Genomic DNA, 144,179 nt, shown 5'->3' with positions numbered 1-144,179 from the left:
ATTCTTTTGTTATGAGCTCCTATAGTGAAAGCAGGAAAATTTATTAATTTCTCTAAAAGAACGTGAGTCATAATCAAGACAACAAAGCACGTATGATGTAACGTGCTTTTATCAAATGATGGATAGGAAATGACAGTTCGACTTCACTCTCTCGGAATTCTCGGAATCTTCGTTGCGCTGGACTGTCCAGTCCAGTGAAGTGCAGGGCAGGATAGTGCTGCAGCTACAATATTAACATTTGAATCCTAGACAAATTTGAATTGCGCATTTTGAAATTCTATTATCAGTAGAATGAAATGGCTTATGATTGCATGTTAAGCGCATAAATCCCACGTCAAAATTGTAAAAGTATTCGGAATTGTCAAAATTGTAAAATGCAGAGGATTCGTGCACAAAATCCACATTCCAAAAGCACGACCTAGAAGTTCAGCTACAACCTGCGACTGAATTTGAAACTATGACAAACCCAAAGTAATTCCGAATCGTGACAGCAGCACGCATTACATTGATCAAGCTTTCAGAATTATTAGAAGAAAAAAAACAAAACCAAATCATATTGTAACTAATTATAGAACAGTACTGAACAATGTGAACGAAAACAAAAGGAAAAAAATAACTCATCACTGAATATCCAGTAATGCAATCTAAACTTAGTTCAATGTTTCATTGTATACCAATCAGTTGAACGGCCAAATTGTTAGCGAGCTCAATTAAATTGAGCTCGAGCGATAAAAAAAACAAAACATCACGAATACTAGCCACATTTCGTGCTACAGTAGAAAAGCAATTGCAGCAACAACAAAAAAAACCTAAAGAAAATTAAATACTAAATAAAGAGAGACGAAGACAGCCCCTCTTTTGGGGAGGAAACTTGTACATACAGAATGAACGAGGGCGTAGAGAACCAGAATCGAAAAAAAACAGTGAAATTCTTCCATTTGAAAGTTCAAATACCGAACATATTCAACTATTAACGCTACCATTATCGTAGAGAAAGATGCAAGCGCGAAACCGTTCCTTCACCGTCAACCATCCCATCCGGATGTAAGCAGGATCTAAAGAAAACCGGTGGCTACTTCGGTCCGGGAAAACCGGATACTAAACTAAACCCGTAGTTGAGTTAGAAAAACAAAGGATGAAAACAGGAAAAACATACATAACTATATAAACTTAAACGCAACAGCCTTATACCTGATTAGATTTTAGTCCTTGGATGAATCAACACCAGGGACACCAAAAAATGTTTTACACCAACACTCACACCCTGTCCCAGGATAGATAGAACGGAAGCGGAAAGCGAACGCAAGACAAACACTCGAATATGCCCTAACTTACCCATAAACAATGTTGAAACGATGAAACACGATGACTGCGGAAGAATGTAAATGTTTTATAAAGGTTGAGAATTACCTTCGATTCAGGTCGTAAACCGTAAGTCTTCTCGCATCCTCCTGGTGTAAAACCGGAGCCGAGAAATTAATGACGGTGGTAGGCGTTTAGGGTGTACCTAATATTCGGAAATGACTAAACATCATCGAAATCGGATAATATTTCCTTGGAACTGAAATTCCCCTACTTTAAACTTGGTCGGACATCTACTTGCACTCATTGGTTTCCATTAGAGTAATGCATGATCAATTACATTTCCCAACATTCGACACACCCTAAAGAACTAAAGTAAGAAACTAAGCGCAAGAAAATGGCGGCAGACGAAAGGCTTCCATCTAGCACAAGAAAAACTACAACGATCTTGTTGTAAATGCTGTTATTAGATGACATTTTAATTAGCAGAGGAAATGCAGTCTAAATAAAAATATATTTGTACTTTGTAGAATGTCCTATCCCAATAGATAAGTGTATTCCATTTGGCTGAGAGTAACAATCCCCTCAGATATCTGAAATACATTTATCTTCTCATATGTATTATATAATTCTACTAACTCTTGGTGATGGTGAATTACTTAAGAATATCGTTCCTAGAACGCAGCAGCAATGATTCAATTTTGTTATCCGTCCCAATTTATGTAATTTGCTCAGTTACGATAATTTTGTTAAAATGCGACGAGATCGATCAACACAACCACGAACAAAAACAATGTATGTGTTCATCGATCGCGCTAGTTTTATTGGTCACTAGTTTTTATGTTACCTTACTCGGATTTTTACTTATTTTGTGTTACTTTAACGCTATACTTTTTCGTTTTTTTTTTCTATCTCGTTTTCTTCTTTCCCCATAATTCCTCGTGTGCACACAATTCCAGATAACACTAACGATCTGTACAGTAACAAACCGAATCCCCCTAAGACAGCTCCGCCCAGCGACCATGACGTACTGACTAGCCTGGGATATAATCCGGATGTACCGAGTAATACGCGACCGGCTACTGTTCGCCCGAGTGCCCCCGCTCCAGCACCCGCTCCTAATCCTTATGCAAATCCTTACCCGGCGATTCCTCCAAGCCAACCCAAACCTGCCGCACCCTATTATCCCGCAGGAGGACACGGCAATAACTACTACGGTGGTGGTGGCGGCAGCAACGGCAACAGCGGCGGTGGTGGTGGTGGTAGTTCCGCTGGAGGCAACTATCGTCCCGGACAGTTTGACGGATCCGGTGGAAACATTGTAGTTCCAACGCAGAAGCCGGCTTCCTCATCGGGTGGTGGTTTCTTCGGTAGCATTTTTGGCGGCATTCAAAATGCTTTGTCCAACGCTGTCAAACAGCAGGTCGGCACATATATCAATCAACGGTTGGGAATTGGCCCGGCAGCCGGTCAAGCCGGTGGTGCCGGAGGTTTGGGTAGTTTTCTGGATGCCAGAAACTTCATTGACAGCAAGAACACCGGCGGACTGTTCAGCGAAAGGAAACCTGCCGCATCGGCGGGATACGCCACTGGCCATCCCTATCCGATCACGGTCGATCAACGCCCGCAGACGTATTCGGCCAACCCGCAGCCCCAGAATCGAGGTTCATCGTACGACATGAACAGTCGCCCGCAAAGTGCTCGGTCAACTCCAGCACCCTACGGATGGAAGTTGGATTGAGTATACAGATATCACTTCGAAAAATATGGAAGCAAAATGATATTAACCGGTAAATATTAACGATACTCCAAGCAGGTTTGCTGCAAGAGACATGAAAGAACAAATATTTCTCTATATTATCTAGTTAAACTAGACCTAGGTTGAGCACTTTTCAACCCAAGATTGATTATTTTTTGTATCTAATAAAATTAACATTGAAATAATTATTAGACTGTGATGCAAGATTGTTGAGAGTGAACATCCATGACATTTTGTTGTTTATTTCACCAGATGAAGTAAATAAGGTAGATTGTGGCAGCAATCGATTCAGGTAAAAAAAAACTTCATGGTAACCAGTTGACAAAAATAAAATAAGCACTAGATCCTCAATTTACACGATTTTTTTTATTTGAAACCATTCCACACTCACAATTTGCTTGCCAAACAATTATCTTCCTGGAAAATTCACTCATTTTTTTCCTTTGAATGCTGTTGTTTGTTTATGTTTGTCGGTAATAACTTGAAAAGTCATGTGTATCTGTTTCCCCGGTCTCGGTTTATTATAGGAATTGAGGGGCATTTGAAAATTTCCGATCCTTACGCTACGTCTAATTTCCAAGGATTAGAAATGTTTCTTAAAATCTTCATGTCATGTTTTGCAACTTTTTATTTGAAATGATGTGGTAAGCCTTTTTCCGATTGTTTAGTGTTCTGTTTGATTGAATAAATAACTCCGCCATTTTCAGTTTTTGCCCTTTTAGCAATGGATCGATTTACACAACAAAAGCGGACTGAATTTGTAGCGATGTTTCAACTGTGAAAACAGTGCGTGCTTCTCATACTACATTGATCAAAAAGTTCCCGGAATTTTTTTTTCAGAAAAAAATCAAAATCAATATTGTCCCCTTCAAAGTACTCCCCATCGATTACAACACACTTATGCCAGCGCTGGATCCTTCTGCGTCTGCGTCTAACAGCTATAGTCCTGGGGTGTCCTTTGCTGTATCAAGCATACGTCTCCACATAACTCGGTTCATGGCTGCTCGTAGCCAGGCACGGATGCCTCTGAGATCACCCTCCACTCGATCGATCCACCTGGATCGCTGCGCTCCACTTCTTCTTGTAAGAGTCGGATTAGATTCAAGAATCATTTTCACTGGGCTGTCATCCGAAATCCTTATGACATGCCCAGCCCATCGTAGACGTCCGATTTCAGCTGTCCGTACGATGGGTAGCTCCTAGTCCTAATCCTAGTAGCTGTTGCAATTCGTGATTCATACGCCGTCTCCACGTTCCGTCTTCCATCTGCACTGTACCTTTCTTTCGAAAACACTGAGGGCGCGTTGGTCCTCTGTCAACATAGTCCAAGTCTCGTGACCATAGAGAACAACCGGTCTAATGAGCAATTTGTAGATGGTCAATTTCGTGCGGTGGGTTGACTTTTCTCGATCGAAGGGTTTTTCTGAGCCCAAAGTACGCACGATTCCCTGCCAAAATACGTCTCTGAATTTCTCTGCTGGTGTCATTATCGGCGGTCACCAGTGAGCCCAAATACACGAACTCGTCAACCACCTCGATATCGTCACCGTCTATTAATATTCGTGGTAGCGTAGTGGAGACGTAGAGTTTCTTCTCTAAAGTCTCTTCCTCTCAAGTATTTTGTTTTTGACGCATTGGTGGCCAGTCCGATACGCCTAGCCGTCATCTTCTCAAGGTTACGTGTTGCAATATCAATATCGTCAGCGAAGCCAAAAAGTTGTACGGACTTTCGGCAGATCGTGCCACTCGTGTCGATCCTCGCTCTTCGAATCACACCTTCCAAGGCAATATTGAACAAGATACAAGAGAGTCCATCACCTTGCCGTAGCCCTCTCCGAGATTCGAAGGAGCTGTAGAGCGTCCCAGATACTCGGACGTAGCACATTACTCTATCCATCATCGCTTTAACCAATTGCGTCAGTTTATCCGGAAAACCATATTCGTGCATGATCTGCCATAGCTGTTCTCGATCGATTGTGTCGTTTGCCGCTTTGAAGTCAATTAACAGGTAATGTGTGGGTACGTTGTATTCATGACACTTCCGGGGGTACTTGTCTTATCGCGAATATGTGATCCGTAGTGGCGCTCGCCTGGTAACTGGTCTTTGCCCGCGGCTTTGTTGTTCCTGTTGTGCTTCGAACTACCATTCCTCGGAAGGCTGCAAAGTTTACGCATCGTTGACCGTTGTCGTTTGTTACCGCGTGCAGACTCTCCAGCCCGATCACGGTCCTGTACATTGCCTCCCGACCTACCTGAGCATTCATGTCGCCGATGACACGTTTTACATCCCGCCGTGGACATCTGTCGTAGATTCGTTCCAGCTGCGCGTAAAATGCTTCCTTCTCGTCATCGGGTCCCGTCTCATGTGGGCAGTGCACGTTGATGATGCTATAATTAAAGCAAAGGCCCTTGATCTTCAATACGCGCATCCTATCACTGATTGGCTGCCACTCAATCACGCGCTGGGGCATCATGCCCAACACTATGAATCCCGTTCCGAGAACGCTGGTTGTGCCACAGCTCTGGTAGAAGGTAGCCGCTCGATGCCCATTTTTCCACACCTTATGTCCCGTCCAATCGTATCCTGAGAAGCCAAGCGATTTGCAGTTCCATGTGCCAAGCTTCCAACCGTAGTCCTTTGTTCGTTGCGTACGTCTTTGCAGATTATTCCGAGTCGTATTTCTTTCTTGATCGTACGTAACATTTGTTTTCCGGGCGGCTTGTTAGGCGTGCATCAACCTCCTGTCTCACCGGAAAGCCATCGTGTCAGCACTGTTTAGAGTCCCACAGTGACACAAGGACGGTAATCAGCCGCTCCGAACATGGAGAACAGACGCTGTTTCGAGCCGCCCCAACATGGGGAACAAACGCTCTGGTAGGCTCGCTCTCTTTAAAGAGAAGGCAAGCCCCCCCCCCCCCTTCCCTATCAGCATACGACCTAGGTCCCTCCGGGGCTGTTTATCCCTCTTTCCTATGGTTATTCGTACCCCAGCTGGCACCGCGGGAAGATAGGGATAGGAGTTACTGGATAAGAGGCCAAGAACCACTTTGGTGCCTGATTTACGCATTGTTCAGTCGTTTACCAACCAGCGCTTGATCCTTGATATTCAGCTTTCAGTATGACCGTCAGAGCCATCTGCGATTTTTCCAAAATCTCATCTCGGGTACTGAAACGCATTTCACGGAGCGGTTTCTTGAGTCGACCGAATAGGAAAAAGTCGCAGGGAGCCAAACCAGGTGTATACGGTGATTTTTAGCCAAATGTTCACGGATAACGATGGTATTGTGTCAGGGTGCGTTAACGTGGTGCAAGATTCTCGAGTTGTTTACCCACAAATCTGTTTTTTTTTCGTGAATTGCTTCAAGCAAACGTCGCGGGTTGACGGTTCAATGCATAGGGTACTGGTCTTACAAATCAGTTGTCGTATGTTCGAGCCCTGACCTGGAAGGATTCGTAGTGTCAGTAGAATCGTAGCACCAGCCATGCAATGGTTCTGTATACTCTGAATCGGCTGCGAAGTCTGTTGAAACAGAAGGTCAAATTCCACTACAGGAATGTAATACCAAGGCTTTGCTTCAAGCAAACGTCTCATGACGCCCAAATTATACTCCTTGTTGACGGTCTGGCCTTGTGGAAGGAATTCATGATACACGACACTGTGTAATCAATGAAAACTGTGTGCATCGACTTCTTTTTCGTTTGAAAACTCTCTCATCATCATTCACAGACTAACCGCCACTTCTGAAACGTTCGTGCCACTGATAAACAACTGTTTTCTTCAGAGTATCGTTGTCGAAACACTCTTCTAACATTTGCAATGTCGTCGCATCATTGAAACCGCTTTTAACGCAAAATTCAATGCAAACTCGTTGTTGCATATTCAATTCCATTTTGAAAATTGCACAAAATCGACGATACACACACGCAGATGTATTAAATACAGGGTAACTTTTACAAATGTCCAGGTATCAAGTTGAAAGTTTGATAGAATATCAATGACAGATGTGGCATCGGGTGACTGAGAGCGCCACACGGTGATGATTCCGGGAATTTTTTAATCAAGGTAGTATTCAGTGCGTTCCATCGGCATTTTTTCTGTGGAACTATTTGAAGAGTAAGGTGCAGAGATGTCAGGTTCACAGATTAATTTGTGTTCCAATGTTGAAATTGTATTTCCGCCAGAGCGTTTGACCTGCAATGTTGTTGTGGGAAGTGATCACAGATTTTGCACAGACTAAGTTTTGATTCGAACACAGATTTTTGAAAAAAAAATACCAGGCATCCTTGGTAAGATGTATGCCAGTAAACCGAAGTCTATTGAATAACTAAAAGCAGCACCTGTCAGCTTAGAGAGGAATCAGTCTTTAGTTCAGCTACGCTATCGCACGGCATTGATTTGACCATAGCATCATAAATTAATGTCGTTTTCGTTTTTAAATTACACTACACTGGTGTAGCGAAAGCTGCACTGAAACCGTTCGTTTTTACCAATTGCACTACACCAGTGCTACACTTTTTCTGCACCGATACCACTGGTGTAGCACTCATCAAAAGTTTGGTGTAGCTCTGTGCAATGGAATCGTTTATTGTAGTCAATGGTTACTGTTTATGTTTTCGTCATTTTTGTTCGTTTATTCATGCCTCAGTGTAGCACTGCACCGGTGTAGTGCAAATTAAAAACGAAAACGCCATAAGTAAACCTAGATTTCCCACTGTACGGTGACACTGACAGCGCTTTAAGTAAGAAACGCGTGTACTTTTTTTCCATTGGCTACTGTGGTTGTGTTAAATGCGCAGGCAACTTTGTACATTCATTTTAGAAGCATTTACGCACCCATTCTACACCAGACGACGCTTTTGGTATCACGGGTTGCTCAACTACAGTACTATTACATTCGAGAATCTAGGTTTATTTTATTTATGATAGCATGTCAATTGTATGGATGCGCAGTGCTGCTATTTTGGCGGGCACGAATTTGACATTTCTCTCCTCTACTTCTATGTACGAGATTCGATACAGACTCGCCTGAGGGCGCCATGCTTGCAAAAAGTATGTTTCTTGCGATTTGCTCGTGAAATGTGAGAGCTATATCCAGCTATTGATAATATGATGTCTTATCTAAGAGGTCAAAGAGGAAATGTTGTCAAATACAATGCAAAATGCCAAAAAGGCCGCTTTTTGTGTCATTTGATCGATATTGTATTCTTGGTGAATTGACAGATGGCACTATATGTATACGCTAAATAAATCTTGTTCATTTTTCAAAATCGGCTGCAACGTGGTAGAGTTATTAAACAATTAAATAGGACCTGTCTAGACCGTGTATTTTATTAGAATGAGAACACGATATTTTATATACCACCTACTTTTTCAATTTCTCTTGGTACAAACAATCAACTAAAAACCATACTGGAATCCACTAAAGATCTTAGTGGATTGTAGTATGTTTTTTAGTTGATTGTTTGTGCCACTGAAGACTAAATCTAAACCAAAATATTTCAATTTTGTTTCAAGCGGTTGTGCAATATTTGGATTGAATTTTGGACCGCAATCTTTTCAAAATTTCATGAGCTTGAGTTAAGGTTGTAAGGGATTGTTTGTGTAACAGGACATTCTTTTACAAACGGTACACCAACAACAAGTTCACATTTTAAAATCAGCTCAAAAAATATTAATTTCTATATTTATATCTCTTCTATATAATAAATATCTATATTTCTTCTATACAATAAATTATTAGACACATATATCGGCTTTTTAGATAAAAAAAATTACATAGTTGTTTACGAGTCACGACCAGAGCTGCTAAATGTCACTATGAACGAGCAACTTTGCACGACGAAGATTGGAAAGTTTATGTCACTGGAATGCTGCCAACCAGGCTCTACCAATCATCATATATTGAGTGTCTGAAAGCCGATCTGTCATAACTTAAATTCTCTTGATATTATACTTAAATAACTTAAATTCTCTTGATATTATATATTATTGATTGCCGATGCGATTGATATTATCTTCATTTCTCCTGTCACTGCTTGATTACGATGTGACTAAATATTAATCAAGCAGCATAAACATTGAATTAAATTCATGTACACCTATAAACTCCGAAATCCAATGACTTTTTACAAAGAACAATTAACTTTATCAATTTTTGTTTATGTTAGTACTCTCATGGAATTTTTTTGCTTCAACAAGGAGAATGAGAGAGAGAACAAAATGCGTCACATGTCTTTGACTGAGTATAATTCTACTTGGTCATTGAACTATCGAGTATCTCATTTGACAGACACTTTGATCGTACCGATTACAGCTGGCGATGGTTTTAGTCAGTCTGTCAAGGTCATTTGACATGACTGACAATTTGCAGCTCTGGTCACGACCGATCGTAATGACATTGAAAATGCAAATTTGAAACCCTCTCTTAAACAGATTTAAATTTGAAAAATAGGCAAATAATTGTGAAACACTATCTAGGTTTATGAAGCTAATTTTAGGAAGTTAGAACCTTCAGTTACTAACATATCATCGTCAAGTGCGTTCAAGAAGTATTTATAACAATATTCATAACAAACCACAACTGATTGGTGTTTCCGAAAAGCCTATATAAAAATTTCCAACGCTTATACATATCTACGGATTCCTGCTCTCTCTACGGATCTACTTCTTAGAATTTATGTATTTTGATTTATTTCTCCAGAAAACTACATAAAATTTAAACTAAGTATTATTCAATTATAGTCATAGAATTCAATTGAAGATAATATTTCTCCCCGGTTTTCTTTATCATATATCCATAATCTAATAGACACCAATAACTACTTTTTGATCAACTGCATTTACCCCTTAGAAATAAGTAGTACATGACGAACCATTTTCTTATACTGTATTTTCCGGGTATATTTCGATTCAATACAGATCAGGAAAAACTGGAATCACTGATGCTGCGATATATGTATTTAATATCAGAAACATAAGTGCAGGGTTCACATGGATACATAATGGTTTGTAACTATACAATACTGCCTACTACCACATGCTAATGGAACTTGGAGACGCAGGTTATTTGCAGGCTTGTAGTGAAAACTGAAAGTGTGTATACAATACACTATGGCAAACCTTTTCCAAAATACCCATATCTGGAGATTTGAATAGTATCGACAACAATAATCATTGACATCCACTTATCAAGATGGTTCACGTGCTCCGATTGACACGTTCAAACATAATTGAACATGTGGTGTTCAATTCAATTTATTATAAGTACTTATTATAAATAGCAAATACTTTTGCTAACACATTGTTTTTCAATGGGTAAAAACACCGTGCAAGCGAAACAATGGATTGTGAAATGTTATCCGGACTCTTGTCCATCAAAAGCAACGATTTGTCGGTGGTTCGCCGAGTTTAAACGCTCGGGTAGACCTGTGGAAGCCGTTACACAGGAAAATGTGAATGAAGTGACAAAAATTATAATGAAAGATCGTAGAGTGAAGCTCCGTGAGATTGCTGAGATGACACAGATATCATATGGAAGTGTTTTTATTATCCTTCATGAAAAATTGAGCATGAAAAAGGTTTTTTCCAAGTGGGTGCCGCGATTGAGACAATGCACCCTGCCACAAGTCGATGAAAACAATGGCTCTTTGCTGATCTTAAAAAAATGCTCCAGGGAAAAGATTTGGCTCAAATGAGGAGGTCATCGCTGAAACTGAAGCTTATTTTGAAGCGAAAGATAATTTTTTTTATAAACATTGTATTGAAAAATTGGAGAACTTTGGAACCATTGTATCACCCTAAAAGGTGATTATGTTGATGAATAAAAAATTTTTTTGCAAAAATATGTTGTTTCCATTGTTAGTCTCGGGTCTTATTGATCCATGTATTATACTTGTTTGAGGTAAATGTTTTCAAACTTACTGGTTGAGTCTCGATGATGAGTCTCAGAGTTATCGTAACTTTAAACGATTCTTACTAGATAGATTTATATTATTTCTCGATGAATATTAGACTAGGTTCTAAATGCAAATGACAGTTTCTAACTGTTTACTTTCACTATCAATTTTTACGAAAAATTCCTGTATTTTTCAATAGTGTTTTTAGTGCAGATTAAAAGATTGATTAGTTATCATTCTCTGCAAATAGAGAGACGAATTGCTAAAAATACCGCAAAACAAAGAGAATCTAAGAGAAAGAGAGAGAATTTGCAGTTAGAACTTAATATAATGTTTATCGAGAATTAATATAAATTCATCTTCAAATCCCCTACCTAGAAGCGAACCCCATTGTTCACCGTTGAACCAGAGTGAATAGCGAATTGCAATGTAGTGAACACCTGTACACCGACCAAATGATTCCTTATCGAGCGGATGGCGAGACGAATGTCAACCATTTTTAATGTCAATATTATGCTTCACATTAGTCACAACTTCGAACGGAATCCATTCGCAAGCTTCCATTTTGCCCGTAAATGGAGTTTCCAGTATACGCACGACCCCTTTGACAAATGAATTAATTTTTAAGCTTACAATATTCAAGTTATGCTTTTGAATCAAGTTAAATGTGGCGAAAACAGTATACAGCAGACGGAAAATGGCATCCACACACACAGCACACAAGCGAGTTTCCAGCAAGCGAATGGATGTAACTCAGTTTTGTCATCCTCTCACTAGACAAGCTACGTGTTTCGTTAGCAAGCAGCCACAGACTAAAGTTAAAATTGTAAAATGACATATATGTACAGATTTAATTTTGTGCGAAGGGTCATACGATGCAGCAGGGAGCGATACTTTTTCTTGCACGACGTAAATCGTCCCTACACCGATCGAAGTAGAACTGCGACTGAATGAAATAAGAAGTGCAAACGATCGAAACCATGAGAGAGAAATCAAACGGATAACAACATAATGGTATGCTGTGATTGGCTCGTGAAAACATAGGTCGATTGAAACCAATTTTCAATAGCATACTATTGACATACTGTGACTACGTTGCCATACACGTATTATCTAGACTTTGTCACGGTAGATTTGTGATATAAGCCTCCAAAATCGAGATATTCGATGAACAAGTAGAGGTATATCCAAGCGTTGCAACTTTCAGCAGCTTTTCGAAGTCAGAAAAAAATATAACATGAGCGGTAACCTCAATGAATCAATCTGAAAATTTCACAGAATATTCTCAATTAAATTTCCAAGACATTCTCATGTGGGTTTTTTGATATTCATCATCGTTTCCAAGAAAATTTAATTTGAAACGGGAAAATAGCAGAAAACCTCCGTCTTTAACGTACTGTCCCTTTAGTTAAATGTTTCTGAATCGATTGGTTGTTAAATTATATCAATCCATCAACAAATGACAGAGTAATTATTGTTCAAAATTATGACAGAAAAAGGTTCCGCGGCTATTTCTGAAACTATTAATTGACACCCGGCCTCGTATAGTAAAGAGTAAGGCATTTTTAAAGCCAAAAAATGTATAGACCGGAAGTCACAATCTACTTCAAACATCATTTGCCAACATCTACTTGTCGAACCCGCTCAGAAATTGCCCTGATGTTATCGAAATTTTTTGTGCGAAGTTCGAACATTACTCTATCATCATTCGTAACCGAATGTTCGAAGTGAGTACACGCGTTTTTTTAACAATCGACATCGGTAAGACGAAGGTGCCTATCACAGCAGAGGCTGTAGTATAGGCATTAAATAAAAGTGATAAAAAGTAGCATCCCCGCAAGTGAGTTCTGTCTGTGCACCGGTTTTGTATCGGTATCAACAGTAGACGCTATTGTGCTATCCTCGGGCAGCAGTTATTTCTATTGTTTGCTACCCGCATCGCAGCAGCCAAATCCTGAGTCAAGGTCACGCTGAAGCACAACGAAGGAGTGAAGGAGCAACTCACCTAACAGCTTACCGTGACATACTGTTAAGTATTTTCTCAAACTTTTTCTTTCAACTTTTACTATTCATATATTTTCTTTTCATTTTATTTCTTTCTTTCTCATTTCAAGTGCGGGAGACTTCTTTACTCCCGCACTTTAAATATGAATATTGATGACAGTGGGGGTGTCTCGGAGGAGGGCGAAGCTGAACGAATGAACGAAGAACATTTAGAGGCTGAGTTTGCTTCCGAGATGCCATCTACCCCTCCTATACCATCTCCCCCTCCGATACCATCTCCCTCTCCGATGCCATCTCCCTCTCCGATGCCTCCATCTCCCTCTAAGATATTGCCTGCCCGCCAAAAAGTTTACCAAGACGATGGCTCGGGGGGTCCGTGGGTGGTATACTTCCGGCCCAAATTAAAGTCTCTCAGAGTTTTAAATATTGCTCGGGACCTGGAAAAACATTACTCGGCAATAAAAACAATAGATAAGGTTTCGCCAAACAAGTTACGCGTTGTTGTGTCCGACCTGAAGCAAGCAAACGCGATTGCTACCAGCGAGTTGTTCACGAAGGAGTACCGCGTGTACGTCCCGTCTCATGTGGTGGAGATCGACGGTGTGGTCCGTGACGAAAGTCTGACAATCGAAGATCTGATGAAGGACGGGGTAGGCCGTTTCAAAAACCCCGACCTTCATCCAGTGAAAATTTTGGAGTGCAAGCAATTGCACTCCAAATCGATAGATGGTAAATTTTACCAATCGGACTCATTTCGCGTGACTTTTGCCGGATCTGCACTTCCAAATTACTTGGTAGTGAGTGGAGTTCGTCTACCTGTTCGGCTGTATGTACCGCGGGTAATGCATTGTACAAGCTGCAAACAGCTAGGTCATACGGCAACCTATTGTTGCAACAAACTGCGATGCGGCAAATGCGGAGAGGCCCATGAGGACGATCTCTGCAGAAGAGCAGTGGAAAAGTGTTGCTACTGCGGGGAGAATCCTCATGATCTTTCGGTGTGCCCTACGTACATACAGCGTGCGGAGAAATTGAAGCGATCCGTGAAAGAACGTTCCAAACGTTCTTATGCGGAAATCTTAAAAAGAACCACTCCATCGACCCCTGAGAACCCGTTTGCAATCTTGCCAGTTGAAGAGGATACCTCTGACGACCCAGGCGAAGGACCTTCCTACACACAGGTTGAAGGAAGCAGGAAAAGACAAAATCTGGCTTCTCCCAAGCTTCCTCGTAAAGGCCTCAGACTGTCCTCTTCGTCACAAAAGAACCAAACGGAAACAAAAAGTGCTGACCCAAAACCGAAGCAAACACCTCCTGGGTTCAAAAAACTTAGGGATGATAAGGAGTACCCAGCACTTCCTGGGGCATCAAAAAACCCGAATGACCCCAAAGCACAACCAGAAAATCCAACAAACGCTGGATTATTGAAATTATCTGATATCGTGGACTGGATATTAACAGCCTTCAATATTACTGATCCTCTGAAAAGCTTCCTAACTGCTCTACTGCCAACAGTAAGGACATTTTTAAAACAGTTGACTGAACAATGGCCCCTCCTTGCAGCGATCGTATCTTTTGATGGATAATTTACCACTGAGAATCGAAGATATGATCATTGTGCTTCAGTGGAATTGCAGAAGTATCATCCCAAAACTTGATTCTTTCAAACACTTAATACATACTCATAATTGCGATGTATTCTCCTTGAGTGAAACTTGGCTTACTTCTAACATCAACCTCGACTTCCATAATTTTAACATAATCCGCCTGGACCGAGAAGACTCTTATGGAGGGGTACTTTTAGGGATTAAAAAGTGCTATTCATTTTATCGTATTAACCTCCCCTCGACACCGGGAATTGAAGTTGTTGCTTGCCAAATTAATATTAAAGGCAAAGATCTATGTATAGCTTCTATCTACATTCCTCCCAGAGTCTCGATAGGGCATCGTCGGCTTGCAGACATCATAGAACTTCTTCCTTCACCGCGGCTGGTTTTAGGGGACTTTAACTCGCATGGTACAGGATGGGGCTGCTTATATGATGATAATCGTTCTTCGTTAATCCAAGATCTGTGTGACAACTTCAATTTGACAATTCTAAACACGGGAGAAATGACACGGAACCCTAGACCGCCAGCACAACCAAGTGCGCTGGATTTATCCCTTTGCTCGACTTCGCTACAGTTAGATTGCAAGTGGAAGGTAATCTGTGATCCTCACGGTAGCGATCACTTGCCGATCATAGTTTCTATCACCAACCGTGGAAGACCATCGGAAACAATCAATGTTTCGTACGATTTCACACGAAACATTGATTGGAAACGTTACGCGAGCTCGATATCTGAGAAACTAGAAACATCACAGGAGCTTCCTCCGGAGGAAGAGTATACATTTTTGGCTGGCTTGATTCTTGACACCGCAATTCAAGCTCAGACGAAACGAGTACCTAACGCGCAAACTAGTATGCGTTCTCCCAACCCATGGTGGGACAAAGAGTGCTCAGAGCTGAAAACGAAAAAAGCTTCAGCCTTCATCTCGTTTAGAAGGAACGGAACTCCAGATAATTATCGGAAATACGCGGCGTTAGAATTTCAAATGAAAAGTCTGATTAAAGCTAAGAAACGCGGTTACTGGCGAAGGTTTGTTGACGGATTAACGAGAGAAACAGCAATGAGCACTCTTTGGAATACGGCCCGTCGCATGCGCAATCGAAATCACGCGAACGAAAGCGAGGAATATTCTAACCGCTGGATATTTGATTTCGCTAAGAAAGTAAGTCCTGATTCTGTTCCGGAACAGAAGATATCCCGCGTCGCGACATTGAATACAAACGAAACACCGTTTTCGATGGTAGAGTTCTCACTTGCGCTCTTGTCGTGTAACAATAGAGCCCCGGGGTTAGACAGAATTAAATTCAACTTGTTGAAAAATCTGCCCGACTCTGCCAAAAGGCGCTTGTTGAATTTATTCAACAAGTTCCTCGAGGGTAATATTGTCCCACACGAATGGAGAGAAGTGAGAGTTATTACTATTCAAAAACCTGGAAAACCAGCCTCCGATCACAATTCGTATCGGCCGATTGCTATGCTTTCCTGTATTCGGAAATTGTTGGAGAAAATGATTCTCTTCCGTCTAGACAATTGGGTCGAAACAAATGGATTGCTTTCAGGTACACAATTTGGGTTCCGCAGGGGCAAAGGAACGAACGATTGTCTAGCGTTGCTCTCAACAGAAATTCAAATGGCATTTGCTCGTAAAGAACAAATGGCATCAGTTTTCCTCGACATCAAGGGGGCATTCGATTCAGTTTCCATCAACGTTCTATCTGAGAAGTTGCATCAGCATGGTCTTTCACCAGTTTTGAACAACTTTTTATATAATCTATTGTCCGAGAAACACATGCATTTTGAGCATGGTGATTTGACGACAAAGCGATTCAGTTACATGGGTCTTCCTCAGGGCTCATGCTTAAGCCCCCTTTTATACAACTTTTACGTAAATAACATTGATGAATGTATCAACACATCTTGCACGCTAAGACAACTTGCCGACGACAGTGTTGTGTCTATTATAGGACCCAAAGCTGCCGATCTCCAAGGAACATTGCAAGATACCCTCGACAACTTGTCGACATGGGCTTTTCAAATGGGTATCGAGTTCTCTACGGAGAAAACTGAGCTGGTTGTATTTTCAAGGAAGCGAGAACCTGCGCAATTACAGCTTCAACTAGGGGGTGAAACCATAGCTCAGGTTTTCACATTTAAATATCTCGGGGTCTGGTTCGATTCCAAAGGTACCTGGGGATGTCACATTAGGTATTTGAAACGAAAATGCCTACAGAGAATCAATTTCCTTCGTACAATAACCGGAACTTGGTGGGGCTCTCACCCAGGAGACCTGATCAGGTTGTACAAAACGACGATATTGTCAGTAATGGAATATGGATGTTTCTGTTTCCGCTCCGCTACGAATATTCATTTCATTAAACTGGAAAGAATTCAGTATCGTTGTTTACGTATTGCCTTGGGTTGCATGCAATCAACCCATACGATGAGTCTTGAAGTGCTGGCGGGCGTCTTACCGTTGAAAAACAGGTTCTGGGATCTCTCATATCGACTGCTAATCCGATGCGACATTTTGAATCCGATGGTGATAGAAAACTTTGAAAAGCTCGTCGAGCTTAATTCACAAACCCGTTTTATGTCCTTGTATTTTGACTACATGGCTCAGAATATAAATCCTTCTTCGTTTGTTCCCAATCGTGTTCATTTTGTGGATACTTCTAATTCTACTGTGTTTTTCGACACATCCATGAAAGAGGAAATTCGTGGAATCCCGGATCCTGTACGCCCTCAAGAGATCCCAAAAATTTTTAATAATAAATTTAAAGAAGTCGACTGTAATAAAATGTTTTACACTGACGGATCATATCTAGACGGGTCCACTGGCTTCGGTATATTCAATGTAAATTTCACCGCTTCCTATAAACTCAGTGATCCAGCTTCAGTTTACGTCGCAGAACTAGCTGCAATTCAGTATACCCTTGAGATCATTGACACTCTGCCCACAGATCACTACTTCATTGTATCGGACAGTCTCAGTTCCATTGAGGCTCTCCGTTCAGTGAAGCCTGGAAAGCACTCACCGTATTTCCTGGGGAAAATACGGGAACAATTGAGTGCTTTATCTGCAAAATCATACCAGATTACCTTGGTTTGGGTCCCCTCACATTGTTCCATACGGGGCAATGAGAGGGCGGACTCGTTAGCCAAGGTGGGCGCACTAGAAGGTGATATCTATGAAAGACCAATCTGCTTCAATGAATTTTTCAGTTGCTGTCGTCAGAAAACTCTAGCCAGCTGGCAGAATACATGGAATAGTGGAACTCTGGGACGATGGTTACACTCAATAGTCCCACAGGTATCGACGAAAGCTTGGTTCCGGGGGTTAGACGTGAGCCGAGACTTTATTCGTGTAATGTCAAGGCTCATGTCTAATCATTATATGTTCAGCGCGCATCTCCGTCGTGTGGGGCTCGCTGAGAGTGGTGTCTGCGTTTGCGGTGAGGGTTATCATGACATCGAACATGTTGTTTGGACATGTGTCGAGTATTGTGATGCCAGGTCCCAACTCATAGGTTCCCTTCGGGCCCGAGGTATACCACCCTTCGTACCAGTCCGCGACGTCTTGGCAACTCGAAATCTTCCTTATATGACTCTCATCTATAACTTCTTGAAAACTATCAATGCTCAAATTTAGTGCTCTCCCTATCTCTTTCTCGTCTACAGCTCTACCGCACTCTTCTTTACGTTGCTGGAAGTATGGCCTGTGTAAACGATGCTTCGGAGCATGCACCTGCCTTGAACTGACTGAGTTGCTGGAAGCTACCCAAAAACGTCACATCAACGTCAGAACACACCAACGAAGCATCCCAATCCAGAATAATCTCTTCATTGCTACAAGCTGAAAAACATGAAGATTCATCGAACGCAAAATGTGTCTAAAAGATGTATGCCACAAACCAATGATGTATTCAAATTTCAATTCAATACTGTGTAGGTCCCACCCTCCCTATGTCCCCTTACTAACTGGGGAGTATGCCGCCCCGTAATACGGCATCCCTTTCTCTCCCCCTAACAACAAGACAATCGGCCACGTTAAGCTAAAGCAAATGAGCCTAATAAAAATTTTATTTGAAAAAAAAAAAAAATTACTCTATCAAAACTGTTAGATTAACACTCCAAATACCAAGCCTAAAAAAGTTACGCGGAGCACCAAGCCTCAAAAAAAGTTGGAACGGTAACTTTGAGCTACCATAGCTCAGTTGTTACTTAACCAATTTCGATAAATTTTTTACCCTCGATTTTTGTGAAGTTTGTAGATTATTTTAAGTATATCATTGTGGACGATCTTTTAGGAAAAACTAATGAAAATCAGATTTTTCCCGTTCCAAGTTTTTTTCAAGCTCAAAACGTGCCCTATCTGCATTCATGCGACACCTGCATCGTGAATCGGATATTGAGAACTTCAACTTTACCGAGTCATAACTTTGTTGTTAGTCAACCGATCTTCAAAATTTGTTCACCATTGAAAAGGTACTACTTCTACAAATAAAATGCACTGAAAAAAAAAACTAAAAATTGGGTTGTCTACCCAAAGTTTAATGAAAACTGTAGATAGATGACCTAGGAAAAGGTGAGACTTTTTCCCTTGATCGTAAATATCTCGAAATTCAAAACGATGACCTATATATTTTTATACACCATTCGATTCCTTGTGATACCAGCTACAATTTTCGCTCAACTACCATTCCTGCACAATCAAAAGAAAACATTAAACAATCGATGAATTTATAAATATATATATGAATTTTTCATTTTTTTCACATGTTTGTATGTAACTCAAAAATTAAAGCGATGACATGTACATTTTTTTTTATTCAGAATATTGGAATCATTACCAGAAACAATGTATTGACGACCAAAATTATATATCCGTTCAAAGAATTTCAAGAAATTTGGTACAAATACAGGGAATTTGCATTATTGGGAAAATTTTGCAAAACAACATGAAATCAAAACTTTAAAATTTTATGACATATATTTTTTATTATTTTAGTTGGAAAATTATTATAAACAAAATTTACAAAAAAAAAACTGAAACTTGGATTTCACTGAAAATTTTAAAAATGTTAGTAAATAACCTAAAACTCTAAAAATAGTAATATTTTTGTATTGGACAAACGATCTAAACAATTTTTATGCACAACCCAAACGCAATTGATAACTACTAAAATTCAGCATCCTTTCGGGGATGCAGGACGATTTATTTCTTTATGTTTTGTGCTGTTTTCCCACCTCACCCAATTCCCTTCCATCAGGAAGTTGATGAGAAGCTACGGCAAGGCACGAATCTCCAAATAACTAGGGGAACATGCCACTTGAACCAATTAGTTCTGATAACATAGGTGCAGGGTTTCATTCAGTAAAAAGCATTCAAACGAAGAGGTTGTTTTGCGAGACGAAGACAACTGTAAGCTGCAAATAGATTGGTTGGTTGGTGCTAATCGCAAAGGCTGCTGCAAAGCCAATATTCGGGGCGATTCCAGTTTCATAAGTGCCTGAAATAGTGGAACTCACTTCACTGAGAAATATGGCCTAACCGATTTGAGAACTGTTTCAATTTGTAGGTTACACTAGTTCATGCACTAGCTTTCATGTTTTTCAAAAATCAAACAAAACTGTTTGAAGAATACATTTTTTAAATAAGAATAAGAGAGATATGGGAGAGGTATCATTACACCACTAGGTGAATAAAAACAGGTTTTACTTAATTTCGTGAGTTTTTACCTTTTTTTATATACGAGGTCTGTTCAAAAGGTTCCCGGAATTTTTTAATTGCGCGCGTCTGGAGAGTCCGGTGGTCAAAATTTTTTTTTATTGGTACATATGTCCCTAATGTATGGTGAAATTTTCAGCTGTATTCATTGTTTACATTCTGTCTTGTAGCGGCTGGTGTAGATGTTTTTTTGAGCTCGGCGATTTTTGTTAGTTTAAACAATGGAAGAATTGAAGAGTCAAAGAATTTGTATTAAATTTTGCGTGAAAAATGAAATAAAGTGTAACCAAGTGTACGAAATGTTACAGACAGCCTACGGCGAGTCTGCTATGAAAAAAACAAGCGTTTACGAGTGGTATTAGCGTTTCCAAGATGGCCGCGAAGACGTTGAAGACGACGAACGCTCCGGTCGACCCAGCACGTCAATAATCGATGAAAATGTGGGAAAAGTGGAAAAAATGATTATGGATGATCGCAGAATCACTATTAGAGAAGTTGCTGATGAAGTTGGCATATCAGTTGGCTCATGCAATCATATTTTTTCAAATGTTTGGACATGTAACGAGTGGCAGCAAAATTCGTTCCAAAACTGCTGAATTTTGATCAAAACTAAAAACAGCTAAAAGCTAAAAACAAGACTTTAATCATGCCCCAACCTCCTTATTCACCAGATATCGCTCCGTGTGATTTTTTCCTGTTCCCAAAGTTGAAGAGACCCATGAAAGGACAGCGTTTTTCATCGATTGAAGAGATAAAGGCAGAATCGCTGAGAGTGCTACAGAGCATTACAAAAAGTGACTATCAGGGGTGTTTCGAAGACTGGAAAAAACGCTGGCATAAGTGTATTATATCTAGGGGGGATTGCTTTGAAGGGGACCATATAGATGTAGACGAATAAATAAATATTTTTTTAGAAAAATGAGAATTCCGGGTACTTTTTGAACAGACCTCGTATATAAAAAATAGGTATAGAATTCGCTCAAACTTTTGAAAAATTTTCCGAGGCCCGGAGGGCCGAATGTCATATACCAATCGATTCAGCTCGACGAACTGAGCAAATGTCCGTGTGTGTGTGTGTGTGTGTGTGTATGTGTGTGTGTGTATGTGTGTGTCTGTATGTGTGTTGTCAACTAAGAGGTCGAGATCTCAGAGATGGCTGGACCGATTTTGATCAAACTAGTCGCAAATGAAAGGTCTCCCCGTCAGCCAGAACGCTATTAAATGGTTTTGAGATCGGATGTTTACTTTGTGAGTTATACGAAGTTTTATGCCAAAATTTTCAGTTTTTTGACAGTATCTGTCACAATTGACCTTGAAAACAGAATATATTTTCAGATTTAGATTCCGCACGGTAATACCTATCCAACAAGCCATAGATTGTTGAAATCCGTCCATTTTTAACGGAGATATCGAAATTTTTGTGTAAGCGACTTTTTCCCCTATTCCAGCAGTAGAAGTTTTGAGCGCTGTCTGGCAAAGAAATGCTTGGGAGCAACATAAAATTTTTTATACCGTTACATACATTTGTTTCTAAGTACGCAAAAGACTGTGTACAGCATGATATTTTGCCTCGGACCGATTTTAGCACGGTTCGTTTTTGGCAACATAATCGTTAGAATATGCCATATGTAAAGAATTTTCGAGTTGAAAGCAATTCTATAATTATATTAATTTAAACTATTTACAGCAATAAATGCTGGAAAAACATAACAACAATATACCATTCGATTCAGTTCGTCGAGATCAGCAAATGCGCGTGTGACAAATAATTTCACTAAAATTTTTTCGGGGATTGATGTTTTCTAAAAAAAAAAGCCAAATAAAATTTCAGAAACAAAAGTTCAATTAAAATAAATTCAATTTTATCCAATTTTGACTTCCGATTCTGGAATTGTAGGATGATGAATTTTTAAAACTCAAAGCTATATAGAAGATGACAATCCCGAAAAGCTTTAAAATTGGACTCAAAAATATTGCATCTTATTCGTCATATGGCCATACGAATCGATTTGAGTTATACCTGAATACCGGCTCTGGAAGTACCTCAAATTACCCCAAACTCTAAAGTGGAAATTACTTCGACATATCATGGAATGTTTAGTCGATTGTAATACTTTTAGATTCAAATTCGATCCGATTTGCAGTTTCGACATTACAGAGTAATGAGTGATTAAAATCTCAAATTACCTCTTAAAACGACGGACATTAGAATAATGTCATGAAAACTGAAACAACAAAGAATATTCATGAAAAAAACACATGCGGATTGATAAAAAAAGGTATCATCTCACTGCTAGGTGGATTAAACACGTTTTTTGTTCTAAATTCGGAATTCTACTTTTTCTGAATTGTTGTCGTTTAGGATAGCGGAAAATTTAAGATATTTGTTTTTGTTCTTAATTGCTTGTAAAACAAAAATCAAGCAATATTATTTTTTAAATTGTGGTTGGTTTCTTTTGCCGTGGGTTAGTATATGAAATTCATATAATTTTACGTTCTATTTCTTATTGTACAAAGCCATTGAAATAAATCAAAATTTTTGTGTTGTCACAAAATTTATTTTATTATTAAAAAACAAATTCTACGTCTCTTTGAAACAGAAGAAATCAAAACGGATTCCAATATTTTCACTTTGATTTGCAGAAACGTTAAAACGCAATATATATCAGAAATTTTGAAATTTCCGATCTTCTACCGATTTTTTTAGATTGAACGGAAAATCTAAAACAATAAAAACTAATTTTAGTAGTTATCGATTCCGTTTGGGTTGTGCATAAAAATTGGTTAGATCTTTTGTCCAATACAAAAACATAATTATTAAATTATTAAATCCAAGTTTCAGTTTTTTTGTAAATTTTGTTCATAATAAATTTCCAAATAAAATAATAAAAAATATATGTCATAAAATATCAAAGATTTGATTTGTTTTTTTTTTGGAAAAAAATTCCCAATAATAGAAATTCTCTGTATTTATACCAAATATTTCGAGATTCTTTGAACGGATATATAATTTTGATCATCAATACATTGTTTCTGATAATGATTCCAATATTTTGAATCAAAAAAAATGTATATGTCATCGCTTTAATATTTGAGTTATATACGAACATGTGAAAAAATTGAAAAATTTATATATATTTATAAATTCATCGATTTCTTAATGTTTTCTTTTGATTGTGCAGGAATGGTAGTTGAGCGAAAATTGTAGCTGGTAGCACTAGCAATCGAATGATGTATAAAAATATATAGGTCATCGCTTTGAATTTCGAGATATTTACGATCATTGTAAAAAGTCTCATCTTTTCTTAAGCTATCTATCTACAGTTTTCATTATAACTTTGGGTAGACAACCCTATTTTAAATTTTTTTTTCAGTGCATTTTATTTGTGGAAGTAGTACCTTTCCAATGGTGAACAAATTTTGAAGATCGGTTGACTAACAACAAAGTTGTGACTCGGTAAGGTTGAAGTATTCAATATTTTCTATGCGACGTTTAAGCCAAAGGAAAGAAAATTGGAAAGCAGATAGGGCATATATATTGGGCGCGTAAAAAAAACTTGGAACGGGAAAAATCAAATTTTCATTCCTTTTCCTTTACCAATCGTTTGCTACAAAGTTTTGAAATCAATCTACGAACTTCACAAAATTCGAGGGTGTAAAATTTATTGAGATTCGTTGAAAAACAGCTGAGCTGTGACAGCTCAAAGTTACCGTTCCAACTTTTTTTGAGGCTTGGTATTTGGACTGTTAATAAATTCAGTTTCATTTTTTAATTTTCTTTGTGCTGTTTTTTAGCAGTGGTGGTGACGGATAGATAAAGTCAATTTTTTATTTTAGTCACAAAATTAGTTGCTGATGAGAATTTCGTGTTGGATTGAAATATTGCTGGTTTGTGTCCAGGATATTCGCCAATTAAACACATTCTCTAAAACCCAGAGTTTTTTTCATAGAAATAATTTCTCAATTCCAACTAAATTATTAGTTATTGCGGAAATTTAGTTTAAATTTAGAGCCGAAACCTGTGATCCGTTATATCCGAAATGAAATTTGTGGTCATCAACTAAACTTGTGTAGATTTTGTTAGTTTTTACATTATCATGTAAAAAAAAGTATGCCCTTGAATATCCCCCTTGTGATGTCAACGAACTAGCTCGAATGATATACGACACTCAGCCTTCAAGGCCTCGGTATAAAAATCAGTTTTCACAGTTATTACTTAACCTCTCTTCACGATAAATCCAAAATGGTAAAGAGAACGAACGTCATTCTCGCTGATTCTCAAGATCAAAATCAGCTTGCTCAATCCCATCCTTATGAACAAAAGCCAACACCTCTGGCTACTAGCTGCATCCTAAGAACAACTCATAAAGTGAAGCAAACCAAACTTTGCGTTGCATAATTAAATCATACATTCTCCCAAGCACATAAAAAGTGTATGTGTACGCTTTCACTGCCGACATTAATTACAAAAATAAACAACCAACTGCATTTAAAAACTCCCATCAGCAATGCGGTTGAGTCTCCAAACACACACCCCGTTTAGTGAGGTGCCAGCGATCCCCACCAGACAACCGCAGTCACCCACCGGTAACCAGATTTCAACATTTGCTCAACAACTTCCAGGTAGCGCCGGTTTCCGCTGCAGCAAGAAAAAAAACTAAGCGAGAAGCACTCCTTCCCCTGAAGGACACGAACACGTGAATATGCCCTTTGAAAAAGTTGTTAGAAATGAATAACGAACCATTATTTTTATCCAAGGGCCAACACAGGTTGAAGGGCCTGCCTGGACCCACTGACTACTGGTCGGTAGTAGCAGTGGCAAAACCAGAACTAGGTACACACATGCCGGTTTGAAATGGCCCCGGCCTAGGCAAGGACTTGGGGTGAACAGAGAAATATTGCTCCTTGCAGGTTCACCTTCATACAAGTACCGGTAGCTGCTTTTGCCGTTATGGCACATGCATTCTAATTATCCATAAAATGGTTTGAAGGAAGCAAATGTAGTTCTGCGGGTACTCAAAAGCTTCGTTCAGAAAAGAAGAAAAAACCATCGTTGCTACAATCGTGGCTATGAACAGTTCCTACGGGGCACACTGCTTCTGTTCAGTGAAAAGACAGACAACGACGGTGATGACGGCTCTTAATTGTGTGTTGCCGTAGCCGTGTTTAGTTCCCACCATTCGGAGGGGGGGACAATGGAATCGAATATAGAATCTACAACCGTCAACAACTAACCCTTTAGTATCCATGAATAATCAAATGATTTCCGTTGATGCCTATGTTCTATCGTAGTAAGGTTTGATTTCAGGAATATTAGGGTTGTTTGGGATCAATCAAGAACGAGCCCAATTGCCCTTAGGTATAGATGAATTCTTGGTCAGTTTCTCACAAGGCTTGCCGTGGTGAGCAGGTTTCTTGAAACTTTGACCTGTGACCAATATCTGATGTTCATAGGTGACAAGCGATTTACACGGTATTCTTGTGTCATGACCAAAACTCACATAAGATGGTATGGGCTTCTTCAAGTGCATGCAAAACAAAGTGGAATATATTTTTATATTGTTTTATTTCGTTTTAATTGTGTAAAATCTCAATTTTTGCTTTCTAATATAGAAAGGTTATGCAGTCACTAGAAAAACCGACTAGTAAAAATTGGCCTGGAAGGCCAAGTGTCATATACCATTCGACTCAGTTAATCGAGCTGAGCAATGTCTGTGTGAGTATGTGTCAAATAATCTCACTAGGTTTTCTCGGAGATGGCTGAACCGGAGTTATAGGGTAAAGTGTATTGAATATTGTATACCGTCACTTACACTGGCGGAACAAAAACCGTAAAAAATGTTGTAAACTGGACTCAAAACCGTCAATCTTGGGGTCAAATGAAAGGTCTTCTGGTCCTACCAAAAATAACTGCATATTTTCGGTTACAACATCAACGGTTACAATCGTCATTTAAAGTGCGATGGTAAAATTGCATAAAATCTTCAAAATTTGAATAAAAATAGTATAGTTTGTACGTCATGTTAGTTGGTGGCCGTACGAACCGACTTCGGTACTGGTTCTCGGGTTCCGGTGCCGGAAGTGCATATAATAGTGAACCCACCTACGCGAGCAAAGTACTGTTTTATTATGTATGTTATACTAGTTAATGCACAAACAATCTCTTGGTTTCTTTCAAAAATCGAAGAGAAAAATTTTGAATAGAATACCACAATATTATACATGAGAAAGGCATCATTACAACACTAGGTGGATTAAGGGCTGAGGACAGTACCGTAAAGTGGTAGGTTTTTTTTGCTATTTTCCCGTTTCAAATTAAATTTTCTTGGAAACGGTGCAGAATATAGAAAAACCCACCTGACAATGTCTTCGAAATTAAGTTAAAAATTTTCAAAATGATTCATTGAGTTTAGCGGTCGTGTTATATTTTTTTCTGACTGAAGAACTGCTGAAAATTGGAACGCTCGGAAATACATACCTCTACTTGTTCATCGAATATCTTGGCTTTGAAGGCTTGTACCATAAATCTACCGTGACAAAGTCTAGATAATTTAGTTTAGATGCGATTAGTACATAAAAACATGTATGTTATCGCAATATAACTAAAGTCTTGTATTTTTCTGCGAAACAAAGTCAGTTTCAATGCATCCACCATTTTTTTCGCTTTGGTGATAGAATTCTGAAAAAAGGGAGAGAAATAAAATTGGCTCGACAAGGCTGCCAAACACACAGACATTCAATCTTTGTGAAAGTTGAATATTTTTTCACTGTTCATTGGAATCCATGTACGATAGATTAATGTGATAAAACTTCTCATCAAAATAATAAAATGTATGCTGGCAACCCGGTACAGTTTGCTCATATACGAGAGAGTACAAGAGAAATACGATGCGCAAAAGGAATTGAGCGAGCCACGTGGTCGATTTAAAACTCAACACGCCACCCTTTTTGTTATAAATATTGTTATAAATACTTTTTGACCACGCTTGGCGAGTACTTATTGTCATATTCATTTCTAATTTAATTTAATCCTAGAAGCTGACAGGCGAATTATTGCGTATTTTTCATATTTAAATAAACTTGAAAGTTTCATTTTTAACGTCAATATAATCGCTCGTGTCTCAATAACAATCTCGTAATTCTTGCTCTCATTTATTCCACCTTATTTATAGGTCTGATAAAATATGTTTGCCATTTGTACTTATGAATGGATGCAACGTTACAATTTTGGAACCGAGGAAGTAAAAGTTGCAAAATTCACACAATCAATCAACGGACACGAACGATTATTGATAAGCAGAAGTGTGAAAGAAACATGTCAGTATTCTAATGTGTGCATTGATACTCTCTTTTATTGAAGTGGTAGACGAAAAGACTTCCTATCTATTCGTTTTTGCCTTTCTCATATGGGAAGGTTATGCAGTCACTGTGAAAACCGGCTTTTGAACCGAGGCCCGGAGGGCCGAGTAGCATATACCATTCGATTCAGTTCGTTGAGTACGCTAAATGTCTGTGTGTGTATGTGTGTGAATGTAACATTTTCTTGCACTAACTTTTATCGGAGATGGCTGAACCGATTTTCACTTAGATTCAAATGAAAGGTCTTGTGATCCCATACAAAATTCCTGAATTTTATTTAGATATGATTTCCGGTTGCGGAGTTATGGGGTAAAATGTGCAAAAAATGAAAATATGTTTTCTAACTTTTCTCATAGATGGCGCGACCGGTTTCCACAAACTTGGGTTCAAATGAAAGGTCCTGCGATCACAAACGGAATTTCCGACTTCCGGGTTCGGAAATATAGGGTAAAATGTGTTAAAAATCCATAAACTAATAAAAAAATTCTAAATCGACCTCAAATCTTCTCCAATTGACAGTTTTTATCAGTAGACAGTCAAACAAACCGATTTTAGTTATTCTTTCAAGAATCGAAGAAAATTATTTTGAAGAATACCACAGTACTATAAATGATAGTATGATTGATAAGAGAAAGGCATCATTACACCACTAGGTGGATCATGAACCTTAATTCGGCATCCGGTTTTTGGAAATTAATTCTTGAACTGAACTCCTATATTTGATACTGTCCCAGGGCCTGTATTCTGAACCTTAATTTACGAACTGGATTCTGGAACAGAGTTATGTCTCATAATTTTCGAACTGAATTCTAGACCTGGATTCGGGAACTGAAATCCTCACCTTATTCTTTTCTTACCTGAATTCTGTAGCTAAATTCTAGAACTGATTTCTAGACCTAAATTCTAGAACCAATTTTAGTTCCAGAATCCATGTCTAGAATTAAGATTCTGATTTTCAGATTGAAATGTCATTTAGCGATATTCACTATCAAAAACTAAATTAACAATGCAATCATAACTAATGTATAGCTCTTAAGTTTCTGAACGTTTTAAAGCAATAAAGGCTTCACACCTTTCTAATTTGACAGATTTATACCAAAACGTCGCTCCTCTTAGTACACGCCCGTGAGACAAGCTAGAAGAAACTTTTCCGAATGGGTTTTTACTTGCCTCCCACCGGAGTGTATCTTTTGCAGTTTTCCAACTTTTTGCTCACTCTGGTCACGTACGCTCCGGTCGAATTTGGGTGGTAAATGCAATTGTATGCATTCGATGTTCTCAAGAAGACCATAATAGCCGCTTTTCAGACGTGTCCTGCATTTATGGGACATCTTGGGGGATACCTGCTGCATGGTAAACCCGGAAATTCGAGCTTAGTTTCCCCGTGAAAGGTGAGGTTTCATTATATAAGTTCAACCGAAGAAACCGTCCAAGGCAATCATCAGCTGAACGAAGGCCACCGAAGTTTTACGATCGGCGGGTTTAATTGTGCTGTGGTCGAAAATTAAACTCACTCGAGACTGGACGGAGTTAGTGTGGATGAGATTTTTATACTTCAGCTTCGGAACTATGCAATAGAATAGTACAAATTTTTATTGCGAACGTTGAAACTTATCTTGCAGCAAACCAAATTTAATTCTAGTTGAAAATATTAAGAGCATTAAATCGCGAGTTCCGGTTATCTTACTCTACAAAGTTCAGTTATTAAAACATCAACAATTACTTCTGTAGAAGGTTATGTGGTCATAAGATTTATACAAGCTTGAAACAAAAAACTATAAGGATCAACCCCACGGGGTTGAATTAAAAGAACATCAAACACACTAACCAAGAACATAGACTCTATTCGCTTTGATTTGTATTTGTCTTGTATATTAGGCAATTATATCAGTAGCCTAATATGCAAGGAGCGATTCGTCATCGCTCTATGATTCTACAGGTCTGCGATTTAGGGTAAAGTAATAGTTTTCCTCATTATGAATCTTAAAGTTGGTCCAATTTAAATATGTAAGAAATTAATCGTAATCACTCAAAATTTAACTTTGGTCAGTTCCAGGTTTCTCTGGCGAGAACGACTTGTAACGCATTTTCCAAACTCGCATGACCATTAAATAACGTGCTACCTTTCTCTGTCATGTTTCATGTGAGACTGAAGCTTTAGCTATGATTTCGCTTATAATTATATAGTTGTGTCTCGTTTTCATGTGCACCACGTGCACTGCACAACCTGTCAATTGTAAGAAATCAACTAGATTCTCTATTTATTCTCAATTTAGAAAATAATGAGCGATTTTGTACACTGCACAAAGTGCACAAGTTCGCCCTAAGATCCTTGCTGATCAATGGCAGCCAAAACGATACATCGCATTGTCATAGCATCTTTTGTCGTTGTGTTACTGTCTTTTCCATGCACATAAGGATTGTATCGAAAATAAGCTTCCACAAATTTTTCTTTCAAATTATGATAAAAAACGATATTTCTTTCAAACTAAAAATTGATCCATCATTGTACGAGGTAAGCATAATGAAAACCGGATGAAATTTAAGTTATTCCTTCACGAATTTTCATCTTCATCCAGTTCCGGACATGTGTTGCATCGTATTTTTTGGACGCTTGAACCCAAATTTTATTGAACCCCTGCATGTTCCCAGCTGCCTAACCAGTCTTCTTGAAGACCCTCTTTACGATTGCCCAATAACATTCGATGGGTCGAAGCTGAGGGCAATTTGGTGGATTGATATTTTCTCAACGAAATTTATACCTTTTTCCGCAAGCCAATTGAGAGTGGTTTTGGCATAGTGAGCCGACGCTAAATCCGGCCAAATAAGTGGAGGTGTATTATGCTTCTTATATTAAAGCAGCAATCTCTTCTTGAGACACGCATTTTCTGTCTCTTGTAGGTCTTCAGGTGATTTCACCTCTTGATTAGCTGAATCATTCCGACACTCGTTCCTGCTTTTTTGGCCAAATCACATATTGTTATTGATTTGTTCTTCATGATTAGAGATACTACTTTCTAGTCCAATTTCGGGTTGAAAGAACCGGGTTTTCTGTCTCTTCCTGGTAGCTCATCCAAAGAATAGTGTTCCTCAAACTTGTTATGATGCTTTTAATACTGGTATGATGAATTCCAAACCGCTTCGCCAATTTTTCGCGTAGTAATACCCTTCTCACTTAGCCATGTGTCCAGAACCTTAATTTGCACTTCCTTTTCAATATGCGACATTTTGAAAACGTAAAATTTCAACCGCACAAACAAGTAAACAAACGAAAGCTGCATAGCATGAAAAACCATCACAAATACATGCGTAGAACATAAATGTATGTGAATACTTTATTTTCGATACACTCCTTAAGTGACTGCACAGGTTCAAGAAGAGAAGGAAATACTCAATCAATGTCGTGATCTCAATTTCGAAATTTGTTATTCTCTTTGTCACTTTTGGTTCTCTGAGAAATTTAAAGGCACATTTGAATCATATCCACGTTTAAATCTATATTTTTCAGGAATAAAACCTGTAAATCTGATTTGAAGGATTAAATATCTGTAATGAAAATCTGTACATGAAAATAATAAGAAATTGAAGACAGTGAAATGAAAATGTCACTAGAATCCGAATTTGAAGGATTCAAATTTTCCTTCGTCTAACATTTATAAGTTATGAGGATTTAATGAAAACCACTTTCGTTTATGTGATTGTGATTATTCTTACAGGTACTCCTGCATATAATTTTCCAGGTTGATAGTCTGAATCTTGATGTAAATTTGGCTCTTCAAGTCACAGAAACAAATCTCCTGCCAAACAATACCTTTCTTTGCCAACTTCAGCCGTTAAAAGAGCTTGAAAATCTTTACAAAAATCTTAGCTTGAAAGGGCAAAAACAATAACAGTTCAACATAAACTGCTGCGCACTGATGAGTCAAAGACGAAACGTAAACTAATGAAAATGGATATATGCTCCTAGCATAAATTTGGGAGTAAAAAATATTTTTTTACCCTTTCATATTACCACGAGCTTTAAGCTCCTCGTGACTTTAAGCTGTTTGAAAATAAAGAACAAGGAATTATCCTTAACTTGGAGCCTCGTGAAGAATTATTAGCAACGTAAAATGCGAAAAAAAACTTCCACAAGAGACTTCTAGCAACTTAAAATTACATACCAAATTCAAAAAGAAACCTTTAACAACTTGAAGTTTTACAAGAAAATCTGGGCAATTGAATATTAGAATATAAGTTTCTCAAACAATATCTTGAAGTTGAAAGATCTCTGGCATCTTGAATAAGCAGCATATGTTCCAAGCCGCGTTCCTACGAGCTTAAAAAGGATAGAACAAATTCCTTAAGGAACTTTTAGCAACTTCTAGTTCAATTTATTAGTAATTTGAAAGTAAAGGAAAAAATATTCGGTTCGGTAGACGTTCAAAGTGGCAGCTTGAAAGTAGAGAACAAGTCAGTCAATAAACCATTCGCTACTAGAAGTTTTATGGGAAACACTTGATAACTCGAACTTACAAAGCAAATTCCACAAAAAAAAACTATTTGCATTTTGAAAGCTCAAGATTCTTAATATGATCAGTATCTAACGGGGAAACAGATTGGAAAACCGACATGTGAACACAATGATGTAATGAAAACCGCGAAAATGTTACCGCAGAGACGGGACTCGAACCCGTAGCTAACTCCTAACCGGGGAAATTGTTTTACCAATTAAACTACCCTGCATATGAAAACACATGAAGAGAAAGTACAATTGATTGGACGAAACTAAGCATGCTTCGCTCTACTTAGCCACACGGAGAACCCTTCGATCATAAAATTGCGATATCGCACTTTTTGATTTTTGCGATAGTTGATTTAACTAATTTCTTTTTGATTCAACCAAAATGGTTTTTGATTTGCATATATTCAAGTAGTTGAAAAATATGTTGTTTTGAATGCTGTCAAATACCGGAGACAGTTGAAAGCAAAACAATAATCGCAATGCAAAATCAACAACTTTTCTAGTTGAAATCTGTTCGCGTCGCTTCAAAATGTCAATGAAAACAACATCGATGGTTAAAGCGTTTGGTGAAATTGTGTTCATTCGATTTGAAAAATTTATGATAACAAGTGTTTATCTAACAGCGGTGTTGTGATAAAGTTAACCTTGTTTAAGATGAAAAAGATTTGGTGACAAATTAGAAAATGTTAATGAATGATCATCTCGTAATCTTTCAGGTATGCGCAAAAATTTTATGCTTCAAACTCGATCATTGATTTACTTCCAGCAGACTGTTTTACTTCCAGCTGTTTGATACCGATGATGATGTTCATGCATTAGCAATAAAACGCTTTTTGACATGAATTTAATTTATAAAAGTAACAAGAGCGAAGGGTTTCAAACACACAGAGGCGCTGCGATTGAATGGCGCGTTTGAATTGCCGTCGCAAAATTCCAATTCGCAGCGGTGCACCCAAGCTCATATAAATTGACTAAAATTATCAGTGAATAACTTTAGTTCAACCGTTTGAAGGCATCATCTTTCAATACTCATTTTTTTTACTTTCAATACTCATGTCTAAAACAAATAAAACCGATTTATTTTTCAACTAACAGAATTTTGTTTCAATAACAACACCAGTTCTTTCAACTAAAACATTTGTTGAAATCGAAAGGTATGTGTCCTCACTAATTGACAGCGTTTTTTTTTTTTCAAACAGTTAATTTGGTTGTTTCAACCATCGTTTCTGCTTATCGAAAAACAAAAATGACAGTTTAGTTAAAACAACAATCGATTAGTTGTACCAAATTTTAACCAATCGAATTCAGAAAATCAACTAATATTCTGGTTGAAATGGGATCGCGGGTGGTTCCGTGCACTACGGTATTCACTTACAGTCCCGTATCGACGGAAACAAATTCAACAGAAACACATACAATGATCACGAGTCTATTTCTACCCATCTGTTTTTGCCGCACGATACTGATTTGAGACTTTTGTTTTTGTCTATTTCGCTATCTACGGGATAACACACGATAGTTTCATCCATCGATTTAATGGATCTCCACTAGTGTGTGGTAGCAGCAGTGACGATTGTGTGATCTCAAACACAATGGTAAAGGTAGACAAACCTTTTATTGTCCTTCAACGATTTTGTTTTAGACTGTTAAGACGTAAAGCCGCCTTGAGCTAGTTTTTTCTAATCTGTTTCCCCGTTAGATACTGATCATATTAAAACTAGCTCAAGGCGGCTTTACGTCTTAACAGTCTAAAACAAAATCGTTCAAGATTCTTGACATTTTGAAAGTACGATTAAAGGTTCAAATAAAGAGCACCTCAAGTTGAGATCAGGTCCTTGTCGAGATAGGCCACGACATACAAGAAATAATCGAGAACCCTTCAAAGCCTACTACAATCAAAAGTTCAAAATCCTGCTTCACAACGTTCAAAGCTTTCGTCCCACCGGATCTCACTAGGAATTTTACTATTTTCTTACAAAATAACTCGATGCGGGTTGCGTTGTTTCAGGAAATTTGGCTAAAAAAGAACGAACTTTTTTGATTAGCTCATTACAGACTGGAATCCGCTCGCAGGGACCAAGAATGCGGAGGAGTGGGAAATCTAGTTCACAAAACGTTTGATTACAAGGTGATAAAATTTGAGGATCTCCTGCCCAAGTACAAGTAATAGAAGATTATCGATCCAATCCTCTTGGTCTCGGTTTATGTTTCCCACGGACCAAACCTTCCTCTGTGACACTAAAAAAAAGATTCTAAAACATTTCGAAATTTTAGAAAATAGTAATGAATAAATTCGGACTAGAGAGCAATTTTTTTTTTTATTCAATATTATAGTATAATTTTAAGGCACACTGCTTAAGCTCTAAGATGCCAAGGGTATTTACTAATCTTAATTACGACTAACTTAAAACTAGAAAAGTATCATTATGTAATGTAGCGGTAGCGGATTCTCGAGAAGCTATCGGTAGTGGCCGGTGAATTGAATATCGCATGAGGGTCTTCTATATGCCGTTGGCGAAGATCCATGTTGGCCGCATCCTTCGGTCCGCGTGGGTCCGCGGGAAACACCCCCAGGCTACGAAGGCCCGGCGGGTGGCCCGCATGCTGGTTTTCGACTGGGGCGGCCTTCCGTGGACGATGATGGTGATGTTACGGAAGAGAATGAAAAAAAAAGTAAATATTGTGGAAACGGGGTAAAAAGGGGATGTGGGAACAAAATGTTTGAAAACGATAAAGATCTAATTAGTTGCCATCGAGATGGTGAAGAGATAGGGAAGGGGTAACGAAAAAGTTAGTGACAAAAAAAGATCTTGTTAGTTCCAATGAAGATGGTGGACAGGGACGGGGATCGAGAGAATCGGGCGGATGTTAGTGTCGAACCTGTAGGTGGAGTTTATACTTTCTGAGCGAGGGATAACACATTACACTTGTATATCAATGTGTTTAAGGTACTGGTATATGAGAAGCATATATGAACTATCCCGACTCGCCAACACATCCCGAACCGGAACCTCAGGCGGTCTACCTCGGGCCCTAAGGGATTCCAGTAGCTTCGACCTGGCGTCACGATACTCTACGCACGACCACACGACATGCTCGATGTCCTGATAACCGTCGCCACAGGTGCAGAGACCGCTCTCCGCAAGCCCAACACGCCGGAGATGTGCGTTGAAGGTGTAGTGATTTGACATGAGCCGCGACATAACACGAATGAAATCGCGACTCACGTTCATCCCCCTGAACCAAGGTTTCGTCGATACCCTAGGGATAATGGAATGTAGCCATCGTCCCAGTTCGCCATTGCTCCATGAAGTTTGCCAACTTTCGAGAGTTTTCTGACGAGAGATACTGAAAAATTCATTGAAGCAGATTGGTCTTTCATAAATATCACCTTCTAATGCGCCCACCTTAGCCAATGAGTCTGCCTTTTCATTGCCTGGAATGGAACAATGCGAAGGGACCCAGACTAACGATATTAAATAAGACCGTTCAGATAAAGTTCGCAAGTGTTCCCGTATTTTCCCCAGGAAAAATGGGGGATACTTTCCTGGCTTCATTGCCCGGAGAGCTTCTATTGAGCTTAGACTGTCCGTCACAATGAAGTAATGGTCTTTGGGCAAGGTTTCAATGATCTCAAGGGTGTACTGAATAGCAGCTAATTCTGCGACGTAGACTGAAGCCGGATCACTGAGTTTGTACGAAGCGGTGATGTTTTGATTGAAGATGCCGAAGCCTGTGGACCTGTTGATGTTTGAACCGTCAGTGTAAAACACCTTTTCACAGTTGACTGTTCTAAATTTATTATAAAAAATATTTGGGGCCACTTGAGGGCGCACATGATCCGGGATTCCACGAATTTCTTCTCTCATGGATGTGTCGAAAAACACAGTAGAATCAGAAGTATCCAAGAAATGAGCACGATTGGAAACAAACGAAGAAGGATTAATATTCTGAGCCATGTAATCAAAATACAAGGACATAAAACGGGTTTGAGAATTGAGCTCGACAAGCCTTTCGAAATTTTCAATCACCATCGGATTCAGGATGTCGCATCGAATTAGCAATCGATATGAGAGATCCCAGAATCGATTTTTCAACGGTAAGACGCCCGCCAGTACTTCAAGACTCATCGTATGAGTCGACTGCATGCAACCTAAGGCAATACGCAAACAACGATACTGAATTCTTTCCAGCTTGATGAAATGAGTGTTCGCCGCGGATCGGAAGCAAAAGCATCCGTATTCCATCACGGACAATATCGTTGTTTGGTATAACCTGATCAGGTCTCCTGGGTGGGCACCCCACCATGATCCGGTTATTGTACGAAGAAAATTGATTCTCTGTTGGCATTTTTGTTTCAGATACCTAATGTGACATCCCCAGGTGCCTTTGGAGTCGAACCAGACCCCGAGATATTTAAATGTGAAGACCTGAGCTATGGTTTCACCCCCTAGTTGAAGCTGTAATTGTGCTGGTTCTCGCTTCCTTGAAAATACAACCAGCTCAGTTTTCTCCGTAGAGAACTCGATACCCATTTGAAGAGCCCATGTCGACAAGTTGTCGAGGGTATCTTGCAATGGTCCTTGGAGATCGGCAGCTTTGGGTCCTATAATAGACACAACGCTGTCGTCGGCAAGTTGTCTTAGCGTGCAAGATGTGTTGATACATTCATCAATGTTGTTCACGTAAAAGTTGTATAAAAGGGGGCTTAAGCATGAGCCCTGAGGAAGACCCATGTAACTGAATCGTATTGTCGACAAATCACCATGCGCGAAATACATGTATTTCTCGGACAACAGATTATACAAAAAGTTATTCAAAATTGGTGAAAGACCATGCTGATGCAACTTCTCAGATAGGATGTTTATGGAAACTGAATCAAAAGCCCCCTTGATGTCTAGGAAAACTGACGCCATTTGTTCTTTACGAGCAAATGCCATTTGAATTTCGGTTGAGAGCAACGCAAGACAATCGTTCGTTCCTTTACCCCTGCGGAAACCAAATTGTGTATCTGAAAGTAAGCCATTAGTCTCGACCCAATTGTCTAGACGAAACAGAATCATTTTTTCGAACAATTTCCGGATACAGGAAAGCATAGCAATCGGCCGATACGAATTGTGATCGGAGGCAGGTTTCCCTGGTTTTTGAATGGCGATAACTCTTACTTGTCTCCAGTCATGTGGGACAATATTATCCTCAAGAAGCCTATTGAATAAATTCAATAAGCGCCTTTTGGCAGAGTCAGGCAAATTTTTCAACAAGTTGAATTTGATTTTGTCTAACCCCGGAGATTTATTGTTACACGATAAAAGCGCAAGTGAGAACTCGACCATCGAAAAAGGTGTTTCGTTTCTGTTTGATGAAGCGACGCGCATGATTGTCTGTTCCGGAACAGAGTCAGGACATACTTTTTTAGCGAAATCGAATATCCAGCGGTTAGAATATTCCTCGCTTTCGTTTGTGGTGTTTTTGTTGCGCATTCGTCGGGCTGTGTTCCAAAGAGTGCTCATTGATGTTTCTCTCGATAATCCGTCTACGAATCGACGCCAATAACCGCTTTTCTTCGCTTTAATCAAGCTTTTCATTTTAGCGTCTAATGCCGCGTAGTTTCTGAAATTATCAGGTGTTCCGTTTTTCCTAAACTCGACAAATGATGCAGTTCTCTCCGCGTTTAATTCTGAGCACTCTTTGTCCCACCACGGGTTGGGGGGACGGATGTTAGTTTTCGCGCCGGGTACACGTTTCGTCTGAGCTTGAGTCGCGGTGTCGAGAATCAAGCCAGCCAAAAACGTGTACTCTTCCTCCGGAGGAAGTTCTTGTGTTGTTTCTAGATTCTCAGATATCAAATTTGCGTAGCATTTCCAATCAATGTTTCGTGTGAGGTCATACGAAACATTGATTGTTTCCGATGGTCTTAATCCGGTGGCGATTGAAATTACGATAGGCAGATGATCGCTACCGTGGGGATCAGGGATTACCTTCCACGTGCAACCCAACCGTAGCGATGTCGAGCAAAGGGATAAGTCTAGCGCACTTGGTCTTGCTGGTGGTGCAGGAATTCGTGTCATTTCTCCCGTATTCAAGATTGTCATATTGAAGTTGTCGCAGATATCATGGATCATAGTTGATCTGTTATCGTCGTGAAGACAGCCCCATCCCGTACCGTGTGAGTTAAAGTCTCCTAAAACCAACGTCGGTGCGGGAAGAAGCTCTATGATATCATTGAGCCGCCGGTGCCCAACCGAGGCTCTTGGAGGAATGTAGATGGAAGCAATGCAAAGGTCCTTGCCTTTGATTGTAACATGACATGCGACAACTTCAATACCTGGTATCGAGGGGAGGTTAATGCGATAGAAAGAATAGCACTTTTTGATCCCCAAAAGTACTCCTCCATAGGAATCATCTCGATCCAGACGAATAATGTTAAAATCGTGGAAGTTTAAGGGTATTTCAGAAGTTAGCCAAGTTTCGCACAATGCAAATGCGTCACATTTCAGATTATTTACTAGAAATTTGAAAGGATCTATTTTTGGGATGATACTTCTACAATTCCACTGTATAACAGTGATTGTATCCGTGACCTCGGTGGGTGTCTTAGCCATCGAAGGATACGATCGCTGAAAGAAGGGGCCATTTTGCAGTCAACTGCTTCAAGAATGTTTTAACTGTAGGAATAAAAGCCATTATCAGGCTTTTAAGAGGTTCAGAAATATTGAAAGTAGACATGATCCAGTCCACAATATCAGAGAATTTAACAAACCCAGTATTTGGTAAATTTTCTGACTGATCTTTAGGGACTTTCGGGGGTTTTGAAGTCCCAGGAAGTGATGGAAACTCTTGCTCGGAATTTAATTTTCCAAGGCCTGGAGCTTTTTTCTCTGGTTTTTTGCCATCACTACCAGTTGTTGTAATTTTTCGGAACCCATCAGAGGACATCTTCGAACCCTTACTAGGGAGCTTTTGAGAAGATTTATTTCTCCTCTTTCTAATTGATGAGCTATGAGGGACAGCCGAAGATGTACCTTCGAGGGGGTCATCATATTCGCTCTCGTCAGTTGACAAGTAAGCGTAAGGATTTTCGGTAGGTGGCGTAGCACATTTCAACATTTCTGCAAAAGAGCGTTTGGAATGTTGCTTAAGTGAACGCTTCATTTTATCCTTACGCAATTTGTACACGGGACAATCAGAGAGGTCATGCGGCCCCTCCTTACAGTAGAGACACTTTTCATTGTCTCCACTGCAGGAGTTATCCGCATGACTCCCTCCACACTTTATACACCGGGATTTATTGCAACAATGGGATGCTGTATGTCCCAATTGTTTGCAATTGGTGCAGTTCATGACCCGCGGCACAAAAAGACGAACAGGTAAACGGACTCGGTCCAGGAGGACGTAATTAGGCAAAGCCGAGCCAGCGAAAGTCACCCGATACGAGTCTGATGGGATATAGGACTTAGTCCCATCCTCAGCGGTCGATACTGAACGCAATTGCTTGCAGTCCAGTATCTTAACGTTCTTGAGTAGGGGGTTTTTAAAACCGCCTGCCCCATGCTTAAGAACGTCCTCGCAAGTCAGACTCGGATCGGTGATCACGCCGTCTATCTCGACTTCGCGAGCTGGTACGTATACGCGATACTCCCGCGTGAAATGCTCACTTCGAACGATCTCATTAGCCTGTTTTGCACTGGCTAACAAGACCCTAAGCTTGTCCGGGCGTACTTTCTCAATTTTTGTACAGTATTGTATCGCGAGGACAGGTCATTGGAAAGTTTTAGAAGGTTCAATTTTTTACCATTCGCTTTGGTCCGGATGTAAACCGCATACGGTCCGGCCGAGAGTGCAAGCCCATCGGGATAGCTTCTAATGCGAGATTTATTGCCATCAGAAGCATCCATTTGATCATCGAGGGGAAGGTCAGGCAATTCTGTGCCTTTTGTCATGGCACGGAAATGTGTCCGTGCGGGTAAATATTAGGGGGCAATAAAAATCTAATGGTACTGAACAACAGGGAAAAAGAAAAAAAATACTTAGCTTTAGCTCTCGAAGGGTGATCGGCCGACAAGGCCCGGTCCTAGGCGACCGGTGAATACTCCAGTTCAATAAAGTGCAAAAAACCTCTTTGAGGAAAAAGCACTTTGTTTTTAGTCTCTCACTACACTGTCCAATGAAACCAATCTTTTTATCACTATATATATTTATCACTGTTTCTAATGTACAACGATATATACGCAGCGCCCAGCGCTGGCGCTGGCTAACGGTACCACACGCAGTGCTGCTTTACACAAGCTCACAGTCGGCCTTGAGAACGGATTAATTAGAACTATCACTCGACCGCACTGATGCACACAATAGAATACGGAATGACCTTGATAACGGAATAAAACAATTCACCACGCGATTGGAGAAAGCAGAATTTACGTCCGATCGATCCGATAGTCACGGCACGAATGAGAGAGCAATTTCATCAACCATCATCAAAGCTGGAATCCCAATTTTAAAAAATCGTACAGAAAAAAATAATTTATTTCACACTAAATTTAAAAAAAATCATCCTCCTCAACAAAGGTGATCCAACATGAGCAAAGCGTCGCACCTAATTAATCAATTGAAGCCTCAATACAAACCTACTGAAAAGTAGCAAATATTTGAAGAAAGTATCAAACAATCCCGTTTCATAGTCAGCTACAAAAAAGGAAACTATCTGAAGCGATGGTGAGCCGAGGAAATAAGCAGGGCCCTACAACATAAAGCGAGAGAAACTACGAAACAGCAACCAGTTAAAAACCTTGACAAACCCAATGAAGCTCCACAAAGTCAGGGCTACTTGGAAAAGGCTGATACAAAAGAAAAAAAGAGCCTACTGGTAGGAGCTACCGGAAGCAATACATGACAGCACCCCTGCTAGACAGTTGTAGAATATCATCAAAATCCTTGTTGGCCACTATCATAGCAAGTGACGACATTTTCTATTGATTGTGGTATCATGGCTAACCTGACCTACCAGAGCAACGAGATAGCAAACTACTACATTTGTCGACGAGGTTAACAAGAATTCCTCGCTTTCGAGAGAAAGGACCCGTAATCAATTAGAATTGCACGACACGGCAGAAACAGCCCTTTGGAAAATAATCTGATGCAGCTTATCGTCCAACATAACCTCCTGGAGCCATTCTGCATTTAGGAAAACTCTGATTCCGAACGATCATCATGTAATCCGAAATTCATCATCATCACCGAGATGCCATATCATTTCTGACGTCTCGAGCGTATAATAAGTACATATATCATTTCGATTTCTTCACGTTTCGCCTTCAGCTCATCAATGCTCGAAGCAGTTCCAATATCCACCCAAAAACCAATCCCAATTTCACCATCATTAACGCAAAAAGCAAAGCCTTGATATTACATTCCTGTAGTGGAATTTGACCTTCTGTTTTCAACAGACTTCGCAGCCGATTCAGAGTGTACAGAACCATTGCATGGCTGGTGCTACGATCCTACTGACACTACGAATCCTTCCAGGTCGGGGATCGAACACATACGACAACTGGTTTGTAAGACCAGAGTCCTATGCATTGAACCGCCAACCCGGGATTAATTAACGCAAAGCTACCAGTAGTTCTCTCGGCCCTCCAGCACAAAAAAAGGAAAAATATCCGAAAGCTGTAATCTTTACAGACTCCAGAAGAACATGCCAGATCATAACGTTTGCATTAGAAAATGAAATTTTTCGGGTGGTGATAAAAAAGCTAAGACAGATAATTGTTTTTGATAATTTTCCCATGGAAGACTATTGTTCAACTTTACTCGCCAAAAAATTCTACGCCCTAACGAGTGGCCTTCCGGCAGTTAACTGGACCATTTGCAATGGCGGACATTCGTGTAAGCATGCTTTTGAGTTCTTTCTTCGTTTTATCTATCAATACCTCCCTTATTTTCGCGACCAAATTGTTGGGGTAGATCTTACGCCTCAGGCCCAGAAATTCTTGATGCAGCTGGGGACGTTGGGCGGGTTCGCCGACTTAGGTTCCACATCGATATTCAGCCGCTCCATCTCCTTCAACGATCGCTTCGACTAGTGAGCCGATGCCAGTTTTGGCCAGACCATCGCGTCTTCACCCTGATGGTATTTCTTGATGAACGACGCTACTTCCAAATTCGTACTATAAATTGTCTCGTTCCCGGCCAGTCCAGAGTGAAAAAAGAGCAGCTTTGACATCGATTGTCAGCCACAGCAGCTCCTTCTTAGGGAACCTTCAGCCACTGCCACTGCGCCATAGCCTGCAGCTCCGAAACCAGTGTACATGACATTCCCGTCCTGACATGTATTTTAAAATTCTCTAGATACTTTTTCACTGTTTGGCCGGTTGTGTCGACCTTCCGTCCTAGCGAACGCAGCGATGTAGCCACTTTTTTCTCGGTCTTCTTCTTCTTCTTCTTCTTCAGCTTCTTTTGGAGCTTCTTATCGCTCAGGGTCGCCAACCGTCCGGAACCGGACTTTCTTTCGATGCTCTGATCGTTGGCTAATAGTGCCAAGATGTTGTAGATGCCGGAACGAGCGTATCCGGTGTCCACAAAGTGCCGCACGATGTCCGTTTTCGAAGCGGCGGGGTGCCGTTCTTTGACCGCGCACACTTCTGCTCGGAGTTACTTCACTGGTTTGTCCGACTGATAGAGCTGTCAAATTTTGTCTGTTGACTCATGGTTTCTCTGGCAGCGAATAGCACCATTAAAGAAGGTGACAAGCGATTATAAATACACTCTCCTACTCAGTGCTTGAGCGAAAAATAGGTATAAAGCGAGAAGACTAGTGTTTGATGGACAGAGGAGATGTTTGGATGTATGGTATCGGTCGAGTGACGGCCAGGATGTAGACCATGTTCGATGTACGTTCTACCATGTCTGACTGGTGTTTTAGAGTGTCTATAACAAGATTCAGAATGGCGAAATAGTAGCGCGTATGCACGGAATGCATAAGAACGCAAGTTCGAGTCCTGCCTCTAAGCGTATCTTTTTCCAATAAATCATCTTTTCTGTTAGTTTTCCATTCATTTGGCTTCTCCAATATATGTTTTCGCTCAGTCATTAAACAAACTGAACTCTTGATGTATTTAATCCAACAACCCAATTTGTGATTAAATTTTCAACAGCTTGAGATAACCATAAATAACTGAAAAACAAAGTTTTATAAAACTTTTGGAAATAAAGTGGAAAATTCATCACGCTTGCTTGCCTTTTTCGCATTCGGACGACGGTTTTGAGGTAGTCAGGCACACACAGTTCGAAAAATTCTTGTGATTTTACATCTTATCAGATGCACATAAACGGAGCATCATATTTCACACAAATTTATATTCAAGAACATGTAAAAAATTATGTGAATTGAAAATTACATGGCTTTAAAACGAAAGAAATAAAAATCAAAAGATCGACATCAACAACGCGACTTGAACCGAGAAACATTAGATTACAAAGCACACTAGTTAGTCGACTCAGTCACAGAAGCACATATCTGTTTAGCTGGTAAATCGTGCATATAAATTCATACAGTCTCACTTGCTAGCCGAGTGCAAATTACACTCGGAGCCAGTAAATTTCTGCACGAATGGAATATTGTGTCATTTGAGAAGTTAAGTAATTATGAATTGTATCGTTTGAAGAATTATTTCACCTGTAGAATTCATATGCCCGGGCGTTCGGTCAGTACTAATCTTCTGGATTTTACCTCGACCTGTATTTCACGTTTGGAGGAAAAAGTACAAATTGATGCCGTATATACTGATCTAAAAGCGGCGTTCGACCGAATTGATCACCGTATTCTTTTGTGCAAGTTATCGCGTCTGGGCGCAACACAAAAGTTCATTGACTGGCTTTGCTCTTACTTAAGTGGTAGAGTCTTACGAGTCAAGCTTGATTCCTGTATGTCATCCTCGTTCTCGAACATATCAGGTGTACCTCAAGGCAGCAACTTGGGTCCACTTCTGTTCTCGCTGTTTTTTAATGACGCTATTTTGCTGCTCGATAGTGGCTGCAAATTAGTTTACGCCGACGATTTGAAACTTTACCTTGAGGTACGCTCTATTGACGACTGCGTGCGTCTTCAAAAGCTTCTGGATGAATTCGTTACCTGGTGTCGAAGGAACTGGCTTATCGTCAGCATAGCAAAATGTCAGGTCATAACATTCCACCGAATTTTGAATCCTTAACTTTTTGACTATAAAATTGACGGACAAACGCTTCAAAGAGTTGATCGTGTTAATGACCTTGGTGTTTTGTTGGATTCCAAACTAACTTTTAACTTACATCGTTCCACATTAATTACAAAAGCGACTCCACAATTAGGATTTATTGCTAAGATCGGACGTGATTTTAAGGATCCACACTGTTTGAAGGCATTATACTGCTCGCTAGTTCGGCCTATACTTGAAAATGCTAGCATAGTTTGGAGTCCGTATCAACTAGCTTGGAGTTTACGAATTGAACGTGTGCAGAAAAGATTTGTTCGATTCGCTCTAAGGAATCTACCCTGGCAAAACCCGCTAGATCTTCCACCGTATCCCGATCGCTGCCGTCTGATTGGTTTGGAACGGCGCAGAAAAATTCAGCAAGCAATTATTGTTGCGAAAATAGTAAACGACGATATTGACTCTTCGAAGCTTTTATCGAGTCTTGATTTCCGTGCATCACAACGGTCGCTACGTTCTACTAGTTTACTTCAACCGAGATTCCACCGAACGACGTTTGGATTCTATGAACCGATAACAGCATGCATCAGAACATTTGGGACTGTTGAACATCTCTTCGATTTCGGCGAACCTACACATAAATTTGCGCAGAAAGTGTTACGTTCCACTATTTTATAACTTGACTACATTATATTCATTAAGACCTTTTATTCTCGGATGAATTAGAGAAAAATAAATAAATAAATCATTTCTTTCTGTGCATATCAGTTTCGTATTATCTACTGGACATGTATAAAAGGTAAACTTTGCTTGAAAATCGTTCATTTTTTATATTGCTACAGATGGAACTGGATGTCGAGGTGAGATTCTCCCACCAACATCAGTAAGAACAAACCAAGTATAAAGTGTAGAACGCTCAGGTCGTCCTCTCACTTGGACTTCGGTCGTCAGGAGGAGCAGTCGTCAATGAAAGCAGACCATATGCGTGGTACAAAACCTCAAACGCACAGGTCGCAGAGCCAATTTCCCTTCAAAGAAGATCGATTGCATCGTTTGCATTGGAACAAAATGCAATGAAAAATGGACAACAATAGGGGGGAACATTATGCAAAATCAGCTCTTCTAAACTATAAAGCTTCTTTGCAAATGTTTAATAAAAACCATCAGTTTAGTGCAGTGTTTAATATCATTTATATCCAAAAAGTGTTTGATATCGTATATTTATTAATATTACACATTTTGGCTCTTATGAATGCCAGAAATTTATCTCGCTCAGGTTTTTGACAGTTTCTTTCACTGAAATATTCAAACTCGAAATGAAATAATCGACATCAAAATTCTGCATGTTTCTATCTAAAACCATAATTGTATACCCAAAGAATTATGCGAAATTTTCCTTCACTATATTGTATACGACCCATTTTTCAACCAGTTGTAGTTTGTAGTGGAACTTTCTGCTTATTTGCTATAAAAAATGCATAGTACCTCAGATTCATAGACATAGACTCAGAATAGATTCGAACCCAACTCGTCTCTCTCCATCACGAACGCCTTCATAAAAAATTCTTTTCAGAACCACCATTATTTTATCATAAAGAACTATACTGGTTATTTCGTAATATTTAATTGTATGTCAGAATATTTATTGTAGCTAATCTGTACTTTAGTTTAGGTGTATCGTTATAAATTCCAGTTGTGAAAAAGGGGTAAGCATGAACAATTCACCACACAATCGATCAATTAATTGATATTCGGAAGTATAAACAAAGTCTATTACTTTTATTCGTATTAGCGACATCCAGTAATATCTCTGACATTACACACCCGTACTTTTTTTTGTTTCGATTATACAGGTTTTAACTTTAAGGGCGTTCGCCTCTTCGGGCTAGAAAAACTTTTTGACTCTAATTGATGTAAGATAGAAATGGATTAATATAAACATTGGTAATCCTTCCATGGATCCGATATATGTAAAGGAAAAGAAAAAAATCGTTGAAAGTATAAGAAACAATTATACTTTTTCTCAATCTAATGAAGAATCCAATACATTCGAACGCTGCAACTGCATAGATTAGTTAAACAACTAAACATACAGTGTTTACATTCGGAAACAATACCATTACTTGAATCAGTTCGATGCACTCTCGACATAGTTCGTGAAAGTACAACACTAATAAAGGGTGATTTATTTGTTGGCATCTTTTTGGCAACACTGTTTTTGACAGATCACACGTGAATCGTGTCTTGTGGCACTGTCAAACTCGTTCAGTTTGGTTTATAATTTAATCATGAATCGTCGTTTGGTCTATAATTTAATCATGAATGGACGCTGGTAAAATTTGAGGAAAATCCATTTTTTATCGAGTTTATTTCTGGTTCAATGGATACGTCAACAAGCAAAATTGCCGCATCTGGAGTGAAGACCAGCCAGAAGCATCGCAAGAACTACCAATCCCAAAAAAGTCACTGTTTGGTGTGGATTATAGGCCGGTGGCATTATTCGTGAAATTGGACCTTGTCATCTAAAGCGGAACTACGGCCAACATTTGCATGAAATCATCTTCAAACATTGAATTGTATTGATCGTTCTATCGATTGAAATAGAGATTTCATCAATGTTCTCAAATTTTTTATGTGTTTGATGTAGAACAAATCTTCGTTTTCTATATAGGGGTGCAAATTACAAATTCAAGGGTAAATACAAGAAGAAATGTTTGCTTTTGAATACTTACAGCTCAGTCAGTTTAGTTTTAGTCAGTTATATTTTTTAACCAATTGATTGGAAATATTTCTACATGTTGATTAGGTTGATTAATAGCTAACGTTGCTGTCCTACGTGCAGCATGCCAGAGGTGGGTTGTTTCTAGACAGCAAGACACAAAGCTCTATAAAACGATTTGAAGCTGGTTTGCTCTGATCTTGTGTCATGCGAGTTTAGATGAAATATCATGTTATGTCGTTTTCGCCTGACAAATTTTCAACTACCCCAGGGTAAATTTTGAGTGCCTAAGATCAATTTCTAATTTATAAAAGACGAACTCGATTAATAATGAGAAAAAGTTTATCGCTGCAATCGAAATCGCAGAAGGGTAGTAATGGTAGAGAAACTTAACGCTATAAAAAAACTGCGTGCGTACCAAACTTGAACACAAGCTTGGAAAAGAGAAGCTTAAATATCGAAATCCGTATCGCAAGTATTTACAAAGATATGATTGCATACATTTGGGCTAATGATGTAATTTCGTCGGCTACAAAACATATATAAATCAAGACAAACAAAGTCTATTTTCTGGGTTTGAGTGTTTGATGATGGTTCCTAATAAAGATCATTCAAAGCAGACTCTCGTGCAATTGCCGATCATTAGAAATTTTGGTTGCCTTGTTCCACATCAATGCACAGTGGGTAAAAAACCCAGGAAACCCGCAAAGAAAATGGGAACCATGGAAAAAGGTAACAAACAAGCGTGTTTCTTATGTTATGTAAAAAAATCCAAGAAATTCAATGGAAAGGGTTTTAATGGTCGCACGAATTGCCATTCTGCTCGTTTGGCCCCAAATGCCCAACAGTTTTCTGTAACTTGAAAAGAAATCGAGTGCGGTCTACTGAAATAGCTTGATTTTAAGTAAAAATGTCTGGAGAATCGAATGGAAGAGTGTACACTGGCCGCACGAAACGTTTTGGTGGCTATTTTACCCCATTTCCTCCGTTTCATGATATCTTATTGTAAATATTCCTTAAATCTTGGTAAAACTCATTGGAAGTTTACTAAATCTAGCTTATCTTAGATAAAAAAAAAAAGGCTGTAAAATCGAATGCCAGAACTTATACTGGCCGCACAGAACGTTTTGGTGGCTATTTTACCCCAATTCATCCAATATGTGAAATTTTCATCTAAATCACCCTTAAGTCTTAAGCGAACCACGTTGAAAGCATACGAAAATTATCTTATATTATGTAAAAAAAAGTGGAGAATCGAATGAAAGAACCTACACTGGCCGCACGAAACGTTCTGGTAACTATTTTACCCCAATTCCTTCATTTCATTATATCTTATTGTAAATCGTCCTTAAATCTCGGTAAAACTTATTGGAAGTTTACTAAATCTAGCTTATCTTATGCAAAAAAGTCTGAAAAATCGAATGGAAGAACCTACACCGGCCGCACGAAACGTTCTGGTGACGATTTTACTCCATTTAGACCATTTTATGGTATTTTATTGTAAATCGTCCTTAAATCTCGGTAAAACTTATTGGAAGTTTACTAAATCTAGCTTATCTTATGCAAAAAAGTCTGAAAAATCGAATGGAAGAACCTACACCGGGAGCACGAAACGTTCTGGTGACGATTTTACTCCATTTAGACCATTTTATGGTATTTTATTGTAAATCGTCCTTAAATCTCGGTAAAATAGTCATCAAAACGTTTCGTGCAGCCAGTGTAGGTTCTTCCATTCAATTCTACAGACTTTTTTACATAAGATAAGCAAGAATTAGTAAACTTCCAATTAGTTTTACCATGATTTAAGACCGGTTTACAATAAAATACAATAAAATGGAGAAAATGGGATAAAATAGTCATCAAAACGTTTCGTGCGACCAGTGTGGGTTCTTCTAATCGATTCCCCAGACTTTTTTACATTAAAGTAGGCTATTCCAGAATACCGCAGTCGACTTCTTTTCAAGTTACAGAGCGAATGTTATAGAAAACCCAAAAACTGCTATACATTTGGGGTAAAACGAGCAGGATTACGATTCGTGCGGCCATTGTAAACCATTCCATTGAATTCTTTGCGGGTTTTCATAAATTTTTTTCCACTGTGCAATGGTGTGAACAACCCCTTGGGGCTGATCCTTATATTTTTTTCAGAAAATCGAATTTTATACCTTTTAAAAAATCACTTGTTATCTACTGATCTTTGCTGAAAATCGAGTTCCCTGGACATCTGTGGAGAAAGAAAGTGAACGACTAAATACAATTAAAGTAAAGTGAAACATCTCAATAATACACGGAGTTATGCAAGGATTTACCTTATATTGTGCCGAAACACATAAAAAATTTCATTATCTTTATGTTTCGTCATAGACTCGTCAATGTATAACAGTTTATGTTGAACTGTTATGCCACCTGCAGTTCAACATACACCGCTAGGCAAGCATAAATTTATTGCTTGCATGTTCTGGCTAATACTGGCCGATTCTAAGCCTAAAACGAAACGTTAAAATAATGAAACTGGTTATGTGCCCTAACACAAAATAAGGTTAATCCCTAAATGATCATCTGAATCGAACAGTATTAGCCGAAACTTGTTTTCGTCCGGCACGTCAGAAAAGACTTCGTACTGTTATGCACTGAAGAGTTTAAGACGAAACGTAAAGACAATTAGTTACGGAATTCCCAAGATCCTTTGCAAAATCAAGTAGAACCATCGACGAACAAATTACAATGCAAACACAAACTCTTTTCATCGGAAACCACAGGAAAACTCTAGTTTCGGGAGTTTACCGACCGCAGTTATGTTCAAAACTGAACCGCTCGGATCAGAACCAACTGAAAAGCAGAGATACATGAATATTCATTTTTATTCAGAAAACTTCCGTAGCTTCGTCACCCTTGAATCAACTTGCGATGAAAGCATTTTGCTTATTCAATTACCACCAGCACTACTCACCAAAGCCAATCAAAACTTTTAATTAAAACACTTTTCATGATTCGTTGTTTTTGTTTAACGGATGACTATCATAATTTGATATCTGCTCAAGAATGCACAGCATAACAACGTGACAAGTTAGTTTGCACATTCCTATTTACAATAAACATTAAAGATGAATGTTATAATGATTCCATTCTCAGAAACCGATCCGAACATGGGAAACGAAATGTCAAAAGGTACGTTCAATTACGCACAACTAAATCCTTCACCATCTAGGTAATATATTCGAGATGCAGTTGATTCCAGTGCAAAATGTAATACGTTTTTATATCCTCTCTACATACAACTTACTGGCGGATGTACCTGCATCGTGAAAACCGCAAATATGTAGACACAACCGGGAGCTCATACCATGTTTTTGTATATGCCGCAGTATACAACGTCACACATTTTCTTCGTGTTCCTTTCGTTCTGAACCGCAGGAACTATGCATTAGAATGGTACATATTTTTATTGTCAATATTGAAACTTGTCATAAGGCAAATCTAATTTAGTTCTTATTGAAAATATTAAGCGTATGCAGTCACGAATTCTGGTTATCTTGTTTAACAAATTTCAATTATTAAAACATCAGCAATAACTTATGTGAAAGATTATGTAATAATGGGATTAATACAATTGTGAATCAGAAAAAAATCCTCCGCAACCACGTCTGTAAATTGAGCTTTAATTATCAAGTAAAACTTTACAGTTCCAATGTACTATAAATTATTCAATTTAAAACGATTTGCAACGCCCTATCTTCCAAACTGCCGTCCTCCAATTACAGAAGGTGCTATGGATACCTTCAACTTCTTTGCTGGAGAACTTCCACCAGGTAGTTGGAAATACTGATTTCCTGTTTTGGACAAAGAAAAATGTGCGGAAGGATGCCTTCCGCCGTGAAGAAAATATAACGAAAAGTTGCTTCTCTATAGGGGAGAGTGGGAACATTCGTTTCGCTGGCCATGTTGCATAAGCAAATCCAAACGAATGCTACCGGAAGATACGAGTAAAACAATGAACTGGTACGTTTGTATTGCTTGTAGCTTCAATTACATCCAGTATACAAAATTGAAGAACGGCGAATGACCACCTACGGTTAAACTCACTAATAAAACAAATAAACCAAACATGTTTGAGGAATAATCTATGCTTTTGAAATAAAAATCCAATGAATCCCACAACAATCTACAAGTTTTCCCCGGAGACAGAGTGCATAGGACGCTGGTCTTACAAGCCAGTTGTCGTATGTTCGAGCCCCGACCTTGAAGGATTCATTGTGTCAGTAGGATCCATAGTACTAGCCATGCAATCAGGCGCGGCAACTATGGGGGGCAAGTCCCCCCCCCCCCTTTGAATAGTAGGGAAAATATTCGTGATTTTTACCTGGTTACTTTTTATTTGCTATAACCTCTCCGTTTCCTTTATAAAAATGCTTCATATATTGCAAAGTTCAATGATCTTTAGTAATAAATTTTTGTCCCCCCCCCCAATATTTCATGGAACTTAGCGCCCCTGCAGGCAATGATTCTGTACACTAAGAATCGGCCGCGCGAAATCTGTTGAAACAGAAAGGCCAAATTGTACAAAAGGAATGTAATGCCAAGACTTTGCTTTGCTGTTCAATCTATTTCGATTTATCTTAAAAACGTACCTAGCAATTAGGTTACAGCTTTTTTATCACTTTAAACTTGAACATTCTCGCATCAACGTGTCGATCAGTTATCAATGGAATTTAGAAGATTTCAATGTTATCAAAATCAAACAGGTTTCGACAGCAGAAATTGAACGAATTCGTCTGCTTATTAACACTCAAACGCTCGGGTTGGGATTTTCATCGATTTTTTTTTCAAAAATTTATAACTACTGAATAAATTGACCGATCTTGATGCATTTGGTGTCAGAAAAACCGGGTATTCTTTAATTTCATTCTGCCTTAATCGATGTTGATATGGTCCAAAAACACCGGTGTTATTCTAGATCGCCTTGGGGTAAGTCGGTTTTGCCATTTTTGGGTATTCTATCTAAAAAACTAAAAATGTATATGGGAACAGTTCTGGAACAATCTGAAATGTGCAAGATTTACTAAAACGCATCAATTTGAATAAACTAATCATTTGGCCAACCATCCCAGAGGGTACTGGAACCGGTTACAAAACATTTTTGCGTCTTTTCAAAAAAGTCTTTCAAAAGTTTTTTGGCGTCTTTTCAAAAAAGTCTTTCAGAAGTTTTGTAACCCTGGGATGAAGTACCCTTTGGGATGGTTGGCCAAATGATTAGTTTATTCAAATTGATGCGTTTTAGTAAATCTTGCACATTTCAGACTGTTCCAGAACTGTTCCCATATACATTTATAGTTTTTTAGATAGAATACCCCAAATGGCAAAGCCGACTTACCCCAAGGCGATCTGGAATAACACCGGTGTTTTTGGACCATATCAACACCGATTAAGGCAGAATGAAATTAAAGAATACCCGGTTTTGCTAACACCAAATGCATCAAGATCGGTCAATTTATTCAGTAGTTACAAATTTTTGAAAAAAAATCGATGAAAATCCCAACCCAAGCGTTTGAGTGAGCATTATTTCATGCAGAAAAAAGTATACTGAACACATCTGGAAAATGTCTGGATGCTGAAAATGCTTTTTTGCCTTTCTTATATGTATGTGTGTATGTGACAAATAATGTCACTCAATTTTCTCTGAGATGGCTGAACCGATGTTCAAAAACTTAGATTCAAATGAAAGGTCTTATGGCCTCATACAATTTTCTTGAATTTCATTTGGATCCGACCTCCGGTTCCGGAATTATAAGGAAATATGTACCAATTAAATGTAATCTATATATAAAAATGGATGTAAGTATGTATGTTTGTAACGCCATAACTATGGAAACACTGAATTACCACCAAACTTGGCACAGAAACTTCTTGAATTTCTGAGATGGTTTAAGGAGTATTATTATAGAGGAGGGAGCGTAGCAAGTGTCATAAACAAGGGGGGGAGTCATGGAAAAATTCATATAACTTGATAAAAATCGCTACGTTTTATGGATCATAGAAACATTTTGCATACCTTAGATATGACTATACGGGGGGTGGATGTAGCAAGTGCCTTTAAAAAGGGGCGTGTAATGTTTAAAACGGCATAACTCCGAAACTACTGAACGGGTTGCCACCAAACTTGGCACAGATACTTTTTGCTCTTTTGAAAAGGTCATAAAGGTATTTTAATAAGGGAGGGAGCGTAGTAAGTGTTCTTAATTATCTAATTTGAAGAGAATCGATACTTTTTTAAGACCATAGAAACATTTTGCATATATTAGATATAATTATATGGGGGGTGGATGTTGCAAGTGCCTTTAAAAAGGGGGTGTGATGTTTGTAATGGTAAAACTCTGCAATCACTGAACGGATTGCTATCAAACTTGGCACATGTACTTCTTGCTTTTCAGAGATGGTCATAAGCGTATTTTTATGGGAGGAGGGAGCGTAGCAAGTGTCAATAACATTGGGGAGTCATGAAAAATTCATAGAATTTGACGAGAATTGATAATTTTTCAAGACCATAGAGACATTTTGCATACCTTAGATATGCCTATATGGAGGGTGAATGTAACCAGTGCCTTTAATAAGGGGGGAGGGAGGGGTCATATTTGTAACGGCATAACTCTGAAACTACTGAACGGATTGCTATCAAACTTGCCACAGATACTTCTTGCTGGACATTTTCAGGGGGGAGAGTGTGTAGCAAGTGCCTTTAACATGGAAGAGGGCAATGATCATTTTTGTATAATATAAAGAGAATCGATAATTTTTGATGACCATCCATACTTTTCGAAAAACTCAAATATGGTCTTAAGGGTATTTGAGGGGAGTTGATAAAATGAGTTCTCTAAAAAGAAGGCTTAATGTGAAGTCGATTGAATTTTCAAAAAAAAACGATGCAGTACAGATATTATTTGCACTTCAGTTGATCCAAAGAGCATTTTTAAGGAGGGAGGGAGGGTGGTTGTGAACTCCGAAACAACTCAATAGATTACCACACCTCACACCTAACTTGGATCAAGCTATTATTGCTGCTGATATGTTGCTATAAGTATATTTAAAGGAGGGGGGGGGGGGTGTAGTGAACGATTGCTAAAAGGGGAATTGGAGGCAAAATGTTTCGAATTTTTCAAAAATAGACAATTTCTAACAGGCACAGATATTTATAACAACGTAAAGAGGATCGATATAACAACTCATTTAATTATTCCCAAACTTGGTACAGGTACTTTGTGGTTCAGGTTCAGAGGTTATAAAGATATTTTTTTTATTTTTCTCCACGAGTTTAGATATTCATTGCAAAGGTGATCAAAAGAAGGAAATTTGTGTAAAGTACCTCTAAAAAGGGGTGTATATTGTAATTTTTTTTCTTATTTGTCGACAAGCAAGAGGGGGAGGGGGCGGCTTGGCTGATCTAGACGGCAAGGAGGGGATTTTGAACACAAATTTTCATCAGCCATTTTTTGTAAAACTAGAGAGGGAATTTCAAGGTCGTGCTAGAAAGTATTGCTATTTTTAATTTGAATGCAATGCAAAATGTACGAAAGGTGTGAATCGATACTTTATGACGAGCTCAGATACTTTCTACACTACTTAGAGGTGATTATAAGAAAACTCATGGAGGAGAGTTGTAGTAAGTTCACTGAAAAGGGAAGCTCAGTATAAATGAGAAATGATGCTTCTTGACAAATACAGATACTATTTTTGTATGAATGAAGATTATTATGTTATTTCAGGAGATAGGGAGTGTAGCAAGTGGCCCAAACATGCAAAATGTACGGTAAAATTGATCGGATTGCACCAAAAATACAAAAACTGACCCGATTTGACGAGAATGCTGTCAAATTGCTGTGATCTGAGATGGGACACTGCCCGTGCGTAATCTGAACATGTACGGAGTATTGTTAAATCGGGTTGCGGGATTTAGCTACATTCAGAGTATTTCGATAGGCAGGACAATTTTTAGAATCGTTTTTCGGCCTTGCCTTCACGAAACATTTCGGAGCAACTGCGCACTCAGTTTTCTAGGAAATTTGTTCACCGATTTTCACAAACTAAGAAGCAAATAAAAGGTTTTAAAATTAAAACACAAACTAAGTAGCAAATAAAAGGTTTTAAAATCCCCGAAAAGTCCAACTTCCGGTCCCGGTACTACAGTGCGATCAATTTCAATTTCATTTTCAATTTCATGAGTATTTTTTCACAAGCGATGACGAAACGAGGTGCACACTTTTATAAAACCTTATGCTAAGTTCATCTAGTTGACAGATCTTGTTAGTTAGTGAATATATAAAACTACTTTGGGGCTACTAGTATCCGGTTTCCGCTCTCATTGTCTTCAAATGTACTGTGCAATTTCATCCTGATCCGACTTGCGGTTCCGTTGTTATAGGGCGATGAGTATTAAAACATTGAAATCGTCATTCAAAACGACGATGCTAAACTAGTACGCGTAGGTATACGTGCGGCTTTGTTCCGTTCGCAGTGTGCTTTGTTCAATTTCGTATAGCGTGCAGGGTTGCCACATAAAAATTGATATTTTTCAGATGAAAAAAAAGTAATTTTTTAATTCTTTTATTCAATTTGTATCTACTTGTTAGTGTTATTACAAGATAATGATAACGATGCTTTTCTATAAAAATATACTTATTGCCTTTCTCATAAAGAAAGTTTATGCAATCACTTGAAAAATTGACTAGTGACAATTAACTCAGAGGGCTAAGTGTTCTATATTATTTGACACAGTTCATCGAGCTGAACAATGTATGTGTGTGTATGAGTATGTGTCTAATAATGCCACTCATAACATGAAAAATCTCGCAGTTCCACAGGTTGCTATTGAATTTCACACCGTCATTTAGAGCGACGATGCAAAAAAGAGTAAAATTATTCTAGATTTGGCTTGAAACTGATTCAATTTGTAGGCTATATAAGTTACTTACTAAACGAACCGACTTCGGCTATACTTGTTCCAAGTTCCCGGTTCCAGAAGTACCGGAAATAGTGGTCAAAAAGTTTTAAACGAGACTCACTCAATTTTCTCAGAGATGATTTGATCGATTTCCACAAACAGACTCAAACAAAAGTTCCTGTAGTATCATAGACTGCTGTTTAATTTCAACCGACTTCCGGTTCTAGTAATATAGGGTAAAGCATGTTTAATCATTTAGTGCGACGATTCAAAATAAAGAAAAATTCTCATTGACTTGATATAACTGTTCACAAATTGAAAAGTTTATGTTAGTTTATACCCAAAGAAAAGATTTTTATTTTATACAAGATTGAAAAAAAATTTCTTCATGGAATCTTCTAGTGATATTTTTGGAAATATAAGTAATATGAGAAATGCATCATTACACCACTAGGTGGATTAAAACAGGGTTTTTTCACTTTCCTCCAACAAACTCTTCCCCCATTTTCCTGGATGAAATGTTTTCATCCGACCCAGAACGAGCTTAATAAATATTAAGGCGATTAAACAATTCATTTCCATGGTGAAGAAGTGGTTGACTGGATTTCGATGCGGCCGTACAAACACGAAACACACCAAACTTTCTGAACGCCCAGTTTAAGTCGCTACACACGAAACAATTGAAAAAGTTGATCCTGTAGATTACACCGTTAGATAGAGATTTCAAGAGTTACGTGATGGTCAAAACTCCGCTGGCGATAAAGCTAGCAGCGGCAGGCCCTACGATGCAGAACAGAGTCAAAAACACATAAAATGGAGGATGAAACTGGGGTAAAATAAATCACAACAATAATACATAAAATAGTAGTTTAGTTTTTGAAGCTATATACGTTATGAAGCGTTTTGAGGCCTATCCGAGTCAACACCTGAGTAAAAGTACAACGGATTGTTTTTGTTCCGATTATAGAGGTTTGAACCTCAAGGCCTCTTCGGGCTAGAAAAACTTTCTGACCCTATGTGCGGGGTTGGGAATCGGACCCAGGTGAGTTGCGTGAAAGGCATCGACTTACCCATCACGCTATACCGGTCCCCAATATGGAAAAATGTTTCATTTGACGAAACATTTCACTTGATATTATCGTGAGATGAGGAGCGTTACGTTAAGTTAAAGAAGCTGGAAAGCGTTACATACGATAATTTTCTTAAATTGGAGGTTACAAGTCATATTAGTTATTTTGTGGAAATTATGAATATTAAAAACCGTTATAAGGGCTAGATTCTTGCGGTAGACGAGTTCCGACGCGTTACTTTTAAGGAAGCTATGGGTGTTACGATGTATTATATACGTCGCTCTTTTGTAAGTTATGTGTAGTAACATGCGTTACTCTTTTGTAAGTTATAGGCATTACGAAGCGTTACATGTGATACTTTTTAATAAATTATAAACGTTACGAAGCGTTACATGTGTTACTTTTTAGTTAATTATGGGCGTTACGGAGGGTTATGAAACGTTACTTTTTACCTTTCTCATATACCTAGAAAGATTATGTAATCACTGTGAAAACCAACTTTCAAACCGAGGCCTGGATGGCCGAGTGTCATATACCATTCGACTTAGTTCGTCGAGTACACAAAATGTCTGTGTGTGTATGTAAGGTTTTTTTGCACTAACTTTTTCGAAGATGGCTGAATCGATTTTCACAAACTTAGATTCAAATGAAAGGTCCTGTGGTATCATACAAAATTCCTGAATATTATTTGGATCGGACTTCCGGTTCCGGAATTATGAGGTAAAAAGTGCAAAAAATTGTAAAAATAAGTGCACTAACTTTTCTCAGATATGGCTGAACCGATTTACACAAACTTAGATTGAAATGAAAGGTCTTGTAGTACCATACAAAATTCCTGAATTTCATCCGGATCCGACTTCCGAATCCGGAAATATAGGGTAAAGTGTGTTAAAAATTTTATACAATCACTGAAAAGGGCGAAAACCGTAAAAAGTTTCCTAAACCGACCTCAAATCTTCTCCAATTGATAGTTTTTATCAAAAGACGGTCAAACAAACCGATTTCGGTTATTGTTTTAATAATCGAAGAAAACTAGTTTGAAGAATACCACAGTATTATATAGGATAGTATGATTGATATGAGAAAGGCATCATTACACTAGGTGGATTAAAACAGGTTTTTATATGTTATAGATGTTACGAAGCGTTACATGAGTTACTTCTTTGTAAGTTAACGGCGTTAAGATGCGTTACTATTTTGGCAGTTATGACGCTACGAAGCGTTACATGCGTTACTTTTTATTAAGTTCTAGGCGTTACAGAGCGTTACTTTTTTGTATGTTATAGATGCTACGAAGCATAACATGCGTATCTTTTTTGTAAGTTAAGGGTGTTACGAAGCGTTAAATGCGTTACTTTTTCGTAATACATTAGCGTTATGAAGAGTTACTTTTTAGTTAGTTATAAGCGTTACGAAGCGTTATGAAGCGTAACTTTTTTGTAAGTTATATATGTTGCAAGATGTTACATGTGTTACAGTCATTACGATTCGTTACATGCGATATTATTTTGAAAGTTTTAGACTTTACGAAGCGATACATGCACTACATTTTTGTGATTCATAAGCGTTACGAAGCGTTACATGCGTTACTTTTTGTACGTATAGGTGTTACGAAGCGTTACATATGTTACTTTTCTGTGAGTTAGACGCTACGAAGTGTTACATGCATTACTTTTTTGTGAATCATTGGCGTTACGGAGCATTACGAAGCATTACTTTTTTTGTAATTTATCGGTATTATGAAGGGTTACATGCGTTACTTTTTTGTAAGTTATAAGCGTTACGAAGCGTTACATACGTAACTATTTAGTAAGTTACAGACGTTATGAAGCGTTACAAAAGTTACTGTTTTGTAAGTTATATGCATTACGAAGCGTTTCATGCGTTACTATTTTGTGAATCGTATGTGTTACGAAACGTTACATGCGTAACAAACGTTACTGTTTTATAAGTTATAGCCGTTTCGAAGCGTTACTTTTTTGTGAATCATAGGCGTTACGAAGGGTTACATGCGTTGCTTTTTTTGTAAGTTGCAGGTGTTACAAAGCGTTACAATCGTAACTGTTTAGTATGTAACTTTTTTTTGTCCACCACACTCCCCCACACCGAAAAGCTTCAATTTGGAGCCCCCTGGTTGCGGACGAAATTACTCTCAGCGGAAAACGAGAAATAAAGGGTGATTTTTTAAGAGCATGAGAACTTTTTTAAACAATAAAACGCATAAAATTTGCAAAATCTCATCGGTTCTTTATTTTAAACGTTAGATTGGTACATGACATTTACTTTTTGAAGATAATTTCATTTAAATGTTGACCGCGGCTGCGTCTTAGGTGGTCCATTCGGAAAGTCTAATTTTGGGCAACTTTTTCGAGCATTTCGGCCGGAATAGCCCGAATTTCTTCGGAAATGTTGTCTTCCAAAGCTGGAATAGTTACTGGCTTATTTCTGTAGACTTTAGACTTGACGTAGCCCCACAAAAAATAGTCTAAAGGCGTCAAATCGCATGATCTTGGTGGCCAACTTACCGGTCCATTTCTTGAGATGAATTGTTCTCCGAAGTTTTCCCTCAAAATGGCCATAGAATCGCGAGCTGTGTGGCATGTAGCGCCATCTTGTTGAAACCACATGTCTACCAAGTTCAGTTCTTCCATTTTTGGCAACAAAAAGTTTGTTAGCATCGAACGATAGCGATCGCCATTCACTGTAACGTTGCGTCCAACAGCATCTTTGAAAAAATACGGTCCAATGATTCCACCAGCGTACAAACCACACCAAACAGTGCATTTTTCGGGATGCATGGGCAGTTCTTGAACGGCTTCTGGTTGCTCTTCACTCCAAATGCGGCAATTTTGCTTATTTACGTAGCCATTCAACCAGAAATGAGCCTCATCGCTGAACAAAATTTGTCGATAAAAAAGCGGATTTTCCGAATGGACCACCTAAGACGCAGCCGCGGTCAACATTTAAATGAAATTATCTTCAAAAAGTAAATGTCATGTACCAATCTAACGTTTAAAATAAAGAACCGATGAGATTTTGCAAATTTTATGCGTTTTATTGTTTAAAAAAGTTCTCAAGCTCTTAAAAAATCACCCTTTACAAATACAAATATACACTAGCAAAAATAACACTAGAAATACAAACTTTATTCACGCTTTGATGTGCAATTTATTATTAACATAAAGTGGAGTCCCAGTGGAAAAGATGATTTTTTCCACAATTCAATTACCACGCTGTTGGACGGAAAGTACAAATATATTAGAAAATTTATTATTAAAATGAAATACTGGTAATGATAAATACATTATAAAACAAACAACTACAAGTATTTTAGCAATAACTTTTTTTATTTTTAAAGGAAAAAATATTTTTTTCATTTTTATTAATGACAATAAATATAAAAAAATGAAAACTAATCAAATGGATTTGGGAATATTTCAGAATAGATATATAGAGGCGTTTCTTAAACTTTTTTTTATTCCAAAAAAGCCTTTAACTATTTTGTCAATGAGTTTGTTCCCGGAGTGCTCAATAGATTTCGTACCGCCATTGCGTCTGCTTAGCGGTTCAAATTGAACTGTTAATCGGAGATGCGGATCAATTTCAACTGCAAAACGCGAAGAAATCGCAAGAAAAATCTGTTTTAATCTACCGAGTGGCGTAATGATGTCTTTCTCATATCAATCGTATTCTCATATATAATACTGTGGTATTCTACCCAAAATGTTTCTCTTCGATGCTTGAAAGAAATCAAAGCGATTATTTGTGCATTAACCAGGTGCTTTGCTTGCGTAAGTCATCCTTAAGAAAACAAAGTGAGCTCCACTATTGTAGGTACTTCCGGCACCGGAACCCGAGAACCGGTATAATCGGTGTCGGTACGTTAGGACATCAACTAACATGACAACTACAAGTTCTGATTAAAATTTTGAAGATTATATACGATTTAGATTTAGATTGACAAATTTCAATCTCACTCACATTTCTCAGGAATGGTTTATCCGATTTGAAAGGTCTTTTGGTTCCATTCGAAACTCAGGGATTTCATCCGGATCCGACTTCCGGTTCCGGAATTACCAAAGTCGGATCCGAGACTTTTTATTTGAAATTTGTTAAAATCGGTTCAGCCATCTCCGAGAAATCCTAGTGAGATTATTTTACACATACACACAGACGGATATTGCTCAGCTCGACGAACTAAGTTGAATGGTATATGACACTATGACAATTTTTACTAGTCGGGTTTTCAAATGACTTCATAACCCTTCAATATGTGAGGCAAAACAACGGAAAATATCAAAATTATGGCCAATGAGACAGCGCAAACAGAGACAATCTGAATGAGCCGAATGAACTAACATTTTTCTTACCAAAAAATTGATATCGAAATCCAGTATTTTTATTGCAGTATGAAATTACCTCTGAGGGAGTTTCTTTCGATAATTATCATTCAGACAGTAACCTCAATTGACAACATTTATCTATTCTCAACACGATTACATTCCACATACATTTTATTGGAATCACAATTCTTCGGAAGACAAATGTTCTCGTTTTTATTAAACGGCAATTTCTGTAGTAGCTTACACAAATCTCTCAGACAGTGTAGTTTAGTTAGTATATTATTAATATTCCATTAAAGCTACAATGGCCTCAATGTGGAAATACGGCAGCTTATGGCAACGCGTTTTTTTGTGCTATGATACCTCAATTCTGTATGCATTTCTAGTCAACTGCTCAACTGCTAGCTATGAACTATGAAATTGCAAATATCGATTTATCAATTTATTCAACTTCTTTCAAGACCTGATTGAATTTATCCAAGAAAATGTCAACATGTTTTTCCTGGAATATCAATGCCGGTCTGAAACGGATGCTCTCTTCTCCACAGCCACCAGAAAGAATACCTGGAAAAGACCGTCGGTTAATTGAAATACGTAATACAATCGAACATTGTACTCACCTTTCTGCTTCAAAGCACCCACAATATCATCCCGCAGCTTGGAACTAGCACAAGTAATAGCCAAAAACGTTCCCCTTCCTCTGGTGGAGTTGAGCAGCTGTGGGTAGTCATTCTGAGCTTGAATCAATCCTTTCTTCAATTTGGCACCCGCTTTTTCGACATTTTTCAGCAACGAGTCCTGCTTAATGACTTTCAAAACGGACTCCAACAGTATCAATTTTCCCGGATCACCCATCCAGGTGTTAAAGACACGGTACGGCTTATCCGGCTTCATATGACCACCATAGTAGTATCCTCCCAGTTGCATCTTCTTACTGAAAGTGACCACATCCGGAGCGCTTTCCAGATTAAAATGCTCATGGCACCACATCTTCCCAGTAGGACCACCGCCAGTTTGAACCTCATCCATCAGAAAAGCACTGCCATGCTTTTTGGCGATCTTCTGCAAACTCTGGAAGAACTCAGGCGAAGCTTCGTTATCGCCTCCCTCACTCTGAATCGGCTCGATGATGATTCCGGCCACTGGAATACCCTTCTTAGCATACACTTCGATCAAACTCTCCACTTCAGCTAAGCAACGGGCATCTTCCTGAGCATTTTCACGGACGTTATCCTCCAGAGGATACTTATAATTCGGGAACGGAGCGATCGGCCAATCGAATGACGGAATATCTATTTTGTGGATATACTTCGAATGGGTTGTCGACAAGCAACCCAACGTTCGTCCATGGAATGCTCCGTGGAAACTCATAATGCTCAGCTTCGGTGCTCCCGGAGCCTGATTAATCATACAGGATTGAATCTCCTGTTCGGTGAACGAAGATGTCGCACCGCGTTGCTTATTTTGATACCTGAAATGATTTGTAGGTTGATGTTGAAAACAAAACTACAAGGATCAGCCCCATGGGGTTGTTCGAGCCATTGATGTGGAACAAGGCAACCAAAATTTCTATTGATCGACATTTTCAATCAAACAGTTCAATCAATTGTCACACTTTTGAATCCGCAACTGCACGAGAGTCTGCTTAGATTGATCTTTTATAGGAACCAACACCAAACACGCGAACCCAAAATATAGACTCTATTTGTCTTCATTTGTATTTGTTTTGTAGCCGACGTGATTACATCAATATCCCGAATGTATGCAATTATATTTTTGTACATACTTGCGATACGGATTTCGATATTAAGCTTCTCTTCGCCAATCTTGTGTTCAAGTTTTGTATGCAAGCAGATTTTTTTATAACGTTAAGTTTCTCTACCATTCTGCGATTTCGGTTGAAGCGATAAACTTTTTCTCATTATTAATCGAGTTCATCTTATTAAATATAAATTAGGAATTAATCTTAAGCACTCAAAATTGAACTTGGGGTAGTTGCAAAACGACATAACATGGAATTTCATCCGAGCTTGCATGACACAAGTGAACCAATGAAAGCTTCAAATCGTTTTATGGAACATTTTGTCTAGCAGTCTTTTACCTCTAGCTTGCTACGCGTAGGACTGAAACATTAGCTATAATTTCGCTTCTATTCATAAATTCGCGTGCTTCCAACAGCTTCGCTTTTGCATCGTTTGACCAATCAGAGCGAAGCTTTCCCTTTAATATATCGCTTACTCCTTCAAAACTGTTGTCTATGCAGGGAAATCCGATATGCCGGAGATATTTTCATTCAAATAATGAAATAATATCAATAATTGATACAAAATAGACAGAGCTGTAAGTGTTTAAAGCCTGACCACATTTCTACTTGTATTTTTTCTTGAGTTTCTGATTTGCACCCCTATATAGAAAATAAAGATGAGTTCCACATCAAATTGCATCAATTTTCAGAAACTAAACACCACTCGGCAGAACTTACCAAATGAAAATATTCTTGAACGCATTTTCGTTCGAACATGATCCGCACATCATCGTGGAAACATGATCTACACCAGCCGGTGCCACAGACATCAGCACATTTTGTAACTTGTTTGGCCAATCCTCGCCCGGGAAAACACCCAAAGCGGGACGATTGATGAGAGCTGCAAGAAGAAACAGAAAAATCGATCATTTGAGCGAAGGGTGTAAATATTTGGTCGGTTGGTGAACAACAGATGACACATTTATCAAGGTTAAGTCAATTTTATACTACCCCTGTAAACTTGCGTGTTAGTAAACCGTATATTAGTATAACAACCTACTCGAAAGTTCACTTTAAGGTTGCTGTCAGAGTACAAACGTCGAGACGCGCGTGCGAACTACCCGCATACGCATGGCTGCCAGACGGCTGACTAAACGCTGCCAGCTGGAAAAATATGGCTGGCAGACATTCTGGTGACCGGCTGCCTCACCGCTGCCAGGAATACAACTCAAACGATACAACCGTATCCACCAGGATTTTTCCACATTGAAATCTTTGACATTTTCAGCGAAGGTGAGAAGATGAAAACGCTCGGCTAACTTGGATACAGGCGACTTTGTTTTGTCAAATTGGATTTGACAACCGTAACTGAATCAATTTTGGTAGCCTTCTGGTGGCCATGGCTGCCCAGGTAGCCAAAACGCTATGCGGGTACTAGTTTCATTTGATCAAAGCAAACCTGTCAGAGTGAATGCGATGCTCTAACAGCTCATCGTTTTGACTCGCTTCGCTCCGCGTTCCGCGCTCACTCTGACGTCATCCTAATGCTTTGATAGCTACACGCAGAGAAATAGAACACATTAGATTCTGATATACTGAGTCTTTAAATCAGCTTCAAACATTTGTTTAAATTAAACAAAACTATTTCTGAATTGAAATTTGAATCTAATAAAACTCTCTTTGAATAAAATTTTGTATGGCAATGCATATTAGATTTGAATATATTCAGGTATGGATTCAAAGTTTGAAAATTTTATTGAATCGAATAAAAAATTTATTTGATTCAAATGCTTGTTACAGTACATTAAATATATTTGGATCAAATATGGGGTAGTACAGATTCAAATTAAAAATTTTGTTCAAACAAATATTCTTGTCATTCAGATACATAATACGATATATTTGAATTAATTATTTTGGCTTTTGAATTCAACTGAAACAAATATACTGAGTCTTAGATTCAAATTCATGGATGTGGAATACAATTTTTCGTTCTTGAATCAAATGACAGAGAATATTGATTTTCAAATATTACCATTAAATCAAATATTGACACTAGTTGATTATGATATATTCTATACATTAATTTTGCGTGTACCAGCTGTTTTGCCACATCATTTAAACGGAAAAATATGGACACATTCGAGGAAGTGATAAGTTTCGAAGCAGTCAACGATTTTGAACTAACTGTTCTTTTGAAATCCTTCGGATTGTGTAATACCATAATGAATACTTTTATAGGTATGGTATATTATGATTTATGTATGTACAGGAAACTTATATTTGTATAAATTTCAGAGAACGGTTCCACAATAGAGTTATTAAAAATTATTGAACGGAAGGAAATCGAGGAGTTAATACCGCAACCGTATTTAGCTGAACGTACAAAATGCATTCATGGTATAAACAATTGGAGAAAAACCTTATAAAGCAAACCAAAGTTCAAACAAATCAATTTAACTAAATTTCATTTTATCCAGAATCTACCACTGTTGGATGAATCTGCACCATGTTGTAAACCATCAGAGCTGGTAACACCCGACGTAACAAGAGCAGCCTGCACAGACTCGTTTCTAATCAAGACATGTGTAAGAGTGAAAACCATACTAGAAAAGTATCAACACATGACGTATTTGACGAGATCTGATAAGCTCATCTTAACTCAGACCGTGGTAGATGGTTTTAAAGACCGTTTCTTGAAACTAACTCCATCAGAACTCGCATGATAGTCTGTAACCAACTGAACCATTGATAGTCCCATAAATGATTTGCTAAATTTTATCCATGTCCGACTACCGATACATTTTTTTCCAAAATTCAAATCGTCATAAAATTTTGTAGGTCATATTAGTTTATGATTGAATGAACCGAATGTGGTATAGTGACATTCGGTTCATTCAACCATAAACTAATATTGATACTTTGATAATGTTCCTAAAAAGCCAAATATAAATATTACAAATATGCTGGTTCAAATAGATAATACAAATAAAACTTCAAACGATTTTCATGAAAGAATTGAGTCACTGTTCTGCCTTTTTCATATAGAAAGGTAATAGCCGACTTTCGAACGGAGCCTCGGAGACCCATAGTGTTATATACCATTCGACTCAGCTCGACGAGATCGGAAATGACTGTTTTTTTTCTCGAAAATGTCTGAACCGAATTCAATAAAACTAGGGTGGTTTGGAAGCTGCTACTGGTTCATTAAACAGGTTTGAAGTTCAAATGGTTGTCACGGTTCCAGTGATATAATAGTATAAGTGACATAAACTCTAACTCAATTTTTTTGAACATGTATAACCCGTTATCAATAATTCTGGGCTCGTTCGAGACTGTGGGTTGTGGGTCGATTTCTTAAATTATATGACTGACACTTCAACACATGTTGATATGCTTGGTTTTGATAAATGTTGCTGAATATGTACATCAACGCGTAATCATGCTTGGTTTAAAATTAGTATCAGAAATTAGCTTAATGAAAACGCTCCTAATTCACCTAGCAGTGAGATGATATCTTTTCTGCATGGATATTCGTCGGTGTAGTTAGTTTTCAAATTTTAAGGGTTTTCGCACCGTTGTTTTAAGTGATGGTTTGAAACCCTGTAGTCGGAACTGCAAGTCGGATCGAAAAGAAAAATTCTATGAAATCATAAAATCAAACGTGTGAAAATCGATTAAGCATTCCCTGAGATGTCGAAGTGAGTGTCACATTTTGGTCATTATTTACGGTATTTCCGGAACCGATATTCAGGAACCAGCATAACCCAAAGCATACCCTCAGCTTCTATGTCGGTTTGAATTTTAAAAACTCACCACCCTGTAATTCCAAAAACGGAAGTCGAAATCGGATAAAACTCAGCAATGTTGTATGGGACCATCAGTCTTTTAATTTGAATTTTTGTTTCTGAAATTCAGTTTTGCCTTCTTTGAGAAAACAATTGAGCTCTTCTATTCCCGATATTTTTGGATCCGGAATTCGGGAACAGGTTTAGCCGAAGTCGGTAAGAATTAAACAGTGACCACTTCATTCGATTCGAATTTTTTTAATTAACGTTTCAAACCTAATTTCATAAAAATCAAGTTTTGGTGAGTACACAAAATTAGTTTCAATTATACCTTCAATTATATTTCACACAGTTCAAAATGTACTATGATTTATACCGTTTTCGTTTATTGATCAGAGCAGCCCGAGAGCTGACCCAGAGTCGCCCAAACAACTTTTGATGAGTTTGTTTTAACAACCTGGGGTCGGTCTAGATCGGACTCAAATCGCGTAGTTTCGCTCTGAAGATTTTCTCGGGTCGCACCACGCATGCGAGTTTGTTTATTTTTTCTTTTTTATATGAGTTGTTGTATAGGGCGCGTACCACGTATTCGTTTTACTCGGAGTCAGAGTCGCCCGCGTGTAGGTTCTAAAACGAAAACGGTATTAGAAAAATTCAAGACGATTGCTGTTGAATTGAAATAATATTTTGAATTTAGTTTAAAAAACTACAAGGATCAGCCCTATGGGGTTGTTCGAGCCATTGATGCGGAACAATGCAACCAAAATTTCTAATGATGTACAATCAAAAAGTTCAATCAATCGTCACACTTTTGAATCCGCAATTGCACGAGAGTCTGCCTAGATTGATCTTGATTAGGAACCAACACCGAACATTGTTTATTTTATAGCCGACGAAATTACACCAATATCCCAAATGTATGCAATTATATCTTTGTACATACCTGCGATACGATTTTGATATTAAAGCTTTTCTTCGCCAAGCTTGTGTTCAAGTTTTGTATGCAAGAAGTGATTTTTATAGCGTTAAGTTTCTCTACCATTCTGCAATTTCGGTTGAAGCGATCAACTATTTTTCATTATCAATCGAGTACATCTTATATAAATTAGAAAATAATCTTAAGCACTCAAAATTTACCATGGGGTAGATGTCAATTTCTCAGGCAAAACGACATTAGATGGAATTTCATCCGAGCTTGCTTGACACAAGATCAGAGCATACCAATTAAAGCTTCAAATCGTTTTATGGCACTTTTTGTCTTGCTGTCTAGCAACAACCTATCTCTAGCATGCTACGCGTAGGACTGAAACGTTAGATATAATTTTGCTTCTATTTATAGATTCGCGTGCTTCCAACAGCTTCGCTTTTGCATCGATTGACCAATCAGAGCGATGCTTTCCCTGTGATATATCGCTTACTCCTTCAAAACCGTCGTCTATGGCAGGGAAATCCGATATGCCGGAGATTTTTAGAAGACAAAATAGGACACTGCAGGCTACTAGTCAAAATTTCAATCATTTACAATTGAAAATACGTGGCTTGATACATTCAAATCGAAACGTAGAAATATTTCCTATCAAATGATGAAATAATATTAACAATTGATACAAAATATACTGTGCTGTAAGTGTTTAAAACCTGACCACATTTCTACGTGTATTTTTCCTTGAGTTTCTAATTTGCACCCCTATATAGAAAATAAAGATGTGTTCCACATTAAAATGTTAAACACACCAGCAGTTTTTTTACGTATATACGTCCTACTTTACTATGAAGCGCCTTGTCAAAACTCGTTCTGTGGAAGAATGGGTAGAACTTAATCATGAATATCTCGAGTTACACTAAACGCAACAACATAACTCTTTCTCCATGCCATCAGAAATATTTTCAACAATTTATGATTAAGTTTTCAACAGTGTGAAACAGGCGCGTAGCCAGAGAAAATTTCCGGGGGGGGGGGGGGGGGGGGTGGGCAGTTAGAACATGGTGATAAATCAACACATGTACAATTTATATCACAATGTTTCCCATGGGTTATAATTTTTTTTTCGGGGGGGGTTTGAACCCATAAAACCCCCCTTGTGTATGCGCCTGGTGTGAAATAATCTTAAATAATTCTAAAAGTTTGCTCAAATTTTCGCGATAACGGGTTTGAGGTAGTCTGGCACATATCAGTCCCAATGCTCAACTGAACGTGTATGGAAGGTAAATCATGTTCGAAAATCTACCAGTTTGTTTGACGAAATTGGACGTTGTGTTGAAGACGTTCCACCAATAAAAGCAAAATTAGACCTTCTGCGTGGTCTAAAGCCTCAAACATCGGATAAGTTCCGTGAAATGATTCTTTTTAGGGCCATTAAAAAGCGTTCAAATATTAGAATACAATTCGTTGTATTTTTGAGCTCTCAATTGTTCCGTGTAATTTAATTGTATGGTAGAATATGTTTGTCGTCAATAAGTTATATTTTAGTATAGATGCACCGTTACAGTTCTGGAAGCGAAGCTGTAATAGTTGTAAAATTTACACCATCAACTTATACCAACGATTATCTATATTCAGATTTTTTTTAATAATATAATTTTTTTAGGTACACTGCTTAAGCCATAAGGTGAATTAAGATGTTTTTATCCAATAAACAATCTGAATGACTCAAACGAAAAACATACCCCGAATGAAACAACCAATCAGCAGACTATCCAATACTCACCCGTTAAATTGTGCTCATTCTTGAACACATTGAGCAATTCCTTGTGATTGTATCCCAGTGGCATGGACGAAATTTGCGTGTATATATCCAGCAGAACATTTCCGTCCACATCTTGCAGGTAGTTTCCAACGGAACGGTCGTAGTCGGCAAACAATTGAACGGAGCCAGCATTCTACGAACCGGCGACGGAGAGAAGAAAAACAAAACAGTTTATTTTTTTGGCACGATATTAACCTTGAAAAAATTCAACACCATCTAAGAACGGTGTGTATGTTCGCCTACGTCTGCTGATAAGTTGAAAGAACGTGCCCCTGGCCGAGCGGACACACCTAATAAGAGTTATTTTTAACAAAAAAATTCGTGTGGAATGGGAATGATAAAAAGTGTACGAAAATTTTATACGTGATGCCACACAACTTATGAAGTGATTCGGATTCAGACCCCGGGCGAAGAATGGAGGAGTAATTGTAAGTACAATTTGAATCAATTGAAGTAAATTGATATAGCGAACAATCAGAGCTTATTTAAGGGGAGACTTCAATGAACATGCTGGTAAGTTTTGCTATCTAAAACAGTAGACTGTTTGATGCAAAGATAACGGACGGATTAATTGAACTTACCTGTAGGGAATTTAATTCCTTTAGCAGAGCCTTCGATCTTGGTCCAGGCACTTCAGTTTTAACGGTTGGACCTTGGGGCTCACCTAGCTGTGTGGCGAATGTTCGACATACTGAGAAAAAAAAACATAAATTTCAGCTGATATCGATCCCGACACCATTTTCAAAAGAGGTCCAGAAGTTATACTTACGTTTCGGAAGCGAGCTCTGTCTTTGGAATTCTGAACGCACCGCCGTCGAACTCAGTGTCTTCAACCACATTTTGCCCAACGAATGAAAAAGAAAAGTGCTTTATCTGTCACCAGAATTCGACAAAAATGTTACTCTGTTCAGCAGAATACTCGAAACGATGCTTGCTTGACCTCTTCACAGGAACTTCACACTAACCATGCGCCAGAAAACGCACCAACTCTCTTCTGCCGTAGCAACGGATAGAGTGAACCGACGTATCACCGAACTGCAGTTTAATATCGTTGATGTTGAGCTTTCATCTATGCAAGATGAGAGAGAGAGTGCACACCAACACTAACGCATGTCTGTTTTGGACAGTGTTTAGAAAATAGAGAAAATCATGTTCTATCGCTACACTTTGTGCTGAATCAACTCTTGAGAGAAGTTACGGCACTTTGCCTTTCCATTCTTGTTTCGATAGGATACATGAGACGCACGATGCACTGCTTACTGACGTTTTGAAATGTGCGTACCAACAGCTGTATGCCGATTTTGACCTTCGATCTTTTTCGATTGGAAATTAAGAACGACAAATTTTTTATCCTGTTTCTGCGTCTTCTACTCGTCAAAGCGTAGCAATTCAATTGGAACCCGGTAAGAAAAAAACGTTCAACTGAAGTCCTGCGTTGAACGTACCACCGTTGGTCCGATGAATGACTCCATTTCTCAGTGTGAACTCTTAAACTTTAACTCTGCTTGCGAAATACTTTCATATGTTTGCACCGAATCGCAATATCTTCACTGATGCCCCGAACGAAAAGTATTGGCAGTTCTCAATTCGTTATAAATAGTCAATTTCAATTTTTGAACGTTAAAAACTCAGATATTTCTCAATGTAGGATATTTTTGTGTCATTCGCTAATGCCAGTTTCCACAGTAACTACTGTCGAACCGTTTGTTTGAAGCCAGTTTCGAACCTAGTTTCAACGTTATTTAACTGACAATCGAGTCCGTTTCGAACCTGATTCTTATATCGGGTTTGCTCACAACCCCGTTGCTAAGAGCGAGTACAACTCGATTTAGAGCAAATTCAACAGCTGCCATTATCATATGGGTGGTCTATAATGTAAATGAAACTGAAACAAACGTATCCCCAGCAATCCGTTTTAGTTTTATTTATTCGACCAGTTCTACTGTCAAATTTAAAACTGGTATACATTGCCGTTCTATTTGTTCTTTATTTGAAACACAGATAAAACGCTGCTGGGGCTGCCAGTTTATTTTAGGAACATTTACGCACCCATTCTCCACCAGACGGTGCTTTTGGTGTCACGGGTTGCTCAACTACATTAGGGCATATTCAGGAGTGTTCTAGTTCTAGATGCATAATTTATGTCAGTTTTAAAATTTAAATCTAGAAATTATAACAAAATAAACTGGCAGCCCCAGCAGCGTTTTATCTGTGTTTCAAATATAGAAAAAATAGAACGGCAGTGTATACCAGTTTTAAATTTGACAGTAGAACTGGTCGAATAAATAAAACTGAAACGGATTGCTGGGGATATGTTTGTTTCAGTTTCATTTACATTATAGACCACTCATATGAATCTTGCAGCTGCTGAATTTGCTCTTACTATTACACTGGGAAATCTATGTTTATTTGATTTATGCCCTTAGTTTACAACAAATGTCATCTGTATTTTAGACATCAAAGGAGCATTTGATTCAGTTTCCATTGATGTTCTTTCAGCCAAGCTCCACCAACATGGACTTCCAGCGATTATAAATAATTATTTGCACAACCTTTTATCAGAGAAATGCTTGTATTTTTCACACGGCGATTTGGCAACATTCAGAATTAGCTACATGGGTCTCCCGCAGGGCTCATGCCTCAGTCCGCTCCTCTATCATTTTTACGCGAATGACATTGAGAGCTGTCTAGTAACCCGATGTACACGCTTACTTGTGGGTACTCAGTGGCTGATTCAAAAGTACTCATTTTCGAGTACTGTGACCAGCTGTCAAGAAATGAGTAAAATATAAAACTTTCACTGAGTAGAATTAGCTTCATCCGACATTTTCATGTTTGAAATTTTGAAGATTTAAAGTTGCTCAAAATGGAAAAAATCAGAGATCTAGTGGACAGTGAGTCGTATGAGCCTATAGTTGGTAAGTAGAGATAGGTTCTGCGAGGATTTCTCTGTATTTTTGCAAGTTTGTCTAAAAAAGGGATCAACAAATCAAGATCGGAGACCTGGAATTTTCCAGAGGAGCTACTATTTTTTCCGGTTATACAATGGACTCAGGTATTGAGACGAAATTCTCAATCCACTAGGCGCTATTCAATCAATTACATGATTTTTCAGAACCTGACTGATTACTTGGTATCTGCAAATAGAGTACCGCATCTAGTTTGCAATGCTGAAACGTTTAAAATTGGATCATACTGTGTCATTGTTGATGGTGTTTGTTAAAAAACAGTTCTATCAGAAATGCTGTAGACATATATTTTAAAACGTTCTCCGTCTTCGGCATACAAATTCCAACACGAGTGAAAATTCTTCACGATGTTATATACATTGTAATTTGCAAAACGAAAAAAACATACAGCTCGCAAAACGGTGCATAAAATTGCCGGAGTGCTTGAGGAGTCATTAAAAGAACTACTTATGTGAAAACAGAAATTATTTCATGAAGCTAAACAATTTGAAGACAATACTGCGTCTGAAATTAAATGAAAATTTATAAACTATTAATTTTCTTTTTAGTTGTTGAGAAATCATAGAGACGTAAAATCTATCCATTTTCAATGAAAAAATGAGTAATTTCCACTCGCTTACAAGTGTCAACAAAAACGAGTAATTTCTACTCAAATTTTGCGAAAAACGTATTTTCCCAAAATTGCGTAATACCTATTCTACTCAATTTTGGGTAGGTATAGTTTTTGCGTAATTGGGTAGCTTTTGACTCAATTTTGGGTAGCCACAAATAAGCGTGTACACTAAGACAATTGGCAGATGATGGCGTGGTTTCAGTTAATGGACCCAAAGCTATTGATCTGCAAAGTCAGTTTGTTTTCCCGTATAATGGCCCTTATTACCGTTCTCAATCCACTTTCACATTCACTTCACTTACATGTCACTTCACTTGATTTTACCTATTACCAGTATCACGCATAGTGAAGTGATCACTGTGGTGGAAAAAACTAATTTTTTCAACAAAATGTTGGTGGCGTGATGTTCATAATGACGTCCAGTTCATTCAAGTAATTACTTTTGTCACAGAAGCGACTTTCGGACCTACATTAACTTCACTTGATTTCCACAGTGAAGTGATACCCATAATAAGGGTCACAGTCACTTCACTTGGTTTTCACCGTGTAGTGACACCGGTAATAAGGGCCAATATTTTTCATCAGGACACTGCTACCCACCTCCACGTTCGATTCCTTAGCTGAATTTCTATCATCCTAATAATCCTTACTATACTGCTTTGCAAGTTTTTCGCGATCACGAATTTCATCGTCGAGTAGTTTGTCCTTGAACCGTTTCCCAAACATCAACTCGGCTGGCAAAACTCCTGTGTGGTGTAGCAGAATACATATATAGATAATCTTGTAGATCGTCCATCCAGTTGGTATGTTTCATGTTACTGATCCGTAAGATTTTTAACAGAGATCTATCTTTCCACCTCTCCGTTTGCTCTCGGCCAATAGGGTGTGGTCCTTGTTAGTTTGACACCCATATCTACGAAACAATCCTTGAATTCAGTGCTGCTAAAATAAATTGCGTTATCCGTGACCAAGACATCCGGTCGTCCCAATTCAGTAAAGATTCTGCGAAACCGCTTGATGAGTTCTGATGATGTTACTTTCGTGACGACCTCAACTACTTGATAGCGACTGTAGTAGTCTATAACCACGAGAATAGTTTTGCCACAGGGCAAAGGACCCAAAATATCTGCACACAGATAACTCCACGGTTTGGATGGCAAATTTCGTATGTGAAGTGGTTCTGGAACAGGATTTCTGCCTACGGCTTGACACTCCAAACATGATTTACAGAATTTTTCAACTTCCGAATCTACACCCGGCCACCAGAGGGATGCACGAATTCTTCGCTTCATTTTTCCACATCCTGAATGTCCAGTATGTCCCAATTCCATAACTTTGCTTCTTAGTTTTACTGGAAGAACGATTTTATTTACTCGCAACAGAACATCACGTATGCAGCTCAGTTCGTTTTTGAAAGCTTTGTATTTCTATAACTCTGGTGTCCATCTCACGGAATACAGTGCTCTCTTGACATGTAAAATTTCATTGTCTGTCTCCGAAGCTTGGGTTGTAATACCCCAGATGTTGGGGGTCCGATATAGCTGCCTTTACTTTTTCGAATGCCCTTGTTTTATCCGTCGACCATTCGTATTTTGTTCCTTTCTTGATCATTCGTCGTAGTCGCGCAGTTATGGCTGATAGGTTGGGAATGAATTTTCCTACATATGTAACGAGTCCCAGGAATGAACGCATTTCCGATATATTGCCCGGTTTCCGGAAACTTCGAATAGCGCCGAGTTTGTCTTCCATCGGTAAGATACCTTCGGGAGATAGCTCGTGACCCATGAATGTAACACTCTTCTTTCTAATCTGACACTTTTCCTCGTTCAACTCAATTCCGTGTTCCGCGAATCTACGACGAACTGCTGCAAGATGACGATCATGTTCTTGTACCGTTCTTCCGTAAATCAGCACATCGTCAATAAAGTTTCGTACTCCTTTCAAACCTTTGAGAATGCGCTCCATTTCGCGTTGAGCATTATTCCGTTAAAAGTAGGAAGGCGGTGACGATCAGGAATGATTGCTTTGTTTGCCGATCTCATATCTACACAAATACGTACTTCCTTTCCGCAGTTTTTAGGTCTAACTACGAGCGGAGAAACCCGTGACACCTTCGATGGAGCTAATTCGATGACATCTTGGTCCAGCAAGTTCTTTAGATCATTTTCCATCAATCCCTGTAATGGGATCGGGATACGCTGACAGGATTGATGAACCGGCTGTACTTTTTTGTTGATGTTTAACTTTACCTCCAAATCTTTAGATTTTCCGAGCAGCCTCACAGGTTTCGATTCTCCAAAATTCCGAGTTCCATGGCCGTTTTTCTGCCCAGCAGGTTGCTACCAGTTCCTTTGATTACGTATATTTCATCATGGATTGTTTTAAACTTTGTCGAGAAATCTGCCTTGAAAAAGCCTTTCACTTTCAATTTGTGATCAATGTATGCAACAAGTTTCTTCCGTACGTCCGTTGACTCATAACTAACCTTGCACTGGTGTTTTTTTCAAAAATTTCCAGCTTGCATCGTTGATTACATTCACTCCTGCATCTGAGTCCACAATCCACGAAAGCTTTACCCCACCTACGCCACAATTGATCTTCACACTTTTGTCTGAATCGATTGCAAAGATGTGTTTCCGTATTGTTTGCACTTGATTTGCTTGATGTGTGCATTCGCTTTCATCCGATGATTGACCGTCTTCAACTTCAGTTTAGTTTTCGTCGTCTTCAGAATCGGTTTCGTCCAACTGCTTGATTTTCGTCTTGGATTTTTCCTTCTTCTTGTATTTCGCTTCTTTAGTACGACACATATTTTTGAAATGTCCGACGATTTTACACCTCTCACATATTTTGTTCTTGGCATGACATTTCGGATTGCTTGCAAAATGCCCGGCCATGCCACATCGAAAGCATGATCCGCTATTTTCTCCTTCCTTCACTCGATTAACGTCAATTTGAGTTTGTTGGACGGTCTCACGATTTTTGTTTAGGGTTTCTAACAATCGTGCTTCTTCGATAATCTTATTAAGTGTTTGCAACTTCTTTTTTTCCCCCGGTGAATGACCGATAGGTTAAAACCGGGCTAAAATAAACAACTAACTAACTAACTTCTTTTTTAAAATAGATTCACGGAGACTTCTAAGAAAACAATTGTCAAAAATCTGTTCAGTTATGCGCAGCTCCAAACACGCCCCGTAGTCACATATGCCACCTTGTTTACGTAAGCGAGAGACAAATTTATCGAACGTTTCATTTTCTTGCTGACGAATTTGGCGGAACAAATGGCGCTCATATGGAATGGATGTTAACGGTGCAAAGTAGGCATCCAATAAACGAACCGCATGATTGTAGGCATTTACACCTGGCGGTAAATCAGCATCATGTCCAGGAAGGCTGTAAAAGATGTCCTGAACATCCGAACCAGCATAGTGAAGCACCGCGTTGGCAAAACGACATTGTTTACTTCCATGAACAGTTCCAATGATCGCTTCCATTTGGTCCACCGGTTGCCAATCGACGAGATGTCACTGATGTCAAACGGTTTCATCGAATTCACCTCCATTTTCACTTTTCAATGATTTCACTTAAACTCTCCAGGCAGAATGGTCTGTTTCGCGCACTTCTGCAATGATTGTTTTTTTCGCAACTGTTTTTTTCTGTGTTTAGTTCGATTCCAATGGGTTTACCGGGTTTACCACCTCATTCTGTTCGACACTAGAGTGACTATAATCAGAGTGGCGACAGGTGTTCGTTTGGAATGACAGCTACCAGTTCCAAACGAGCAAACGACCTGTCAATTCAATGTAAAGCTAATGGAATGTTTTTAATTGTTGCCAGCATTACGGATGAGATGTCGTCACTCTGGTTATAGGCACTCTAGTTCGACTTCCTAGCTTTTACAGCCGGCGTTCATCGAAGTGAAAATTAAACTTTTCTTCATTTAAGAATTCTTTTCGTGAGTTTTACACTGGTTTTCGTCAGAAACATACTTTATGAACTATTTTTTCTGTTATTTGGCCATCCTCGTCGCCAAATTGTTATGCCTTTAACAATAAAACACTCTAGTAGTAGGTTCGTTTTCTCTAGGTAGTCTAATGCAAAGTGCAACAGCTACAGCAGCAGTTAACCAATGATATGTAGTCATAACAGACCATTTATGATTTGCAGAAAGTATCGGTGTTCGTCAAAAAATTGGTACAGTTTGAAAGAACCCCATAGGGTTGTTCCTAGGATTTTTTTTGCGAAATATATTGGTGGCGTGGATTGCTCTGGTTTTGCACTTTCGAACAAAAGTGCAATGTACTGACGGTCTTCCATTGCCATTTCTGCTCAGAAGTGCAAAACCAAAACAATCCACGTTATCAATGTTTTTCAGAGGATCGATAAAATAGGGCATTAGTTCAATTACACATTAATAATGAAGTATTATGATAATTGACTGAGCTGTTTACGTCGATAGCTCGAACAACCCTATGGAGTACTAAACAAAGCTGCTTCGGACTGGAAAATTGTGTACAGAAAAAAATCCTTTTTAGCGCAAATCACCGAAGCGATTTTATTAATATCTCGTATCAAGACCCAGATTTGTAAGGTTTAATACAATACTTTTATTTTCCTGAATTGTTCGAGAAATCGACAACCGGAGAGTGCATCACTCTACTTCAATTCTTCTTACGTCAGAAGTGCATTGGATGTTACGCTTGATATCGAACCATCGAGCAGATTTCGTTGTGTTTCGATTGATTGTCTGCTTCTCTAGAATGTAAAAGCAATTGAGAGCGCTTGAGTTATATTTCCAATATGGCACACTTAGCTAATTTTACGCTACCTCAGACATTAATGAAACCAATTTTCGGATTAAATAAAAGCGTGTAAAGTTATTTTTCAGAAAATAAATCATTCTTCATATGTGTACAATAAATGGGTGTTGTGTACAAAAATTCTTAGCACAGCTAGTTTTCGTTACTAAGAGAATCTATTTTAAATAGAACACCGCAATTACGGCCTTTTTCCATTATTACTAAATTACTTAAATAAACTGTATTATTTACACAGAATGCAAGTATACCTACTTAAAAGATAACAAAACCACTAACATGGGAATATTATTCACTTGCTTGTATGTTGTGTAAAAGGTGTAGAGATAACGCAGATGATACCGCATCTTTATTTAATAAGTAAAATTTGTTTTTGTGTGGGCAAAATATTATAACGGCTTCGTAAATATCAAAAAACAAGTATATTTTGCCAACTGGAGCTATTCTCATGACAAGAGTATAATGACACATGAATGTTTAACAAATCGGATGTATCTTTCTGTGGAACCCAAAAACAAATGTCCGTCGTTGAGAAGGCATTTTAAATTTCACTTCTAACGCACTTTCGTTTTACAGCGGTTGCAATTTATTGCAAAAGCATTTATTTACATGTTTTTTTTAATTCATACAATCTAGTATCGTACATTATTTACACAGTGAAAACTGAACGTTTGCTTAAAGTTTACATCTTTCTATCACTTTAAAATAAATTAGCCCTCAGATATTTTATTGTACGAACGGTTTGCTACAATACCATTATGCAAATATCCCTTTCTGGACATTTAAACAACTAAGCGTGAAAGTAGAGGTTTCACATTCAATTAAAAAAAGGAAATCATTGTGTTTAGAAAGTAATAGAAGCTAACTCAATCCTATTATTATATTACTTTGAATGTACAGTAGAAGTTACTGTGTCATTGTGCCTGAATAAACTATTTGAATAAACTTTGCTGATTTTATATATTAAAAAAAATAGTTAGATCACTTGCCTTTACGAAGACGTGCTAGGCTTCTTATCGACTAAGTTTTCACGGAAAAATTTGATTTTTTGTACAAAGAACGACTCCAGACTTTCGGCGCACCGATAAAATTGGGATTCCTTTGGGTTGTAGTAGCGGCAATTGTCGAAGATCTTAGTCATATCACCGATGAACTCGGACAATGTATTGTAGGTCTGGTTGTCCACCTTTGCTTCCACTTTTTGAAGATCTATGGGAAAATGAGTTGAGATTGAATTTGTACATAATCGTTCAATAGTGCTCTGATATTCGAGTCGAAAATATTGAAACTTACCCATCGGTTCTTTTATCACACGGTAGTAGTCAGGGGCTTCATCCGGATCGACCGGTTCCATAAATGGCCATGCGCTTTTGTGATGCTACAACGATAAAACATTTTAACAGATTAGCAATTTTTTGTGATGAAGTTGAACAACGTACCTGTAATTGTTTGATTAACTTCTTCAAATTTTCAAACTCTTTCGCACTCAACGTTTTCATGTTGGCAAAATTAACGGAATTGTTTATCTGACAGTTTGGACAGATGTACTCATCAATGAACTCCGCCTCACTCTGTAAAATACCGACGCATCGTCCGTGGAACCAGTCCTGGCATTTATCACAGCAAATATAGAATCTGTAAAACGAAATAATTAAACAGGATCGAATGCCACAACCTCTAGCAGCTACTGTCCGAATACTTACTGTGATTCGTCGTATGGTTGTTTACACAGACAGTACAGTTCCTGCGTTTCTCGGGCATGCTTGCACTCGCTACACACAAATTCGTTGATCTCTTTCGATTGTTCCTCAGAAATCCCAACGCAATCCCCATGGAACCAATTGTTGCACAGATCACAACCGACGTAAAATCTATGCAAAAAAAAATAAATGTCATTCCAAAGTACCGATAGCCATTTGATTTCGTAAAATTACTTTGTATCATCATAAGGCGTCCTGCAAAGGCAGTAGATTTTTTCCTTCTTGTTTGATAACCGTTTTTTACTGCTCTTGGATGGTTTCTCTGTCTTGTGCATGCTGGTTGCAATCTTCTGCGTCTTTTGGTGGTTTTCTTTCGATGCTGTCGTGGTATTTGCCCTGCGAAGATCATTTAGTATTAAACTTTGCCGAGACGACAAAACCATTTTACTCACTTCTTTTTAGCAGTGCTACTCTTTTCCACGGTCGTTGACTGCGCTGCAGATGTACCATGCTTCGCCGAGTTTTCCTGCTTGATCTGTTGCTGTTCCTGTTTGCATTTGGCTGCAAGTTCCACCGACAGTTCCTTTTGAATTTGTACCTGTAATTCCCGTTCGAGATGAGATCGCTTCTTGAGAATGTCTTTCTTCAGTTGCTCTTTGTGGCGGTTCAGTTGAGCCTAGGAAAGCATACTTCAGTGACGCGAACCTAGGATAGAATAAAATGAGCTTACCTGCAACTTGTTTTGCCGCTGCTGTTGTTGTAAAAGCGCTTGCTGCTGTTTTCTTCTTTCGTTGCTCTTTCGAGCTGCTTCCGATCTGGCATTAGATACGGTCGGTGAACTCACCGGCGGTTCCGGAGCATCGTTCGCAGCATTAACGGACGCAACGATTGCCGCAGCAGCGGCGGCCGCTGCAACCGAAGTAACAGAATCGCTTTGGGATATTGCACGTTTCCTACTGGAACTGGGGCCATCACCACTACTGACGCCTGTGACACATCCAGCACCAACATCGCCAACAGTAGCAACAGCAATTGGATTCCTACGTTCAACCGATCCAACTGAACTCGAACAGGCCTTTGGCGGACGTCGTTTCGGTGTCTCCATCATCCACTCGTCGTCATCGTCCTCACCCCGATTAGGTCGCTTTTTCGCTTTCACCGGACTACTGTGCTCCCTAATTGCACTCATATTACTATAGTTATGCTGAAGGGCAATCGCAGCACCGCCACGGTCATCAGCTTTCATCTGTTTCTCCTGATAACGCTGCAAATTCAATAGTTTCTCCTCAATCTCCGGATTAAGGTTTTCCTGCTTCAGGGCATTCTTGATTGCTGCAATTAGTCATGATGAGTTATCATATATTAGAAACCACCAATTTTGAAAAAAATAAAACTCACTTTGTTGAATGTAGTCGGGAGTCACCACAAACGAATCATTGTCGTCGAGTTTCCTGTTATCATCATCGTCATCGTCATCCGAAGCATTCTCGCCTTTAGCCGCTAACTGGGAACTCTCCGGGTCCTCATTGGTCTGCTCCAGTTGCATCTCCCCTGACGTCGACTGCTGTAGAGGCTGCAGCTGTACAACATTCTGTTTGTTGATATTACAAGCCAGCACTTTCTGCAATTCTTTTTTGACTATCGGATTGATGGCAGCAGTGCCACTACCGTTGATGACAATGTTGGACAGAATCTGAGGTTTGCTATCGTTACTGCTAGTGCTGGCGGCCGTTTTGATCGTCGTTGTTGTACTGATCAGCGAACCGGACAGTGGCAGTTCCGAGTCCTCCGCCGTTGGAGTCGTCGTTGATACGGTCGAGTCGGCCTGTTTTTATAGATCGGAGAAATAAATGGGTGACTTTCTGTTTCGTTTTCCTTCCTGCAGCTACAATTGTTTTTTATTACAATTACAACGATGTTCGAAAATTCCCTAAACCAAATGAGTCTTAATATTTTCATCCCTTATCTACCCAGAAACGACCAACACGATATTCGACAATGGAGCAAATAATTCAATCGTTGAGTCTTCGTTGAAATATGACAAAGGTAGAAAAACTATTATTTGGTAACAAACACAGGGAACGGCTACAATGACTACTTTTTCAGTTTTGAACATATGCCAGATGGAATTCTTTGCATCATCACCTGGTGCATTTTTTGCAGAAGAAGATGACAACTTGTATCTACTTCAAGTCAGGAGAGGCAGAAATAGGTTGTCAACAATCTCTCGAAAACCATTTCCCAGAAAAAAAAAAGCAACGAAGTAATTTCCCCAGAATGTACCATTCTTCAGAAAACCATCGTCACGAAGGTATCTATTAGTAGAAAGACATACTACAGAATGTACCATTCCTCAGAATACCATCTCCCAGAAGAAGCAAATACCTAGAAACGGTTTGCCCATAATGGAAAATAATACAGAAACAACATAGGAACAGATCTTTTACCAGAAAAGTATCTACTAAAATCAGGCGCGTATACATGGGGGGAGAGATTAAACCCCCCCTTCTCCGAAACTTAAGAAATTATTAGGGAATACAGGGGTTAGACCGGACACGTTGTTAAACTGGACAGCTTAAATATCGCCCCCGCAGAAATCACATCTGTCTATTTGCGGGCGTTTGCCCGGATTACCCAAAGCTAAGGGCCATCCCTCAGTTAAGTCCGATCGGGCGGCAGCGAGATCGGACAGCAGGTCAATAAAAACGATGAAACGTAGCCGCATTAGACCTTTCAAAATCGCAGTAAATTAGAACAAATCCTATTCAGCATGCTGCTGATCTGTTATGTCGAATAACTATTATGCCAAATAACCATTATGCCAAACGGTATTATTCCAATAATAATATTCTAAGGACGAATACCTTCGAGTGAATGGTTTTCTGGACTTTGGTACATTCTGGGAATTTTTTTTCTAGATTTTATTACTTTCTAGAGTTTGTATTTCTGGAGATTATTACGTTCTGGGCAATTAATTTCTGGGGGAAAAGCTGCGGTTTTTTATATTCTGGTGAATAGTTTTCGGGGAAATGTTATAGAATCGCAGAAATATTATGAGGGAGTTAAAAATTTTTATTACAGATCATCAAATTTTGCAATATATAAAACATTTTTACAAAGGGGACGGAGAGGTTAGAGTAAATAAAAAAGCAACCAAGTAAGCAAGTTTAGTTTCTCTCTTCCGAAGATCACAAATATTTTCCTTTCTATTCCAGTAATAATAAATATTTGAAACTGGTATAGTATAGCACATTTCACATCATAGTAAAAATTTTAGAAACTTAGTTAAGAAATATGAACGATTACGAAGACGAATTACGGGGGTAACAGAAAGAAGTGTTATATCATAAGATATTTCTAGCAAATTTTCAAATATTCATTCTAGTTGTCAGGCTTTGCACATTTGCTCGAAAAGTCTCTTCGAGTATAGGCATGCGACAGGGAATCTTTTCCCTCAGTTCATGCGAAGATGTTTTGTACTCGGTGTTAGGCGAAGCAATTTGTTCCGAACCGTTCGGTTGGCGTACCATCGGCGAAGGTCGAGTGAACCACATTCGATTCGATGCTTCGTTGTTTTAAGTTCTTGCATCCTGGTTTTGAAATTATCGATGCGGTTTCGTAATAAGGACCTAAATTCACTTCACTCGATTTTCACCGTGTAGTGATACCGGTAATAAGGGCCACTATACTCATTGGGATTCAACAGCAACGCAATCGGATAGAGCCTTAACGAATATTACACTAGGAATAACAAAAACAGAAAGAAGATAATTGTTTGGCACCTATCAGAATTCTTCGAAGCTTCGAAAATATGTGGATATTTCGTGATTCGTACTAATCTGTGAAACGAGTGCCCTACGCATAACTCAGCAAATTTGAGGGTGAAAATCGGTTCAAAACAAATTTGCCTGCGGCACACGTACTTTCCAACTCCGGAATGTATCTCAAAGAACAATTATATCCGTACGAATCAGATAATGTATGAGCCATATTTTAGACTGTTCAATAATTATACGTGTGTTGTTACTTATGTATTTAGCCTTGACAACACTAATGTCGTTTTCGCTTGATGCCAAACCTAACCCAGTTTCCACCCTAACTGCTGTCAAACCGTTTATTTGAAACCAGTTTCGAACCTAGTTTCAACGTTGTTGAACTGAAAATCGAGTCAGTTTCGAACCTGGTTTGCCCAAACCCCCGTTGCTAAGTGCGAATCCAACACAGTTTCATGAAAAGTGTTTGTTTGATGAAACTGCCCTGGGTTAGTTTCAGTTTTCTCAAGCGAAAATGATATAAGTGTTGCCCGGTGGATTTGACGTTTTCATCATAATGTTTAACATTTGCAACCATTACCATGTTCAGAACATTCTGTCATTTGAGCGCTATTTGTTTTGTTTACAATGAGTCGAAAATTTTGCCTCAGCAAATAAAATGGAATTGAATCGTGAACACTTTCGTAGTTTATTACGATTTTTGTCGTGGATCAAGACAAGAGTGCTTCGATTAACTTAGTTCGACTTTTGGCAGTGTAGCACCTCCTATGCGACTGTAAAAAAACTGGTATAACGAATTCAATCGTGGTTTTAATTCGCTCGCCGATGAATTCAAAGAAGGTCGTCCAAAATCAGATGACTTCGATGCTGTGAAAAATCTGATAATGGAAGATCATCATGTGACGTACACTGAAGTCTATTTTTATGCGAATTTACGTACCGCATAAAAAACCGCATAACTCTGAAAATTCGCATAAAGAAACCGCATAACTCTGAAACTTCGCATAAAAAAAACCGCATAACTCTGAAAATTCGCATAAAAAAAGTCGCGTAAAAAAACCGCATAAAAAAGACCGCATAAAAAAAGACCTCAGTGTACTGTGAAATGGAGGCAGTCTTGGGCATTACTATGAATAGCTTATCTCGGACATATCTCTACCGTTGCTTTAGAGGATCGTAAGATCGTCATTTCTTACTGGTGTATCACCATTTGTTTGCCAGAAGTTTTTCGTGAAATAAGGAAAACAAACGCAAGACGCAAAATCATTATTCATCAAGATAATGCAAGCTCTAAAGACTTCTATTTGTTCCCTTCCGTGAAAAGTAAGTTTTGTTTATAAATAGGGTCTGAGAGATTATGTTGAGAAACTGTGTTTAGTCACATTTAATTAAAACGAAGTATGTATGATTATCATCATAACACAACTTTATACTAAATCCATTTGCACGCCACCGTTTTGTTTGTATGTGAATGGAGAGTTCAGTATGCACACGACCCATTGACAAATTAAATACATTTTTAAGCGTAAAATATTGAAGCTCTCGAATCAAGTTAGATGAGGCAAACCCATCAACAAATCACCGAGATACAAGCGCTGCATATTAGACCCGAAAAATCTATCGTCGGTAGTTCTCAACTGGCCTGCTAGTTACCGGAGAATCAAAATAAACTGCTACTAGTATTCAACATACTCAAGTGAATTCGGTATCAACACACCATACCAGGGTGGCAAGTGAATTAGCGATTTCAATTTCCCGGTTTTTTCCCGGATTTCTCGGGGCGCGAGACTAAAAATTCCCGGTTTTTTAACATGTCCAAAAAACATCGAGAGTTGAGAAACAAGTATTTTTCGGGTATCTCCCTGGAACTACGATTAAAACTCTCATCCACAGTTTGTCCAAACGTTCATCTTCTGAACTAACAGTACCATCCAGTCCAATGTATTCCTTCTTTATTTTGTCTTGTACTTCGCCAGTAACTTCGATGTAGCAATAGGAATAAAACAAGAAAAATATCTCTCCAACGGTGATGAAAGTGATCAATCTTGCATTTCATGAAGAAGCATCAGAATTCTTGAAATTTTCTTGAAAAATCAACACATTTAAACTTCTTGCTTTTTCCAATAATGCTCTTAAGCGCAACTTTCACATCATATTCGACGTTTATTGGTGGTGTTTTGTAGCTTTCCAGAAATATCATCAGTTATTTGATAAATTAAATTTAAAGTCTTACAATTAAAATTAAAAAAATTATTTTTCGAACTATTCAATCTTTTTCAAGACTACCACTAAATCAGTCTTTTAAAGGCTATCTGGAAAATCAGTCCTTCTCAAAAATTATGCAAGTTAGGAGTGTATTCTAGAAATGGGCGAAACCGTTCATTCAAAGAACTATTGAAAACTTGATAGTTGTACCGAAAGAATCAGTTCTATTGAACCGTTCTTTCGTTTTTCTGAACCTTTGTATGTTTCTTCGAAAATAATATGAGAGCTATAAATTATATTTTGTAGTAAACAGATTCAATAATAGTGAAGTCTTTTGGCATGTGTTCTACCAATAGTCATTCTCTTTTGTATACATTTTCAAAGTTCGCGAACTTCTACCAGATTCCTCAAACCAGCAAACGTTATGAAAGACTATTCTATTGAGAAGAAGAGTGAGCTATCATTCTTCAATAAAGAACTCCAGTTCACTCAATCTTCGAGGAAAACTAGTTCTTTTGGACCGTAAGCGGACTGACCATCTCTAGTGTACAAAATTCTTCTAGAATTCTTAAAATGTACGCTTGTCACTTTGGAAAAACAACAACAATCTATGCCTCTAGTGACTGAGATGATCTAAATTTGATTCTCTTATCATCGACACTGAACAGGCTCTTCCGAACTCTGAAAACCCAGTTTCAGCTGTCAAAGAAGGAAATCAAATGCTTCTTGCAAACGGTCGGTGGATAAAATGAAAGTCGACAGCTTCGTCGATTTTGTGAATCCTATTGAAATCAATTACCAAACAAGTATTGTCACAATTTCAAATTACTGAGACAAATTTTGGTGAAATTAGTGGAATTTTACCAGATGTTACTTTTACCATTATACATACTTATTCTGAAATTTGAAGACAAACACTAGAAAAGGTCCTAAGTGCAAATGACAGTTCCTCTTTCTTTACTCTTTCTTTCGATTATTACGGTACTATATGAAATCCTTCTATCTTACACTTTGCATAGAATAACGACTGAAACTATCAATTTTCGATTTGCTTTTTAAAAAAATGTTGGAAAATACAGGAATACGCCGTAATAATTGGAAGAGAAAATAAACAAAGAGAAACTGTCATTTGCACTTGGAATCTTTTCTAATATTGGTCGAGATTTAATAGAAATCCAGCAGAAGCATCTAAATTATCCTTATTTTTCATTATGAGCATTCATTGTGCTGTTACTGATGGCAAGTAAGAAAGCTCTTATTGATTTAAAATTGCTGAGGTGTTGGCTCCATTTTCAATGGATTGTGCACCATTGAACCTGTGAGGGACAATAAGAAGTTTCAAAACTTGTACTGAACTCCTAGTTCAAACGCAAAATGGCCTTCATCTTTTCATTTGTTGTATCAGGAAAATCATGATGCTGAAAATCGTTGCTAAGATTAGGACTAGTACATTTTTTCCTGGATTTGCACTAGAATTCCCAACATTTTCCCGGTTTTCCCGGTCACTTGCCACCTTGCCATACGCATACAAAAGCAACTATCCAGAGCGAGCGAATGGATGTAGCTTTCAGTTTCGTTGTCCACCACTACTCAAGCAACGTTCCTCGCTGGCAGCCAGGAGTTAACTAAAGCAGAAATGTACTCAGGCATATATTTATAGATTCCCTTTTGAGATATAGTTCACACTGAGTAAATCGGACGAGCGGATTACATCATTGACTGCGACTGTGATTTGTTCGTGAAAACAGGTTAATTCAAACCATTTTTTAAATGAATGCAATTGAAATACTAAAACGACGATACCCCATAAGTTCAAGTTAAATGTTTCCGAATCGATTGGTAGTTGAATTATATAAATCCACCAACAAATGACTGAGTTATCAGCGTTCAAAATTATACAGAAAAAGGTAACGCGGTTAGTTTTTATATTTTTCAAATTGACACCCAGCCGTGTATAACGAAGAGTAAGTCATTTTTAATGCCAAAATATTATGAAAATTGGTTCAAGCATATGCAAAAGTATATTGATCATCTAAGAGAACAATTGAAAAACAATGAACCCATTATCGATCAAATACAATACTGTTTCCATTTTTACGCTAAATACACGATTTTTTAGACAAAAAATCACATATCAGAAAACTCACTACAGAAAAGTTCAGCACTGATTTTTGAGAACGCGATTCTAACTGAAAGGGTTGAAAGGTGGTTAATAAGCGAATCAATAGTGGTTATGGCCCTTATTACCGGTGTCACTACACGGTGAAAACCAAGTGAAGTGACTGTGACCCTTATTATGGGTATCACTTCACGGTGGAAAGCAAGATAGAAAAGTAATCCAGAGATAAAAGTAATTACTTGGATGAACTTGATGTCATTATGAACATCACGCCACCAACATTTTAGTGAAAAAAATAGTTTTTTCCACCACAGTGATCACTTCACTATGCGTGATAATGGTAATAGGTAAAATCAAGTGAAGTGACATGTAAGTGAAGTGAATGTGAAAGTGGAAGTGAGAACGGTAATAAGGGCCTATGTATTTGAAACTTATTCGACACTATCTTAGTGATGGAGTAATATCTTTTAATAAAAGCAGCAAGTGTTGTAATTAATAATAGTTAGAATGACAATGAAAACATTAAGAAAAACCATCACAAATCATATTATGCAGCTGATTAAAAAATATGCCAACTTAGCTTGAATAACGTACGCAGAAGTAACAGGAGCGCAGACTACCGCTATGCCAATTCAAACGCTGCGCCTACTGTGTGTTCGAGACATGGTGACAATGCTGCGCTCCTGTTACTTCTATGAATCCAATTCATGCTGATTATGTTTAAACTGGATAGTGCAATGTAATCTGCCAGCTGGAATCAAAGCAGCCTTTCGTCGCTATAATCACATGAATGTACATGAAATTGCCAAAATCGAAAAAAAAATTTTGATTCCAAAAGTCTGAGATTTAGTGTCATCTCGAGAAATTTTTTTTTAATCGACTTTCTGAGACTTACATCTTATATTAAATTTCTAAATTTCAAAGTCTCAAAAAGTCGATTTTTTTAATTTGTTTTTTAAAAAACACTAAATCTCGACGTTTCATGAAATTTGAAGATTTTTGAAACCAAAAAAAACTTTCGATCTCGGAAATTTCATGTACTCCCCCCCTATGGTGCTTTTTCAAGATCGAAAATTTTCAAACTTTATCGCTGGGCAGCAGCAGCGTTTGCTAAGAAAAAATAATAATATAAATAATATAGAACGTGTAAGTAGTGTTGACAGCTTTGATGGTTAGTGTTCGAAATTTCAAGTGTTCCCGAACGAGAGTTGATCGAATCATACAAGTCGAACGGAATAAAGAATGCAAAATTGGAACTCGTACGAAAGTGTAGATTCGTTCCAATACCTTTCTATAGAGACACAACGTGTTATATACTATCGACTCAGCTCGACAAAATCGGTTTGTGTGTATATGCGTGCACCTTTTTTTACAGCGCAATTTTCTCAGAGATGTTTTTTTTTTCATAACGGGTCGTCTTCGACTTGTCTGATACAATCTGCAGAAAATGAACACAGAAATAAGATGTTTGACAAAATTTTCCATTTTTTCATGCCATTTTTATGTAAGAGTTTTTTTTTGACAATATACTCACAATCGTGGGTAACCAGCCATTGTTGATAAAAGGAAAAGTGGCTTTCTCAGTTATTGTCAAATAAATTTTCATGAAAAAAAAAACATTTTACTTAGCCAAACGACAGCGCTTTTCAACAAAGACTGTTTTCCTATGATTGTAAATTGCTCCTTAAGAGCAAATTCAGTAGCTGGAAGTTCTATATGGAAGATCTATAATAGAACAGAAACTGGAACAAACGTATCTCCAGCTTGCCGTTCTAGTTTTATTTATTCGACCAGTTCTTCTGTCAAATTGAAAACTGGTCTACGATGCCGTTCTATTTTTTTTTGTATATTTGAAACACGAGTAAAACACTGCTGGGGCTGCCAGTTTTTCTTGTAATAAAGTCCAGATTTAAATTTTGTAGCTGGCATAAATTATGCATCAAGAACTAAAACACTACTGAATATGCCCTAAGCTCCATATATGATTCCGGTAAACCTAAATTTTTTAAACTTACAACTAAGAACATCCCCTCAAACGAAGTTAGGTTTTGCAATCCAAATCTAAATAATTTGTTAGAATTATATAACAATATAGCCACCGCAGGCAGGACAGTCCAGTTTACAGCACATCATACTTACCAAGCCTCGTATCGATGAACAGCAGCCGGGGTCAACAACGAATCGGTGTTCAATTGGGGGTGAGGAAGTAGAAACAGAGAGACCCTAGCATAAGCAGTAAAGCAGCCACACACCGTTCCAGCAAAAATAATGAACCCTGTTACAACGCTTAATGTAGAACAAAAGAACGCACTCTTGAATCTTGATTGATCCCGGCAGACAAAGCAAATTAACTTCAGATTAGAACCCTGATTAGAACCAGCATTATCTTAAATGTGTTTTTTCAACGTCTGCTACGGAACTACAAATGCAATTTTTTATGCGAAGAAACGAATAATTCTGCCTTTAGCTTAAGTTCAATTTAGTTTCAATTTCAGTGAAACGGAGATACTACAGTTATTCTTTTTTCGAATATGGAAATCAACAAGGTCAACAATGATGATTGATACACAAAGTAAGTTACGAAATAGTTTCTCCGTTGCCGGTTCGTTAGTTTCAGTATGAATCGATGGAAATTTTGTTTGTGATGTACGATTTTTTTGTTGTTTTTTCTTTTGTTTTGGAAGAAACGAAGCTTACAAGAACTTAAACGTACTACTCTCTGTTTACAACAAGAAAACGGGAAAAAATAAATTAAATTATTTCTGATTAATCAAAAATACACCATTTCATCGTGCTTTTGTGTAAATGCTTGGCGCTATGCGTTTGAACACTTTCTATTTGGCTATACTAAATTGAAAACAGTACCACGTCTCTGGCAACGCGACAACTTGTACTGCTGCTAGGTGTTACCGATTGGTTGTTCTCTATGGACTGGTTGTCGTTCGTCTCCAAAGAGGAGAAGGTGACTTCCGAGCCGGAAAAGGATTCGAAATTTGCAATCAATATACTAGTGAGTGGAAATTGATTAAACCAAAGGCATTATCATTGTTGCGCGATCAATAAACGATTTTTTTTGTTAATTATTTGCTTGCAGTGTTTTTTACTGTTTTGTTTGTTTGCTATTTACTAAACTTTATTATTTTCATCGTGTCTCATTTTCGTTTCTGAGTTCGTCTTTTGCTCACATTGTCGTTAATTGGATCAAATGTGAACTCGATCAACAATATAGATCAGACGAGGGGCCTGTTTAAACATTACTTTGCTGTTTTCGTTGCATTTTAGTAGCGTGTGGCTTCTTTTCTCTTGCTAGCGGAATTATGTACTCAGTTTTACCGTAGGGCAATTGTAATCAAAAGAAAGAGTGAAAGCGAGTTTGTTGTTCGTTTCATATGAAAAGTATTGGATTTTATTATTTCCTTTCCTTCATTTCTCTTCCGTGTACAAAGTTGTTTGCTTAATCAAGATACAATTGCTTGAATTGAACTTTCATTGTAGCTGGGAAACAAACTGACCAAATAAAAACGATGATTAAGCCTAACTCGAATGTGTGTTGCCTTGCTTGATTTTTACTCTGAGTAAATACAGTAGGCAATCGATCGTTTAAAAAATAATAAATAGTAGTAACACTAACGAAACTAGATTCGTTTTTAACCGCAGAGTATAAAACCAAAGGGGAAATCAATCTCTGAGTGATGCTTGATAGCAGATTTCCAGCATCGAATCTACTTGTTTTGCTGTTCCTTCCGAAATTATTAATCGCGATATATATTTAGAATGCACAATGAATAGGTATATTTTCAATATTTCACCATTTGAAACTTGCCAAAGCGCACGTTTTGGTATCTCAATCGACGATAATTTAATTTATTTTTTCTCTTTCTTTCAAACAATTTGTTGACATCCTTTTTTTCTCTCACTAGTCACTATCTTTTATAAATTTTTGTTTCAGTGTGAGTGTTTTTTTAGTGTTTGTTTTAACTCTACTAAGGTTATATTTTGCTGTTGTTTTGATCGATTTTAACAATATCGCTAAGTAGGAATTCGTTAATCGAATTAGTTAGACGCTAATCAATTGTTAGGTTATTTTGATATCCTAGTTATAGTAGAGGATGGATATTGACTTTGTTTACCGCTAAGTTTCTTAGTTTCTTACTTTCAATTAGATTGTAATGCCTCTCTGGGATGTGTGTCTTTGAGTAGTCGTACGACGGGCTACCGCATTAATGTTATGTGTTGGGAACTTACATTTCAAGTATCTACGCAAATTAATCGCCTAAAATAGTTGGAACCATTTGGCCCAAATTGTACAGTGGAGGAATGATCAATAGGCTGATCGTCGGATAGCGACAAGATTCACTTGATAGTCAATACTACATGGGCAGATGGATCAGTAATAACAGAAATCCTACATGCAGCAGTTTGTTTGGTCTTTCAGTCTTCAGATGTTCAGGCATGTTCGTCATGGAATTGAATTTGTTAGTAGTTTGCGAAAAGAAAAAAAGTCAAAAACAGCTCAAATTTCAACAGTAGGATTTGAACTTTTTGGTAAGCGTGGGGAAGAGAGATGACAAACTTGGATTTTCAACCTTGGATTTTAGTCTAGTCGCAGTCTGTGTTACGTTTAACCAAAGTGAAGAAATGTATGTTCATTAGGGTGCCAAAAAAGGTAATCTATGAATTTCAGAAACCGATAGTGAACTATCATTTATTTCATTTATAATTTCGAAAAAAAACTAAATCTTTACGTCCCATGCATTTCTAAGTCGTTAGCAATCAAAAAATGAGTTTCGAAATCGGAAATTTCCAGTACCCTCCCCCTTTGGTGCGTTTTAAGGTAGAAATGGAAAATTAGTGATCTTCAAATTTCACAAACCCACAGTGCCCAAAAGTTATAGCGCATCGAAAAACTTCCTAAGCAAATCGGAGCATCGGAGTGATATTTGATCGATATCGGAAATTTTATGTGGAGAAAGGAAGTACGGACTCAAATTGGGTTTTTTAATTAGAATTTTGGACTAGAACTACTTCAATGTGTATTGTTTACATTGTGTAAGTAGCAGTAGTAGTTTTGCAATCGATGCGAAGAACAATACCGTTCCAAGTCTAACTGTCCCATATAGATAGGAAATCCTATAGGATATGGGACAAAATTGCGTAGAACGGCAGAACAACAGCAGCGTAAAATAATTTTGCGCACGCACCTTGAAAATTCGAATCTCTCTCATCGTATCATCGACAGCAAGCTGGTAACTGCACAATGTACGGTATCTCGTGTTTGAAAGCGATACAACGCTGGCGGTATTTTCAAGAACAATAAATTTAAATTTAAAATTAAAAATTAAAAAAGATTTTAAAAAATCGAATTGACACAAAATCTTGACGTTTCATGCATTTCTACGACATCTGACTTTAAAATATTTGGTTGATTTCCGGAAATTTCATGTACAGGAAGTACGGATTTAAATTGCGTCACTTTCAAACGGCTACCATTTTTTACACATTGAGTTTTTTATTTAGAATTTTGGACGAAAACTACTTCAATGTGTATTGTTTACATTCTGCAAGTAACAGCAGTAGTTTTGCAATCGATGTGAAGATGGAGTCGGTAAAACAGCGGCGACGTCAAATAATTTTGCGCACGCACCTTGAACATCCGGATCTCTCATCGTGCCATCGGTAGGAAGCTGAGAATTGCACAATCTATGGTATCTCGTGATTTAAATCGGTACAACGATCGTTTAAACTGTTGATCGGAAGGAAAAATGAAGAGCATGACGAGACGTACGTGAAAGCATACTTCCGGCAGCTTCCGTGACTTCTGTTTGTCACTCCCCGTCATAAGTTTGATGTCTCAGAAGACGTTAGAAAACAGAAGATGCCAAAGTTTGTCAAAAAAATACAAGATTTTGTAACCAATTTGCTGATATTCGCACTCAACAGGTACGTATATATGAAGAAATACCTTCAAAAGCGTCCACTTCTGAGGTCACACAATGGTGCTACGCTTTTCTGGTAGGATTTAGCCTTGTGCCACTATTCAATAAAATTGAATAAAATTGGAATTGATATAATATTAAATTTGGAGATGATGTAATATTTAGGTTAGAATAAAAAACAAATTTTGTGCCGAAGTTTTAAATGTAAGTTAGCTTATTGTGAAAAGTCTGTGAGATTTCAAAGTTGCATAGTTGGTGATGAGGAATTTCATGAAAAGGAAATGGTCCTGTAAGCGTTTGATGTCTCAGAAGACGTTAGAAAACAGAAGATGCCAAAGTTTGTTAAAAAAATACAAGATTTAGCAATCAATTTGCTGATATCAGCACTCAACAGGTACGTATATAAGAAGAAATACCTTCAAAAGCGTCCACTTCTGAGGTCACACAATGGTGCTACGCTTTTTCGGTAGGATTTAGCCTCGTGCCACTACTCAACAGATGTTCTCGAGTGGTACAAAGCTGACGAGCTGAACTTCTTCTTCTTCCTTTCTGGTTGGCGTCACCTCACTTGAGATGACGCCGAATTGATGGCACAGCAACTAAGGCTATATTGCCAGTTAATTTTCGTTTATAGTCCAGTGGACTTTCTTTTCACTTGACTACAAGCGAAAATCTCGCTGTGTGGCTGCGTTGAATCGTCAAAGTACGGCTGAAAATCCTTTCTTTCTTGCGAAATACTCGAATTTTCCCCGGACTAACACGATGCAACGTGCTCACCCGTTGAGAGTTTCACCGGAAGTCCGAGCTGAACTTCGTGCCGAAGGACTTCAATCCCCAGAATGCACCAGGAACTGCGGCCAATTGAAACGAACTGGGCCATCATGAAGTAGGGTGCTTCGAAAGTAAAATCGGTGGAAGAAAAAGATTTCCAGCCGACGTACGTCGTACCCCCTGATTTTATGAGTACTGCTAAGATCAAGGTTCGTGCATTTCGATATGGTTTTGCAATTGAATAAAGCGAACATGGAAAAAAGTTAAATAATATCTTTGATTCGATTTCCTGAATTTTTTGAAATGATCGATTGAAACAGCCGAATATTTTCGTGTGATGCAATTCAAGTCCATACACCCTTCAATTCAGTGGTATTCCGATATCTTGCGGGTTCCGACTTGGCTCAAATTTTGCATAGGTACTAATGTTTAGGTACTAAAGCATGGGGGGCACTTCGATGATCACCTATTTCCTCATGCAATCGATTGGAACCCTACTGTTCATGTTATTCAGTGACATGGAGCTAGGAAAAGCATGATAAACATATTGGAACTTACATTAGTTCTAGAAGTCTTCACTCTCACCTGAAAAAGTACATTTCAGACCGGTTGATTGATAATTAATTAGTCCATAATTTTCACTCCGATGAATGTCATTTGTTCTAAAGGACAGAAAAAAATCCGACATTTGTCATCTCAACTATCCGAGGACACCACAGGATAAGGAAAATTCGAAGCCTAGAAGGTACGCAGTCGGTGATGTTGGTTAATCTCATTAGGAAGTAAGTAGGTTTCATCCAATTCAAATTTCGGTCCACAGCCAGCTCAACGCAAAGTTTTGGTAGCACATTTGGTTAGTTATGAGTTCTGTTCAAGGTGTTATTCAGGATAGTTATATGATCACAGGGTATAATTAAGACGTGCTTATATATGACGAAACCATAAACGGAATGACACTAGATATTAAAAACTAAGTTCGGGATAGGCAATAAACACCGTCCATTTTTTTGCTTTAAATTATCGCCAATTGGTTGCTATTCGTTTTGTTAAACAAAAGTTTTATCAGTACAATTTTTTCACAATTTTTGCACGTCAACTAACGCGTTACTTGTCTCTTTACATGACATCTCGTTACACACATTTCTAAACAGTATACAGTAAAATGATCAAACTTTAAATCCTAACAAATTAAAAGATAATAGAAACGTCCCTGATTTGCCCACACAATGAATAAAAATCTAAAATCTCACGTCTGAAACTGTAAAATGGTCGCACAATTATTTTCCACCAAGTTTGCCTCCCGCGCATTTAGAATTTGTTCCCCCCCTGAAAATAAGCTAGTCTAGAATATGTACAATACTGATATAAGTGCACTATATACAGCGACCCTAGTCTCGTTTCGACGTACCACGTACAAAAATGGTGTGAAACAAAAGTACGTGGCAACTAACACATTCTTCCGAACGGTGAATAATAATCGCATTTACCACCATCGCACATTTCCATCCAAAACCTTCGCGTCAGGAACCGTTCGAAGTAAAACCGCTAAACAAATACACTAATCTAAAAACGACTTACTTGCTGGTGAAGCTGTATCTGGGTCGTACCGCCGTCATGTTTGATCTGAACTGGGGCCAGCGGAGGTGGTTGAGCCTGCTGGGACGGCTGAATAGCTAAGTAGATTTTGGTTGGCCCAAGTACCCCCTGTTTGCCATTGGACTCTTGTGCTGTTGGGAGAGTAGATGAGAAAAAACAAATGAGAAAAAATCGGTTGATTGTTACTATGACTAAAACTGTGTACCTTTCAACAGCTGTTGCTTAACTTGCTGCTGTACCAAGGCCGACTGTTGAGGCGTAAATTCGGACCCTTGCAATCCTTGAAGCACTATACGAGGTCCTTGCTGTGTCTGTATTACTTGGGCAGTTACGCACTTGATGACCGTTCCCGGGGGTTGGCCTTGCAGTAATTTCTGTTCGACAGGATCCAATGGTTGTTGCTGTTGTTGCTGCTGCTGCTGCTGCTGAGATTGGGCAGCGGCCAGCTGCTGGAAAGTGGTTTGTGACCCACCGGACGCCGTCAATGTCTGGTGAACGACATTTGCCTGTGACACAGGTTGTTGCTGTTGTACAACTTGCTGGATGGTTGTTTGTTGCAGTGGTGCCGCTTGCACGACTTGTTGCACTGGTTGAAGTTGTGGCTGGGGTTGAGCCGGAGGTGGATCCACCGCATTTCCTAGAGGGATTATTTGTGCAGTTCCGTTTGGCTGAGTTTTGATATGAGCTACGACTTGCGCCTGGTTGTTGCCAAGCGGTCGTATCAACACCTGCTGGCCATTGAGATTGGCCAGCTGTAGCTTGCCACTGGACAATTGCTGTGCAAGACTTTGTCCCTGGGAAAGTGGAACAGGCTGAGTCTGAACTGTTTGCACCTGTTGTTGCGGTTGTTGTTGTTGTTGTTGAGTGACGGGTTGCTGAATTTGTATTTGAATCTGCTGTGGTTGTTGCACTTGCTGCGGAGATGCCATAATCTGATGTATTTTCTGAACCTGCTGCACTTGCTGCTGAATTGGTTGACTTTGTTGAATCTGTATCGGCTGGTTGCCAATAATTTTCTGTCCTCCAGCTGCATTCAATATGATACGCTGGCCGCCGATCATTATCTGCTGTCCTGGGGATGCTACTATCTGTTGCACAACCTTCTGACCACCTGCCTGGTTGATAATAATCTGCTGAGGAGTTCCAGGGCTGGTGTTCTGGATGAGAATCTGTTTCTGTATGGTTTGCCCCGTGGGTGTAGTGGCGACCAGTAGCTTCTGGGTTTGCACCGGGCTTTGGCCTGCGTTCTGTTCAACGACTACCTTCTGGCCGGTACCTTGCAACAACTGCTGGAGATTCGACTGGGTTACGACCTTCTGCACTTGGGTCTCGGGTGCTGTGCTGATAACCTGACCACTGGAGGTGATAATTTTCTGCACCGTGCCCTGTTGATTGTTGATGATTATTTTCTGTGGCGTGGCCACCGATTGCTGGGGAGTAGTGCTTGTAGCTTGGACCTGGAATTGATATAATAGTAAATTAGGAGATAATGTAATATTGAGGTTAGAATAAAAAACAAATTTCGTGCAGAATCATATCTTCTTTAAATAAAACTTTCAATAAGTTTTAAATGTAATTTAGCTTATTGTGAAAAGTCTGTGAGAATTCAAAGCTGCATAACAGCACCTTTTACTGTCAGTTCGCCGAGGAAATCATTTAGGACCAGCCGTATTTTTACTCTACTTCAAGATCCAAACTTCGAAGCATCACACTTCGTATCGCTACTATTGAGAGCCTGTATTTATTTTATCGTGAATACGTCTTATTTTACTATGGAGTGACTTATCATGTAGAATAAAATATTTTTCGATCGCTAATATCCCGCGAAATATTCAATAATAAAACAACATTCTTTCTCCATGTCGTTTGAAATGTGATCAGCTTTGGTGAAATGGAAAACATGTACGCAAGAAATGGATATGAATGCTGGTTCGAGTCCTGCTTCAGTGCGACTTGTTTTTCAAAAGACATCGTTGCAATGAGTTATGTAAGAACTTCGGCTGAATACTACAGGATTTTCAAGTAAGAGTCGATTCGACAAGCAGAAACTACGCCATTAATGAAAATGGAACGATACTGATCATGAACAACGTCTTGGGTTTGCTGATTGGATCCTTGAAATGCATGAAAGTGATCCGCAATTTCATAAAAAAATCATATGAACTATTATGGGTGGCTACATCAACAAGCAAAACTATCGCATCTAGGACTCGGAAAACCCACGATTTTTTGTTAAAAAACCTCTACATGATCAACGTGTAACTATTTGGTGCGGTTTATTGTCCGGCGGGGCCGTAGGACTAACAAGACGGTGCTACATGCCACACAAACAAACCATCGATCTTTTACGGGAAAACCTTCCGGACAGTGGGGAATTTCATGAAATGGATATGGTCCTGTAAGCGTACCCTTGTTGGGTATTTGACTGATATTATTTTCCAATACCATACCATTGAATTAAAGTTTCGATCATTTATCTCAGATAATGCCATTATTATTAGAAAATCCAAATAACACCTCTTATTGGAAAACCTTGCTACTAAATAATAAATTTTAGTATCAAGTAAAAAAACTTATCACGCTCAAAGCCTGTCCACGTTAAATTTTGTAAACTTTTTTCCAGTGTAGATTTTGGATCATTTCACGGAGCGCTGAAACGACTCGCATTTAACATTCAGTAAAATAACGTCGAATGAGGTGGAAGTTCTTAAAGGCATTTTGAAAAGGGTGTACGGAATCAAATTGCATCACTGTCTGTAACTTTTTACCCATTGTATTCTTTTTGCAATTAAAAACTGGCTGAAACAGCAGCAGCGTAAAATAATTTTGCGCATGTAATTCCGGATCTTTCTCATCGTGTCACCGACAGAAAGCTGCGAGTTTTACAATCTACAGTATCTCGTGTTTTGAATCGGTGCAACGAACGCTTAACTGCTGATCGATTACGTTCACGAGGAGAAAAATGCCATTGCATGTCGAATACTTTCTGGATGGATCCTCGATTGGAAGATCTACTAGCGTTAAGGATCTTGGCGTCCATCTCGATGAGCAACTTACATTCAAGCATCACATCAGTTACATTGTAGCTAAAGCTTCCCGTAGCTTAGGATTCTTAATGAGAATAACTAAGCACTTCACAGACATACACTGTCTAAAATCGCTTTACTGCTCGCTTGTTCGTTCAACTCTCGAATATTGCTCGGCAGTTTGGAACCCATGCTACCTGAACGGTGCTCATAGAATTGAGGGAATACAGCGTAGATTCGTTCGCTTCGCTCTTCGTCGATTGCCGTGGACCGATCCTCATCAACTACCTAGTTATGAAAGTCGCGGGTTATTAATGGGTCTCGACACATTACAAGTGCGACGAGAATTATCACGCGCTTTGATAATAGCAGATATATTCAACCAGTCACGTACCCAGAGGGGGGGCCCGAGGGGCCCGGGCCCCTCCCGAAATCAAAAACAGATATATAATTATTTAGAAGGCCTGAGGCATGTGTTGCAGAAATAACAAGCCAGTAAACGTAAACAAATGTAATACAATAATAGATCCAGTGGAAAAGTTTAAAGTGTCTGTTAAAAACACCCGTAAGAGGCACACCAAAAATTAGGTACATAAGCAGTCTTCAGTAACATTATTTTTTTACCTTGGGCCCCTCCCGAAACGAAATCCTGGGTACGGGCCTGTATTCAACGGTAGGATCGACTGTCCCGTTTTGCTCAACGAAATTAATATTAATGTGCGACCCAGAGCTCTCCGCAACAGTGCTTTTCTTCGACTTCCTATACGACGTACCAACTATGGCGCAAACGGTTCTATTATTGGTTTACAGAGATCGTTCAATCGCATTTCATCTGGGTATGATTTCAATGTGTCACGAAGCAGAATACGTACAAATTTTCTGAATATTATTAGGAATTATCATTAGGACCAAATTGTGTCTGTTGATTGTAAATAAATAAATAAAAGCGACCGAAAGAAAAAAAGTGGCCAAAACGGATTGAGTTATATTTAAAAGGTTCACAAGCGGGTAGTTCATGCTTCCAAGAAAAATCCAAACAGTTCTGTAAGAGATTCGGCTAAAAAACTGCATTTGAGTAAAACTTTCGTGCAAGACGCGAAAACGTGGACGATAGAATACGATGAGAAAATCACGTGCACGGAAGCACAAATGTTGACAAATCCGCATTGTCTCATTGCAGATGGGGAAACGTACGTTAAAGCTTCCGGGAATCCTGTTTTTCATTGCTCTTCATAACTTTTATGTCCCAGAAAAGCTAAAAACTGATGTTAAAGTTTGTATATTGATTTGGCAAGCAATTTGCTCATGTGAAAAATGAAGCACTTCATTTATGACAACCGGGATGATCAACGAGCAAGTATACATAAGAAATGAAAAGTCGATACACTGAGGTTTTTTTTATGCGAATTTTTAGAGTTATGCGGTTTTTTTATGCGAAGTTTCAGAGTTATGCCTTTTTTTCTGCGAATTTTCAGAGTTATACGGTTTTTTTATGCGGTACGTAAACTCGCATAACAAAAGATTTTAGTGTATTTAAAAAAAACACTAAATCTCGACGTGTCATACAATTCTAAGACCTTTGGCACAAAAAAATCGATTTCGGAAATCCCATGTACTCCCTCCTCTCTATGGTGATTTTTCAAGATTGAAAATTTTCAAACCCATATACTATTTAGCTTAAATTTTGCATGGGGACTTTTGTCGTGAATACGACTTGCTTTACTATGGAGTATCTTTTCAAAATTTACCCTGTACAAGAATTTGCAGAACTTTGTCGCGAATATCTCTTGATGTACTTCACCCAACAACATAATTTTCTCTACAATTTATAGGAAATATGATCAGGAATTTATGATTAAATTTTCAACAGCGTGAGATAACTGAAAAACAAAGTTTTCTGAAACTTTTGGAAATAATGGGGAAAAATCATCACGCTTGCTTGCCTTTTTCGCACCCGGACAACGGTTATGAGGAAGTCAGGCACATATCAGTTCCGATTATCTACTGGACGAGTACGAAAGGTAAAGTTTTATTGAAAATCAAATTTACTTCAAAATTATGTTTCAGGAACTTAGAGCAAAGCAAAGCAAAGTCTTGGCATTACATTCCTTTTGTGGAATCTGGCCTTTCTGTTTCAACGGACTTCGCAGCCGATTCTTAGTGTACAGAATCGTTGCATGGCTAATACTTTGGATCCTACTGACACTAAGAATCCTTCCAGATCGGAGCTTAGTTGCAGAATACAGGTTTAGAATTCAGAACCTGCATGTTGGAACTGGATTCCGGAGCTAAATTCAATTTCAAAACTGTAGTTCAAGAACTAAATTGCAACTGAATTCTGTTCTAAGCTCTTGAACTCAGGTTCTTTTTAGAACCATGAATCGGTTCTTTTTAGAACCATTAACATTTTCCCAAAGAACTATGCGAAATTTTACTTCACTATATACGACCTTTTGTTCAACCAGTTGTAGTTCGTAGGTGTTGTAGGAACTTTCCGCTGATTTTCTATATGAAATGCATAGCACCGACTCTGCATCGTTTCAAATGCTAGTAGTACAGAAGGGGAAAGCTGGCACAATTCACATAATCGATCAACTAATTAATATTCGAAAGTAAAAAGAAAGCGTTTCAGTTTTTTTTTCGTATTCACGACATCCAGTTATGACATTACACACCCGTACTTTTTTCGATGTGCTTAAACTTTTGAGCACTAGCGCTTTACGAAATTAGAGGTGATCTCAAAACATTGGCACCCTTATATATATTAGAGCGGTAAAAACAGCGTGTTTTGTCGGATACGTCACTTATACCATCATATCTCCGGAACCAGAAGTCACAGTAATTTGATCTTCGAGCTTGATCAATGGCCTAATAATAGCTTTCAAACGGGCCTAGGCTTATTAAAATCAGCTCAGCCATCTCCAAGAAACTTGCCCGTTAAAAAATCAACACGTTTTGTCGGTTATGTCGAAGTCGCAGTCATTTGGATCTTTGAACTTGAACGATAGTCCGACAGTAGCTTTCAAACGAGCCTAAGTTTGTTAAAAAGCCATCTCTGAGAAAATTGAGCGATAAAACTATCTTCGAAAAGTGCACACACATACAGACATTTTCCGATTTCGTCGAATGGTATATAACAGATCGGCTGAAAAGTTCGTATCGTTTCTATGAGAGGGCGCCACTAGAATTAAATCCATACCATTTTCAGTTAGTGCCAACCTTCAAAAGATACGTGAATAAATTTGACATCTGTCTGATTATTAGTTTGTGAGATATTGCATTTTGAGTGAAGCTACTTTTGTTATTGTGAAAAAAATAGAAAAAAGGAATTTCGTGTGTTGATGAAAAAAAAGTGCCGCCGATACCAAAAAATGGCTTGATGAGTGTCATCAAGACTCTGCACCGGGCGAAGCAACAATTCGTAAGTGGTTTGCAAAATTTCGTACTGGTCATATGAGCACCGAAGACGATGAACGCAGTGGACGTCCAAAAGAGGCTGTTACCGATGAAAACGTGAAAAAAATCCACAAAAGGATTTTCAATGACCGTAAAGTGAAGTTGATCGAGATAGCTGACATCCTAAAGATATCAAAGGAACGTGTTGGACATATTATTAACGAATATTTGGATATGAGAAAGCTTTGTGCAAAATGGATGCCGCGTGAGCTCACAATCGATCAAAAACAACAACGAAAAACCATGCTTAAATTGAACGAATTGGGCTTCGAATTGCTCCCTCATCCACCGTATTCTCCAGATGTGACCCCCAGTGACTTTTTCGTGTTCTCAGACCTCAAGAGAATGCTCGCTGGTAAAAAATTTAGAAGCAATAAAGAGGTAATCGCTGAAACTGAGGCCTATTTTGAGGCAAAGGACAAATCGTACTACAAAAATGGTATCGAAAAGGTGGAAGATCGCTATAATCGCTGTATCGCCTCTGATGGCAATTATGTTGAATAATAAAAATGAATTTTGGCAAAAAAATGTGTGTTTCTATTAAACGATACGAACTTTTCAGCCGAACTGTTAACACTACGGGTCTCCGAGGCTCCGTTCGAAAGTCGGGGTTTCCAGTAATTCTCCTTTCTATAGATTTCGCGATGACAAGCAAAATTTAACTGCAAGGAGCTTCACTACAAAGCTCCTCACCAGTTTTTCTTGTACCATTATGGACGACGAAACAAACGTGCTCGAATACTTTGATCAGCTTCAGTATCTGATTTTCATACCGCAATGCGAAGAAACGCCATTGCCGAGCATTTCCGAACAAAGAAAGTGTCAAAATTTCTGAAGAAGTATTTGATTTGGAAGGCTATATGTAATTGTGGTTGGAAATTTCGTTTATACCCGGAGTATCAATACGGATGTGTACGAGAAAGAATGTTTGGGAAAGCGATTGATATCATCTATCAGAGGCCACGATTTTGAAGATAGAATAAAAAGTAAAATTGTGAGAGCACGCGAATATTTAGAGAAATGAAATGAACGCTCCAGTCTCATATAAAACACGTCAAACGAATCATCCAATAAAATCCAATCTATAATCATTCTGCTGCCACGTCCGGCTCTTCTGAAACACCATGTTGTCAATGTATCTGTGAGTCAACAAACAATAGGTACATCCTTCATGTCATCCCATTTACAATTTCAGTGTGTTGATAAGCAAATAAATAAGATATGCAAAACCGCGCAAGATAACGATCCATTTTTTTAATAGATTGCTAAGAATCTCTCGTTGATTCACCAGAAAGTACGAGTTCTTCATAATGAATTCTCTTGCTGGTTTCTAGCAAATTTTATTTCCAAATAGCCCAACTAAATTATCTTCTTTGAGAAATCCTTCTATTGATCTGGTTCTAGTATATCAATGTCACATTCCTAGTGAACTAATTACTCAAATAGACTGATTCAGATTATCTACCAATTACATTCAGAATTTCAAAGGAAACAAGCAATAAAAAATTCAATTAGTTCTATATTCTACCACCTTAGGTAGATTAGGATACAGATCTCGCACCGAAAGCTATGTGAACTCAAAGATTGTTTTAGAAAATTCGACAATAGATTATTTGAATCATTACATGATTGTAGTTTAGTCTATCAGTTCTAAAAGCTCAAACTGAATTTAATTTTCCCTCGACAATTTTCAAATTTTAAGTATTTCTTCTTATGCAGAAAATACATCTTCAACAAATTTGAAAAAATGTAAACCTTCCTGACAATACCTAAAACATCTCTGCTTTTTCAAATTTTTCGGTGGAACAGTTGCTTTAAAAATCAAACAACATGAACATCAATAGAACCACCCTATCGCCGTCTCCGTCAATATGGCAATTGAAGGATTGCAATTTTGAAAAAATTGTCTCCAGTCTAAGCTTTTTCAAATATGTTATAACGATAAGACATTTGGCGTAAAGTGGTCAAATACCGAAATCCCGAACACTATCAAATGCTAAAAATACAATAGCATACATTTGGGCTATTGACATGATTTTGTCGAATACAAAATTAGGTGAACCCAGTAGATGTTCTTAGTTCGTGTGTTCGATGTTTTTCGAATTTTTATCGATCAGTTGACACGCTCATGCAATTGCAGATTAATAATGAAGTAAAAACGAAAACTGATCGAACTTTTTAATGTAAAATATCGGATATTTGAAATTTTATTTGCCTTGTTTCACATCTATCCTTAGTTTTATTTTCTTTATATAGTTGCGTTTCGTAAAAAAAAACTCAAAACTTTTCATTGTTGATCTAAACGACAATGAAAGGTATGGCGAAAAGTATTCGTCGTAACTTTGGTATGTTCCTTTGTCGTATCGGAATTTTGGAACATGAACATATTGGAAAATATGGAACCAAGAGAATCAGAACCGGAATAACTCATAGCTATTGATCTATTTGCATTTGAAGCCAGTACCTACCTTCTGAACAACCTGCTTCTGTATAATCTGCTTAATTGGTTGTCCAGCCTGGTTTCGTACGACTATTCCAGGCGATTTGTTTAGGATCTGCTGGGTCACAGTGGGTGAACTAACCACCGTGGAGGAGCTCGTTTGTTGCTGTGGTTTAGTAGCCTGTGCCGACTGTTGCTGCTGTTGCGGTTGGGATTGGATGGTGGATGTGGTTGTTACCGAGGTAGTTGCTGCAGACGCTGGGCTAGCATTGCCGGCAGCAGCTACCTTGGTTATAATCTTCTGACCAACTTTGGCGGCAATGGCTTGCTTACTAGCGGCTGGGCTCGATCCTTTAAATGAAAGAAAATCGTGTAAGAGTGTTTCGAAACTTCCGGAATGCCCCCAACGGCTGCAACCGGAGTGCTTCGTTCTTTATTGGACATTTTTAGTAGCTTTGCTAACATACCAGGAGCCGCACTGAGTACATGCAATTTCCCGTCAGCCGTCTGAATAAGCTGCTGTCCTGGGTTGAGACCACGAACGCTAACCTTTCCGTCCGGACCACGAATGATCTGTACCTTTTGTGGACCATCGGACTTCGGAGTTGTTTGCGCTTGCTGCTGCGACTGTTGGGCTTGCTGGGTCGTGGCAGAAGAACGGGCTTGACCGGCCGGCTGTGTGATATTTTGCTGAATAATTTTAGTTGTTCCGTCTGGATTCTTCACGATGATACGACGTTGTACAACTGTTTGTTTAGCCGGCGTGGAACCATCTGTGGAGAAAAAAACAACAATATAAACAATTAGGTATGCATTCAAAATCAGTATATTCTTCTGCACTTACCCTGCTGTTTCTGCTCCAATGCTCGCTTCTGATTATGTGCGGCACGCTGTATCCGTAATTGCTGTTCCATTTTCTCGGTTATTTCCTCACGAGTGGCTTTGTTTGATATGACAGTTGATTTGTTCGGGATACTAGAGGAACCGGTATTCGAGTTACTGCTGCCATTACTGGTCGGTGTTGATGGATTGGACGAATCGGCCAAACGATTCGGCGGAAGTTTTCCTGTACTAGTGCGAGTCACTGGTTGTATCTGGGCAGCAGCCAACTTCTCCTGCCTTTCACCGTACAACTTTATCTCCCACAGTTCAAGCTTGTCTTCGTCTATCCACTCTTCCGACACTTGTGGTTCCGTTTGTTGGGGAGATTCAGCCCGTTTTCGCTTACGCAGACCCGATCGAATGGATTGCACCTCTGATAAAAAATGTTGTAGTAAATGTGAAAACTTTTGTACTGATAGAAAAACTTACCTCTAACCGTTTTCGGTAGTTCCAAAGGAATAACGACCTTTCGCCGGAGATATTGTAAACGTTCATTAAATACCCCGGCGTATCTGTGCTTAAGAATCTCCAAAGACATAATTTCGGATTCTGTCGTGACCTAATCAAAAATGCAAATATTACTTTAGTTACTTTTTCACCAATTATCAACATACCTGATGCTTTCCATCGCTGGTCGCCGGTTTCATGGCCATGTCATCCCATCGCAGACAGGTCCAAAGGATACGCAGCTGTAATCCTACCGCGGCAAGCGTGGACAAATTCAACGTCCGATATAACCAGCATGTTTTGAACATCGGCCTAGCACACGGATAAGGCCATACTGAGTTGTTATTTTTCGCCATATGATGGAATCCCATCACAGCCAGACGGCCGCCCACACGGCTCAACTTCAAAACTTCATGACGTGGTAAAACCATTATCGAGGTAGATTGATTTTTATTGCGGAAATAGTTGATAACCGGATACTTTGGTTTTGCTAGTTTGCTTTCTACCTTGATCTTGCTATCCCCGGAGCAGACTGCGCGAAGGTACACTTTACCTTTGCTAGAACTGGTCGAATAGACACGAATGCTCCCATCTGGTGCCGTTTCTTTCTCGTCAGTTTCCTCTTTTTTCACACTGCGAGAAGGTGCGGCGAATCTACGGTTTGGTTTGCGTTCCTTTTTCGGTAGAACCATTACTTCGTCTTTCACCTTCAGCTCGGAGTCCTCCACGACAATGGAATTGTTTTTGCTATTTCTCGACCGACCCCTTCGAGTTGCTCGGGGTTCATCGCAGGAATTTTCCGAAATGGAATTAGAATTTTCATTCATTTTCATACTGTCATCCATTCGATCGGAACCGTTAAGATCCATTTCATTCTCCGTGCTCACAACCTCTTCCTTGACGACCATATCAGGAGCATCTTCTGTTTTGACTTCCACTTCACTGGTTACGTTATTGTTGTGTTCTTCTGCGACCTTGGAAACAGCCATCGATTCCACAAACTGCTCATCATATTCAATCAGATTGCGATGAGCTCGTTCCCAATCCTCCAGCACGGTTTGGTATCGATTCATGGAAAACTGAGACAACATTCCTTGGAAATCTTCGGGCTTACTCTCGGTTAACTTTTGCTCCAAGATGGATTTGTTGCCTCCGGCAGTAGGTTTAGTAACTACATTACTGTCCAGTGTCTGAGCTTTTTTAAGCAAAGTATACAGTTCCTCTTGAATACGACGTTTTCGAGTGCACACAGCTGAATAGCAAAAATCTTCCTGTTCGCATCCTAAAGAGTAACACTTGTTCTGGTTGGCTTCCCGTTGAAGCTGCTGGAATTTTGCACGAAGCGGCACAATTTGTTGAATCAATGCACTCAACTGTTCCGCATTTTCGAGACTTTGCTGCTGATTGTTTTGTAGCACTTGCGTTTTGCCAACGGAACCATTTCGGTGATTGACTATAGCAAGTAGCTGCTTTTCGACACACTCGCTAGGTCGAATGTTATTAGCATCGGGTTTAGGAATAACGTTGACATTTATTTCGTCATCTTCTTGTTTGACTTTAGCAATTTTGCGTTCTTCTTCCTCCTTCAGGTCTACCCGTCTATGCAGCAAATCATCCAGGAATGACGATTTTCTAGCGATTTTTGGATACAAAATTCGACCGCCTGGCATTGAGAGCGCTCTGGAGACATCTATCTCTCCAAAACTATCCGGAACCGGGAATGTTTCCAGCTGGTTGAAACTTTCCATCAGTTGATTGTTCAACTGTTCATTGTCTGTTAAAAAATCCAACTCCGCACTACCTTCGATGCATGCTCGATAAGCTTCATAAGTTTTTTCGTCCAATTTCAGCAGTTTCTTGTGAACCTCAGCAACGACCGGAATCAACACGTAGCTAACTTCATTTTTGTTCTGGCTTCGGTTCGTTGTCTTCCGGCGACCTAACGACATCCATACCCAGTCCCACTGACCATGGATACGATATTCTTCGCCTTTTTGCTTCCAGACCTGGTGCTTCAGTCCCAGTGAATACTTAACGAAGTTGAAAGTCATTCTGTTTCGCTCTTCTTCGTCATCGCGCTCTCGTTTCTCTCGTTTTTCGAGTTTCTTCTTCTCTTCCCGTTCGGCCGATGTTATTCGATACATTCTGGTGTGCCCCAGTTGTTCGTGCCAAACGCTAGCGAAAACAACTCCCCTCATACATGCTTGCAGAATGCAAAGAATTCGTGCAAAATCTTTAGCCTTGGTACACGCACTAATAGCGCCGATCCATGTCTTTCGCAATTTGGACCAGTTTTGATGCAGGAATGGTGAAGCGATAGCCTGTTCCAAAGCAATAATGGACTGCTTCAGAGTTGATACAATCTGAGTCTGGCTACTGTACAATCCACCGCCCAACCATTTGAACTCCGATGCCTGCGTTAGTGAGAATTTATGCGACAAATGTCGTTTTTTATCCCGCTCCTCGTTCCGCTGTGGTTTGTTCAATGCAATAGGATTGATAGAGTACTGATTGACGTACACCTTGAATCCATTTTCCATGCCAAGTTTAAAATGCAACGTCCCATTGACCATCTGGTTCAGTTTATTGCGTGTCATCCGCGAATCTTCATCCTCTTTGGACAGCGAATTCTTCCTTCTATCTTCCGTGTTCAGTATGCGTGGTGCCAACGAGCCCGTTTTCGATCTGGTCACATGTTTATCATCACCATTTTTAGAATCGTCCTCCTCTTTGCCAGACGATTCGCTACCATTGGTTCCATCTTTTGATTTTTCATCTGCTTCTCCATTTTCGCTCAAATCATCCACATCCATCCTGTCCCCATTTTTCGTACCGTTCTGTTCCATTAATTTCTCCAACCGCTGATTGTCTACTTCGATGTAGGATTTTTTGCTTCCCTTTTGCTGATTGGTTATGGTTTCTGTGATGGTCATTTGACGAATTATCTCATCTCGCCGGTCGTCTAGCTCTTTGTACAAGTGTACCTCAAACTCTGCCGCATCCAGTTTAAAAAGCAAATACTCAAACTGTTTGACCGTACTAAAGTACCACACTTCCGTGGAATCTTCCGTCTCGACGAAAATTCGTCTTCCGACGAACCAATATTTCCGTCCATGCCGATCATAACCCAACAATTCCTGCCGACAGAGCATACCCTGTTTTTCCTGTGGCGAAATGCAATCCAGCACACCGGAAACTTTGTGCAGCTTACATAAATTGCACTGCCAATCCTCGCTTGGTACATCCAGCAGAGGCGGATCAACACACTCCAGATGGAACACTGCCGGGCACGTCTCACAGCACAATAAATCGCCCAACCGATGACAAATACGACAATGATCATCGTAATGTATTGGACCCTCCTGCAGCATATCGTCTCGCACGGTAGTGGTGATAAGAAATTGATCTGTTAAAAACTGTAACACTTTTAACCTTTCGTCCGGTCTCACAAATGGATACTCATTGGTGCTGAGTACCTTCAGCACTTCCTGATCTAAGCCAGAATCACTTTCGATGTAACTTCGTAGTACTTCTGGCCACGTAATAGAATCTATCAAATAAAGAGCAATGTTAACGCTGTCCTTCTGATCGAGCGGTGCAAAATGTGTCTGCTGCGAGTCTTCCTCACGCAGAATTGCCTTCAGTAGCATGATGTGTATTTCTGTCAACAGTGGGCTCTGGTCGTCACACATAATCGCTGCACAGAAATCCTCCAATCGGAACGGCGACAACCGAACCAAGTGTCTAAAGCGTCTTATGATTTCGTAGATCGACGTGCATTTGAGGACAATTGCTTTCGGTACCAACAAATCCTCGGAGGATGCTGGCAACTCTAGTGCGGGAAATTCTCGCTCTTGTAGCCATACTGGATCGGGAGACGGTTCTTTCAGGCAACCCCCGGTAATCGTGGAAGTGCTGAAGCTATGAATCGAAAAGTCCGAATCCGACTCGTTGGCCAAACTATCGTCAGAGTCGCTTGCCGAACGCATCGAATCATCGTAGGCGTCACTTTTGTCGCTATCATCACCAAAGTCCGAACCATAGTGGTACTCAGACTCGTGATACGTGTAGCCTAGGGAAAAATGGATTCGACAATCAGTTGTTTCGTATTTTCTAGCTATATATTAGACTGTGTCAAATAGAGTACTCACTTTTACGGTTAATAGCTCCTCGTCCACGACCACCTCCTCTTCCTTTTCCCGCTGACTTGGCGGACCGAGGCGCTTTGGTCGGAACCGATCGGCGCGAGGTGGAAGGACGACTTTCCTCACTACCTTGTGGAGATGATGCCCGTGAAGCTGACGGTGTACTGAACCGTGAATCGCCGCCACTATCCTTGCAAAGGTATTTAGGCTTTTTCAGCAGATGGTACTGAAATTTTGGCTTGGGTCGCTCCATCGCGGCTGACTGCGACTTGGGCGGTCGACCCCGTCGTTTGGCCGTCGAGGGACCCTCGACGGCCGCGGGAGCAGCAGCTGCTGCCGCCGCCGATTTTCGACTACTCATTTATTTTGGAATTGTCTTTCTTCTTTTGCTTCGAAACAGAATGTTACAGCGCAAAATTTTTTGATTGCGGTGTGGGGACGTGTTTCGTTTGTCCACAGTTAGATATCAGGTATTGACTGGGATATTTGTTTTCTGGAATGAATTATATTGAAAACGAAATTAAAACAATGTTTTTGACCGTGTGGTAATCTTGGTATTAACTTAAGGTAAAATATGATGTAAACTGTCACATTACTAAACGGTCAATGTTATGTATGCTTTCGTTAAAAAGACAAGAAAAAATCGAACTTTAACACATTATGAAGTTAAACTGCATTCGTGTGGCACAGGAGCAATTTAAAAAATTAATAACAGAAGAGGATGTAAAATCAAGAATGTCTTGATTAGATTCGAGTGAAACTTTGCACACGACTGCAGTATTGCAACCCATTTGTTTTGCACGGTTGGGGGAACCAATTCAACACCAATGAGGTAGAAACAGTTGAGGAAAACATAACTCATTTGTGTTAGTGAAATTAACTTTGCTTCAGCAAACCAAGTAAAACTAAAACCGGTTGTACGACTTTCTCCCGAAAACCATTTCCCAAAAAATAAAGTAACGAAGTGTTTTCCCCAGAATGAACCGTTCTCCAGAAAACCATATTCACGAAGGTACTAATTAATAGAAAGACATACAACAGAATGTACCATTCCCCAGAATGCCATCTTATAGAAGAAGCAAATGCATAGAAACTGTTTTCGCATATAGTATTGTTGTACTTCATTATAATTGAAGCAATCTTCGTATAAAAAAATGGGTCTTTATTAATCCAATTCAAAGTACAAAGTGAAAATTATATATTCCTGTTTCTACCTTGATGCTAGCGAATAGCTATGGTAACTCCAAGGGTTGTCTCAACAAACAGCAAATGTCGTCTATTGCAATGTTAGTGGCCAACATTCCTCCTTCGTTATTTCCAGAATACCAGAAAAGGTTCAAGTCTTGATGGCATCTGAATCATACGTTTCGGTCGGCTTGTTACTTGTACCGCTTGTAGCTTCTTTTTCCTTTCGTTCAGATTGGAACCAGAGACTCCTAATTCAGGCTGAACTGAATCATCGGGATTTGATTCGTTTGATGATTGGACTCAGGATTTTCTTCAGGCTCTTGAGGCACTGGAATCGGGGTAATTTGCAATCCAAACTCATCGACGAAAATGTTGAGTGGAGAATTTTTTTGAGATTCGTTTTCTTGCTCACTATAGCGATGCCTAATTTAATTTGCATGTGATCTGATGAGTTTCCTTCTTCCATGCCAGTCATTCAGAAGAACGTTATAGTTTACTTCACCGATAACCCCAGGAGCCCATTTCCATTTTGAGTTACTTTGGTAGACCTTCGCAAAAACTTTGTTACCTGCTTGTAATGTCCGAAGTACTGCACCATGCCTGCGGTACTTCTGTTCGTCATAGATGAATCAGGAAATCACCTTTGTCTAGTGGCGGGCGTTTGCCCGGATTACCCAAAACTAGGGGCTATTCCTCAGTTAAATCCGAACGAGCGGCAGCGAGGTCGGACAGCAGGTCATTAAAAACGGTGAGGCGTAGCCGCATTAGACCGTTCAAAATCGCAGTAAATTAGAACGAATTCTATTAAGCAGCATATTGATCTGTTATGCCATATGATCAGTATGCCAAATAACCATTGGGTCAAACCAATAATAATATTCTAGCGATTAATGCCTTCGGGTATATGGTTTTCTGGACTTTGGTACATTCTGGGAATTTTTTTCTGGATTTTATTACTTTCTAGAGTTTGTATTTCTGGAGATTAGTACTTTCTGGACAATGAATTCCTCGTGAAAAAGCTTCGGTTTTTTATGTTCTGGAGAATAGTTTTCGGGGAAATGTTATAGAACCACTAAAACCACGTGCTTGCTTTTGTCACACTATTTGAAATAGTTGGCATTCTATTCTAAATAGTCTCATTAAAATATTTTGTCGATTACGTCACCTATACAATTACATCTTCATAGTAGCTTTTAAAAATACTTTAATTTATGAAAGCTCATTGAGCCATCTCCGAGAAAATTAAACCGATAGAAAATAAAAGTGCGTTTAGTCGGTTATGTCGTTTATACCATAGTATATCCGGAACCAGAAACGACAGCAATTTGATCATTGAACTAGATGAATGACCCAATAGTAACTCTGTCAAACGAGCCCAAACTTGTTTAAATCGGTTCTGCCATCCCCGATAAAATAGAACCTACAGAAAAAGTGCGTTTTGCCGGTAATGTCACAGCCATTTGATTTTCGTACTTTATCAATGAACTAATAGCAGCTTTTAAACCAGCTTAAACTTGTCGAAATCGATTCAGTCATCAGAGAAAAATTTCTGAAACACACACGATAGATATTTCTCAATATCGTCCAGCTGAATTGAAAGGTATACAACACTAGGGGCCTGTGTGTCTCCGATCAAAGACGGTTTTCCAGCAATTCGCAATTCGAAATCCTTTATGTACAGTAAGTCAGAAAAATGGCTATTGAATTATTTTTGCAAAACAGTTTTTGATGAAAAAATAGTTATTTATATTACTAGAATATGACTGTACAGATTAAAAACAATAAATTTGCTCATAGTAATGTTCATATTTGAAGTCGACTTTCTCGAGACATTTAGATACAGTTTAAAGAAGTAAGATTTTTGTTGATTGTTCCGATAAAATTTTAATGTTTAAATAACTAGTCAAGGATGGCTTTTATCGTATCAAAGAACGTTCGCTGGCAACTCTTCAACGATTGAATCAGTGCCATCAAAGAGAGTTGAAAATCATCGCAACAACAAAAACCCGGCATGGCTCATTTAACATAGAATCGACACCAGTGCGAGAGCGAATTTCTCTCGATGATATTTCTGAGAATCAAAGGTTGGCACGCCGCTGTGGGGATCTTCTCTGAAGCAACAAACGGTCGCTTATTCTCGTTTCGCGATCCGATTCTATACAGGCAGTTGACAATTGCGATAGAATCATTTAACTATTGCCGCTTATTCTAACTATGTGCATATAATCTTTGTATAAGTTGTGTCTATGAAAATGTCTGTGAATGCTCCACACAAGGGTTTTGAAATATTGCAACCTAGTATGAGAATCATCAAGTCGAATCATCGATTCGATTTTCTGCGATAATTGTCAACTTGCGATTTTCTTTTGGTAAATTCCACACAGCGGCGATCATTATCAGACTGCAATTTTTTTAAGGGCTGAGAAATACTCAGAGTATGAAGTGGAGCGAAGGAATGTAGAAAAATTCTCTCGCGATTCATGCATTGAGAGACTCGAGTTCTTGTAGCATCTTCTACCGGATTGAAAATGTTGTATACAATATAGATAGCAATATAGCAGCTTCTGTGAAATTTTCGGCAATCACCAACACTGTAACTAGTCATTAAAAACTTGAAGTTCAAGTGTCTTCAAATTGTTATAGCTGCATCTTCTTGATTAAAAAAAACACGCCAATTTTTTAAAGAAGGTCAGCATAGGATGAACTCTAACCCAAAAGCTTTCGGGAAGCACGTGAATGAGCAAAGGAAGGAATTTGGATTACCATCGTTAATGTGAATTCGCTCGTTTTCTCTACTGAAGCACTATCCACACTGCAAATCGAAAGAGCGGCGATCAACGTTCCGGTATCTAATTGCTTTTTGCACTCGATTGACATAGACGTGAATTCGGTACAAATGGCTTTCGCAGGATTGTGTGTTTCCGGATTTATGGAAATCTTCATTTATGTATCCGGTTTACAAGAAAGGCGACAAAAGAGATATGAACAACTACCGCGTTATCACTTCTCTTAGCGCAATTCCTAAATTGTTCGAAAAAGTTATTCTGACTCAAATTTTTAACCATTGCTACCAACCTTGTATCTTTTACATTTTACATAACAAACGCTATGCCAGACAGGTTGCAGACGGACGTTATCTATCCAGATCTCTCTTCCGCTTTCGATAAAATCAATCATCAAACATCACAATTGCTCAATTAAATCGACTCGGCTACGGTGCAAACGTCATTCAATGGATACAATCATATCTTAGCAATCGACGTCTTACTATCAAAATTGATGACTGTGTATCCGAAGAATTTGTCGCAACGTCTGGAATTCCACAGGGGAGTCATCTTGGCCCTTTGATTTTCTTACTGTACTTCAACGATGTGAATCTTTGTCTGGATGGACCACGAGCTCATGACTTCAAGATCTATCATACCATTCGCAACTCAGAAGAAGCGCCATTATTTCAACGGCAATTGGAAATCTTTGCGAACTGATGCAAAACCAATCATATGATAATAAACCCCGAAAAGTGCTCAATCATTACGTTCACAAAGAAAAAGTTACTGTTCACATTCGTATATTATCTTGAAGAATTCATGATTAGTAGATCGACATGCGTCAAAGATCTTGGTGTCTTTATCTATGAGCAGTTATCGTTCAAACAGCACATTAACTACATTGTTGCGAAAGCTTCTCGCTGTTTGGGATTCATATTTAAAATGGCTAAGCACGTCAATGATATTTATTGCCTGAAGACTCTATACTGTTCACTCGCTTGTTCTACTTTGGAATATTGCTCAGTAGTTTGGAACCCTCTTTACCTTAATGGAGCTCATAGAATAGAACCTATAAAACGTAGATTCGTACGTTTTGTTCTTCGACGATTACCTTGAAGTAATCCACATTAACTGCCGAGCTATGAAAGTCGCGGATTGCTGATTGGTCTTGACACACTACAAGTACGACGAGAGCTGTCGCGTGCTTTGAAGATAGCTGATATTTTGAATGATAGGATTGACTGTCCCGCTTTGCTCCGTAAGGTTAATATCAACGTTCGTCCTCGTGCTCTCCGTAACAACGCCTTTCTTCGACTACCTCTACGTCGCACAAACTATGGAACAAACGGTGCCGTTATAGGTTTGCAAAAATCGTTCAATCGTGTATCATCTGGATTCCACGCAAAACAATTCAAGCAAAATTTTTACTTAGTATTAGAAATTATCATTAGGATTACAATGTGGCTGTTGACTTTACAATAATAAATAAATTAAGGTGAATTTAATTTTGATATGACAAACGTCCAGATCTGGCAATAAAAAAAATATTTTTAAACCGACTTAGAAAATTTTTGAGATTTCCGAAATCGAAAATTTTTTTGATGCCAAATGTCTTAGAAATGCATGAAACTTCGAGATCTGGTGTAATCTAATTTTTTTTAAGTGAAAAGTGTCAGAGTGTTGACGTTAGAAAATATCGGGATAACACCAAATTTCGACGTTGCATGCATTTCTTAGACAAAACAAGAAAACCACGAAACTTGGTAAACCCGCTTAAAAACCACGTCACTTCAGAATTCCGTGTTATTTTGGAAATCGACGTAACTTCGGAAACCCGGCGTAACTTTGGAAATCGCCCGGCGTTTTAATGCGTATATTCAAGGGTTTATTATTGTGATACCTAAAACGAAGGATCAAAAAATTTCTGGAGAACGCTTTCTTTGATATTGCTGAATAAGAGACCTACATTAGAGAAAAACAACTGGTTTTACGAGAGTAGCTGCTGCTGAGCAGACTAGCACCCTTGCATTTGAAATTTGCCTGTGCTCTCAGTGCGTAGAGCAACAAATGAACTAATCAATTTTTGGCAATGCAACGGAATGATAACAAACGGCTCTTAAGAACTAGTTCTTTCAATAGAACTATCACTGAACGGTTCTTTGAAAAGAACTGTTTTGCCAATCTCTAATTCAATCACTTCTATTTCTATTAAAGAAGATAGTTCTCGATCGTTCTGCAACAAAAATGTTTTACTCATTCTTCCAGGAGAACTAGTTGTTTTGAACCGTTCGCCAATGGATTGCTTATCTCTAGTGAGTATTCCTTATTTCCACTGATTTTTAAAACAACTCTAGTTTAAATGTTTACTATTTTACATTTTACATAGCGCTAAAAACAAGTTTTCGAGCAAAACGTTCAATTGAAAGGAATACTAACCTATTACTACAATTATCCAATAAAAGCTCTTCTCAAAAAACGTCTATTGTCATAGAGAAAGTAATCGAGAATCACGAGTTTTATTAACCATATCTTTGAGTTCAATGCGATACCCTATGCGTCTTTATACGCAATAAGTGGGGTTTGATGTTTCTACCTTTATGGTTGAACAAAATATGCAATTACTGCAAAACCGATGTTTTAACCGAGACCTGAAGAACCTAATGCCATATGAGCTGTTTTTTTAAGGAGTGCGCGAATCTAATATTGACAATAAATGGAGAAAAAAATCAATGAATGTCAATTTTCAATAAGTCGATGAACTGTTGAATTTTTGAATTTATGCAATTTTTTCCACTTTTCTTCTATATCCACTGAATAAATCAACATAAATAGTTTCAGTTTTTGAATTTGTTTACTTCTATGCTCTCTATGTGACTTCCATGACTTTTACTTAGTATTTAGCAGCCAAATTTTTGCTTAGTATTAGAAACTATCATTATGACTACAATGTGTCTGTTCATCGTACAGTAATAAATAAATATTCAAAACTAAGAAAAATCTACGGGTAATTTCATCATCTCATTTACCATTTTCAGTAGTAAAAATTTCGTAAACCATCTTTAACGAAAATAAATAATTTCGCCTTTCCTTTCTAGGAGAATTAGAATGACAATTTTATCTTTATTTTTTTCATTACTAAGATTAAGATTTTTGTAGAATATTTAGAGAATATTGTAGGATTTTGAAGCATTTACTCGTTGGAAAGAAATTCTCGGTTTGTTTATTTTTATAAAATTCATCATTATTTGAAAAACAGCTGACATATCGAATCAGTTCGTCGAGATCCAAAATATTTGCACAAAAATATGCGCTGTAGATAGCTTAACCGACTGTCAAAAAGCTATGCTCATAAGACAGGTTTTGTATCATAGAGCGCAGCTGATTTTGTGTCCGGAACCAACTTTCGATTACCTTATTACAGGTTGATTACTAGTAGAATTTCAAATCGTCAGTAAGAGCGACGATGCAAAGTACGTAAAAAAATTGGCTTCAAACTCTTTCAATTTATCAGAATATGTCTCTTCCTTGGTTTTATTTAAGCGTTAATGATAAAGATTTTAAATAATAATAATGTTCAAAAGGAATAATTAAACCACCAGGTGGATTATGTTTTTTCTGTTAACTGATATCTAGTTTACACCTTTTACATTTCCAATAAACCTAACACCATTGCCAATACGGAAAGTATTTTTGATACTGCATGCATTTCGAAATGCAGTTTTTTTATTTTAGTATATACAAACATCTACAAAATATTAATGGCAAAAAACATATATTTCGCTTATTCGATCTCAATACACTCGGACTCTGCATATTTGGGTCATTGGGTCGTTGACCAAATATTAGCAAACATCTAATCTAAGGATATGGATACGTTTAGAATAACAATGAAAAAACCCATCCTACAACCAATTTTATTCAGTGCTGGTCGATGCTTATTAGAAGCAAAAATATAGTTGATCGCAATGAAATCGTTCGTAAATGTTCAGAAGTTACAAAACTACGAACAGAATATGTCGAATTCTAAGGTCCATCTTTTGAAAAGACGCGCGAAAATAACACCAATAATTGATCAAGCATCGTAAAATCATGGAATCATAATTTTCACGGTATTATTCATAATTTAAGATCTTATAAAATTTAATAAAAATTTCGTTTTTTTTGGATTCCCCCAACACAAAGCAAAATTTGTCGCATTTTGGAAAATTCAATTTTCACCGTTGCTTCAGTTGTACAGCAAGGTCGTTGAAATACAGCAAACATCTCCCCGCAAAGGAAAAGCTACTGTGATCGTACTGCCTCCCACCAGCAGCCCGAAATTAATACGATTCAAAAAGGTTATGTTTTGTTCCTGCCACCAAAGTGGCTTGTTTTTGTGCAATCATATGTTGTGGATTTGGTTGCGATCACTGTTTCCAGAGATTGCATTTAGATTTTTCTTCGGTAGGAACACACACTTGTCACCGTGTAGTCGTGAATTAGAGAAAGAAAATTTCCCTCAACACGCAAGAAAATTCGCCTGCTGGCAACCATCTTGCTTACTACTTTTCAATGAACTATTGTACTTACCAAATCGGTTCCAGGGCGCCTCTGGCCAATTCCACTAGCTGATCGCGTTTAGTGCTGTATTCCACCTGACACATGTCAGTGAGGTGTTCTCGACTACAAATTTGAATGGTTTTTCCGCGCCAGCCTAAAATTTTGCACACACTCTTCCGCTTTCTGATTTCAGGTTTTGTTCTGCACCTTTTGCGACGAGGACGCACTAAATGGTACTGCTTCTGCTGAACGATGACGCGAAAACGTACGAAAATTTATCATGCTGTACAGAAGCTATACAAGCTCGACGCTGATTGGCTATCGGAACGGACGCCATCTTGTGCTGCTGCGCTGTGTTCGATCACTTTTTCACTGTAAAAGTATTTCATCAGAAATAACACTTCTCGTGCAAAACTTTTTTTAAATATTGTCAAATAAATTCTTTATCAAGAAAACAAGCACTTTTCACGGAAAAATTTTACTTATTACCAAACAATTAATGAATGCCACAATCAGCGCCTGTCAAACGACTATCCAATCAGAAGCAAGGTTCTATTTTATTCTTCCACCATACCAACACTACCAACGAAACATGAGTTACTGATGAACGCACACCATTGTATTTCCGTTGCGATTCCGATTCTTGCAGGCAAAATTTCTCTAGTGTGTGTGTGTAAAAATGCACTGCCGTCGATTTGGAAAAATATTATTTTACTGATCTTGCCTTTTCCAAACAAAATAACAACATTTCCATACGTACTACGTTTATATTCTGGAGTCTCTATACAATTAGAACTAATTTGCAATCAAAAACAGGGAAAACGGGCACTAATCCCACCACCGTTTTCCAGCGCGTCCACCACTAACAGAGCTTTTTTCGTTTTATGATATGCGATCGAATCGAAACTCGCGAGCTCTCCTATTCAATTTTGACCTGATGTTTATACCATACAGTGTTGCCATTTCCATCGAATAAAATAAAATTATACACTCAATTATCAGGTCGCGATGAAATTTTTTTGTGATATTCAGAATAAAAACAATGATATTTTTGCTCATCTATAGTACATTATGGTTGTTTGCTTTCATGCATTATTATTGGTTGATTCAAATCAACATTAATCTAGCAAAAAATGAGCGAAATATTCCATACAAAATGTTGAAATAGTCAATCGCAAGATCAAGAACATATAACAACTATTATTCTACTAAAAATTATTTTGTTTTGATTGACATATCCAGTTTAAGTACACAAAAATTGTGCTCCAAATATTCATCAACTCAAAACCTTAATTTCTTTCACCAAAATTGACATTAAAAATTCTGCTAACATCAAATGTAGTCAGTATTTACTGATACAAGAATAGAATTATTATTCCTTCTTATTACAAGTTAGTGAACTCAACACATATTTTAGAGCAACTTGCATGTTTCGTATATTAAATTGAGTTTATTAACAAATGACGACTTTTATATCTCGTCAAACTCAAACCAGTTTTCCTTTTTGTCAACCCTGAAAATAAATGTCGATCGCAAGCGGGTATCTGATGAACTCCTAATTGAACGCAGTCGGAGAAATTCTGCTTAAATACAACATTCAATTTGAGCTAAATGCACATAATTATGCACACAGTTCATATGTGAGCCTATAAAACTACCCATTCTTCGTTTCGTCTTCGACTCGTCACTGCATAACAGATTATATTGCACTGTTTTGTCACTGAGCAGTTCAACATATACCGCTGTTTTCCATGTTTTGAATGAGTAGCTTGGCGAACACTGGTAAAAGGTGTCGCGATCTCCACCAATGTTGCAAATATTCTTCGTGTAACTAATTCATTCACGCATCCTTGCTGTGATTATACTGCCTTCGAATATGCCAGTCTCGAACAACGTTGAACCACAGACTAACAGACATGACAGTATGAGTAAATTCTTATAAAAATAATTTTTCGTAATGCACTAGTTCCACCTATATTGTACTGCGCGAACTATTTACTATCGGTACACCCCTTGTGTTACGTAAAAGTTTTTTTACTAGTTGGTTTCCCCTCGTTTGTCAACACCGATCAGCTGCTTGCAGGGATGCCTGATTTCATCAAAATTTTTGAAAATGAATCGTCACAATAAATTATTGGATTACGTTGATAATATATTTAACTTTTTCGCGATGTTGGAAGGTAACCATTTATTTGACTCAACGTTGTTCATCTAGACTATTTTTTAATGTGTTGGTAGTTTTCACCCGAAATTAAGTGGCGACAGACCAGAAGCAAGTGAATATTGTAACAAAACGGGTTCGATTTTGTATTGCGTTGGAGGATGAGAAGTAGGCATAATTCTGTATATAGTTTTGGCAATATGTATTAAATCTGTATCCTGCATGAAATTCGCATGGACGTATACAAATCAATACATTACAGGTAATTCTGCATGAATGGCAACTCTGTTGGTAAATGAAAAAAATAAACACAGTATAGATGACAGACAGGATGTTTTTGATAGGGTAACGTGGCGCCATCATGACACATGTGAGTACTGTCCCAAATAAAGGAATATTCGAAATGACCGTTAAAATGATTGAAGAATCTAATTTGAGTGTCCTGTCTGTTAGTCTGTGGTTGAACTATTCACTGCTCGAAAGAGAGAAGGGTGCAAAAGGAATAAGCAATAATCGTAGAGAACCCGAATATACTAATCCATTCTTCGCTGCTGGTATACATCGTGCATGTTCGTTTTATACATTCGTTTGTCATTCGTTCATTTATTTTATCCTTCGAATTGGTTCGAATATCGTCACGGCGAAGATCGTTGGTTTCCATTCTTCGCGGAGCATTCTTCATCTAATAAATTCATCATATCTCGTAGGGTAGCAGTAATGGGAGAATGCTGGAATATGGTTCATCACATACACATAAGACTATGGTAATAGTGCGGGGGGAAACATCTTAATTTGCATGTTACAAAGACAGCACGAACGATCATCGCGAATTAGGTTTGGCGATGATCGCTGTATGAATATTCGTTCGATATTCGCGTTAAGTCATTCGGGGGTATGTCCAATGCGAATAACAACTGCAAGGAATAGATATTCGTGCAAGTAACGAAGTAGCGTCGGCTTCGTTCGCGCCCGAATATACGGACAAGTCCGAATACCAGAACGATTATCGAACAAAGGCGAAGGAAAGCGAGCGATGATCATAGACATTCGTTGTATTTTTGATATTCGAGCAACATTGATCTCCACTATGTAGCTTGCGATGTCACAGTTCAATCACGCCAACTTTTTGTTTTGATGCAAATTATTATCGAAAGTAGTCATTTTGATTACGGTTTAATTCAAGCGGCATGGAAAGCAAATGTGAATTTTAAACGTGTAGAAACCGTGAGTGTAGTTTTCCAATCGTTTCAATTCTCAACAAATTCTGTAAATGAGAAAGAAATTTTAGTTATAGTTCCGAAACGAAAAGAATCTTTTCTGTTTTGTTTGAAATCGATTTTCATCAGAATAATTTTGTTTTGAAATGTATTTTTCATAGATGAACTAAAGAAGTTACAAAAAATATCATTTCAGAAAGCATTATTATTAATAATAATAATTGACTAAATTGAAGTACATATGCCAACACTTCATGAGTCTCATCAGATTAACATTGAAAATGCTTTACATATTCGCGAATCAGTATAAACAAAACTTAAATGCAAGAAAATTCAGGGGAGAGAAAGTTGCATAGCAATTGATTAAACTGTAATAGTTCAATTATGATCACTTTCGGAAGTATGACATACGTGACATATATGTATAGGTATACCTTCCAAGCTCTCTTTATGACTCTTAAAAAAGCTTAACAGCCTCATCTGACTGCACTGCTATCGGAAGCTTTGTGAAGTCAGCAAAGCTCGAAAAGCTTCGTATACCACGATGTAGTAGCTAGGGTGACCATTTTGATTCAGTTTGAAGTATTTGATAGAGGCATTGACAATTATTTTTAGCGCTTGGCGTATATTATGCGGTTTTACTGATGACGGCAAATAAACAAACTGTCAATTAGCAGAATGCGTCTAGAAATGTTGGATCATACAAAAAATTACAGAGGCAAAAAAATTATTACTACATGAGCGTTTTTAGGGCTATTATACCAATAGCATAAATCAAATAAACATAAATTTCTCAGTATAATAGTAATGTAGTTGAGCAACCCGTGACACCAAAAGCACCGTCTGGTGGAGAATGGGTTCGTAAATGCTCCTAAAATGCATGCAAAAAGTTGCCTGCGCATTTAACACAACCACAGTAGCTAATGGAAAAAAGTACACCCGTTTGTCACTAGAGGTGCTGTTAGTGTCACCGTACAGTGAGAAATCTATGTTTATTTGATTTATGCCAATAGTCACCTCATTAGTAGAGCCGCCATGTCAATTTACCGATTACTCGATTTTCAATCAATGAATTGTGATAAAATAGAATACAATATCTTTGCTTCGGCTCTAATAAGCAAAATTGTTCAATACTGCTGTTATAGCGACGGGAAAACTCGAAGCGAATGCTTCTAATTTCATCTTACTCTTGAAGTAAATCTATCGAACAGAGACAACAGATCTCACTCTAACTAATGGTTTTATATAAGATAAGTAATGGAGCTGCGATGTATGGGGGTACCGTTACCTTATATGTTTATTTATTCCATGTGACTAAAGGTGAAAATTTAAAAAATATATATATTTCGAAAAGATTATACTAACAATACAAGAAAATGTACATGCGTGACTGCCTAAGCAACCACAGTATCAGAAAGAATCCTCATAACGACTTTTCTCCATTCACAACATGTTTTAGTTCCTGTAGTCGAGTCCGTATGGAAGCTGGGTTTATTATCGCATTTAGAAAAAAAATCGGGGTCGGGTCCAGTACGAGCAAAATATTATTATTAAACGGGTGCGGTTTTGTGTTAATTATTTGCATATAGAGATTCCCGGGTTGGCGGTTCAATGCCTAGGACGCTGGTCTTACAAACTAGTTGTCGTTTGTTCGAGCCCCGACCTGGACGATTTTTATGTCGTTTTCGCTTGATGTCAAACCTAACCCAGTTTCCACCCTAACTCTACCGTCGAACCGTTTTGTCTTTTTCTATAGAAAGGTATTCGAATTGCTGGAAAAACCGACTTTCGAATGGAGCCTCGGAGACCCATAGTGTTATATTTGACTCAGTTCAACGAGATCGGAAAATGTGTATTTGTGTGTGTGTGTGTGTGTGTGTGTGTGTGTGTGTGTGTGTGTGTGTGTGTGTGTGTGTGTGTGTGTGTGTGTGTGTGTGTGTGTGTGTGTGTGTGTGTGTGTGTGTGTGTGTGTGTGTGTGTGTGTGTGTGTGTGTGTGTGTGTGTGTGTGTGTGTGTGCACACTTTTCGAAGCTATTTTTACCGCTCAATTTTCTCAGAGACGGCTGAACCGATTTTAACAAACTTAGGCTCGTCGGGCCATTGATCAGGTTCGAAGATCAAATGGCTGTGACTTTTGGTTCCGGAGATATGATGGTATAAATGACGTAACTGACAAAACGCGTTGTGTTTTTACCGCGCAAGATTCTCGGAGATGGCTCAACCGATTTTAACAAGTCTAGGCCCGTTTGAAAGCTATTGTTAGGCCATTGATCAAGTTCGAATACCACATGGCTGTGACTTTTGGTTCCGGAGATATAATGGTATAAGTGACGTAACCGACAAACACGTTGAACTTTACCGCTTTTATATATATATATATATATATATATATATATATATATATATATATATATATATATATATATATATATATATATATATATATATATATATATATATATATATATATATATATATATATATATATAATGGTGCTAAAAATTTGGGATCACCTCTATTTTCGTAAAGCTCTAGTGTTCAAAAGTTTAAGCATCTCGAAAAAAGCCCTCATGCAAAATTTGAGCTAAATCGGACTAGCGTAAGGGGTGCTGCCCGGTGGTAAAGGTTTGACAATTTTCGATCTTGAAAAAGCACCATAGGGGGAAGTACATGAAATTTCCAAAATCGAATTTTTTTTATGCTAAAAGTCTCAAAACTGCATGAAACGTCGAGATTTAGTGTCATCTCAAAAAAAAATTTGATTTGAAAATTTTGATATTTTCTCTAAGTCCCAAAAAGTCGATTTAAAAAAAAATTTTTTTCGAGATGACACTAAATCTCGACGTTTCATGCAATTCTAAGCCTTTTGGAATCAGAATTTATTTTTCGATTTCGGAAATTTCATGTACCTGCTTCGAAAAAAGAAAAAGGCATTATCACACCAATAGGTGGATTAGGAAGGGTTTTTTTTCATAGATACGTATATTTCTTAAGGCAGTTTACATAACTTTATTTTCGCCGTAGCATCACTTTTACATAGAATTCTTATACAAATATAATTCTAATAAAGTCATAACGATTTGAATTTAATAAAACATATTTTTCTTATTTTTAAAATATCAATTTCGGTATTTCATCATATACTATTAAATCTACTCAAGAATATTATTTGACCCAAACTATAAAATAAGCTGTTATTTGTATACATTTTGTTGATAATTTCATAAACTATTTCGAGTTTGTTTGTATCATTACATCATTTTTATTCAAATTTAGCTATTGGTTGAACTAATGGACGCAGATGAAGTCTGAAATAAGTCTAAAAAGGGTCAATTATTAAATTGAAACTCCAATTGTATAGTCTACCTTGGGTACGCAAAGAATTTATTAGTTGAGATTTGACATCACGATACAACCTTCGCCACAAGCACAATGATTAGTTTCGGAGAGTCCAACTCGAAGGAGATGTGCGTCTAACGTGTAGTGATTGGACATGAGTCTAGACACCCCCCACAAGTCAAACCGTTTGTTTGAAGCTAGTTTCGAACCTAGTTTCAACGTTGTTTAACTGAAAATCTAGTCAGTTTCGAACCTGATTTTTATATCGTAGCACAAGCCATGCAATGGTTCTGTACGCTATGAATCGACTGCGAAGGCAATACTCTCACTAATGCACCATATTCTTAATAGGCATTTGTTAATGTTACATATAAAACAAAATATCATCATTTAATTAGGATTGAGGTCGCCTTGTTTTATAATATTTCGAATAAACCCATGAGGCAGCGTATAATTCAATTCAATAAAATATTTCAACATAGTTGACCTAAGCTTTCCATAAGAAACGGTTTTGTTCCATATCAAACAAGTATATAATATTATTGTAGACCTGTAATACTCGTATTTTACCAACCGAACTATATTTCAATAACAATGATTCATCAAAACAAAAAAAAAGAATGATCAGAGAAACTCTTTTAATTGAATCAAAAATAAAGATTGATTTTTTGGGGTATTTTTATATGATAACAAGTGGGCCACGGTTATCGGTAAGAGTTTTGATAGACTGTGAGATGCTCGGAAAATCGTACATAATCGTTAAAAATAAAACTCACACTCTAACAAAAGCTAAGTCTGATTCCGTATTTCATAATTCCTGTTTGATATAAATCCATAAGCTGGATGTTTTACCACAAGACATGAATTATTCATTATTTACTTCTAACTAAACCACAAAACAGTAAAACACTACTTCGATTTGATTGGTTACTTCTGGAAAATACATACTGACAGAAGCGGAAGATTCAAATTTATAGATTGATTGGTATACTAGATCCTGGAAGCTGGAAACGGAAAAGCTAGACTAGGTAGACCCATACAAGCATGATCAGATGAAAGAATTGAATTGTACTTTTACCTTCTACTTCAGAACTTTAAAATTCGAGTTCCTCAGTATTAAGTATAGCTCTTTTCTCAACTGCGCCACTGACATAGCCGGTATGTTTTATAAATAAATGTTAATTCGATTGTGCTGCCTAAGATGTACCGAAGCCTTTCATTTTTAACTCTTAACCGTGCCCAACAGAAAACAGCAAGAAAAGTGACCGATGAAAGAAAAAATGAAAAATGAATATTTGCGAAAAAATTACACCAAAGACGGAAAAAATGTTCTGCCAATTGAAATACTCCGGATGTAATGGAACACAACTCAGAAAGCAACTCAACTGAATCGAGCTTTCGAACTTGTTCGCACTTAGTAAGTTCAATGCAAGGATCAACTATCAGTTCAACCCTGTAGCTTCATTCTGCAAGAGAACACTTTTACTTTTTTTCATTGTGATCCAGAATACGAAGGACTTTTAAGTTTGCTTTCTGTGTAAGTTCTAGTATTCGTGCTAAAAGATTCTTTTGGAACACGTGTTTATTTATGTCGTTTCTGCCAAATCGGAGCGAGTATAACAAAAACGTATTTAATCTACCCAGCAGTGAGATGATACCTGTTTCATAAATCCGTATTTGATTCTTCTTACATTAGTGTTCAAATGGGTCAATTGTTTTCAATTGAGTTTTAGAGATTTCAATAGAGATTAAAATACTTTAATAAATGGGGGAGGGGGCGGTGGTTTAATTCGACGTGAACTTTTCGAAAGGGTCTACAAGCAGTTGACAGATTCTCTTTGTTTACTTTCTCTTTCGGCTATATCTGCGTTATTATACAAATGTTCGTTACATATCTAGTAGGGTAACAGAGGTATTTTGGCCCACTTTAGGATTGATTTTATTTTGGCCCACTTTGTAAAAATATCCACCAAATGTTGTAATATCTTTGAAAACCCCTTCCGCAATAGGTTATTTAATGTGATGAGCTTCAAATGAATCCATAAAGTTGGTTAGGTGGGCCAAAATATATGAAGTGGCCAAAATACCTCTGTTATTCTACTGTTGGAAAAATTGATATATTGACATTCATTATACACGAATATTATGTAAGTAAACATTATGTTGCTTTATGACAACTTATGAAATGGTCACGTCGGTTTTTGAACAGCCCCCAAGTTTTGTGAGCACTTAAAATATTATCAAAAACTAAGCAATACACACATCTCTGTTTGTACACGAGGGATTCGGGTCAAATTGAAACCGGACAAAATTAATCCGTGTTATTTCGAGAAACTTTTACGTGTTTATTAACTCTAGTTTCGTGATGTCACTTAAAATGTTTTCTCGAAAAATCGTTCGAAAAAAGTCGTGTATAAAAAACGGTACAAAAAATTGTACGTAGAAACAGAATTAAATGTATGAATTTTTGTTCTTCCAGCAATAATCAATGTGAGCAGTTTGAATTAAAATAGGTTCCATTTGAAAATACTGTAAATGTAACTAACTTGGGTTTCACGCAACGATTAATTTTATTGAAATAGTGACAAAAGAAAATTTGATATAATATAGCAAATAATGTTGCTTGAAACAACAAAACCAGATATTTGCCTTTTCTCAGTGGATTAGTTAAAAATTTTGATAAAACTAACAAAGATTTTACTTGTGCGTTCCTGTCAATTTTTTGACAAGCTTCAACAAATTCAACTTTCAAAATCAGTTTAAAATGAACTAACTTTAGATAAAGGTAATATTTGTAGTGCTTTGAATTTATAAACTTGGCAGTTGAAATAAATGATAAGATGTTAACTTAAAAAGATTAGTATTTCAGCTTACGCCTTTGTTTGTTTATATAATTCATTTTGTTTTATTTTTAACAGTAAAATGATTTCTTTTGAAATAATTTGAAGGCTTGTGTCTGGTACATTTCGCTTCGATTTTTATATTTGTCAGAAATTTCAATTACATTTATAATATTCCAGATATTTACATACCACAATCAAGCCCTGGTATATTACTTTCCATAGTATCCAATGGTTCGATGCCTTTTCAGTCCGATCAAGACAGAGATAACATGCATCAAATATTTGTTGTGAAGAAAACGCGTTGTGGAATGTTGTGCAGTAGTTTCTAATAATATTAATTACCAATACTTACGCTGGGATTGTTGAAAAACCCAAGAAAAAGAAATTAGCAGATAAAATTTCACTTTTGAAACACGTAAAAAACTTTTGTGTTCCTTCACGGTAGGAAAAAACAGCTCTGGTTTATAAGAAATAAAACTGATACGTTCGTTCGAACAATAAATTTTGTTGTATCATTACACAAATAAGACCCCAGATAAAACGAGACAATTTTTCTTTAATATAAAGGTAAAGCAGAATTTGTTGATACGCAATAAACAGGTGATTTATTTCAATAAAAAAAAATTTTTTTTCGATCGGCAAGACAAATTTTTTCATTTAACTTTATACATAGATCATCGTTGATGTTAAAGGTAGAAAATGGGTTGAAACAATCATAATCTAGCTTGAACATAACATGAATCAGATGCGTTAATCTACTAAATGATTTGTTATTTGAAACAAGCTCCATTTATCTACGTGTACTAAGATAGAGCAGAAAAGTTACGTACACAGAAATTTCGATATCTCCATTGATCGTTGACGGATATCAACAATCTATGGCTTGTTGCATAGTGATTACAAACTTGGGTATCTGTTTTGAAACATATTTTCAAGGTCAAGCTATCTCTGGGATCTCGACCTCTTTGTTAACAACCCACTTACATATAAATATGTATCTTATGATCAAAAAAGAACCGGAATTTTATAAAAAACGCAAAATCTCAATTTTTAATAAATTTCTTTATTATCGCCTTCAAAGTACTCTCCTCCTGCGGCAATACATGCATGCCAACGCTTGATCCAAGTTTTATAGGACGCCGAAGGTATGGCCTTCAGTTCACGCAGCGAGTTCTCTTGTATGGTCTCTATGGTCTCAAAATGCGTTCCCCGCAATGGCAATTTGAGTCTGAGGAAGAGGAAAAAGTCACACGGAGCCATATCTGGAGAGTACGGTGCTTGGTTGATGATATTGGTTGAATTTTTGGCCAAAAACTGCGACACAACCAACGCTGTGTGAGCCAGCGCATTATCGTGACATTCAGCTTTTTTGGCACCAGCCGAGAAGCGACGCGTTTCAAACCCAAAACATCAGTTAAAATGTGTTAGGCTGATCCATAAGAGATGCCCAACAACACAGCAATCTCTCTAATCGGTACAGAACGATTTTGCAACACGATTTGCTTCGCCGATTCAATGTTTTCTTCAGTAACAGATGTTGTTGGGCGGCCAGGGATCTCATCATGATCCAAGCTTGTACGACCTCCTTTGAAGCGTTTATACCACTCGTATGCCTGTGTTTTTCCTAGACACGATTCACCAAAGGCCTTTTCTAACATTTTCAACGTTTCGGAACACTTAAATCCATTTGCAACACAAAATTTGATGCACGCACGTTGTTCTAAATTTTCATCCATTATAAAAATCGCGAAAATTTTTCAACTTCTTTGTATAGACGCCAAACAAAAACTAATCGTACGATATGCGTCAAAATTTGACAGAATTTGTATAAAAGTGTTGCCAACATTGAGGGAATAAAAGTTTATCGATTGGACAAGCGCGGGAATTTTAAAATGAAAATTCCAGTTCTTTTTTGATCATAAGGTACACGAACATTGGTTTAGTTCGGCGCGCTGACTCGAATGGTATATGAAACTCAACCGCCCGGGTCTCGGAAAATTTTTCAAAAGTGGGAGTGAATTCTATATCTGTTTTGTATAACCTTAAAAAAAGGTGAAACGACATAAGAATTAGATTCGAAACTGAATTTGAGGAGTTCAGTTCCATACTGTTAAAAGTAGGTACTGGATACTGGGAAAGGTTCGGCATCAAGTGAAGTGACATCAGTTTTACGTTCGCCCGTAAAACGTGAAAAAGATCCGTGCTAATATTCAAAAACTTAGGCATCGCTTCTGCGCAAATGACGCGACGCCTCATGCGAATTTTCCTCGCATTGTGTCCCATCTGTCTATTGGGGTGGAAAATCGATATTTGCCTTCAATGCATTAGCAAAAGGAAAAGCCTACTTGTCAAAGTCAGTACTCTTTTATATAGAGCAAAATTTTATTTTATTTCTAGTTTGAAGTTATTTTAAGGATTAAAAACAATTCCGATATGCTGAAATCGGAATTTCAACACCAATTCTGGATCACTAAAAAAGCTGTTCAAAGAAAACTAGGTGAATTTGGTTGTACCTCGGAAAAGCACTGCAATATGCATTAAACGAAATTGCTTTTCAGGAACAAAAGAAGATGAGAATATCGTCGCTTCCGATGGTGAACTAGATTCGAAAATTGAACTTTTCCAATCAGTAGCAGACAGTAGCCGCCAGCTGTATCGGATTATAGACCAGTATCAGGAACGAGTTTGCATTCTAGCACAGGAAGAAAATACGCTGGGCAAATATCTACGTGAGGTTGGCAAAGAAAATCCGACCACGGGCAAGCTTATGTCCAACACAGGAAAAGCAATTTCCTATTGTGGTCAACAACGAATCACGATTCGTGTTCCTTTGCTGCGGCTACACCACGATGTGCAAACCTTCAAAGGACGGGCAATTGTGGACACGCAAAACACCATTCAAGCAATGGAGAAAGAACGTACTGAGTACCGGGCGGCTCTTAGCTGGATGAAATCGGTTAGTATTCAACTGGATCCAGATACCGGTAGAGGTTTGGAGAAGTTTCGCAAGGCACAGCATCATGTTAAAACTGCCAAAACGAAGTTCGATAAATACACGCTGGATTGTTTAGAAAAGGTAGGTTTACTGTTCTTCGTTATGATACTAGCTTATGGAAACGCACGGTTTCCTGTGATTTTAGATTGATTTGTTGGCAGCCGCTCGATGCAATATGTTTTCACATGCACTGGTCGGTTATCAGAACGCGATGCTTCAGTTCGCCAAAAAGAGCAGTGACACCTACAAGACTGCTTTGAAGAGCCTCTCTAAGGATCCACACTATAATTTTTCGATTTTACGGGAGCTAACACAAACTAATCCGAACGCTAAGGAGACAGAAAACGATGAACAGATCGACAAACCGGCCGATGACGATCAAATGCTGTTCTTCCAGGTTGTGCCAAATTATTTTGTGATAGATGAAGTGGCAATAGAAAAACTTGTATTTATTTTTTCAGGAAGACTATAAAGACGAAGAATCAACTGGAAATAATGCTAGAAAATCCGAGCCCAAAGTTAATGACACAGATTCTTTGCCACTGAACGACCTTCTGGCGGATATAAGTGAACTGAAAGTTCTGGATATCACAGCGAATAACAAACATGCGAATGACACTTCGTGTTCAGCTGATTTGTTGGGCCTTAATGTAGTTGACGAATTTTCTGATTTCCTATCAGCACCAGCACCATTCATGCCATCAACACTTCTGGCCAATCCAGAAGCAATGCAACTTTCATTAGACCAACTTTCGATTCCAAACCAGCCTCTGGCTACGAGCAGCAAACCCACCTCAAGCGAAATGTTTGGTAGTTTGCTAAACAACCTTTCCAAAAATCAGCCGACCGTTCCGATGGGTAACAATCAAATGGATGCCAAGCGGCAACATAAGGACACCAAGGATCTTTCTGGTTGGTATCAGCTTTTCGCCGAGCTAGATCCGCTTTCCAATCCGGACGCCATACCGTCCAAAACTGATGCACCCTATAATAGTTTGGCCGCTTGAAGTGAAAAGCGTTTGACATCCCAATACTGGATGCTCTCGACGGAAGGATTTATCGAAATCGGTCGTCTCAATCAGTGTTGTTATATTTATCGCTGAAGACTATATATTATTATTATTATTATTCTGGATACCTTATTTGATGCTTTATAAAAATGTGAATGTCACGTGCTGTGTAAAAATCAATATACTCCTTTATTAACTTAACTATTTGGTTTAAACGTTGCAACAAGTTTGTGTCACGATTCCAGCCCATTACAGTCACCCGATGAAACAATTGCAATTTCCATAGCGAGTTCCCCTAGAGATGGGAAAACACAGTGAAAATTAAGTGTCTCGACTTGTATCAAGCAGCTTGTATTGTACACAGGAAATTTGGATCGCAGGGCATCTATTCTTACTGACGTATCGAAAAAGTGTACTAAAAAATAAGTAACTGAAAAGTACGTTAGTTTGGACAGCTCGAGTAGACGCTACTCAATAGACCTCTTACGATTAAAACGAGAGAGGACTTAACAGTACAAGAACACAGTACTGTAGAACTAACAATGAAAGTCACTGGCGTGGATATACCAATGCACGAAACGTTTATTCACTTTGAAGAAGGCTAGATGTGAATATGTTCAGAGGAAGGTTGATCAAAATCAGAAAAAAACAGCAATGAGTTATGGGAAATTCTTAAGCATTTACTTCTTCACTTCTGGATGGCGTCACCTCACTTGAGATGACACCGATTGATGGCATAGCAACTTAGGCTATATTACCAGTTAATTTTCGTTTATAGTACAAAAGACTTCCTTTTCACTGGACTAAAAGTGAAAACCTCGCTGTCTGACAGCGTGGAGTCGCCAAGTATGGATGAAAATTCTTTCTTTCTCGCGAAATACTAAAATTCTCTCCGCACCAATACGATACAACTTGTTCACTCGTTGAGGGTTTCACTGGAAGTCAAAACAATTGCTAAAACCTACACATGGCTCATCAACAACCTTAACATTCAATGGTATAGAAGAGCACTCAGAGCAAGTGATACTAGAAAGATTAAACAGTTATTTTATAAACAGTGTACAAAAGAGTAAACCTGGTGAAATAACGTAGCCGATTAATAATTATTGTAGACTTGTTGAATTTCACCCAATCACTTTTGAACAATTGAAAGATATTTGTTTTAATTTAGGAAAATCGGCTGGTATCGACAATGTTAACTCAAAAGTGATAGAAGATTGCTTTCATGTTATCGGAGACGATCTGCCGTACCTTTCATGTTATCGGAGACGATCTGACGTGCCAAAAGTTTAGAAAGAATCGCTAGTGGTTCCTATCCCTAGGGTTACTGGAACGGATGAAGTCAAGGAGTATAAGAAATTCTGAAACTTGTTAAAATTAAACTGATTAACAATTTGAACTCTAATAGTTTGCTAATACCGGAATAGTCGGGATATCGGAAGAGTCACTCTTGCGAAACCGCTCTAAACCTGTTTTTAGCGAAGAAGGGAAAAAGTAAATCGTGATTAAAGGGACTATTTTTGGAGTGTTCTTGGATCTCAAGCGCGCTTTCGAAACAATTTCTAGATCTAAACTGTTACAAACACTACATCGTTTTGGTATCGGAGAAATGGCATATAATTGGTTTGAAAGCTATGTATTTGATAGAACCCAGAAAACTGTTTCCAACGATGTCGTGCCTAGTTTATAGAGAAATTCACTTGGTGTGCCACAGTGTAGTGTTTTAGGACCGATTTTGTTTATTATGTGCATAAATGAAATGAAGCGAGTTTTACGGTTTTGTGAAATAAATTTGTTTTCGGACGATACTGTTCTGTTCTTTGCTGCTAAGGATTTGGATGAAGCGGTGACACATTTGATCGAAGACCTACATTCTCTGGCTCAGTTGTTAAAATTCAAACAATTAAAACCGAATGTGACAAAAACTAAATATATGGTTATTTTTCCTTAAGCACTGGACATGAAGCCAATATATAAATTGATGAAGAGATTATTGAACGCGTTAGAGAGTCGAAGTATCTTGGAGCCAAAATTGATGAAAAGCAAACATTTAAATCTCACGAGGGTGGCAAAAAGTACGGTGTATTATGTCGCCCTAAACATGATTTAACGACCAGTAGTAAAATTCTTCTGCATAAATCAATAATTTCTCCTCACATTGACTTCTGCCCATCGATTCTGTTCCTTGCTAACAACACGCTAATATTGATATTACATCGATTGCAAGATAAGCTTAAGCGACTGCTTTTAAAATGTAATAGATATACACACCAAATCATATTCACGGACGTCGATAAAATTTTACTAAGTTTGAAACAGCTGAACATTCAGTAATCAGTTCAGTAAAAGTTTCATTTGCTGAACAATCGGTAACGTTTCTCTGAACCTCCTGTCAAAATTATACTGACTTGATCGTCATTCATTACCGACGTTCGATGAAATTTATAAATAATCCGTAAATGAATGAACGTCGTGAACTATTACTGTTTTTCGATAAATTTACCAGAAACCCGCTAAATAAATTAAAAATAACTCCAATTTTCATCCAACAAGTTAATTTATTTATTATTACTAGATTATGTACTTACTGTTCAATAACGATTTATACTAAAAAGGAGTATATCGAAAATAAGCTATCCACATACATTTGTGTTGTACGCATGTATTTGTGATGTTTTTGCCTTTCTCATATAGAAAGGTTATGCAATCACTTGAAAAACCGACTAGTGAAAATTGGCCCGGAGGGCCAAGTGTCATATACCATTCGACTCAGTTCATCGAGCTGAGCAATGTCTGTGTGTGTGTGTGTGTGTGTGTGTGTGTGTGTGTGTGTGTGTGTGTGTGTGTGTGTGTGTGTGTGTGTGTGTGTATGTGTGTGTGTATGTGTCAAATAATCTCACTAGGTTTTCTCGGAGATGGCTGAACCGATTTTCACAAACTTGGATTCAAATGAAAGGTCTCGTGGTCCCATACGGAATTCCTGAATTTCATCCGTATCCGACTTCCGGTCCCGGAGTTATAGGGTAAAGTGTGTTCAATATTGTACATCGTCACTTAAACCGGCGAAACAAAAAACGTAAAAAATTTTCTAAACTGGTCTCAAAACAACACGAATCGATAGTCATTTTCAGTAGGCAACTAAACAAACCGATTCCGGCTACCCTGTTTCCCGGTATCCGGTTCCGGAAGTACCGGAAATAGTGGTCATATATACCAAAATGGATCTCACTCACTTTTCTCAGCGATGGTTTGACCGATTTTCACAAACTTAGATTCAAATGAAAGGTCTCGTGGTCCCATACAGAATTCATGAATTTCATCCGGATCCGACTTCCGGGTCCGGAGTTATAGGGTAAAGTGTGTTCAATATTGTACACCGTCACTTAAACCGGCGAAACAAAATACGTAAAAAAATTTCTAAACTGGTCTCAAAACTACACAAATCGATAGTCATTATCAGTAGGCAACTAAACAAACCGATTCCGGCTATCCTGGTTCTCGGTATCCGATTCCGGAAGTACCGGAAATAGTGATCATATATACCAAAATGGATCTCACTCAATTTTCTCAGCAATGCTTTGACCGATTTTCACAAACTTAGATTCAAACGAAAGGTCTCGTGGTCCCATACGGAATTCCTGAATTTCATCCGTATCCGACTTCCGGTCCCGGAGTTATAGGGTAAAGTGTGTTCAATATCGTACACCGTCACTTAAACCGGCGAAACAAAAACCGTAAAAAATGTTATAAACTGGACTCTAAACCGTTATTCCCAATCTTAGGGCCAAATGAAAGGTCTTATGGTCCTACCAAAAATTACTGTATATTTTTGGGTTCAACAAAAATTTAAACCGTTGTTTGGAGTACGATTGCAAATCGTATAAAAACTAGTGAAGTTTGATACAAGAGAAAGGCATCATTACACCACTAGGTGGATTAAAACAGGTTTGTTATTCTCAGATCGCAGTATGCTGTGCGTTTGGCTGTCAGCTTCCGTTTGTTTACTTGTTTGTGCGGTTGAAATTCTGCGTTTTCAAAACGTCGCGTATTGAAAAGGAAGTGGAAATTAAAGTTCTGGGCACATGGCTAAGTGAGAAGGGTATTACCATGCGAAAATTGGCGAAGCGGTTTGGAATTACTCATGCCAGTGTTAAAAACATAATTAATAAGTTTGGGGAACATTATTCTTAGGATGAGCTACCAGGAAGAGGCAGAAAACCCGGTTCTTCCAACCCGAAACTGGACCAGAAAGTGGTATCTCTAATCATGAAGAACAAATCAATGTCAATACGTGATTTTGCCAAAACAGCAGGAACGAGTGTGGGAATGGTCCAAGCGTATCAAGAGGCGAAATCACCTAAAGACCTACAAGAAGCAGAAAATCTCGGAACAAAGCGTAAAACAGAAGAAGCAAACAGCAACAAGAGCCCGGAAATTGTATTCGCGTCTTTTGCAGGGTACGGATGCATGCGTTTTGATGGACGATGAGACTTATGTAAAAGAGGACTCAAAAACCCTTCCAGGTCTACAATACTTTGCTGTCGTCGTTGGGGAGGATGTAAGCGATGCGGACAGGTTGATTCAAGTGGAGAAACTCGGTCGAAAGGTACTGGTATGGCAAGCAATATGCTCCTGTGGTTTGAAGTCAACCATTTTTTACACTACCGGAACTATAAATGCAGAAATCTATCGATCTGAGTGTTTCCAGAAGAAATTGCTGCCTTTATATAAGAAGCATAGTACACCTCCACTGTTTTGGCTGGATTTGGCGTCGGCTCACTATGCCAAAACCACTCTCAAGTGGCTTGCGGAAAAGGGTATACATTTCGTTGAGAAAAATATCAATCCACCAAATTGGCCTCAGCTTCGACCCATCGAACGTTACTGGGCAATCGTGAAGAGGGTCTTCAAGAAGACTGGTTAGGCTGCTGGGAACATGCAGTTAAAAAAAATTGGGCTCAAGCGTCCAAAAAATGCGATGCAACACTTGTCCGGAACTTGATAAAGAGCGTTCGATCAAAAGTTCGAAAACTTGTGAAGGAATAACTTAAATTTCATCCGGTTTTCTTTATGTTCAAGTTTAACCTCGTACAATAAAGGACCAATTTTTGGTTTGAATAAAATATCGTTTTTTATCATAATTTGAAAGAAAAATTTGTGGATAGCTTATTTTCGATACACTCCGTATTATAATTACACTTAATTCATTCATGATTGTGGACGGTAGCGTAAAGTATGTCAGCCATTTTGGTAGAGAGCTGAATTATAAACTTTAGACTGCTTTAACAATTTATATACTGAATATCTTTCTTACCATCCGGAAATTACAGGAATTATAACGACTTGAGCGTTTCACGTACAATTTACTCGATGCTACACTAAGTAATTGATTCACTGAAATTCGGTTAATCTTTTACTGAAATAGGAATGACAGTTAGTTTGGTGAAAATAATGTTTTAGAATTAATTACAGTAAAAATAATTACTGAACATCGAAAGAGAAATTTGGTGAATACTAGTAATGCGTCTGATGCGAGAACACGAAGCTTCTTATCAACCAGATCGCAAAACTCGTTATTGTACAAAGGAATTAGTCGATTCGATGCCCGGACGAATCAAGCGAGCTGCAGCATTAAGCGAGTTAACAAAAATTATGTATTTCACACGTAAAATCTGTTCTGTAATTAAATCTTAAACGAATTAGTGAAATTTGATTTTCTAGAAAATTATAAAATGGCGAAGATTGTATTTTTTTTTTTCAAGTAAGACTCATTAGGTTACACCACCCATAAACACTTTCACTACAAATGAAGCTAGAAAAACAGTTCTTTGAAACTCAAATCCTGGAGAGTCTTCAAAATGTAGTCACGGTGTGGAAAGACATAGGTTAATTCGGAACCCGTGTAAAAAGCGGGTGGGTAATGTCACAGATACAACTGGAGAACGTAAATACGAGTAAAACTGACATGTATCTTTCACACGTCCGAACATGGATAACCTTACTATTAATATATTATGTGATATATACTAAAATACGACTTATTGATTATTACTATTACATATTTAACCATATAGTTAAATAACACGGAACAAACACAGTTTTGTTTTGTAGATTTGCTCAGTAGAGGTGGGCTTCGTATAATCATTTAGGAATATTTGAATGGCTTTGAAAAGAACCGATTTGCGGAATTTATTCGATGTTTACAACTGCTGACCCGGTTTGCCGTTCAATGCATACGGCGCTTTTCTTACATGCCAGTTGTCATATGTTCGAGCCCCGACCTGGAAGGATTGATAGTGTCAGTAGGATCGTAGTACTAGCCATGTAATGATTCTGTACGCTAAGAATCGGCTGCGAAGTCTGTTGAAACAGAAAAGCCTAATTCCACAAAAGAAATGTAATGCCAAAATTTTTTACAACTGCTGAGTACTTTTTGCCATCATTTATTTATCAACACTAGAATCCTGGACCAGTACATAATTCTGAAACTGAGTACTATAGTCCAAATCTGGCGCAGAATTCAGTTGAAAAATACAGGTTCGGAATTCATATCAGGTCATGAATTCAGTTGTAGAACAAGGGAACTGAACTCATATTTAGATTCCAGGTTCCAAATTTAGTTTTAGTTCTGAGTTTTGAACTTGAATTCCGAACCTTAATAAAGGAACTGAATTCAGCTCCAAAATCTAGATCCAGAATCCATGTGCCGAATTTAGTTCCAACATGCAGAATTCAGGAATTAAATTCTGGTACAGAAGTCAGTTCTAAAACTTAGGTACGGAGTTCAAATTTACAAAAATTGCAATCCTAAATCAGAATTCTGGATTCGAGTCCTATAAATTAAGGAACAAGAGTGAATGTTGGTACTTTACCTACGTTCCGGAAGGACGACGACTCATCGTTCTTTTCTTCGCCGAGTTGGATATTTGGGTAGGTATGAGGTATAGGAATTACTCCATGCATGAGATAAGATGGAAAAAGAAGTGAAAAGTTGGGTGGCAAAAAATAAGAAGTCCAATCTCTATAATCACTAGGCCTATGTAATAACCAGTTTGACAAACATAAGTTCGCTAATGATAAAGAGACTTTATGAGCCAGTCTAACTGAATACATCATAATTTTCTCTTCGAGTTACGCGTGTCCATACGAAAAATGAACAAAAATTCACTTATACTTAGCATCATAATTACAATCAGAAAGATTTCATTTATTAAATTTTCTATAAAACCTCGTCTATAGGTTGCCGATGACGTTAAGATCTACTATTACATTCAAAGCCCAGTAGATGCAGGTTTTCTTCAACGACAGCTTCGCCGAGTGGTGTAAAGTAAACCGGATGAAATTGAATCCTGACAAATGCTCGACCATCACGTTCTCGAAGAAGAAAGAGCCATTTCATTTTGATTACTTTCTGGAAGGATCCCCGATAGTCAGAACGATATGTGTTCAAGACCTTGGTGTCTTTCTCGATCAGCAACTGACATTCAAGCAACACATCAGCTATATCGTTTCTAAAGCTTCTCGCAACCTAGGATTTGTAATGAGGATGGCTAAACATTTTACAGACGTGCACTGTTTAAAATCTCTGTTTTGCTCGCTTGTTCGTTCATCCCTGGAGTACTATTCTGTCGTTTGGAACCCTCACTACATAAACGGAGCTCATAGAATCGAATCGATACAACGCAGATTCATTCGCTTCGCCCTACGGTGCTTACCGTGGAACAATCCTCACCAACTACCAAGCTACGAAAGTCGCGGGTTATTAATCGGTCTCGATACACTGCAAATTCGTCGGGATTTTTTTTTTTATTTAAAATATGTTTTTTATTCAGGCCTATTTGCGTACAAGCTTTACGTGGCCGAGTTAGCCGATTTTTTAAATAAATAATTTTTCGAAGTGGATCTCGTTGTCACTCTTTTTCTAGGAGGAGAAGAGCTTCCATTTTCCTCCTGCGAGGGTTGAGGGGCACTTTGTTCGTGGCTCGTCTCGTCCTCCATTGCCGCATCGATGGTTTTGTTGTTGATTTCAGTCTTCTTTTCGTTTTCCTTGTTGTTCGCAGTCTTGAGCTCGTTGCTAGTTGCTGTAGGAGCGCCTTGTTGTACATTGGTTGCAGTTGTTGGTTGGTTTGATGGTGAAACAGGAGTACTACGCTCACTAGTTTTCGTTGTTGAACGGTTGACCTTGTCTTTTGTTGAAGATGTTCTTTTCGCAGTTTCAGTGCAAGGTTTACCGTAGTGTGCAGGTTGTTCACAAAACTGACATGTAACCAGTTGATTTTCATACGTAATCAGCGTTTTACACGGATGTTTCCCGTCTTGATTACAAATGATGTAAGATGGAATTGCTTTACGTAGTTGCATACGTACCACTCGCACGCCATTCCGGATACCCGGAAAAAAATTCCGCCATACTTCCCTTTCGATGGAAAGAACTTCACCGTACTGCGACATACTTTCCCGAACATACTCATCGGTGGACTGCGGGGGAAGGTCATGCACGCGTACTTGTATGGCATTGTCCACCATGTGCACAGGAATTTTGTATTTAATGTTGTCACACTCAACGCTGTGCACCTCGTTGTTAACCGAAGCGAATGCAATTGCATCGCTTTCACGTTTAGACATAATGTACACACAGTTAGACGCCTTGTTGAATTGAATCTCACTTACATTATTAGGGTCTAGATGCATTCGTTCTTTAAGCAAGATTTCAATTTCATTTGCTGCTGGTCTAACTTTGCAACGCTTGAAATCTATACAAATTGAATTTGGCCTTGTTGGCCAAGTTTCAGGCTTTGTTAAATCGTATTTGACCATTCCGTACACTCTATTGTTCACTGCACTGTATTGTCTTTGTTTCTTTTGCTTCGACCGCAAACGATTTTCGACTGTGTTGGCTGAGATGCGAGCTCGAACTGTATTCGTCGAGATGTTGCACTTGCTTTATTGATAGCAGATGTTTTGACCGATAGGATTGACTGCCCTGCTTTGCTGCTCCGCGAAATTAATATCAACGTCCGACCCTGGGCTCTTCGCAACAGTGCATTTCTTCGACTTCCTTTATGGCGAACTAACTACGGTGCTAATAATGCTATTATTGGCTTGCAGAGGTCATTCAACCTCGTTTCATCAGGATTTGACTTCAATCTATCACGCAGTAGGATACTTGGAAATGTTTTATATATTACTAGAAATTATCATTAGGACCATATTGTGTCTGTTGATTATACCTAAATAAATAAATAAATAAAACTTGTAAGTTAACTTTCGAACAGAATTGACGGGCGAGAAAATGTTTTACCTTACCTGTAAACTAGGGCCACTAATTTATTATGCACTACAATGATTCAAAATTTGCACTTACCGTATTGATATGGGGGCAGCTGTCCTGGAATTCTACAAAAATATTCGCCACATACAACACTAGATAATCGACTCTAGCAGCACATATCCAGAATAGTTGGATACAATGACAATCGAAAACAACAATGTAGACAAAAAAAAATTGTCATAAAATTCCCGTACATTGAGAGTGATAAATTATCATACGAAAGCAACGAGAAGCAAATGAAAGTTGGAATTATCATTAAAAATTAAGGGTTATAACATTGTGATCGTTCGAATAAAACATGACTTTTAGAAGGACACGTCTTCAAGGACGAGGTGCTAGGCGGTCAATAGAGGCATAGAAAAATCTTTGTTGAATCTATATAGTCCGTTCAGTTATTTTACGTAGGTAACCAATAAGCACGGACTAATGCCACATTTTTTGTAAAAAACTAAGCTTTATTCATCATCATAGTCTCTTCAAGAGCAATGAGTCCAGTGATTCTCTAACATTTCAATACTTTTCTTGTAGAACAGCAGATCTTTTGCGTTATATTAAGCGTTTGCTTCATATCCGAAGAATATGATGGATTTCGCGTTTGATAAGAGCTTACTCATATACAAAAGATTTGGTGGATTTTTTTTCACGGTTTTCTGTGCAATTACTTTATTTGGCCGGTCGAAAAGTTCATCATTTTCAGTGTCATTAAAAGCACCAGATAAGCCTATTTCAGCTATTTTTCAAAGAAGGGCGAATTTTACAAAAGTAAACAAATCGAGTTGTTCTCTCCTACGAATAAATGCTTTAAAATCCTACAATTTTGCCTCAAAATTTGAATTCTACAAAAATCTCAATCTTTGTAATACAAAGAACTATGAAGGGCGAAACTGTCATTTCATTTGTTTACGTAAGTTTCGCCCTCCGTGCTCCATGCCAACAAACAGGGTGATACATTATTTGCTACACACTTAGATTTTTTTCCCGAATCTCGGCATAACTTTGCCGAGATTTGAACAGCCGAGTGCTCGGCAAACATTAGAACAACTGAAATTTTCGGTGTTTTTCATTTGACAGATAATTTGCTTTTACCGAGATTTTCGGTTTCGATAAAACTATAAATTACCGAGATCTTCGTCGCTTTTGGAAACAAATTACCGACATTATCGGTGTTCAAGCATGTGATTTAGCCGAAATTTTAAGCAATTAATAAAAATAAAAATTTAAATAAACCTTACAGTTTAAACTCGTTATCATTGATTTATTTATTTAAACATTATGTTGGCTGTTGAGCGAATAGGCTAGGAAATGTAAAATAAGACAAAATATTTCCCATGATGTAAATAATGCCAAACATATGCGCCGTAGAATGGATGCACTTCCATGTTTACAGTAGAGAACACAATTCGATTTTCCGCCGAAAATTAGATTCCGGCTTCAACGAAAGTAATGGCTCAATAAAACATTGTATATTTAAATAAATATATCATACCGGATTCCAATCAATTTCATGCAGTAGATTAGCGTTGCGAGGATCTTTATCCCGGAAGAATGCTCTGGGGGATTTCTTGTCACGAATAATCGTCGAACACTGAACAAACATATCGCTATATTCGGATTCAATTTTTATTTGCAACTGATTCCACATACGAACACATGCACTTATTTACATCACTCAGTTTTGCACTGAAGAAAAATGGCTACTTTGATGATTCACCGAATTTCGGTTGTCTAAAAGTTGTTAACCGAGATGTCGGTAAGTTGATATCATTAATTTGCTGATTTCGGCAAAACGACCAATTGCTGGTAAACACGGTAATTTACAAAACCGAATATCAGTATAACATTTTGAATTGCCGAGAAATTGGAAGTAATAAACCGAGAATTTTGGAAAAAGCTATATTTGCCGAAATTTCAGTAAAATATCGCTTTGCCGTTCGTTTTCAGCTTTTTTTTTTCACCGAGATCAAAATTATGTTTTAAGTGTGTAGAAAGGCAAGGCGAAACTGTTTATTTTTGTTAATTTAGATGGTTTCTGAACTTTTTACTACTGGAAACAGTAAATGAGACGATAAAATTACCCCCAGATTTGTCATAAACGCGGAAACCATCCAATTTCATGAAAAATGTGTAAGGGCGTAAATTTATTATTCACACAGGGAGCATAGAAGTAAACAAATCGTAAAAGGGCGGAACTCTTTTTATGTT

At 38.2% G+C, this 144,179-nt stretch overlaps 3 protein-coding genes across 3 annotated transcripts; 1 reads left to right on the top strand and 2 right to left on the bottom strand.

Moving 5' to 3' along the window:
• Window positions 1–61,531: 61,531 nt before the first annotated feature.
• On the bottom strand, window positions 61,532–70,722 carry LOC131438035 (4-aminobutyrate aminotransferase, mitochondrial). The gene is made up of 6 exons (XM_058607814.1): window positions 70,461–70,722; window positions 70,273–70,382; window positions 69,653–69,824; window positions 63,895–64,057; window positions 62,033–62,883; window positions 61,532–61,976 (listed from the first exon to the last, which is right to left on the bottom strand). Exons 1-6 carry the CDS (start codon window positions 70,528–70,530, stop codon window positions 61,855–61,857), a joined length of 1,488 nt encoding a protein of 495 aa, XP_058463797.1. The 5' UTR covers window positions 70,531–70,722; the 3' UTR covers window positions 61,532–61,854.
• A 7,428-nt stretch (window positions 70,723–78,150) lies between these two features.
• On the bottom strand, window positions 78,151–119,277 carry LOC131438034 (nucleosome-remodeling factor subunit NURF301). The gene is made up of 17 exons (XM_058607813.1): window positions 119,112–119,277; window positions 110,593–111,079; window positions 106,609–110,513; window positions 106,424–106,553; window positions 105,957–106,367; window positions 105,580–105,885; window positions 105,141–105,463; window positions 96,396–97,647; window positions 96,173–96,321; window positions 81,189–81,615; window positions 80,521–81,122; window positions 80,243–80,466; window positions 80,025–80,186; window positions 79,794–79,961; window positions 79,530–79,725; window positions 79,384–79,468; window positions 78,151–79,299 (listed from the first exon to the last, which is right to left on the bottom strand). Exons 2-17 carry the CDS (start codon window positions 110,945–110,947, stop codon window positions 79,082–79,084), a joined length of 8,913 nt encoding a protein of 2,970 aa, XP_058463796.1. The 5' UTR covers window positions 110,948–111,079; window positions 119,112–119,277; the 3' UTR covers window positions 78,151–79,081.
• Window positions 119,278–130,950: 11,673 nt separating this feature from the next.
• LOC131437568 (islet cell autoantigen 1) lies at window positions 130,951–132,847 on the top strand. Its single transcript, XM_058607015.1, has 4 exons — window positions 130,951–131,138; window positions 131,200–131,717; window positions 131,782–132,033; window positions 132,098–132,847. The coding sequence occupies exons 1-4, from the start codon at window positions 131,075–131,077 to the stop codon at window positions 132,641–132,643; spliced, it is 1,380 nt and encodes a 459-aa protein (XP_058462998.1). The 5' UTR covers window positions 130,951–131,074; the 3' UTR covers window positions 132,644–132,847.
• The last annotated feature ends 11,332 nt before the right edge of the window (window positions 132,848–144,179 follow it).

This window comes from Malaya genurostris, chromosome 3 (genome assembly GCF_030247185.1).
Source record: "Malaya genurostris strain Urasoe2022 chromosome 3, Malgen_1.1, whole genome shotgun sequence".
In the NCBI taxonomy this organism is placed as follows: domain Eukaryota; kingdom Metazoa; phylum Arthropoda; class Insecta; order Diptera; family Culicidae; genus Malaya; species Malaya genurostris.
Note: the sequence above shows the minus strand (reverse complement) of the source record. Positions and strands in the feature narration are given on the sequence as shown.

Bases quoted from the DNA above. Each gene is read 5' to 3' on its own strand.
- LOC131438035 (XM_058607814.1), bottom strand. From the start codon at position 70,530: ATGTGGTTGAAGACACTGAGTTCGACGGCGGTGCGTTCAGAATTCCAA. The intron at 62,884-63,894 runs GTAAGTTCTGCC...AAATCATTTCAG, and splicing joins TTCAAGAATATTTTCATTTG to GTATCAAAATAAGCAACGCG. The intron at 61,977-62,032 runs GTGAGTACAATG...GGTCTTTTCCAG, and splicing joins GGGTGCTTTGAAGCAGAAAG to GTATTCTTTCTGGTGGCTGT.
- LOC131438034 (XM_058607813.1), bottom strand. From the start codon at position 110,947: ATGAGTAGTCGAAAATCGGCGGCGGCAGCAGCTGCTGCTCCCGCGGCC. The intron at 105,464-105,579 runs GTATGTTAGCAA...TTTCATTTAAAG, and splicing joins TGTACTCAGTGCGGCTCCTG to GATCGAGCCCAGCCGCTAGT. The intron at 79,300-79,383 runs GTAAGTTTCAAT...ATTTTCCCATAG, and splicing joins TGTGATAAAAGAACCGATGG to ATCTTCAAAAAGTGGAAGCA.
- LOC131437568 (XM_058607015.1), top strand. From the start codon at position 131,075: ATGCTGAAATCGGAATTTCAACACCAATTCTGGATCACTAAAAAAGCT. The intron at 131,139-131,199 runs GTGAATTTGGTT...ATTGCTTTTCAG, and splicing joins AGCTGTTCAAAGAAAACTAG to GAACAAAAGAAGATGAGAAT. The intron at 131,718-131,781 runs GTAGGTTTACTG...CTGTGATTTTAG, and splicing joins CGCTGGATTGTTTAGAAAAG to ATTGATTTGTTGGCAGCCGC.